Source organism: Amphibalanus amphitrite, unplaced genomic scaffold (assembly GCF_019059575.1).
Source record: "Amphibalanus amphitrite isolate SeventyFive unplaced genomic scaffold, NRLGWU_Aamphi_draft 000867F_arrow, whole genome shotgun sequence".
Lineage (NCBI taxonomy): Eukaryota > Metazoa > Arthropoda > Thecostraca > Balanomorpha > Balanidae > Amphibalanus > Amphibalanus amphitrite.
This window is the reverse complement of record NW_024882361.1, coordinates 45,675-189,853: the sequence shown is the minus strand read 5'-3', so window position 1 is coordinate 189,853 and position 144,179 is coordinate 45,675. Positions and strand designations below refer to the sequence as shown.

The 144,179-nt window shown below is 50.0% G+C and overlaps 2 protein-coding genes across 3 annotated transcripts; one reads left to right on the top strand and one right to left on the bottom strand.

Moving 5' to 3' along the window:
- The first annotated feature begins 4,378 nt into the window (after nt 1-4,378).
- LOC122367408 lies at nt 4,379-8,572 on the top strand. The gene is made up of 5 exons (XM_043340451.1): nt 4,379-4,519; nt 4,963-5,122; nt 6,523-6,691; nt 6,938-7,024; nt 7,458-8,572. The coding sequence occupies exons 2-5, from the start codon at nt 4,992-4,994 to the stop codon at nt 7,569-7,571; spliced, it is 501 nt and encodes a 166-aa protein (XP_043196386.1). The 5' UTR covers nt 4,379-4,519; nt 4,963-4,991; the 3' UTR covers nt 7,572-8,572.
- A 34,045-nt stretch (nt 8,573-42,617) lies between these two features.
- Nucleotides 42,618-139,619, bottom strand: LOC122367401 (discoidin domain-containing receptor 2-like). Of its 2 annotated transcripts, none has more exons than XM_043340445.1 (19): nt 139,388-139,619; nt 119,756-119,859; nt 113,192-113,297; nt 109,536-109,767; nt 108,888-109,035; nt 106,151-106,327; nt 92,616-92,746; nt 92,192-92,396; nt 84,322-84,414; nt 73,848-74,044; nt 69,885-69,984; nt 65,626-65,870; nt 65,067-65,180; nt 63,777-63,898; nt 61,875-62,066; nt 59,605-59,697; nt 51,488-51,629; nt 49,768-49,917; nt 42,618-43,475 (listed from the first exon to the last, which is right to left on the bottom strand). In XM_043340445.1, exons 2-19 carry the CDS (start codon nt 119,829-119,831, stop codon nt 43,320-43,322), a joined length of 2,679 nt encoding a protein of 892 aa, XP_043196380.1. In that variant the 5' UTR covers nt 119,832-119,859; nt 139,388-139,619; the 3' UTR covers nt 42,618-43,319. The 2 variants fall into 2 exon arrangements, with proteins under 2 accessions (XP_043196380.1, XP_043196381.1); XM_043340446.1 differs by having other exon boundaries at nt 73,848-74,041.
- Between the last annotated feature and the right edge of the window lie 4,560 nt (nt 139,620-144,179).

Here is a 144,179-nt window from a genome sequence, read left to right as displayed (position 1 = left end):
TAGCGACAAGCGGCAAACGGTGTTGGATAGCCCTATCAGGGAACTACCTTGTGACCCAATTTTATTGACCTAGGTCAAACCGATGACGTCACAGGTCAGGTCAAAGGTCCAATTTTGACCGTTTACAGGCATTTCAAGAAATGCGTTGTAAAATCGAGTAAAATGCATTTCATTGAAAATCATCGATGGGGAAATGTTCTTCAAACACATATTTTGCTAGTTGAGGTCACTGATACCAGGTCAGGTCACTGAGGTCAGGTCACTGGGGGGTCACAATATGAAAGTGTCGTGTGATACATGTTTTATGGTCCATTTTACATGACAAATGCGATTATGTGGGTCAGGCAGCCTTTGGGGCCAGCTTAGGTCACGTTTTGGTCAAGGTCAGGTCAAGGTCAGGTCAAGGTCAGGTCAAATAAGGTCAAATTTCAAAGTTGATATTTTTGCATAAAATGGGTATCGAATCGATGCAGCTCGTCACGGGGAGTTCAATGGTGGTCTTTGTTTTGCCGTACGAGGTCTAGAATCGCTAAAAATTGAGTTCAAAAATTTGACGTCATCATTTTTGAACAGTGTTTTCGCTATAACTTGGCCAAAAAACAAGATATCGATCTGAAATTTGGTATGTATATAGAAGAGCGCAGGGACTATCACATATATTCCGGTTTTTTTCGAAATTCGGAAAATTTTTGGATTTTTTTTTTTTTTGTTTTTCTAAAAAATTCAATTTTTTGAAATTTTTTGGGTCAAAAACCCAAAATTTTGAAAATCCGAGATAGCAGTTTTGTAGCGCCGCTTTTTGTCTATTAGACCATATAAAGAACTTTGAAATTGCTTGATAACTGTAGATTTGGTGAGCGTTTCAAGATTGCATGTTTTTTGCTCATTTTTGCTCGAACATGACCTCAGTTTGACCTCAATAACTCCTGACCTAAGGTGACCTAAGACTTGAAATTTGGTGTGAAGGTGTCAAATTGATGCCCGGAAAGGTACTGAAAATTTGGCGGCGCTGCGCGCCGCCGTTTTCTTGCTATTCAGGAAAAACCACAGGGGGGGGCCAAAATGGCCCCCCCCCAACGGGGCGAGGGTTAACGTTATTTCAATAAATTGCCTTTATAGATTTGAACTTAACATCAACGATGTAGTCCCCATCGGGTAAAAACACTTAAAACTGACGTCTTCACAGGATTTTTTTTTCTGCAATGACTTTTGACTCAAAACTGGCACTACATTAACCCGGCCGGGCCCGGGGGATAATCCCAACCACCGCAGCCCGGGGGGACGTTTTAGCCCCCTTTCTAACTCCGTAAATAAGGGAGCTACGGAAACAAAAGCGATACCAATCGAAAGGTCCTTACGAGATGTTTCTAAAGCACCTAAAATTTCTCTAGAGAACGGCAGGATGCATAAAATCGGCAAAATTGGGTGTCAAACGAAAGAAGAGAGTATGATGATTCCGTAAATGTGCTGAAAATTGGAGGTCAAATTCAAGGTCATGCTCAAAATCGACATCAAACTTTGCACTTTTTCGTACATCTTGTGTGTTAATTTCCAAGATGTTTTGAAATGTTTTGAGGCTTATCGGGCCCCTATTTGTGGTTCATCTTACGATACAATGCTTCTCAAGGGTCAAGGTCACAGAAGAGTATCCTTGCTAGAGGCTATTTCACTGATTCAAGTTAGTAATGATGAATAAGACAATGTTGCCATCCGGAGGCTCTAAATGAAGGATTAGAGGAAAATAGATGCCACATTCGTGGTCATCGGGTACGAATCCATCATAAACGACCTTTCATGTGTAAAGGTCAGCCAAAGGCCATTCGAGGTCACATGAGGTCAACATAAAACTTGACCTTTTCAAAACAAAATATATATCATTCGACGCTGCTTGACAAGGCCAATGCGATGGTACCACTGCCGTAGCTCTAGGGCCATTTTTGTCGAAGTTATTTGCGAACAGCTAAATCCACATTTCGGAGTCGTTGACCTGACCTCTGAGTCACAAAAAAAATATTTTTTTCTTTTTTCTCTAGTTCAAACGCTACACAAGCGTGCTCGTAATTTGTCTTTATCTCTAAAACTCTATTTTAGCAGTTATTTGATGCTCGCGTCTGTGACGCCGAAGTTTGCCGTGCAGGGGTCTAGAAAAATCGACCCTGCAACGTCATCAAGGGGCGAGGTCCAAATTTTTTACTTCAGAAGATGTCAAATTGATGGGAAAAAGGTACTGAAAGTTTCGCTTCCTATCCCTTAGCGTTTGGGAGCTAGCTATCGTAAATATTCGCCAGGGGGAAAACGCCCCCCCCCCCGGCCCGCGAGGGTTAACCCGCGCCCCGCTGGGGTCTGCCGAGCAACGCGCCCTGCTGGGGGGGGGCAATTTGCCCCCCCCCCCCCCAAGATCTCGAGAACCACGCAACATAGCGACAAGCGGCGAACGGTGTTGGGTAGCCCTATAAGGGAACTACCTTGTGACCCAATTTCATTGACCTAGGTCAAACCGATGACGTCACAGGGCAGGTGAAATGTCGAATTTTCACCTTTTACAGACATTTCAAAAGTTGCGTTGTAAAATCGAGTAAAATGCATTTCATTGAAGATCCTCGGTGGGGAAATGTTCGTCAAACACATATTCTGCTATTTGAGGTCACGGATTCCAGGTCAGGTCACAGAGGTCAGGTCACCATGAGGGTTGCAAAATGAAAATATCATGTGATGCATGTTCTATGGTCCATTTTATACCGCAGTTCCTGTTATTTTTTCAGTCACTGAATCTGTTTGTTTGCAATTTTACTCCGATGCATATTGTTCAGCAAAGTTACCCGCTTGGCAAGGTTTATTCTTTGGCTATTGAAACAATGCCCTATTTCTCAGTCGTGCGCATTGAGCAATCGGTGCTGCCTTCTCCGTATCTGCCGATAAATTCACTGGCTTCTCTTAAATCATACACACAGAAAAATATTGACACCGTTAGCGGTGTAATTGCACAGTACATATCTGAGCACTTGAGGAAAGTTAATTTAGTCCCTTCCCCGCTTAAATTACTCGCGCTTCCAAATGAACACCAGGAAGAAGGTAATAGAACACTGTTAGGAGGGTTGGGTGTTTTGCTACATGTAGTAAAACAAAATATAATAATATATAATAATAATAAAACTTAAATTACTCGCGCTTCCAAATGAACACCAGGAAGAAGGTAATAGAACACTGTTAGGAGGGTTGGGTGTTTTGCTACATGTAGTAAAACACCCAACCCTCCTAACAGTGTTCTATTACCTTCTTCCTGGTGTTCATTTGGAAGCGCGAGTAATTTAAGCGGGGAAGGGACTAAATTAACTTTCCTCAAGTGCTCAGATATGTACTGTGCAATTACACCGCTAACGGTGTCAATATTTTTCTGTGTGTAAGCAAGAGTGGTTCAAAATCAGCCGCAAGTGGCATTCATGTCACGCAGGACTGGGTACGGTGTCTATAGACCTCCTGTGTGCCAGAGTCAGTGACCCTCCGTTGACAACCTGCCATTTTGGCTTTTGGGTGTGTGTGTGTCTGTCTGTCTGTCTGTCTGTCTTTCTGCCCGACTGACTGACTATAGGTATGTCTGCCGATTTGTCTGCCTACGTCTGTCTGTATGTGGAATTCACTCGAGACCATATCCTTCATCAGACCCACCCACAGTTCTCTATGGCTCTGCACTACCACTTCGTGGGTAGTGCAGTATGTGAGTGGAACAATCGAATCATGGTGAATGCCATTCGCGGCCCCAAAGTCGGCCAACTGAATATCACATTTGTGATTCTAAGACCTGACCTAGTCGTAAATACCAAGGGTCCGCGAGACACAGACCGCTCCCCTGATCGACCCGCCGAGCGGCGTCTACAGTGGCAACCCATCGCAAGCTGCAGGCGCGCAGCTTGCAGTTCGGTTCGCCCCGTCCCTGCATGCCATCAGCATATGATGAGCCTGCACACAGAGTGCACTGTCGTGCAGAGCCAACACCGGTGACCGGGCAGATAGGGGCACCTGATGAGGGTTAGTGTGCCACAGGAGATCGATGGCCGTCCTCGGCGCGGTGTTTTTGGGAGAGGACCTCCAATACATATGTAGATGTCGACACCAACCTGCTCACTTGATGAGACAGGTTGGCGTGGGTATTCCGGATGTGTTGCATCATTCTTTAGTGATACATAGGATGATAGGTAAACCTACCCTCACCATTTCTACATCATCTGTTTTTCTCCATCTGTTTTCTTCCTTTGGATGATTATTCTAGTTCAGAGTTCATATCTATTTGTAACTTTACCATTACTGACGATTCAATTTAGACATTTCATTGTCGGTCCGAGCCGAGAATAGTCCTTCGAACTGGCCGCACCACACCGTTTGCGCCCAGCCGGCACCAGCCTGGACTCCACACCAGTTGCGGAGGCGGACCCACCCCCAGCAGCAGACGCTGGCTCCACGAGTAAACCGCGACTGGTCGTACTCTACTCATCGAACCCTCGCAGCGGCTCCAGCTTCTTCGGTGAGTTCCTCTAATACACCACATACCGTAACAATACTCACTACTCAGCTTACCGTCCTACTATTTAGTTGACGATAACCATGTCGCTTATGCATGCTTCTAACAATAGAAGTATAGTCTACAGTATTCCGCTTGCTCGGTACATAGTGCACACTGTGCAGTTGCACATATAAAATGTTTCACCGTCAAAGAGCGGGGTGGTGATGCAGATGGTTTTGACCGTCTTTTGAATATTTCCAGATTAACGTTATGCAAAATATTTGTGACCCGCTGATGTGCTGTTCACCGTGTTGGTGCCGATAGACCGACTGTGATAAATATGCCATTTGAATCTCGCATATGTTGAATCCCGACATCCTCGTTGGCCACACAGTGCATGAATTATGCAAAGCATTGGCACTGTTAGAGCTGCTGTTTCAACACTGAGCACATGTCTCCTACAGGTGAGCTCCTGGCCAGTCCTGCTGGTTCAATGTACCTCTATGAACCACTGCACTACGCTCAACTAGTCGGCCACCCCGTCCATAAGGAGTCGCATCTATCGCCCGACCGACAGACCAGAGACTTTGTTCATCAGGAGCTTCTGAGACTTCTCACGTGCCAGTAAGAGATATGCCTGTTAGTGCACTGTGCTATCTTGTACGTACCTAGTCCATCAAACTAACCCTAGAACGCCTAGGGGGGGGGGGGGGTTGTATCAACCCCCCCCCCTGAGGTTTTTTCGAAGTGCACGCTAAACGGCTTGTCGTAGCGGGCTGAAATTTTCCATACCCTCTGGGGCAACCTTTGCGCATCTTTTGCCGAAAAAAATTTGATCGGGTCATGTCAGGTCACGGAGTTATGACGTCATAAGAGGTACAGCCTCCGGCCGGATTTTCACAAACTGAGTGCCAACGCCCGAGGTTTCCTGCCGGTGGTACGGACATCGGTTGATGGATCGTGATGAAACTTCCCATGCATGTTGGGGCAAGTATTGGCTATCATATGGTATAAGAAATTTGACCGGGTCAGGTCAGGTCACGGAGCTATGACGTCACAAGAGGAACAGCGTCCGGTACTATTTTTGAAAAGCGCCCGAACCACTATTTTGCTAATTCTTGTCACCTCAATGGGAATATGCAGCAATATTAGCTTCTATAGGGAGCAAATGGACCTACCAAATCCAAAAATACAATCAGATTTCAAAAATTTAAATTTTGATTTTTCGAATTTCTGCCGCCGACTGTGACCTTGCCGACTTCCGGCGCTCCCAACGCGCCATTTTTAGAGCTAGGGAAACGAAATACATACCAAACGATAGAAAATTGATCAAGGAACACGATAGTGAAGGTTTCAAGTCGATATTTCCCACCGTTTTGCCGCAATCGCCGCCGAAAGTTGAAAAAAGTCTATTTTTCCGAAAATTTGACCTTTGACCGGTCAAAAGTAGGTCAAATGTTGACCTAGGACCAAAAAATATACCACCAATCGCGAGATCTCGTTGAGAGCAATCCGTTGGTTTTTTCCGCTAAGCTCTACGACCTTCCGTTTCGAAACGCCAGGGGGGGTCGTAACAACCCCCCCCTTGGTCGTTCGTGTTATGAGAAATGGCCTGGTCGTGCGAGGGCTAAGTGATAAAAGGACAATTCCATGTAGCATCAAAGCTTGATAGGAATTTTCCGTGTTTAGTTGTAACCACTTATCACATTGTGCTAGTGTAGGTATGTATAGTGTGTACTGTTTATTAATACGCATACCTACACTTTTTAGTGTGCTGTACGTGGCTTTCTGATGCCGTTTTGCAAAAAAACATACCTACATATTTTACGATCCACGGTATATAAGCAAAAACAGAAAATGGAAAAATTAAAAAGCTGATGCGAACTTCACAGCGACTAAAAACAACAAGTTCGAATGACAGTTGGAGATGCTTCACGGCGCCATATGGCATTGGGGAGCGACCAGTATGGCAATGCAGATTTACTGTGCAGCAGCAGTGACGTTTATTCACATTTTACTTACAGGTTCGAAGAGCAGATGTTCAATGAGTCGCTGAAGCTCATGATTTGGAAGAAGCCCAAAGTTGCTCCGATCGTTACAGAGAGCCAGCGCAGGTCTTGGTGTCTTGAACTTGATCTCAGGGTGGCTAAGGTGATTCGACCTGGATTAGGTGCCTTGCTACCGCTCTTAGAGGTGAGTCGTGCCTGCAGTAGTGCCAGATGAAAGTTTTAGGCCGTTTTCGGTTATTGAAATGAACATTTCTGATCGAATGTACAAAATAAACTTAGCCTTCCTTTAGATTCAATGAATTGTGAAAAGCGTTTTACAACACCAAGCAACTCGATATAGCAAAGAATGTCGTATGTAACAATTAACAAATCAGCCCGTAAGGCAAATCAAAACACCGCCAGCATTGTCTCACCTTCGCGTGTCTTTCAGCTGCCAGACTACGACATTCATATTGTCCACCTTGTCGATGACGATGACGCCAGAGGTCAAAGTGTTCATACGCAAGCACACCAAAAGGTTTGTGGAATATCCAGAAAGATATATGGCTATTGCCATATGAGCGATGTCAGCTAAACATTCGTCGTATATGTTTGCGAACAATATTGGTTTTTACTCTAATGGGTTCCTAACTTCTTGCCTATATTGCTGAATTTCGATAAAACTCAATCCACTTTCGATTTATTATATTTGTGCTTTGTTTTGGCCGACGCCTACTCACCCATGCTAGCATTCTTAGTTTCCAGTTGGCAACCTATTTAAAATGATTTGAACGGGTTAGTGCAAAAATGAAAGCTACTTATATCCAAATAAAGCATTAGCTAGGTAGGCACATGCCCCGCGATTAGGTACCCTCATACCCACTTGATTCGTTATTCATCAGTAGTTCAATCACACCATCTAATTGAAGAATGCTGAATTGCTGATGACAGACTGTTCCTTCCATCCACAGCTCCAAGGACCCGTCACCTTCCAAGCTGCTGAATCCCATTCAACGGCTTTACTCCAGCGTGAAACAGTCGATGACCTCACTACTGAGCCGAGACGCCGCACCTCCAGCCGCTGACAGAGACGTCCAGCGGCTAAAAACCGAACCAAAGCTTCCTATGGTGATCACCAGACGCCATCGACGGTCATCGAGGAAGCCGATCTGGAAGCACGGGGTTGACTTTAACGGCTACTACGGGACGTTTCGGTTTGCTGACTTCGATGGCCTACACTGGCTGAAGGAGCTACCACGGGCAGAGCGCACGAAAGCCGAAAAGGTGTGCGCAGACGCCCTCCGCAGGCTAGACTACCCTTTAGTCTACCCGGAAGAAGGAGGCAGCCAGGGTCAGACCGGTCAGGCAGGACGCTCACAAAGCGACTCAGTGAAGTCGTAGGGCACACTTTTACAGGCAAAGTCCTATGAATATTTGGAATATCTGTGAGATTCATATTCGGCCCTCTCGTGCGTTTTTTTGTGATAGATAGCGACGATAGTTAGATGTATCATCTCCCAGGTCGCTTCAAGAGTAAACGCAGATGCTCCGTGCTTATTGAACGGTTCATACTTCATTGTTCAGATCTCTTCCGTATGGAGGAGTATATATGTGTTAGGAATAGGATGTGAGATGACGTCAGTGCGGACCTTGATTCGTGACTAGCTTTAAGTGCTGGTCGTCCTGCTGCTGCTTGATAGTGCACAGCGGTCCATTACCTACTGCGAATGCACTAAGTAAATCGCATTACAAACGGACATTTTACTACAGATATTGGCTATATCGGCTGCATTCTGTGTGCAATTTGCTTTTACCTAACAGTTCAGGCACATGCCTAAGGTAAATTATTTATCATCATAAGATTCGTGCAATCGATCACACTAATAAAAACAAGGTTGTTGTATGCTCATAATATCCACATGTGGTATGGGCAAGGAAGGCTTTTCAAAATCATTATACCTCGTTATGCGTTTTTTATTTTGTTGCGATATTGTTGAGTTCATCACATGCGGGCATAGCTGTGTAAGGATGTGAGAAGAATTTACTGAAAGATGCAATATACGTTTTATCTGTAAGGAACAGGAAAAAAAAATAGCTCTTAAATCGATAATTGTTTACTAACGATGAACATCGTAGAATAATGCACTGCTGATCCATTGGCATCGGAGCAGAAAATATCAGCGCCAAATTCTAACACAAATCGCGCTCAGCCTCCGACTCAAATATGTATGCAATGAACATTGACTTTTTTCATATATCTGGGTGTAATTGTCGTATGAAACGACATACGAGTGGAGTCGACGTGTCGACGTGGTGGAGTCGACGTGAGTGCAGGCAGGGGACCACACAGGACACAGGAACCCAACCCAGCTGTCATGATGGTCTCGGAAGAGGCGGCATTTCAGCGGGCAGACCCAACTAACAAGCGTCAGTTAGAGCCGAGAGCCGGTCGGCGAATCCCGGCTCACTAACAAGCACCGCTAGCAGCGGGGGAGCCTTCCCACAGAGGGCGTCGGCATTTCATCAGACTGGTTGGAGGCTGGTTAGGTCAGCAGCGGGGTGCTGACAGGTCATCTGGTGAGATCAGCAGTGGACGGCGGCGTGACAGCTGGTTAGATCACCATTGAGGAGCTGGTCAGCATGGTAAGGTCAGCGGCCGGGAGCTGTCTGACCACCTGAATACCTATATCAGCACTCAGCTCAGCGAGTTGCTGCATAGCCAGCTGGTTAGACCAGCAGCGAGGTGCTGGCCGGTCAGCTGATTGGCTCACCAGCAGAGTGCTGGCCGGTCACTGGAGTGTTTATACAACTGTTAATTGCGAGGTGCTGAAAAGATAGTTAGTTAGGTCAGCAGAAGAATGCTGGTCGGCCATCTGGCTTGAGCCACAATAGGTGGCTGGACATCAGCTTCTGCAATATGAATGTTCAGTGGATAGTGATAACAAAATCAAAAAACTGACAAGCATGGGTAATCAGTTTTGCCATTGAATTATTAGGTATAGCAAGATATAGCAAATCTAGTCAATTTTTATTTCCTTTCCGGTTACTTTACAGGATACAACTTCCCAGCGTCTCACTCTATGGTAGCTTAGTATAACGAATAATAACTGTGCTGGAACAGTGCAGTCTACAGTGCAGATGACACCCTATTCGACGCAGCCTGTCCTCTCCCCATCCGTCCCCAATGCCCAGGGGAACGGCCGTGACCGCTCCCCACACGGACCGGCGCTCGGCCCTTCTCGGGGTGGTAGAATCATGTAAATCCAATCTACCGCCCCAAGTAAACACAGCCGCCAGCCAAACTTCGAGCGAGACCGATTGAATTTAATGGCGGCATCTCAGGAGAGAACTGGGTGCGAATGTGACGCGGCCGTGCCGGGGACTGGAGTCTCGGTGGAAGCATAAGGTTGATGAGGTGATAATAAGACGTCATACAAACAATTCCAGTTGTGATAAAGCTGCGGAATCTTTATGAAGTTAAGACTTCTACAAATATTTCGCAGTACGCATTGTTATCAGGTTAAAACAAGGACAGCCGGTGCGAGTGTCATATGGTACCCAAGGCTGGTGCCAAACGGGTTAATTATTTTTATTTGGTGCTTTGGAGCTGTCGCAGACGCAACTAACTGGCACCTACCTAATATATGGTCATCGTGAGGTACCGTCATGCCCGCTAATTAAAACCACTTCCTGCGGCCTTTTTCAGGGGAGGAAAGGTTTTATTTCCGGCATGAAATACAAAGACCGCTGTTAATAGGGAAGCAGACTTTCAAAATTACACATTCACTTGCAGATGAATAGACTAATGAATGAGTGTGGCTGGGCTTGATAACGCCCAATGAAAGGAATTTAATTAAATAATAACGCGCTATATTACTTGGAAAAAAAACAATTATCATGAAAATGCCAGACGAATATCAATCATCAACATCAAACATGAAGCATCCCGATACTATGCAGTATGCATATAGCATGCGCTGAATCGTTTGAACAAAAGAGAATGGCGAATGGTGGCAAATGACGAAAATGGAAACGGAATGTGCCATCAGGCCACTCAAGAGGATGTAACGTTAGAAGCATTGCGAGCCTAGCACAAAACTTATCTGCTTGATAGGCAGTGCAATTTCTAGAAAACTTTGAAGTTTTTCCAGCCCAAGCTGTGAAATATTTACAAAACATTTACAGGTATAGGTTTGGAATACGCAATGACGGATGCTTGGGAAACTAATTAGGGCTTAGGGAATTAATAAGGGTTACCGCCCGCTGCGCCCTAAATCGACGAAATGTCAGCGTTCTCCTCGATTGAAAAGAAGATTAACAACTTCTATTCAAGTGTGTTTTATTACATGGCTCCTGTGTTAATTTGGCATGAGATATTTTTTACTATTGCCCGGCATCAGGTTACTGACCTTTCAGTGTCAGGTTACTGACCTTTCTGAAGGTGAGAAGCGGTTGCCATGTCAACGGTCAATAGTAAGTTGCTCGCGCAGTGGTGTTTGAACAAAAATTCAAATGTCGTAATCTTATCGTCGTTTTCTCAGACTGTTCAGCTTGCTGTTCAGTTTGATTTCGTGATTGGCTAGTCAAGTCATCAAGAACTGGGCCGTCATTTGAACATGTCCGTTCAAATACCCCGATTTAATTTGTTGGAGCCGCGTGAATTGGATGAGCTATTTTCATCGCGCAGGGCTCAGGGCACTAAAAATGTGATTAAATCAGTAGAATATATATAAATGCAATGAAAACCCTAAGCCTCATGCTAATAATTGTATTGAAAATAGGGCCAAGAAAATCTCTTGGCCCTCGGCTTCGCCTCGGGCAGCAAACAGGTGCTATTGCCCTCGGCTTCGCCTCGGGCAATAGCACCTGTTTCGGTCTTCACCCTCGGGCGACAGTGACGTCACATCGGGCAATATTTTTTGCTATTGCCCGCTCCCCCATGCAGTATTCGTATATTTATTTTTACAGCAAGGCGAAAGGATGCGTGATACGACGGTTGTTTTTTAATGGAGGACCCTTTTATAGGAGAAAGTTCCCAAGCGTCAAATCACTTTTCAAATCTGCCAGTGACAACGCGCTTGCATTCCAAGGGTGGATGAAGACTGGCCACTTGTGGACCTCTGGCGGATAGTTTTGGAACTAATGAAAGCCATGCGGCACAGTATGCATCAGGCGTCGACTTACACTGCCATCTAGCGACAGAGATCGAGATATGAGTGCGGGATGCTTCAGGACCGTTATTAAAAATCCTAATGATATTGTTGTATACTATGCCACTGCAGAATATCCGAAAATTGTGAAAAGAGAAACCAAGTGGCAAGAGAGCCAAGGGACAATAATTGGACATTTAGGTATTTGCTCCATTACCGTATCTGGGCGTTTGATGTGTCTGAAAGTTACCCTTGAACGATAGAGTAAGAGTTTGCTGGCTTAACTGCCTCCGCTGCTCTCTCTCTCTCTCTCTCTCTCTCTCTCTCTCTCTCTCTCTCTCTCTCTCTCTCTCTCTCTCTCTCTCTCTCTCTCTCTCTCTCTCTCTCTCTCTCTCTCTCTCTCTCTCTCTCTCTCTCTCTCTCTCTCCTTTCTCTCTTTTCTCTTTGCAAGGCACAACCAGACTAAGATATCGCAAAATGTTTGAGGGGAAAACAAAATCAAATGTGTGTGTGTTTTTTAAGATGGTTTTTGTGTGCGAAAATGATATAACCTTAGAACCGGATTTATTGAAAGGAAACGTCTCATCGCTTTCACTTCACACCTAGCACAGCAGACAGCTTAAACATCACAGTTGCAGCCTCCCTTATTGATGGCATGCTATCTATTATGTTGAACTTCATCGAGTGCCAAAGTTCGCTGGTTATCACCTCATGACGCCAAGGTAATGATTTTTCTTACGATCTATTAGACTGGGTCAGATTTGTTCGCCACCATGCTCTGCGGGTCCGGCTTAGGCTAAATGGAGCTCGAAGTGAGAACTGAAGAAAAATGGGAAGTATCTTCAGACTTTCGCCCTTAACCCTATTCCTGGCGGGGGGCGCCTCAGGAGCCCCCCTGAGGTTTTTTGGTTATTTCTCCCAAACGCGTTGAGCTAGGAAGCTCAAATTTTCTGACTTTTCCTAAAAGGCTTCTACGCAACAGGTCTGAAAATTTTGAGTTGATCTGACCTCAGGTCAGGTCACCAGAGGCGGTTTTGTGACCCTACCTCAGAAAAGTTTGCAATCACGCCAGAGCTAGAGTTTTTGACCGATTAATTTCTTCTCTTCAGGGTTTAGTTAGGGTACCAGTATGTGCAATTTGTATATCTCGGAATTTTGATATCGGTGACCTAAGGTCAGATCAATTTCGCGACCTCCCCATTATAAGTCAATGGGAGAAAAATCAACTCCCTGTTTTTACCACTAAAACGGGTCGGAATGGCCCCATATACCATACATGACTTCATATATGATCAACCTTCACTACCTTGAGGTCTGTTTTACTGTTGGGCAGCTGTGAGGTCATGTGACGTCATCAAAGGTCACCAAAGGTTTTTGGCCAATAACTCCGTACAGGAACAAGATACAGACGCGTGGATGGTCTCATTGTGTTCAGCTCGTCAAGACGCATCGAATGATATACATGATGACCTCGAGGTCACGTGACCTGAGGTCAACCTTTGACCTTGACCTTTCGAGGTCAATATATATATATATATCATTCGATGCGGATTGACGAGAGGATCACGATGATGCCCTTAGTTTGTTCCTATCTTGACTAATTCGAAAGTTATTCGAGAAAAACTCTCCATATCTAGCGCCGCCATTTTGACTTTTTCGACCCCTGTGACGTCATCTTTGACCTGACCTGAAAATGACCTTAGTAAAAATTGTAGATCTTGGCCGTGCGTATCCGATGCCGTTTACCGCTTGTCGCTATCTTGCTTCGTTCTCGAGATCTCAGGGGGGGGCCGAATCGGCCCCCCCGCCAGTTTCTTGTCCCGGCGGAGCCCGCCAGGAATAGGGTTAATTTGTCGACCAACACAGCGAGAATTCTCTGGTGAGTCTTCAAATGGCAGCACGCTGATAGCGCTGCCAGAGTTTGTTGCTGCCATATCTGTCCCGGCCGGTTGAAGGGATGCGAGATTTATCGGAGGCAGAATGTGGGTATATGGTGCGGCGGATGATGGTCTTTTTATGAGTTGTCAGACCTCAGATCATCATCATCAGCCAGATCAGAGCCACCACCAGATCTGATGATACCCCTTCAACAATTCATTTCTACTGAGCCGATTCAAGGCACTTTTGTTTGACCTAGCTTATCTAACAATGCTCTAAATGTTCATGACTGGATGTCATCAGCATAATGTCTGCCAATTACTATCCAGGCTCGAGGCTGTGACACACCTTTTACGATCCGTGTTTTCATGCACTTCAAGTAAATGCAATGCTCTTTAATATATGTTATTTATAACCATTCTTCTTATCGCATAATCATTATTTAATCTCATGAAAACATAAATACCTGCTGCACTTATCAAACATGTTCATCGTCTTGCGAGCACAAACTTAAATTTGTGTCTTTTCGGCGTTGCAGACGCAATTTCAGCACAACAAAACTGAGAGAGTAGAGCCCCTCAGGCTCTTCGCCAGCAAAACAATATTCAGAACGAACAGTTTATGCTAATCTGAACGTTCTGCTGAGGAGGTAAAGGGGAAACTGGAATTTAGCCTCCGTAAGTGAGGCTCCCTACGCATACATAACAACCCGGCCCACGTCTGTTTCAACAGTGCTATTTTCACAGCTATTTCTGTGCTGTGTGCTGTTATGACAGATGCATTTTGTTTCACATAGTTGGTACCTACTTTTCCTGGAGAAAAGTCAATAGTCGCAGTGGATGTTATATTTTCCGGACAGCCCGGAACACGGCAATAATAACTGTGTAAAAGCTTTACAGTACCTATTACTAAAACTCTTCCATGTTCATAAATGTGTTTCAAGTCATCTGCCCACAATGCCTATCGGCTACCACATGTGAAAAGTATTTGGCAATAGTCTTCAAATGCCATACATGGAAAAGAGCAAAATCTTCCATAAAGCTTCATGATTACGGATTCTCTGCTTACAAGTTACCCGAATCCGAATCATTTCTCCACCCTTTATTTCAACAATCACGCACAGTGGCCTGTCGACGGAGGGATCGAGAAATTTACATATATAAAAATCAAAATGTCCGTATGTATGTATGTATGTATGTATGTATGTATGTATGTATGTATGTATGTATGTATGTATGTATGTATGTATGTATGTATGTATGTGACGCGTCAGTCACGCTTGGCGGGCTATTGCTCCGGAACGGTGCGGGCTACGGGGGTGAAATTTTGAACGTAAGTCGGACGCGTGCATCTGTTTGTCGTATCAACTTTTTGAGGGGGTGCGTGCAGCGGTGTGCACGTGGCGGGCGCATCTTTGCGGGATTTTGGGCCGCGGCCGTCGCCGATCAGAGAGCACGCGCATTAGCCTCAGTTTCTTCGCTTGCAAAACTGAGCGAAATCAGAGCCGGGAAGGTCACTGACCTTTGGCAATGAATACCGGAACAGAGCACCGCCGGCCAGGGCCCGATTTCACCAAGTGAATATATTCTTGGTGTACTTTGGAAAAGTACACCGACAAAGTACGACGATAATACTATTCGGTTTCGCCACAGGAATATATTCAATACGCCCGCTTTACGTACTTTGAGAGCCACCGGCGCGCATGCATATATCTTTTCTTGTCGGGGACATGCAGTCACTATATTTTTCCGTATTTAAAGTCGACGAGCTTAAATGCTCAGATATACAATATTATGGAAAAAATTTCTAGCCACCAAGAGGAAGTACCTAAACAAATATTGCTAATAATGCTCTTGATTTTTGCTGGGAGCATGACACAAGATACCTATAAGAAACAGGTAGATCCGATGTTTGAAAGTAAAGCCCCAGTCACAAATTTGACGCACCTGTGACATTTCCTGACACCCACGTGACTATTGTATTAACTTTTGTGTTTTGCGATGTTTTGACCTTATTTAAAGTACTGAAAGCTCAAAATGAATAATTAATGTTGTTTAAACCAGCATATTAATAATTATGTTTGTAAATTATCGATAAGCTGCTTATAGCAGGTCACGTGATTGCTACCAGATTATGTGCTCAGAAAGCATCTTTTCAACTTCGATTTTGAACAATTTTTACCTCCTTTGAGGCCAAATGATGGACGGTTTGAGGCACACGATGAAATGCTGAATCTATTGATGCCAAAATTTGTTCGTTTTTTGCATTTTTAGACTAGTATATCCTGGCTCAAACTTTGACCAGTTTGTGTGTAAACCCTATGGTGAAGGGAAAACTTCACGCCCAGCAGACGTCTTTACAGTGCTGCCAAATCGTGTTTGGTGGGGGTCGGCATGACATTCCAAAGCCAAAAATGTAAACAATCAGCAGCAAGCCGCGCAGCACAGTTGACGTTACTGGCGTGTGTGGGTTTTATTGGATTTTGAATTGATATTAATTTTTTCTTCCAAGTTACTTCTCATTAGATATTGCTTCAATATTTGTTCACATCTTCTACGCAATTCTGAAGTGGTTCAAAGCAAATATAAATAAAGTCGAACAAGAAATGGCATTACTTGAGGCACCTATCTTATATCTAACTACCGATCACTGACGATAGCAAGGAGCACGGCCGACTAGCCGACAAGTTATCTGAAATATTACTTGAATCAAGTTTTTAAATAATCGAAGGGTCTACCGACGACTTCAAATATGGAGAATATTTCGGAATCATTCGGCAGACTGAACCTGAACGGAAGCGGGAAGCCGGTGATAAATTGAATCATTTGGCCACAACACACACAAAAAATATGGACATTGGACAGCATATGGGTACTGCAAAGAAATAGCAAAAGTGGGCGATGAAAACGAATGTAAACGCGTTGTGACTTGTGATGCAACATGCTGGGCATGTCAATCAAGGCGTTGCTGGACTGGACTTCAGTCCTTCCTCTCGCCCTCGCCAGTTATTTACTTCCTCTTCGGTAAAACGCTGTATAAAGAGCACGGTGTAATAATCACGGTGAGAAAGATTTGAAACGCTTTTGGCCTTTTGTGTTATCAAAATACAATGTGAACTGTCGTTTTTTAAGTGGAAAACTCTGTAATCGGGAATGCGAATGAAAAAAGGAATTGCCTGTTGTGTTTCTGCATGATGGGGTGATTTTAATCGCAGTGATGCCACGATGAGATAAGCCTTATAAAAATAGCTGTTCTGGGGTTTAATTTCAATATAAGCCCTGACACACGATACCCTATATATATCCAGCAAGAAATAACCATTATGACATCAAAAACATTTTGCGTAGCCTGTGGCATGTTTTTATCATACGTTGCATCGACGAAGTCATTAAATTTGTAACATTATCATACAAAAAATTGATGTATGCCAAGCTGTTTCTCAAAGTATGCCACAAAAAGTAGCATACTTTCAATGCCAGCAAACTCGGCAAACAGCTGTTGAAAAAGCAGATCGGCGTACCAGAGGTACCTCAAATGTAATAGTATGCCAAAAAACGACGGACTTATGCAGTCATACTTTGTCTTTGTCTTGAATAAGTATCCCTGTACGGAGTTTGGTGAAACTGAATATGTCATAATATGCCAAAAGTGAATATGTACGCCGCCGTAATGGAATATATTCACTTGGTGAAATCGGCCCCAGGAGGAGACGCCAGATTTATTCTGGCCATAACTCGGCCGCTACTGGGCCGATTTTAACGAAAATTGATTTATTACGCTGCACGTAATGCTGTCCCTCTTTACGCTGCGCGTAATGCTGTCCCTCTAGTTTAACCCGCGCCCCGTAGGGGGGGGGGGGGGCCGAAACGGCCCCCCCCTGTCCTTTTCGGTCGATATCTCCTAAACGGCTGGAGATATCGCCACCAAACTTTCAGGACCCCTCCGGGCATCAATTTTACACATTGTGACCAAAAATTTTTTCCAGAGGCTATGATAGGTTGGCCACAAATGACGTCAGAGTGACGTCATGTTCTGTCATTTTCGACCGAAAAAAGACCTTCGCGAGAAGACCTGTCAGGACTACAGCTTTGAAGATACAGAAAAATGATCAAGACATAAAAGGTGTAGAATTGACAGGGCTACAAAACTGCTATCTCGAATTTTTGAAATTTTTGAGTTTTGACCCCAAAAAATCAAAAAAGCATTTTTTTGGATATATTCGCCAAAAAATCCAAAAAGTTTTTTGAGTTTCGATAAAAACGGAATATATGTGATAGTGCCTACCGTCTTCTATCTACATACCAAATTTCAGATCGATACCTCGTTTTTTGGCCAAGTTATAGCGAAAAAACTGTTCAAAAATGATGACGTCAAATTTTCAAACTCAATTTTTGGCAATTCTAAAACTCGTAGAGCAAAACGAAGACCACCATTAGACTCCCCGTGCCGAGCTGCATCGAATCAATACCCATTTTATGCAAAAATATCAACTTTGAAATTTGACCTAATTTGACCTGACCTTGACCTGACCTTCACGAAAACGTGACCTAGGCTGGCCCCAAAGGCTGCCTAACCCACATAATCGCATTTGTCATGTAAAATGGACCATAAAACATGTATCACACGACACATTCATATTGTGACCCCCGGTGACCTGACCTCGCTGTGACCTGACCTGGTATCAGTGACCTCAGATAGCAAAGTATGTGTTTGACGAACAATGTACCATCGATGGTTTTCAATAAATTACCAATTTACTCGCTTTCACAGCACATTTCTTGAATTGCCTGTGAACGGTGAAAACCTGACCTTTGACCTGACCTGTGACGTCATCGGTTTGACCTAGGTCAATGAAATTTGGTCACAAGGTAGTTCCCGGGTGGGGCTATCGAACGCCGTTTGAATTTTGAAAATCGGCCGGTAACTTTCCGAGATCTTAGGGGGGGGGGCCGATACGGCCCCCCCCCTACGGGTGGTAGGGTCCGCCGGTAGCCCTACGGGGCGCGGGTTAAATAAAAAAACGAGTTTGCTGCACCTAGCCAGCAATGAAATCTGCAGATTCTGTTCATCTAAACTCAAAGATCCGATGTCGTTTGGTTCAAGTCAACAAGAAGAGGTCAACCATAGACTTCTGTACACCGTTGTACAGAGGTCTATATGGTCCAACATATGTTTTGCTAGTTTCACCTCAAATAAATGTCATATGTGTTTAGGTCTTGACCATTTGATAAGCATGTCAGAACAAAAGACTTGGCATTCGCCATGCGTTACCGAAAGCTGCTTTCGTTAGCAGCACAAAATCGATGCACGAACATCCGGTGACTAGCTGCTTCCCGATCGTCCTGGCGCCCTGCTTTATGCACATCTTCCTGTGGTGAAGGGTACGCGCAGATAGCGGGAGCTAAACAGGCCATGTTTTCTCAACACCCTAAGCCCCAGATCGGGCTCTGCCAATCCACGGGCCCTGATCTGCTGAATTAAACATATGGCTGATAGGATCGTCTGAGCCGCAGGCAGTTACCTTACAAACACACTCAAATGTTTTCAGACCAAATGAACTTGCAAAATGTGGCCGCGCTAAATGAGCGTTATGGGAAGCGAAATAATTCGACGGTTCATATATGAAGAAATCACATAGGGGAGAGTGGGGTAAGATGTCCAGGGTTTTACAATCTCATATATTATTCGAAAATGACGATCGGAAAGCAAAAACAGAGTTTCAACGGAAGCCGACATCATTTTTTCTCCAAAAATAACACACTTTCGTGCCTGAAATATGATAGCTTTTAAGCTATTAAGCATTTTCCTGAAGAAGTGAAAGGGGGCATCTTACCCCACAGGGTGGGAAAGACGCCCCCTGGCGTTGGGGAAGATGCCCCCTGCACTATAAGTGACATAAATGGCCACGTGAATCGCCTGAACGAATCAGTAGTCCCTTCGAGCCTGCAATAGACACTAAACGTCATCGTAAGGGCCCTCAAAAGTAATCGTAAGGGGCTTCAGAGGTCATCGTCAGGGCCATCATAGTTCAGCGCGGCCAAACAAGCCTCCGTGGTGGCGTTCGGAGACCGCTGTGGGGCTCTTACAGGTCTCCGTGATGCTTGAGGGCCCTGGAGCCCATCATGGGGACCTCAGATGCCAGCGCGGCCCGTGGAGCCAACATGGGAGCCCTCAAAGGATGTCGTGAGGGGCCTTGGAGCCAATAATGGGGCCCACAGAGGCCGTCGTGAGGGCTCTCAGAGTCAGATGCCGCCCAAAAAGTCGCTGTGTGTGCCGAGAGACCGGCATGGGGAGCACCCGACCGTACTGGACTCTCAATAGTCCCAGATCGGCTTTTGTCTCTCATCACAAGTATGTAATAAATGATTTGACGGGTTCCTTGAAGGCCAGCCTATGGATTTAGGGGGGCGTCTTTCCCCATCAGGGCAGGGGGCATCTTACCCCAAGGTACCGAATTAACATTAACCCGCGCCCTGCTGGGGGGGGGGGTGTTTGAACACCCCCCCCCTTGTGGTTTTTCGCGAATATCTCAAAAACGGCGGCGCGGAGCGCCGCCGTTTTTGGTACACCTTATCATACACAATTCTACACATGTTGTGAAAATTTCAGACCAAGGTCATTCAAGGTCAGGTCACCAGGTCACTTGAAGTGGCCTCACCTCATAAAAAGTTTCAATGTCTGTCATAGCTACACCGAGTGACCGATCGCTTTGAAACTTTCAGCGATTGCTAAGAGCAATACCATGTACAAAATGTATATCTCAGAATTTTGATATCGATGACCTAAGGTCAGGTCAATTTTGCGACCTCCCCATTATAAGTCAATGGGAGAAAATTGAAATGCGCCTCTTTTGGACGAAAGGCATTATAAACACTCCCAAACACTGAATTACAAGTGTTTTAGACACACTGAACATGAAAATGGTGTCCGTGACCCCTGTTTATGCCCTGAGGTCATCTTAGGTCACGAATGGTATCTAACAGTTTTTCGCAAATAACTTTTGACAGAGGCATGCTAGAGCGATGAAAACGCCTTAGATGTGTTCAGCTCGACGATACGGATCGACTGATATGCAACATGACCCTTTCCGGTCAGGTCGTGACCTTGACCTGAGGTCAAATTTTCAAGTTGACCTTTCAAGGTCAAGTTATAGTTCATTCCATGCGTCTTGACGAGAGGAACACGATGCCGGTAAAAGTAAGCTCGTACAAGGCTTGGGTCAAAAGTTATTGCAGAAAAACTGATTCCGAAAAAATCGGCTATTTTTGCAGTTTTTGCCCCCTGCAGGCAAAACCGTTGAAGTTAGGTCAAATCTGAGAGAATTACTCAGAAAGGGCGTTAATAGGGCTATCGAATGCGCTTTTCCGCGGCGCTGTAGCTCTATTGGTTCCCGAGTTATGCGTTGGCTTCTTGGAAATTTTCGACATTCGACCTGGAAATCGGCGAAATTTTGCCTTCAATGACCTCTGGTGACCTGACCTTTGACCTGACCAAAAAATTGACTGAAGTGATTTCCTCATTATTTTTGACGCTCTTTCGAACGCCGCCTTCCGCGTATCGCTACGTGGCCCTGGAGCCGAGTTAGAAGGGGGGGGGTGTTCAAACACCCCACGCCCCCAGCAGGGCGTGGAAATCCAGGACCCCCAGCAGGGCGCGGGTTAAATCAGTACAATTTGTTAGCCATAAAACTATACCCTGAAGCAAACTGTTTGGGACACAGTACACGCATGTTAATGTATCACGACCATAGCAAGAGACATACAAATTATTTACCTTCTTTGATGTTTACAATGTTTTGACACCAAATTATTTTTCGAAAGAAGCAAATAAAAAACATGCAATCACCAGTCAGCCGTTGCCCAACTGAGCTTCGCAAATTTTTGTGCAGCTACCAAGGCAGTCTTCCACTTCACGCTAAGAACATTAATTTCCAGGTTCGATTCTTTGTTTTGCCGCTAGAGGGGGTGGGGCGTCTTTCCTACCCTGGGCATCTTACCCCACTCTCCCCTATGGGTAGTTAAGATGACATGGACTTAAGTTTTGTATGGTTTGCGGACGGTTGGTTTGTATGGTTTGCGAATTTTTCACCACAGAAAGGTTGAAACAACATGCTAAACACATGAGCACTGTAACAACGTCGCATGACATGCGAGGCTGGGCCTGGGAGCCACGTGCCATAGTCAGTATACACGTGACCACCGCCTCAGGCTGGACTCAGTGGTCACGACCTCACACTGCAGCGCCGGGAGCAGCACAAGTTGGACGCCTTCCGCTGTTTGACGGCGGCACAATTGGAAGTGTCCGGGTGGAAAAGTTGGCCGTAGGATTTGCAGCTCGTGGTTCCGGTGACTGCGTTGTGGTCAGCCGGTTCGCTCGTGCAGTCTCTTGTAACTTTGGCCTAATGTGACACAGAAACATTGAGGAGGTGACGTGTGTGGAAAACTTTTACACCCTCACAATCTGAAACAGACAGCGGTATGTATCATCAATTACAAAAGCGAATTACACGATTTAGTGCAGAATAGCTATTGTTACATCGCCGAAATCCTCTATATAAAATGTGATGGAGATTACTTAGTCCTTTACTTCGGTACACCATACAAAAATTATGCTAAAATGGTATGTTTCCCTTATTGCATTTTCTGTTCTTCCTCCCCCGTGGGTGGTCCGTCGGTGCCGACACTGCACGGCTCGTCGAAATCGACAGTCTCCTCGGACGGGTACGACACGTACCGACCCGTTCTCGGGCACGGCACCACAGGCAGTCACAAAAACGAAAAGACCGCGCTGCGAGCCGACAATATAGTGCAAGACTGCAGGACGGGATGAGGGCGGTGGAATGGGAATGGTGGAAGGGGTGGGTAGTGAAAAATGAGGTAGAATCGGGTTGGAGTGGGCATATATGGAATGGGGTTAAAATGTGGCGGTAAGTGTCATAACCCATATGTAAATTGCAGCTGTTATCTTTGAATGGATCAGATCTAGGGTCACTTGACAGTGGCGGTAGAGGAGGCGAGGCAGAAAATAGAGGGTATGTGGAATGTAAGGAATGGAGCTGCCTTATCAGGGGCATATAGAAGCATGAGGATCGCTTAGCTCAGCAAAAAAAAAAAAAATCTGGTGAGCAGCGAAGGAAGAAAAACCTCGCGCCCTGTAGCTGTCAAAGCAACTTGGAGTATCGCATACAAATTATTGCTACTGATGAGGAATAAAAACAAAACATGTAAACCTGAGCCTGAACTGATGATGGAAGTGTCAATTTATAAAGTTGTATAGCAAGCATACGGGTTCTAGTGAGCAATGCACCTGTCTTATTCAAAAACAGCCTTTTTTGTTTTCAAAAGTCCTGGAAAAGATGCTCATCTGAAACTTATAGCTCCAATGTTACACCACTTCTCACCAGTTCTCAACCAATATGTGGACCATTATTTATTTATTTCTATCCGAAAGAATTCAGCTCAGCCATATATGTGTTCAGCCCTGCACGTAGGTCTCTTTATGCCTCCAATACAGTGTCGAGCACTCATTGTAGGAGAACCAATAGACCTTTCTAAAAGAGCCGCCCATAACTCCCTGACATATGGGTGCCATAGATCAGGCACGACTAGAATTGCATGCGCCCTCCAGCCCACCTCACGCCCGAGGCTATGTCCAAGAATGAGTGTGGGAGTCAGGTCAGAGACCCTGCTCACTGTCCAGTTGTTGCTCGTCGTCTCAGTAACTCGCAGTCCTGTCCATGCACGCACTGAGCTGTTCAAAATATCCTCAATGAGCAGGGTTTGTTGATATGCCCCCTGGAAGTGTATTGCTGGCACTGGTTGCGACATTCTAAGAAAGCATGACGTTGTTCTTAACGACAGCCATGCTTTGCATCAGACTTTCAATAAGAGAAAAAGAGGGACATAGCAATCAGGCACGGAAGCAGGCTGTCTTTACAACCATCCCCTCAAGAAGCACCTAGGGACAACATCCCGGGAGACGACTCGGATGCCAGTCAGCCTACTAAATCTCAAGTACACCGTTAGCGGTCCTGAGAGCCCCTGGGTGAGCCGCCCCAGGGCAGCAGGCGGGCTTAATGGTACTGAGGGTCGGAGTGCGGAGCGGCGCCGAAGGGCAGACAAGTTTTTGACGGGAAATATTTTGGTACTCGTGATGCACGGTAATGGGGAGCTCGAGGATGCTGCAGAGCGGCACGGCGTTCTGTTGTTGGAGTATCTAAGCGGCTTCCCAGCCGAAACCACACTTTTGCATAGTGCTGTTTTATTTGAAGAGAAACAAAACAATAAGAGACAGAGTCGAGTTCGGTAACGTTCACAGTAACTCAAAGGAAGTTGGACTTTCAAGCAAAGCTGGACAAATACGATGTCCTTGCAATCCATGCACAGTGCACAGCATTCAACCATCTATAACCTCATCTAGGAAGGTGACGGTTAAAAAGGTCTGAGGTCAGCTCCTCTCGCATATTTCCCATCCTCGCAGCTCCATTTTCAGCGGCTCATCCTCCCTGTCCTGTCCGAGTCCCCGCCATCAGCACATTCTCACCCCGCGGCTCCGGCTATCAGGCCATTTGGAGACGCTCTGAACCGGTGGCGTCGGCGGCGCTCCGCCGCTGCCGATCCTATCTCACCCCTCCATTTCCTGCGGTCGCCCCGCGGCCAGCCGCGTCGCGGCCGACGCAGGCCCAGCGCCGGTCAATAGGTCCCCAAAGGACGGCCACCCCGTCTCCGAATAGCTATCGAATGTTTGCCTAAGTCGGTCGTGGTCGGCGCTGGGGCCCTAAGGAAAGGGATGGGGAGCTGAGGGAAGAGAGACGAGGCGAAACTGAGTGTTACGCTCTGACGGCGCTCCGCCGACCAGCATGTATTTTTTTCTGTGGCGCACAAATAGTATCGCTATCGGGGAAGTCCCCTGGTTCAGCTCATTTCCTGTGCCTGTCAAACTCGCTGATCAACTCCACCAATAGTGGACAACATAAATATGGTGGCTTCGATGACAACGGCGGACCCCAGCCGTACGCAGTGATTCTCTGTATCGAATCGAGTCAGTAAATCACGCTCGGACCACGCGGTTTCCCGGGGGAGGGCCCGATCGAGCTGCAGCGAACACAAACCTAACCGAAAACCGGTGGACAGTGCGGTCGTCGGCCCACAAATGATCCTTCTCTTGACAGTATAGCGGAAGACTGTCCAGACATATGTCGCCAGCTGTCTCCAGCTTTAGACATAAGACATCGCCCACGTAACGACGACAAGACGACATAGCGCGCGGTTCTGAGACATTGTGGATGGTCCGGGAGCGTTGTGGAGCGTTCGGAATCGAAAGCGGTCGTGACAGGCCACGCTCGTATCTGTGGGACGCCGAATTAACCCGTCGGCTGACCCATTATTCGGGCCCGATAGAATCTTACGAGCTATTAAATTATCATTTGTGCCGGATCGGATCTGGGCAGCGCTGTTCTGTTGTGCTTAATGGGACGGCAAAAGGCTGACAACGGCTCTGTGGCTCTGTGGTTCCCTGAGTGAAGCAGAAAATGAACATTTCAGATGGACGTAGAACATCGAGTGCTGATGCAATGCCGATTAGTTGAAGTGGAAGAAAGTCTGCTCAGATTTCAAGAGTGAACTATCACAAATAAATGCAGATAAAACTGGAATTTGGATAATGTAAGATGAAACTTGGAACGAAGGGTTGTTTGGTAAACTGTGTAGTAAGTAGGTTGTTTGAGACCAAACGAAATGCTTCTGTTTCGTAAAAAATATGAGAAACTAGAGCTAAATGATTGCAGTTACGAAGCAATGCTCTGCACTGCAGCGACGTCTACATGTTGTCTAGTTTCTACCGAACTGCAGCTTCCGTTAGGTTGATTGTGATTGCCCGTCGGCTTGCATCATCCTCGTCTTATGACAAATGACGTCTCAATGCCAGACAATTATTGATGGACAGTGCCAGAACCAATGTATGACATATGTGCTGACAGGAGGGTGATGTCTAAGGCCTGGAAATGGCAAAGGCGACTAGACACACAGGCGATTGAGCCAGGGTGTTTCTGTCCAGTGCAAGGCCGTATGTCCAGTGTAAAAGTTGAGAGTGTGTCCATCTGAAAGTTGTGGAGCTGTAAGTGTTTCCATGCCGCTTGTATGTAGATGAACATGTATATATTCATGTGGTAATCGTTGTGTTCATCTACATGTATGTAGATCCAAGATTACTTTACTACTCAGGTTGGTTCACTAGGGAAATAAAGGCGCCGTAGCTACGTCACGTATTTGGTAGCAATCTGGTAGCAATTTTTGCAGACATCAATGGCGCACGTGTTGTTTGATCGTCGCCAATACTATTTTACTGCACTATTTTGTTATTTCACTGCAATGTATTGTACATTACATTTGAAAATTAAAATAAAGAAATATTCGTAACTCAGCAAGTCAGTTATTCTTTGAGGCAGCACTCTGTCAGCATTGAACCTTCAGAATGTGTTATTTGATAGACTTTCCCACATTTTCTACTCTTGTGGAAAACTTTCTTAGTCATCAAAAATGTATGCACATATGAATAATTAGAACTTCATTTTCAAAGTTTTATAGAAATAATATTTCACATTACATTATCATAAGGCTACCTGTCCATTTCGTCCAACCAATTAAATATTCATCCAGCAGAAGGCAGGTACCTCTGAGAAGGTAGGTACTGATATCTCATATCTACACCAATATTTCAGGAAAATGACAGAGACTGAGAAGCTATTGAAACTTCAGCGTATGAAAGGGATGTTATGGCTTATGCACATTGAAAAACATCAGATAATGCTTTTGAACCATCTCATTCACCAGCACACATCAATCCGGCTCCTGGCTTCTGTCAAGGAAACATTCCAAAATAATGCATTATTTTATTTCATTGACCTTGCAAAAGACAAACAGCAAACACATCACCACCAAAAACAAAAATAGTCAACAGGTAGGTACAAGCTGATCTAGCCGTGCTGTGTCATGTGCCTTTGAAAAACTTGAGCAGTCAGGGTTGAATAAACAAACACCCCAAACTTAGCCATTCATGCATGAACTAGTGCAAATTCTGGTCGAGCATTTTAATAAAAATGAAACTAACAGCATTGTAGGTTACAATTATAAAAAAGACAATTACAAAAAAAAAAACAGCAGAGCTTACTCTACAAGGCATAACCATTAATTTTATAACTGACATCCAAATTCGCATCTCCGACGTTTAACCCACCTACCAGCCACCTGCACATTTCTGCGCACATGTGTTGCGCAATGTGCACAGTCACTACACATTACACAATTATGAGAATTAAAATAGTTTTAAACAATCAAGCAAGTCAGGACTGGTATGCAGATTCACAAGTTCTCTCAACATCTTCAATTACCAACAATCAAGAGCACCTTGTGATCTCAGTAACTCCGCAGATCCATCTTCTGTTTTCCATTTTCAGTTTTCAATTGAAATATAAGTTCCATCTGGGAGACACATGTTGCATCATTATGTTTAAACAATTATTATGCTTGAACTTTTGATTTTTCATGTGAACTTCACTTCAAAAGTTGATATAATTTGTATAATGCTACGATCACGGCGCACCAAATCACAGATAACTTGAAAATAACCAAGCAAAAGCCACATTCTTCAGCAAACTATGAGAGCTATCTGATCCATGCTGCGTTGAAATAATTGAAAATCGCCAAAATCAGTCAAAATATGACAATTAAATTAATATAAACTTCACAAAATTCTGATTTGTGAGGCAATGCGCAACAGAAATGCGAGGGAATATGGTAGTAATCTGGTAGCAATTATGAAGGATTTCCCCTGTCGCTGATCAAAAACACTTGAAACAAATTTTTCAACGCAGAGGAAATCCTTCATTATGAGTTGCAGGGACCATTTGATTGGCCCATTTTAGATAAATATAGGCCGAATGTTTCGATTTCAACCCCATTTATCGTAATGAGACGAATCCATTGGCTTAGTGGTACGTCTTTTGAAGACATGTAGGCCTTAGATTTCTCCTTAGCCCGCCTGAAACACACCATGCTTTGCATGCATTTCTATGGGTGAAAGAAAATTCATGCGCCGTGATGACGTCACGGTAAAGGAATTCTGAAGCTCGTGAACGGGGGCTGTGTAGATCAACACTGCGATTTTTGTTTTTAGGTAGCTCGCATATTTATAGCTTCTTAAAAAAAGTCTTTCAGTGCCTGCTGAACTGCTTGGAATGTTGAGTGATAAAACGGGACAGCTTATCATAAGGGGAGTCGTGTTCCTTTCAACTTTTCACCATGTACTAACAGTGGACCTCATTAGAAGAGCACCACAAATTTAAAACGCCCACCCAGCTCTGGACACTAATGGCTTCATCATCCGTGGCTAGCGTCCAATCCCTTCTGTCGACGACCATCGGCCAATTTCGTTGAGGGCCCTTAGTCTCAAGACTTCGCTAACAAGCATAACTGGTCGAGGAGCACGTCAGAAAAATATCCGGGGCCACTGCACGATGATTTCTGCCACGGTAGTCTGCCAGACTGTCTTCACTATGCATACCTATACATTTTTCCAAATTATCTCTCTCTCTCTCTCTCTCTCTCTCTCTCTCTCTCTCTCTCTCTCTCTCTCTCTCTCTCTCTCTCTCTCTCTCTCTCTCTCTCTCTCTCTCTCTTTCTCTCTCTCCCTTTTCTCTCCTCAGCATGACGGCGGTAGAGATAGCAGTAAACACTGCGTGCGACCCCACCGAACTATCCAATCAGTGAACGGTAAACAGCTCTCGGGGTCGGTCGGCGGTGGCGCTTGTCCGGTACCCTTTTTGTCCGCCTTGGCTGTGCCCGCTAGATCGGCACCTATTAATTGGACAGCGCGCCCCGATAGCTCGTGCCGAGTGTGATGGAGCGCCCGCGCTGACATCAGCCGGCCGTCAGTGCCGAGCCGGTCAACAAACAGCGGCTGCAGAGAGGGACGTGGCCCGGTTATCGGCGAGGAGAGCCGACTCAAAGTCGACATAATGACGTCCCTAATCGCACGGCGCTGATGATGCACATCGCGCCCGTAACGAGGCGCGCCCAGTCGTGAGCGCGCGCAACGGGCCGTGCACGACTGCCATGAGATGGCTCTTTTCATGGGTCGGTGATGAGAGCTGCATCGTGGCGATAACATGTTGTTGGACTTGTGCGATATGAGAAATATAAATTTGCTGTCAGCCAAAACGCACATAGAAGCCATTAATGTATGTAAAAAAGCGGATGGGTTGTTACCGTCCAAATTGAGAGTCATCCCCCCCCCCCCCATGGACGAACCCCATTGTGTCACAGCCTAACCATATACATATAACCCAAAGGGTCACGGTACCGCCTGCCGCGCACCCCCTGACCACTCCACCTCCGCTGTGTCATCAACTTCCGGTCAGGGTCACGGCGGGGACAGGTCGGCACTCCCCGCAGCTGACCGCGGCGTGGGAACTGTGTGAGACCGCCGCCGGCTGGCCGCACCTCGGTGGCATACAAATGGTCGGCAGGAGAGCAGCAGCCGAGGGCGCCCGCTGCGCTGCTCCGCGGACCGCGACCGACCGCTCCCATTTGGGACAGTGACTCGGGGATCGTGTACTTGCTTGGAGATCATGCAACTTCGCTCTCTGCAAGAAGAAATATTTTTACTGAAATATACGAGCATGTAACTTCTTGTTCAGGCGTTTCCATAATTGACACATTTATCCCAATTGGTTTGTTTTATCGAATAAATTTTATTCATCCTCGCATTAAATGTAAAAACTGCAAAGATCCATCCAGTAATCGAATTGAACAATAAATTCATTAGCAAAGTGTTCCGGCAGTGTTTCCATGATCTAAATTGCCTGTAAACTACTGAATGAGTGAGATAGCAATCACCTAGTCTTCGTGAGTTATCCAGATGTCCGTTCGTTTACGGACGTGAAGACAGGCCATTCTTCAAGATGTTATCGCTCAGTGAGGGCTGTACAACATGCCGTTTATCTTAGCATACACCACTATGTTGTAACACCGGCCGACGGACGCTTCACCGATGTGTCTATGAGAACAAAAGGCAAACGACAATAATTAATTAATTTGGGCTCAAACCACACTCGCTTTCGTCTAAAATCATGCCTGACAAAAATGTCTTACTTGCTGTCGGCAAAAAAGTTGCGAATGATTGGCTATTGCAGGCTGTACTTTACTTACAAAATTTTCTAGCGAGGTGACACACGCGATTCCAGTCCTGACCAGTCTTGACCAAAAGCGTTCATACGCGATGGATATCGCCTAAGGGCCCATGCTGTTTGGATGCGTATTCCGAGCGTTACCCTACCCTGATGATCTCGATCAAAGACATGTAAACATTTCTTGCATCAATCGATTTGAGCCAGAGTAAAGATTGGCACTTATGTAAACAATCTTGACACTGGAGGAAGCTTGAGTAGGTAATCAATGGAGGATGAGAAGGGATTCCACTCTCCGTTCATCCCAAAACAACACACAATGTGACACTTATCCCCAATAAATCTCGTGTAATCTTCCTCACAACACTTGTGGTAACACTCATTCCGTAATTACACCAATCACTTACCTCTCAGTAGCCATCCAGCCGCTGTCAAATAACCGCGGATTAGCTCTCTCCTCAGTCTCGGATTTCTTCCTCTGTCTTTCGCCTCGTCTGGGTGCCGACGGCTGGAGTCCGCCCGTCGGCGCCGACGGGGAGGGCGCCGTCTTTGTGTCCGCCGCGTCGAGTCCGACGGACTGCGACAGGGGCGGTATTGTTGGGATGGTCGCCGCGCCGACGGCCGTGTCCGGTCCCCGGATGGCCGAGGAACCGTTCTCTGCTGCCCGCTGTCCGCTGTTCGTTGTCCGTTGTCCGTTGTTCGCTGTGTGCAGTCCGATGTCCGCAGTTCGCTAACCGTGGCCTTCCGTCCGCTGTTCCTTGCATGCTGTCCGTTGTCTGCTGCCCCGCCCGTTGCCCTTTGCTTGTTGCCCACTGTCCACTGCCCGATGTCCACCATCTTCTGTCCGCTGTCTGTTGTCCCCCTATCCCCCGCCCATTGTCCCCCACCGTCTTCTGTCCACTCTCCGCTGTCTGTTGTCCCTTGCATGCTGTACAATGTCTGCTGTCCCCCGTCCTTTGCATGTGGTCCGTTGTCTGCTGTCTACCGCATAAGTGTCCGCTGGCTCATCCTCACGAGGAATTGTGGGCACGCCGCGAGGGGATCGCGTTGGTTGTCTGATATTTGCATTTGCATTCATTGATATGATAAATGAGAATAAATATGCATGGAAAGTGCTTGCCAAATACAACTCTCTACCATATGATCCTTTGTTGAGTTATGATGTTTCAGTGTCGGTCAAACTCATGAAGACGAACCAACCATCAAACATGTTACAACACTAATTACATAGGAGCAGGCATGTCACATACTTAAAACTGCAGCACGTTCTTTTCAATTTCAATCATCCCTCTCAGACCATTCAACATTCACAGATCTGTGACAGATGTGCACGGGTCCAATTTACGACAAACCAGGGGTGTTTTCGATGCAGCGCAGCTCACCTTGCCAAGAGCAGAGCGCTCGTTTGTACGCGGAAGCCATCGTCACATGTCACGTGCCCGTCGAATGGCCTCGGTGACCGTTCAGACTCTGCGGTGCTCTTTTTACTCGGCCAAACGGCGAACAATGAGTGCCGCAGCAACTACAGGGCACAAAATACGACTCTGAAAATGCCTCGCGCAGAAAACACGCCGCCGAGATGATTCGGTATTCGGGCGGCGCGCCCCCGGCTCGTGTCGGCGCGAGTTAGAGGAGCCGGCCGGAGTTGATTGCGATTTGTTCTCATCGGCGCTCCCTGGCTCCCAGCGCACGCTCCGATGGTTCATTTAAGTGAAAGGCGCTGGATGCAAGGATGGGAGGGAAGAAGGAACTCCTGAAGGTGGTTGGTGAAATGTTGTATGGTGGATCTGGTTGTTACAACCGCTTGCTCTCATGTTGGTAGCGTCTGGTTACAAAATTGATGAGCTTCTTATTTTGATTCTACCATCGACAAATTTTAGGTGTCTAGTCTGATAGCTTATCCAGTTGTACTCTGTAGGCTTAAGTACATCAACATGCTCTAAGTTCCCTCAAACGAATTCATGTCCCTTGGGGAGGTTAGCGGGATTTTTGAAGTGAATCTACTCCTCGTAATTCGTACATTCTGTATAATAACTAAAAACACCCATAAGCGAGTCCTTTCGTCGTTTTGGTAGGCTGACTTTTCAGCAACACCATTCCTTGGCATTCCATCGGATTTCTCTTCCCGCCTGTCCCCTAAATCTGAATTTGACACGTCGTCTCATATTTTTGTCAGCGTCGAGTAGGCGGTATCAATTTATGGCCGGCCGCGTGTGAGTGTAAATCACAGCGAGTGGTGATGGATGTTAGCGGGTGACGCAGCAAGCTGACATCCCTCACAGTCGGCAGAGAACGGGCTGACATCTCTCACACCAGATACAGCAAGCTGACATCTCTCACAGACGGCAGAGTGAGCTGACATCTCTCACAGTCGGCAGAGAACGGGCTGGCATCTCTCACAGACGGTACAACAAGCTGACTTCTCTCACGGAGGGCAGAGAACGAGCTGAAATCTCTCACAGACGGCAGATAGTGAGCTGACATCTCTCACAGTCGGTAGAGAACGGGCTGACATCTCTCACACCAGATACAGCGAGCTGACATCTCTCACGGAGGGCAGAGAGCGGGCTGACATCTTTCACACCCATACTGCGAGAGGAGATATCTCACACCCAACACAGTGAGCCAATATTTCTCACAGACGGTACAGGATGAGCGGATATCTCTCAAAGACGGCACGAGAGCGAGCTGACATCTCTCACGCTCGACACAGCGAGCTGAGTGAGATCTCTCACACCCGACACAACGAGCTGAGATATCTCACAGATGGCAAAGAAGGAGCAGACATATCTCACGCAGGGCACAGCCAGCTAACATCTATCTGATCAGTCATAAGACCCAGCAAGCTGACATCCTTCACAGACGTTGCAGCGATCTGACATCTCTCACACCCGACACACCGAGATAACACTCTCACACCCGACACAACGAGCTGACATCTCTCACATCTTCCGACATAGAGCTCTGACATTACTTACATCAGATACAGCGACCTGACATCTCTCACATCCACCCGACACAGCGAGTTGACATCTGCCTCACTAGTCTCCCTCCAGAGTATCCGTGACCGAGTGTCTGACATTTCACCATGTTTCACATGTCTCGAGCCTGTTTGACCTGAGTTAACTAATGCAAATGTCTAAACGTCACACGTCGCCGAAATGTCATCAGCCTGACGAGCCAGCACAGCTTCCGTGCCGAATCGTTAAGATCTCCGCCTGGAGAAGTCATCCGGAACTTAATTAAAGGGACACTTCCACCTTAACATTAGTTTTGAGTTGAGATAGCCAAATTGGTGGCCATGGCCTGCAAATACCGGTTTGGGCACTCACAACATCGAAAAATGCTTTAATTCGAAGATATGGAATTTCAAACTTGCAGTTTTCAGATTCTAAGGGGCTAATGCATTGGAATGCCCCCTTAGAATTTGTGACGTCAGCGGAGATCTAACGATTTTAAAATCTTAGACTAAAACCATCGTTAACACGGGGTGGTATACGCTGCTTTGCGCGCAACGTCTGCCGCACTTTAAGGCTGCCAAATTATTGCTTCCAAATAAAGTCGCTAGTAACAGGGGAGATCCCAAAAAGTAAACAAAAGTAAAAGCCTAATATCTTGAAAACCAGTGAATATTTTTCGGTGAAATTTGGTAGATATTCGTTTTCGCTCTTTCTGAACCAAGGGACATCACTTTCATGCCAATTCATTAACTTTTTTGAAGGTGGGAGGGTCCCTTTAAAAGAGACTATCCATAGCTGAGCGGTGGGAGACGGTTTTATGGGGAGTCTCTGGGAGAAATTCGCCGGGTGGTTTGATAATTTGGTGTTTGAGTGATGCAAAATCTGGCTCACGATATGACTTGACTAAGGCGAGTTGCGGTCGAAAGTAGCACAATCATACATGTACCAGAAAATCAATGAGGGGTTTGTCTAGGGATGAATCTCACAGCTTTGGCTCCGTTTGTCGTGAAAACCTGTGCATCCCCCTCAATCTCACCAAGGGCGGCGCCACCGTGGGGGCAGTGGGGGCAGACTGCCCCCACTGGCAGGAGGCCGTGGGGGCAAGACTATGTTTTTGCCCCCACAAAATTTGGCTGATGTATGGGAACAGAAGACCCGTGCAACATTCATTATAGGTGGTTATAATAGTACGCCTGTTTTTGACGGTCCTCGTATCAAGTGCGTCAGCAGAACGTTCGTTCTCGGACCGTCTGTCGCATATCTCCTACTCCCACTCATTCTCCTACTCATTTTCATTCACCAAAAGGCTGCCCTCGAGCTTGATCTCGAGGAGGTTGAGAAGCAGTTTATCAAAAGTCGGCCAGAGAAGAGATCACCCTCTTTTGGGAACCCTTAGACTGAGACTGAGCTCAGAGAGGTATGACAAAATGTGATAAATATGCATATCCCGGGTTATCTGGAATTGTACGTGGGTCGCCCTAATGGAGCTTATTCTCGTACCTTTATCAATCGTATGTGAGAGAATCGCACATATATACATACGCACTACGGGGAAAAGGAGAAATAGGTACTGACTATAGTTTTGAGGAACACACCATTTTACATCTCAACGAACAACAAACGTTTTCACAGGTTTATGTCTCGCAATCTAGTTTTATACTTTTATTTCGGCCGGGCCCGGGGGTAATCCTTACCACCGCAGCCCGGGGTAGCCCTACCCCCCCCCCCTGTTTAACTCCGTTAATAAGGCAGCTGCGGAAACAAAAATGGTACCAAACGAAAAGTATATATGTGAAGATTTTAAAGCACCTAAACTTTTTGACCTAAGGTCAGTTTTCAAGGTCAGAATTCAAGGTCAAAGGCAAAAACCGGCATTTATGTAGTGGTCTCAAAGTACGTGTTCCAGAGGACGGCATGGTGCATAAAATCGGCTAAAAGGGGTGTTGAACAAAAGAAAAGAATCCGTGGATTCCGATGATGTGCATAACATTCAAATTCAAGGTCACGATCATGCTCAAAATTGACCACAAACTTTGCACTTTTTCTTATATCTTGTATACTTAATTGCGAGATGTTTTGATATGTTTTCAAGCTTAGCGGACCCCTATTTGTGCTTTAGCTTACGATACAAGGCTGCTACAAGGTCGAAGTCACAAGAGAGTATCCTTGCTAGAGGCTATTTCACTATTCAAGTCAGGCATAATAATTAAGAGATGTTTTGCCATACTGATGCTCTAAATGAATGCTTACAGCAAAATGGATGCCAGAGGTACAGAATCGTGATCAGCGGCTACGAAATCATCACAAATGACCTTCCATGTGTAAAAAATCAACCAAATGTCATTCGAGGTCACATGAGGTCAACATAAAACTTGACCTTTTCCAAACAATATATATGTCATTCGACGCATCTTGAACAAGACTAATGCGAAGGTACCACTGCCATGCCGTAGCTCCAGGACCATTTTTGTTGAAGTTATTTGCGAAAAAAGAAACTAAAGCCCCAGCTCGGGGTCGTTGCCCTGACCTCCGACCTCAGGTCACCAAAGTCACTTAAGTTTTTTTTTTTTCTAAGTCAAATGCTACACAACCGTGCTCGTAATTTGTCTTTATCTCTAAAACTCAATTTTTGGCAGCTGGTTGAAGTTCACGTCTGTGACGCCGAAGTTTGCCGTGCAGGAGTCTAGAAAAATCGGCCCTGAGACATTATCAAGGAGGTTAGGTCCAGTTTTTTGCTTCAAAAGATGTCAAATTTATGGGGGATAAGGTACAGCAAGTTTCGTCTTTCTACATAGACCCGGGAACAGGGGGGGGGCAGCGGGGGCGCTTGCCCCCCCCCCAACTTGAGAGCCGAGGGGGTGGCGCCCCTCAACATTGAGGCAGCAAGAAAGGATCTTTCCTCCCTTTTGCGGACTTCTTTCCGTCTTGTTTCCTTTAAACATCTTAACATGAACACACGGCATTCAGTCCGTGCCATCTGAATGGTTTCTGCTGATACAGTATCGATTTGACAACATATTGTCATCCCTCTATGGTCATCCCGCTTTGGTTTGGGCCTGACCTTGGCCATAAGTTTGGCAGGCCAGATTTTATACTGGACCATTTTGGGTCAACTTTGAGAAATACATAACGTACAACGGTGGTAAAATCATTGCTATATGTATGTACAACACAGTTTACTCGCTCTGGGTGTGAGGAAGGGGTGTGGGGCAATGGGTGCACTGACGTGGCGCCCTCGGAAGGCCGGTATGGGATTAAAGCTCAGCGACACTAAGGGCTTATGTGGTGCCTTCGGTTATAAGTAGCACCCTCAGAATCACCGGCGTATAGGGCCCTCAGAGCCGCCAGTAAGGGGCCTTTAGAGGCACTGGTGTGGGGCCATCATGCAGGTGCCCGTGTGGGCGCTCAGAGCCGAGGTGCTAGTGTGATTCTCTCAGAGGCGCCGGTGAGGGTCCTTACAGGCGTTGCTGTGGGCCCTTATAGACGCTGGTATGGAGCCGTTACAGACTGGTGTGGGCCTTTACATAGAGCTGCTAACGCAAACCCTCTACAGGCCGGCAGGGGGCTCTCAGTGACCGGCAAGGGGCCCTTAGGCCGGCAGAAGAAGTCCTGTGGGGTTCTTAGAGACCAAAATGGTACTGTCAGACGCCAGTGGGGCCCTCAGAGTCACTGGTGTGGGGTCCTCAAAAGTCATCCGTGGGTGACCTTAAGATGCGCAGGTGTTGGCCGTTGGGTCCTCAGAGCCGCCGATATAAGGGCTTTAATAGGCAGTGGTGTAGGCACTCAGAGTTGAGGGTGTGAAACCCTCAGAGACACCTGCGTGGGCCCAATAGGCGCCGATGAGGGTCCCCACAGTTGCCGTTATGGGGCCCTCAGAAAAATAAGTGTGGGACAATCACAGGCGGGACATGCCCCTGGAAACTGCCCCTCATAGGCTGGTAAGAACTCTCAGAGGCCAGTAACGGTCCTTTGGAGACCACCGATGGGCCCTTAAAAGCCGCAAGAGACCCTTAGAAGCCGGCGTGGGGCCCTTATGGAGATCTTAGTGTGGCTATTTAGGGCCCATGAGGTGCTCTAACGAACCCCATGGGGCCCTTCTGAGTCGAAATATGGCCATCGTTAACCCTCAGCGGTCAACTGGCGCCGCAGGGCCCCTCGGGGCTCGGACCCGAGAGTCCCTTTGTACCCGATGGGGGGGGGGGGGTACGGGGGTACGTGTCCCCTTAGACCCCTAGCTACGCCACTGTTTCATTTGCATCATGTCAGGTATTTTAGGCTCGCCCCCCCCAACTTGAAAATCGTTCCCGGGCCCCTGTCTTTCTATCCCTAAGCGTTCGTGAGGTATCGCAAATATTCGCCAGGGGGAAGCGAAAAACGCCCCCCTTCCGAGCCCGCGAGGGTTAATGGTTAAACTCAATATGCCTATGCATGAAACCTGAAACCAAAATAATTTTGAATGACAACATCTAGGGACAAGGTGCTAATGGATTTTGCAGATCGGCGTTATCAGACAACAGTCGGGTCAGTCTCAAGCTTGCCCCCACTGGCGAAAATTTGTGGCGCCGCCACTGAATCTCACTCCTCCACTGAAGAAGTGTGCCTTGTGACAGCCTGGCACTACGTTCAGACCCAGGCAACTCTGTGTCTCTGGGCCGCCTCACTGCTGTGATGGATGGGTGCGACTCCGTCCTTGGACACGGCGTCAGGCATCGCTGCCAGGCCGGACACGCAGCATCTCTCTGGCTGAATGGCTGTCGGCTGAAGCAGCCCGCGTCGGACAGGTCGCGCCTCAGTTACAAACACTAAGAGCGGATGGCAATTTCAGTGCGTCCTTATTTAGTTTAATAATCATCTCGCACATCACCTCTGGCAATACTTGGCTCCTGTCCTGATTAGTGATTAGTATGCACATTGCTATAACTGGTTCCCATGTCTGCATTCGGTGTATATCGCCAAACCTCCACCGTCTATATACCTTTAGATCAGGGTTGTATACCAATCAAGTCGATTGAATTGATTGATTTGTTTCAACGCGTATTTTGAGTTGATTGGATTGAGTCGATTGACTTTTCGAGATGACTGGTTGACTGACTCGTTTGACTTTAGCGACTGGTTGACTGATTTGATTCCCGAAAATTAGAGTGACTCGTATGATTGAGTCGATTGAATGGAAAGTTCAATTAAGTTTTAGTTGACGAAAAATAATGACACCAATTGATGACATCAAAGATCACAAAACTACACTGAAAACAGCTTGTCATCACAACTGCAATATGGGGTAGATGGCCAAATAAAGAACAGAGCCTAAACATGAAGAGCCAACTTTGACTTTCAACTGCAATAACTGCTTCAATCCTGGTGATAGAGCCTGGCGATGCACCTACCTACCTTTCTGCACTCAGCAGGAAACGTTTTTTTTTAATCCAGATGATAAAGTGCAAGGCCCTATATACTAATAAAGTGTATAAATTAATAATTCACATCTCCACAGAAACAACCCACTGAACTTTATAAATATCTGAAACCCCTACAAAAATAACTGAAACAAAAGCGCCGTTTTCGTCTCGCTAATTACGTCGTACCTAATCAATAGCTAATTTACTGCATTGTTTTATTTGCAACAGAACGTTTGTTGATCCTTTTCTCCTGAGAGCCTAAGCATAACATATTTAATGTATTTCATTTTCCTTAAAATATTTTACCGAATATTATTAAGTGGTTTTATTTCAAATGAAATAATAATTAAAACGAAATTGGTGTTGTACAACCGATTTATTTTATGATGATCTACCATACTACATCATAATCAATGACGTCATCTTACCAAAAAATCAAAAGACGTAGAATAAGGATTTATAAAAGCTTAGCAAACTTATTGGCAAAACATCCTGTGGTTCCAGAGTCCCTGTCCTCTCCATTTCCTTTAAATATATTTTTAATCCTCATCCCTATCCCCCAGTCCTAACAGTTTCAAATTGTATTGCAATAAAATGTTTTGAATTCTTCACATAGGTACCTAACATTGACATGCCACGTCCAGAGTCGTGGACCGCTAAATACTTCAAATCTCTTCCTTCCCAATCTGACAAGATCCCACGTCTCAAATGCACATTGTGTGGAAAGATTTTTCAGGCTGCCCGTCAGTCTCTGTCTAACCGAAACCGTCACATGCAGGTAAGGTATTTATTTCTATTTCCCTATGGTTAATATGTTATTGATGCATATTATCCATTAAAATAGACATAGTGTAGCGTAAATGGCCAAATCACGAACACTGTCAAAATCCGAGCAGCCAACTTTCAACTGCAATATCTGATATTTAGTGTAAATGGAGTTGGAATATGCCCAAAATTAAATTGACAACTCTTAGGTGAAAGGTGGTGATTTGGGTTAAGGGGCGAGTCAACTACTGGGTTATTTTGCACCCATTAAATGAAACTTCTACTCCAATTCTACCCATTGAACCTCAATATCATGATCCACCTGTCCATCACTAGGTATCCTTCCTTATTACATAGAAACTTTTAATGGCATGGCAATTTATAATTTTAAATGACAATATGTTTATGTTTCTTTTGTAGGTAGGTAGGTAAGTACACCAGACTGCTATGGACACTTTTCCAAGTTGGTGGGGCAAAAAACCTAATGTATGTCTTGGTTTGAGTTGTTTGATTGAGTTGATTGATTCCTTTCATTGTCGCGTTTGAGTCGATTGAATCAATTCCCGAAAACTACTCTGACTTGATTGATTTGATTGGTTTCCCAAATTTGTCGTGATTGAATTGATTGCTATTGATTGAGTCGTATACAACCCTGCTTTAGATGCATCGTCCAACCTGCCCTGTTTGCAGCCTGGGTGTATCTCTGGGCGGCGGCTATGTATCGGCCGTGCGGTGGCCATGTATCGCCCAACCGTGTCGTGCGGTGGATAGGTATATGTATCGCCCTAACGGCAGTGTCTGTTGGTGACAGCGCACGCGGTGCAGGGCGGTCGATCGCTCATCTGGGCCAGCCACCGAGCCAGGTCCAATATGCGGAAGGCCTGTGCGTGCCGATGGATATGCGTATGTATATCCAGCGGCCGCGGCACAGCCCCAACACGCTCTGTTATTGGAACACTGGGCGAGATTGCTCGCCACAGCACCCACTCAACGTAGAAAATTGCCCCATATACCTGAGCGTTGTGGGCTGCGCCAGATACGCCATAAGACGCCGGGTTGATCACAGCACCAGCCGGGCGGGATATATGACATCGTCACCGGGAATAGGTAGGAGTGCCTGGAGCAGCATCTGATGACCCAGGCGGGAGGGTCACTGGAATATCTCCAGAACTGAGCCATGAGGGACTCCAGGACTAGCCCTGGCCGAGATCCCAGGTCACTAGCTGCCCGTTTGTCCGAAGTTCTAATGATTCCTCAACGGTCTGAACTCTGAAGAAGTCGTGATAAATGTAACTTCCTGACTTTGGGGCGCCCACCACCAGTAGGCGTGTCATCCAATCCCTTCCCGTCCCAACCTCTCCCCTCCCCCGCTCCTGTCGTTACGAGGCGCCCACAAAAAGCTCCCACAAAAACGCAAAGCGCCTTTAAATTTGTAATTGTCGCTGCCGGGGCGTGGAATGCGGAGCATCGCTGGGAGCTGGGCGTGGGGTGTCGCGCGGCGCGGGGTGCACGGAGGGGTGATTTACACCCGGGCAGGGTGACAGCGGCGCGCTCGCGGTCTTTGTCCCCCCGGGACACCCCGCAGGTGGACCGCTGCGCCGAGGACCCCCCGGTGGACAATTACTGGTCCGGAGCGGGCGGTCAGCTTTGGACCGACACCAGACGACAGACGGCTGAATGCTGACCGGTCCGGGGGCAGACGGGCTTTGTGACCGGACTGGAATTGGCGCGAGTGGAGGTTGGACTGAATGATAGTCAACAGGCCGTCGGCAGGGGTAGAGGAACATCGCCCGCAGCTGGGTTAGCTATACGTTTACAGATACAGCAGGGGAGGGGGAGAGCACATCGTCTATAAATCCCGTACTGAATGTCCACTCTCCAATTCTATTGTCCATATTGACCATATTCCATACACTGACAGTTGTTTTTTGTCTAAGCAATACCTCAAAACTCCGTTCAAAAGAAATTGTTCTGATACATCTGAGTAGGATGCAACGTCGAGTCATCCCATCAATTGGGTATGTGGGCTTGGATATATTGTGAGGAACTGGGCTTACATTTAATGGGCTTGAATTGACATGTGGAAATTGATGGTTGCCGGCCGGTGCAGTGCCTTGTAAAGATCATGAGGGCGAGCGAATCCACATAACAATCAGTTCATGTGCGGAAGATATAGCTGAAACAATTAGTCACAAATATTTCATTGATACAACAAATTAATGAATAATGGTCTCATTTCGTCGCCTATGTGATTGTATAATGGGCCATTAAATTATGCGGTGACGCCTGCTTATCAACAGTTCATAAAACTTGCCCAGATGATTCAACCGGACCATTTCATCATTCTAAGCGGTGGTCTCGTCGTGCATGTCCTCAAATAACCGTCGGCGCACTGCCTCTCCGCTGATGCGGCTGATGCCATTAAACTCTGGGCGCGTCTTTTTCGCCTCACATTATACGCGTGAATCCGCCCCTATCTTGTCACTATATGGAGACACAAATCGGCCCCAGCGCCAGATAATGGAGACACTAAGCCGGCGACGACGTAGGCTCAGCCGCGACCAGAGTTATAGCGCAATCCATTCGCCGGAACGGCCGTGATCATATCAAATCAAATCAGTCCTGGGCCGGGTCGGGCGCGACGGGTCCAGGCCGGCCCGAGGCGAGGGAGAGTCCTTCTCTCCGGCTGCGGGCTCGCGCAGACACGCACAAGCCCCGCCGCCGTCCGGCAGTCCCCCAGGGCCCGGTCGATGGCTTCATTGAAAACAAATTGCAGCTTTGTGGCGGAATGGCTGCCAGAAGGGTTGGGGAGGCTAGTGCCACGTTAGTGTTGTGTTTATAGACGAAAGCAGTGGGACTGATTTGATAGGAATGAACAGAAAAAAGGCGCAGGATGGTCCACTGTCCAGGTATGGGTGTACTGTGCAGACATGCCTGGGCTCCTATGACTTATAAAAGAGAAGCAGTTTTTCATCACTTGACTGTCACCGTCTCACGCTAGAATTAACCACACTGTCGTCGCATATTTCCTTCTCTTCTCATTAATTAATACAAAGACGTGGCAACTTCGAAGTTGATTAAAAGCGGCAGCCCGCGGCCGCCGACCGGCCGTCATCAGGTCTGGAAGAATGACGCAGTACGGGCCGGAGAAGCCGGCACCACCGCCGGAGATAGAAATCCACCCCCAGCGCCAGACGTCGCGCGCGCGTCACCCTGAAAAGCTCTCAGCTTAAAAGTGTTCAAGTGTTTGCCACTTTGTGAAATCATTTTGCCCGTCCGAGAGTCAGAGGAAATTGCATTTGCAGTGATTAAATTTCAAAAGCCGGATATATTTTAGCACGATTAACGTGAAAAAATAAACAATATATTGGTTGACAGGATTCTCAAAGGCGTAGCAATCGTAGCAAATAAAATGAAAGGCCTAGCAATCGTAAGAAATGAAATGCTGATACAAAGACCTCTACATACTATGCAATTCGCCAGAGCCAGTCCAGTCCAGGTATGTTGAGGTCTATGGCTGACATACGCTAATTATAAATTCGGGAACCAATCAACTACCTACATAATCAATGTCAATGTCCACAAAGGTATAAATGAGCAACAGCGTGCCTTGTGTACCGTTTACGGCTTAGCAAATATCATATAGACCTCTTTATGTACAGCTCGGTAACATTCCTGGATCTATGGACATCACACACATGTTTGTAATCGCTTTTCAAGGAAATCGGGACCTGCAATGCATGTCTTTACACGATTGGAAATAAACTGTCCCTGGAAATGTATCAAAGCACATACAGTATCGCATGGATATGTTTATTAATAATCACAGTTCAGCATATAAAATGACACAGGCACTAAAAGCAATCTCATTCAGCTCTTGCCAATCGTATGAAGCACGGTGGTACACGTAGAAACACTATCAAACTGTACAAAGAACATGCAGCAGTTCGGTGCACGTCGAGTTCATTTCACGCCGGTTTCTCAATTGCCCATATTTGCTTGGGCTTCGTCAATCACCATTTCGGCGTTCGTTTCCGCACAAGCTCACGATCCTGTCGTCCCAACGCAGGCCCTCATCCCGATCAGGCCCTCAGTTCTGCTCACGGGGTCACTGGTTCTTGACATGACTCCTGACCCTGACGCGACCCAGACATCGCCTGATGCGACCCAAGGCGTCAGATGTCCCGTGCCCGCCCCAACATCGAGGAGCACATCCCGGTCATCACGAGGCTTTGTCCGTTCACCTCCGGTCAGTTGGGCTCCAGCATCGCTCGTTTAGGCGTCTGGCGGGTTGGCAGGGGCTCGTGAAGTCGCCTGGGGCGCGTCCCATGCAATGACTAGCAGCCTCGGGACTCGTCCCAGTCGTATTGCCCACCGATATATCACAGAAGGATGGCGCCACCTCTGGCCGTGCACGGTTCTCGGCGCGCGAGTCAGCACCGGCGAGGGTCCCCTCCCTAACGGGGCGGGCCCTGGCATCTCGTGACTACGCGCGACCGAATCACGAGCCGTTCTCGTTCCGGTAGCCGAGGTTCTTCCGCTGCAGGAACAGGTGGATCTCGCGGAAGTTTGGCCGGTCCATCGGGTCTCGGCGCCAGCACTCGAGCATCAGGTCGTAGATCTCTCTCGGACAATCGTGCGGCTGGGGCAGGAACACCTGTAACACAAGGGGGAACGAGCTGTCACACATCTGGTGGTATATGGACATGGGGCAATCGGCACATGTCCGGGACTACATGGTAAGGGGAGGAGTTGCCGTACAACTGACGGCGCAACACACAGGTCCATTGTTCACGAGTCACCGGTTTGATCTGTACGAAAAGAACGTAACAGAAGTTACTTCGAATGAGGGAGCTACTACTTTAGCGATATTACTCCATCTGCGGGAGACCCGTGCCACCTGAGCACTGTCAGCGTTCGGAAAACGAGGAATTCATCTTCTGGGCGATTTAATACCGTAAGAGCCTCCCACACCATTCCGTGTGCGTTCACTGAAAACACTTTGGAAGAACGTTAAGAACGTACAGGGGTATTTAGACCCCTGTGGGGTAAAATGTTATGCCACCGTTTTTCAGAACCTCCATGGTTCTTCACGTAGACGGCTTTGCATTCTCATCAAAAGAATCCACACGATTCTTCCAAAGACTCTTATGAGGTTTAGGGTTTATAATAAGAGCGTTCTTAGCACCTAGATAAGAACCCCAAAGGGTCTGTGAAGAAGTCCCTGAGGTTTATAGGCAAACCACCCTGTGTTCTGAATATCGGTTGTAGAACCCTTTCAGTTCTATTGCAATACCGCAAAATCCCCGTTCATTCGTCTATTGAACCTCCCATGCATGGCTATCGACCTGCGCCGTCACATCTGCTGCGCAAACACAGTACTTGATACACCTTAAAATGTATTACCTTCCTCTTTACTCTGAGCAATCAGCCTGCAAGTCTCCAGTCAGGAACAACTAGCCCGCAACCAGCCCATGCGATCAGCCCGCAACCAGCCCGCATTCAGTCTGCGATCAGCCCGCTATCAGCCTGCAGGAACGCTTTCCATTCGGCCGCGTCACTTGCCTTACACATCCAAGCCAAAGAACTCCAGGAGCCAAATATGAACACATTTTTAGCTTTAGCAAGTGGATGTTTTCCCAAACACAGTATGTTTGCGCTATCGCCCATGTCAGCAGCCGGGTGGCGATATCGCATTCTCCCAAATCACATACAGTTTCTCCTTCCACCACCAGCCTCAAGCCAGCGTTTTCGAAGATGTCGACGTCTCCGCGCGGCGCGCGCCAGGACGCTCTCCTCAGACTCCAGGGCCTCAATCAGAGCGGAGATGGCCTCGTCCCCTAGAATGAAGAGTCGGGCGGATGCGTTATTCAACTGACAGGGAGTAAAGAAACTTAGATTGACTTCAGATACCATGAGCCTACTCCAAAAATAAAATAATGCACTTGACATATAAAGTGCAGTATAGATAAAATATTGCACTAATCAGCACGAACATATGTTTATTAAAATCAGCCAAATTTATACCTAAATCAATTGACCCCAAAATGGCAAGCTGATTCTATTCCTGGTTTATCTTCATTTGGAAGATTTGTCTAAATACCACATGCATATTTAAGCTATGGGGCATTTATACAACATATAAATACTTACTGCATTGATTGGTCTTGCATATGAATTGTCTTCATCCAATGCATTCATCCATGCATTTGAAGAGCGTTGTGATATTGCTTATTATGGTCAATCACAAGTAATATAAATAATACACAACACTTGACAAACAAAAAATTAACCTTATTTCAGTTCTTCAATATTTGATTACTTGCCATTCACCCAATCTTGCACCAGCCGCTCGTCACTGCACAAAGCGTGATCCAACGCGATCGAAAAATGGCGATCGCTTCCGGTGGACGCTAGAACGTGGTACCGCGGGCGTGGTCTTGATGAAAGCCATTACACTGATTAAACCACAACCCCTTCTTCTTAAACCCGATGCTAGTTCGTGCAAAACCTTCAAAGGGTTTATCTTTCGCGCGCTTGGTGTGACGTAATATCACGTGACTAGGGAGAACGAAGAAGAACCGGTGTTGGTCGAGTTGAAGCCCCCCTGGGGCCACTAAGATTGCACGCGAAGAAGCAGCACGTGTCTTCGGTCTATGTGAAACACTGTGTGTGTTCTTCATGAACCAGACGTTCTGCTTCGCCTCTAAGCCAGTTTACCCTAATACCCAAAAAACCTAAGTGTGGAATATTTTAAGATGCTTTTGCATAACGTTCTTTCAACTCGTTTTCAGTGTTCATTTCGCCACAGGGCGGTCACGCCACGACGCCACCCGGGCGGCGGCGGCGCCTCGTAAAGTCGCGGACGGCGCTCTTTACAGGCGGTCCGCCGGCCGGCCGAGACGTCTTCGTCCAGCCATCCCGCGCACGGCAAACACCGCCGCCGACCTGGGCAAACAGGCGACGACACGCTCCGGCGGAGGCATTACCGGCTCGGCGCCCGGGAACAAACACGACACACTGCCTCTTCCCCCGTCCGATAGCCGCGCGAGACGAGGTGCCATCCAACAACGGTCTTGAGCGAGGGAGACGGTCTCCGAGGAACGGGCCGCAGACACGCGCGAGGGGAGCCGCCGACCGCAGACAGGGGAGAGGCCGACGCAGCTCCCAGGAGAGTCTCTGCCCTCTCAGGTGGCGATATCGCGCCGACGGGTCAGCTCACATTACGAGGGGTCAGAGCGGCTATCGCCGGCGGCAGGGGTCTCCAGCGCCGGGTCGGTGGGTGTCAGAGGTGTCAGAGGTGTCGGGGGTGTCGTGTGTCATATCTGTAGGACGACAATGGACCAGGTGGGGGCGCTAAGTGCACCGCTGCCCGTGGGAGCTACCGTGGGACGTGCTGAATCTTAGATGAGGCGCGCCAGAACCAATGTGACCTGTCCATTAATCGTCCCCGCGCTGATACGGAAAATATTGACGACAGTCGGCTGACGAGTCTTGTGACAAGATTATCCACAGGGACACCCGGCGATAGCCCTGGATATCGTCCACCTTCCACCAACCGCTGCTAGCCGACACCCTGTATCGTCGGCTACCTGAGCCGGCAGCGCGGCGCTGTTTGGATCGCTGGTAATTCGATACATCAATGGGCCATTACCGGTGGCTGGTGCTAATGACGACAGGGCGATAATTCACAGCCCGTGCCGACACTGCCGACAGCACCGGCCTGCGGGCCTAGCAGGCCAGCGGAATGCATTAGCTGCATGGTGTAACTACTGCGCACGCATGCGGCACTGATGCTTGCCATTGCCATACCAGCGAGTGCCGGAAGCGAAGTGAGAGAAGTTGGATGCCTAAAATCGGAAGCAGAAGGTCCCATCACACGCGGCAAGCTAAAAGTTTCCCATCATGTTGAACCCATATGTGTCATCACTTGATATTTGATGACCACTATTTCAATTAACTGCGACGGCCAAAATCACCTATCCAATTTAACGCATCAGATAGGTATCTATAGTAATAATCCATCTCATGATGTCATCCTCTGCCCGTGACAACACAAAGCCACGGGGATATCTGAAACGGGCAGCTGCAGTACGCGTGCCGGCTTAAAAATGGCAGCCCAATAATGAGATATCACACCGCCAGTTATCCTGGCTCAGGGTCCACTGCCAGAAGATCCGGCCGCGATACGCGTGCGAAGGCCGGCGTCGTGCGAGTCTTCCGCGGCGTCCAACTCATCAAAGAACTCCGTGGAGCGTGAAAACGGAGCTGGATAAGTTTCAAAACACCTCATTCAAACACCCCCGTATAGCGCGTCTTAGCTACCCTGTTGCCATCTGCCCCATACCAGAGGAACCATGGCATGAGCGCACTATCAGCCGTCAGGCTTAAAAACTTCCAAACGCTAAAGCCTAAAGGTAACTCAGAAACAAAGAGCTCTTCTTCATAGGTAAATACATGCATCGTACAAATACGCTGGGTCTAAAGACCTGTCAAATGTGTCGTAACGCGTGCCTCCATTATATATCTGCTGCTCATCATTTGTGAAGAAGCTAACGCACTTCCATTCAGTACATCGCTTCGCCTTTATGCCAACATGCAGCGTTTGTCGCTTTGCGCCGTTTTGGCCTTGGGTGTCCGTGCGTCGCTTTCGTCGCGGTCGATAGACCCGACCGGACCAGACCGGACCGAGGACCGGGGACCGGTGCCGGTGCCGACAGCTCAGTTGGTCTGGTCCCCATGGGACACACTGCCGCCCCGGTACCGACACGGCAAAGGCTCCGCTGGCAGCTGGCGCCATACGAGCCACCGCCAGTCGGGAGGGCCATGAAGGGAGCGGTTAGCTGCAGATCTCGGGGAATGCAGTCACATTTATCCACATTACCTTCCAATATTTATTCCCCGGTGGGAGCTCTGTTGTACAAAATGAATAAAAGCTCTCCAAGAAAAGACTCCCTACACCCACGTCTCTGTTTCTTCTTTCGCATTTGCGAACCTGCAGCCATTGCTACAACTGATTAGGGTTGATCCATATCCGAGAAAAGGCTAGCTGGGGGCAGTGGGGGCAGCCAGTACTTGATAGAGCGTTCAATTTTTATGCAATTTTGTATAAACCTCAAACACATCTAAACGTGTCTGGAACCGAAGTCGCCTACCTTTGTTTTGCCCTCTCGCTCTCTCGATTCCCTTCTGATCCCCAGCCCTCCAGGTGGTAACGATTATCGACCAGTTTTGCGGCCGGCCACAAACCCTCTCGAGCTACCCCACGGGAGGCTAACCCGCCCCGGCGTCTTTATCCCGTTAGTTCTCGGGCCGGGCCGGGCCGAGCGCTAATGCATTGTTCCATCAATGCCGCCGGTATACAAATATCATTAGGCGCGCGCCCCTGTCGTTACCGGCTCCCCGGTCCCGGCGGCGGCCATATCAAATCAGCTGAGGCGCCCCGACGGCCCCGACGCTCCCCTGTCGAGCCGCCGACGGCCCGCGGCCCGTGTCGCCGGACAGAATCTCCATAATTTTGTTTTATGTGGTGGTGGCAGCGCTGCGATGGCGAGAGAGACGGTCTCTTGGGGCCGGGGTGCGCGACCGGCCATCTGGACAGGGCTCGCCGGGCCCAGCAGCAGCGGTGGTGGCTCTCGGGAGGTCCCCGGGCTGCGCCGTGCCCGGTGGAAGCGCCATATGTGCAGTGCGCGGCTAGCACTGCCGACTGCTGAATGTGCTGTTCATGTCACTCGTACCGTCCCATGTTGTACAGCCGTTGTCGTGGTGTGTCGTGCCCAGCTGCGCTGTTCGTGAGGCCCCCTTCCGTACCCACTGTTTGGCACCGCAGCACTGAACATTAACTGTCCAACGTGGAAGAATTGTTGCCTCTACCCCAGGCTCCGGGCGGCGACCCAAGCCACTCATTGAAGTTGTTCCGTGACCTGAACACCGTCTCTACTATTCTCAGACATTGCCGCTCTGTCAACGTGAATCAGCTCGTAGAAAATGTCTGACATTAAGCTATTTGATGACTATGCACTGCAGACTGTCATCACAATTTGTTCTACACATTGCGTTCGTCATTTTGGACGGAATCATTTCTTCAACGACCATCGGCTTAATTTGTGTGTAAAATGATGTCACACTGCATATTCAGGCGACTTTGTAGTTAGTACGCATTTCAAATAAATCAGACAACTCTTGACTAGCAAATTTACGGCAGAGGAGTTATGACGCGGCTCTGTCCCGCTTAGATAACTCTCGGCTCTCTGTGCCGCCGTGAATCGCTCTGTCGCGCGGCCTGGCTCGCCTCCAGGCCTCCGTCATGGCGCATCGGCCCACGGAGCGAGGCTCGATTTGATACGAGCTCTCACCGGGACGGGATCAGCCGGTAGTTGGACCGAGCCAAGTGGGGGCGGCACTGGAGAACGATAAAAACGCACAGCGGCACCGCCGAATGGAGAGAAACCTTTTAGCCGTCGCGCTGAATGCCGTCAGAAATGGTAGCCCGGGGCGCTGTCAGGCAACTTTGAGCGCCCGTGGGAGTGCGGAAGAGCAACAAGCAGGCGTCTGGCAGATGACAGGGAAAGTGCCGCCAACGATAGTCGGCATAAAATTCCCGGCTCGTGTGGTAATAAAGTGACACCGGCCGCCGTAATCGGATATCATACGCACACCTCGTTCAATGCAAGAGCACTTCGCGAGAGAAAAGGCTGTCGTACAGAAGAGAGCCGTTCCCCCTTGCCAAACACCGGTAACAAGAAACGCAGGTGCAAGTCATATGCTGCGATAATGTATAAACTTCTCTGAAAGTTTCTGTGAGCTCTACGAGTCCCACAAAAACAGCAACAACACCAAACAAAACAACAACAACCGAGTTATCGTCGTAGGTGCCTCCAGTCCCACCAGTATAGTCTGCGATATAGTTTGCATCGGCGCTGTCTATTCTCCACATATGTTTTTCTCACCTGCTGTGCGTCGTTGTGGTAGAGTCTCGCCAGTGCCTCGATGACCCGTTCATCGGACAGCTCCTCGTACGGCTGCTGTCGGGCGTAGGTGAGCACCTCCCACAGGGTCACCGCGAACGACCACACGTCCGACTTGGTGGTGAATTTACCCTGCCGAGAGACGGGAGAGTGAGAAACACATTGCCAGAAGTAGGTGTTGGGAAGTACTAGTCACCGGCAGAGTCGGAATGAGGAGACTGGGGAGCTGCACACTGCACAGTGACTGGTTATACGGTCAATTACATTATCAGTCTTGATTTCATAATTTCTGAAGGAAAGTTATTTTACATAGAAACACAACTGCTCCCAATGTCAGGCCAGGCTATACTTTGGGACATGCACTTGCATACACCAGCTCGGGCGATCATCTTCACTACGTCATTGTCACGATGGCGAATGAGAAATGCTTCAGCAAATACTACTCGACCATACGAGCGGCGTCTGCATGCCTGGTATAATTCACGAAAATAATGACTGGATGATCGTCAACAAGAGTAATAGCTGTCGTTGGCAGCACAATGGTTGAAGACCATTGTTCTAGTAATTCCGTATTGATTAGTGGTCTAAGAGACAAATATGTAAACACAATTATGTTTCATTCAAGCAGGCTACCAATAACCCGCACGATTCCATGCCTCGGTGTCCGCATACCTCAGTCCAACGTATATTGACATTCTGTGTCTGCTGTCTCTGCGCAGTTGACTAATAGCGTGCTGCCGGGCGCTGATGGCAGTAGCAGCCCGGGAGACCGGCGCCGGACCATTACAATGCCCCAGTGACCGGTCAGCAGTACCGTACCGCCGGCAACTGACATACCGGCGCACTCCGGCCGCTACAGACGGCCTCCATTAGGTGATTTCGCCCTCACTAAGCACCGATTCGGCTCATCGACTGCCAGCAGGCGCCGCCGAAGTGGGCGGCCCGCTTCCCGTTGGCAGTCACGTCTCCATAATGGTAACCTACTGCCGGATAGGTCCCGCTCCAATAGAGTTGTTCGTTCTGGCCACGACTGCGCCGAGTATCGCCTCGCATGCGCCACGCGGCGAACACGGAGCGATATTCTTCCAAACTGCCGACCGGCCTGTCGAAGGCTGCCAAATGTGTGGTCGACTTATCTGCGTCGGCCGCAGTCTGGCGAGCCGACCAGCGTCTGTTCCGACGGCTATAAAATACCGGGAATGAGCCCCTCGGACGGCCCGCGGACCTAGTGGGGCTGGTAGCACCTCCGGCGCGCCACGCAGGCAATTTGCAATCGATAAAGTCGTTGACCCGTGCTCGGCGCGCGGAAAAAACAGCCCCGACGGCCATAGTGCGCCGTTATGGCCGATATCTATGGAGGAGCGGTTAGAGCGGCAGCTGGCTCGGATGACGTATGGGAATAATGACGTCACACGAGTCGTGTAATGGAACGGCCTGCACCAATGGCCTGCCATTTCCGGAAAAAGGGTGAGTGGGGAACCGGAAATGGTGGCGATATTTTGTCACTGGGCGCGGAAATGCAGAAACTTGGAGAGCATGTGTCGTGCAAACGAAGAGCTGGAGCTGGTGTCTTTCGCTTTGTTTGATGATGTCTTATGTAGGAAATACAAACAAACATTACTAGCTGCAAGTGCAACACATTATTGATGAGTTATGTAGGTCCCATCGTCTAACAATGAAACGCAGTGGTGGTGACACTCACCAAGAAGATGGACTCCCAGGCCATCCAGCGTATGGGCAGCATAGCCCGGCCCTCGATCTTGTAGTAGTCGTTGGCGTAGACACTCCTACTCATGCCGAAGTCGGAGATTTTGACCAGATGACCGCGGCCAACAAGGCAGTTCCTGCAGGAGAGACGGTGAGGTTAGGCTTCATTCGGAATATCATAGAATGTGCTATGCTCTGTCTGAATTACGGATAGAAGTTGACTGTAACTATAGGTTTAACAGCCATCTTTGAAAAGGTCATTCTCATTACCCGGGCTAAATATGCTCTACCCGCCATCGTGTATCTGCTGGGTGTCGATTTTTCCGTTCTGGGCACCCTATCAGCCGGTCGTCAGCGGTCCTTTGTACCCGCCCGACCGACCGCGGCTGTACCGGAGCGCTGAAGAGGCCATCGATGCGGCACCGTTCCCCGGCCCATTGTGCAGCTGCCAGCGCCGACACCCTCCCCTAGGCAGCGCCGTGAACACCCGCCTCTACCCCGGAGAAAGACGTGACCCTGGGGGAGGAGTGGGCTCCTCTCCTGGAGAGCTGGGCGCCTCTCTGGGTACCAGAAGAAGCCCGATGAGCGCCCTGTCAGACTGCCGTCTTCGGTCGACCATCGAACGATAGCAGGGACACCAGAGGTGTCGAGGCGGCCTTTGATGAAGCGATGTGCGCTCACCCCATGGCCTGGACGGTATTGAGTCCTGGACAGGGGCAGGGTAGAAAGATAAGAGGGCGGTTGATGGCTGGATAGATGGAGTGACGGGTCGGGCACGTTTTTACAGCTGGAGGATCGCAGAGATTGAGAGGCATAAGCCCGGTGTTACCGGGGAGGGCAGGACTGAACAGCGAGGACTCGGACGGCTGAGGATGGATGAGAGGGACGCATGTATGAGTGCTGGGAGGCAGGAGTTGACACAGCGATGACGGGAGCGTGTGTTGTGTGTGTGCATAGGGTCCGCCCCGGCCCGGTCTGCGCTCGCGCGCTTGTTTTGGTAGCCGGCGGCGGCCGCTTGTTTTGGACGTCACGGATGAAGACCGATGTCTGGCAGTGATATATACGAGCGGCCCGGCAGACTGCAGCCAATGGTGATTTAGATTCCAGTCAAGTGGTATTGATTCAGTGCCCGTTGCGTGCTGTTAGTGCAACGCTGGGCGGGTCCGTCAGAGCTCGAGGTCGAAAAGCGGTGACAAATTGATTCGAACAATACCTCCGGTCAATAGCAATAGCAAAAGGGTAGCGGTTGTGATAAATCTGTTCTGCGTAAGAGTCGGCATTCATCGTGGCAAATGGCACGACCTGCATGCACCAACACTCAACAATCCACAAATCCTCACCAAGCGTGAAATGTTGAGTGTTGACTATACGGCCGCCTCCGGCGCCGCGAGCCGGTGATATCTGGAGCTGCAGCTCCGCGGGGTGGCCCACCCTGCTGCGATAACGCTACATCCAGACCCACGCCGGAGCTTCCATAACACATATGCATTCCATTAGACCTTTTCCTCGTCCCAGAGATGATGATCGCTAGCAATTTCCTGGCGACAGCGCGAGCCACCCGGCGCTGGCTCGTCCGTAGCGAGCTCGCGGATATTTCAGGGGAATGGTAAAAATATCCCGGTGATACCGAAAGCAGGCACTGGATTTGGTGCTCTGAAGATGCCTCACACTCAGCATAGAACAGGTGGTATATACCAGTATAACGCCTTTAGGGCGACTAACGGAGCGAGCGAGAGGGTGGGCCTTGCACGTGCGAAATTGCGAGGGGGTACCTCCAACTGACTTGTGCACGGCACCCTACTAACTGGTCTCTAGCGATGTGCCAAATTTGGGCACAATCGGCCCAGCCGTTCTCGAGATCTGGAAGCGGCACCCTGCACGTGCGCACGTGCAAGATGGGTCCCAACTGACTTGTGCACGGCACCCTACTAACCGGTCCCTAACCGTGTACCAAATTTGAGCGCAATCGGTCCAGCCGTTCCCGAGATCTGGAAACGACCCCTGCACGTGCGCACGTGCAGCAGCACCCCAACTCTGGCACATGTATATGCAGTGCCTAGTGGGTGCCTACCTACATGCCAACTTTCAGCGCAATCGGCCAAGTAGTTACCGAGATATTGCAACAATTACAAAACTGACACCTCTTCGTTTTGCACGTGGCACGTGCATAAGGGGTCACCCACATGCATCGGGAATAGTCCAATACTTGGTAGAAGGAATGAAGCTACCCTACAAAAATTACCGCGTGTAAATCGGTCAAGTGGTTGCTGAGATATAAGCCTCGCAAAAGCGTGACCACGGCCGGCCGGCCGGCCGGCCGGCCGCTCATACTCAGAATTTTCCGTTAATCTAAGGAAAGACTACGCTCGCTTCGCTCGCTCCGTAAAGACTCCGCTCGCTTCGCTCGCTCCGTAATTACTTCCATTGTTATATGATTTTGGGACTTAATAAAAAGTCGAACGTTCCGCGCTTAAGACGTACATATATCGATGACTGGACCTTAAGGTGTAAATAATTTGTACACAGAAATAAGTCGTAAGTTATCAGCTCCATGGTAGCAATATATTTCATTCCACTAAATAGAACATGAAAAGTAACAAAGTAGGTTTCAGGAACTATATTGCAAAGCTGTATAAAGGTCAACTATAATTCCTTCATTTGACAACGTGCTTTTGTCATAAAATGGCTCGCTTAAAATACACTGTAAAAAAAATTCACTAGCTAATTTTGAAATTAGGCATTTTTTACGAGTGCCTCCCTTGCACCTCGTTACAACATATATGGATATTAGTAGTCAGAGCCATGCACGTTAACAATGCCCTTTGTGGAACAAATGCCTACGAGCGAGAGCATGTTCAGGAACCTAATTTTGCGCAGTGTTAATAAACTACGCACAGCCTCACAGTGTTACCCGCTGTTGGCTTGTTCTCGGCCAGTTTTTGGCGTGTCCCTCAATTAGGTCATTTTGCTATTAGCTCAGCTGACGAGGCCCCGGCTGGCACCTACTAAACGGATAACCTTGCGTGCAACCCCGCTTGTTGTCACGAACGCCTGCAGCTGGTAAACGTGCTGGTAAGCTTGCATGGTTAGCGGCTTCGGATGGCTATGAGGATGTGCCTCATAGCTATCCTCGTCGCATGTTACAACCTAGGAGTCTGTAGCTGCTTTCAGAAGGAGTCCCCCCCCCCCCGCATCCGGGAGCCGGCGTCCATTTTGTGTTGCGTCGCCATTACTGTGTGTGTCTGCCCAACTGCTCTTTGGCTTGATTGAAGGTGAGGCATCTTGTATCATTTGCTGTGTGCTCAACAAAAATGTTGTCCATTTGTAAACAAAAGTTATTATGTTGTTGAGCTCCTTAGAAGATGTATAGTATCGCATAATGTTGCCCGTCGTTGGCAGAAGTGCGCCGTTATCGTCTATCCAAGTCAGAATAGAATGTTTGGGACTTAAGCTAGCTTGTGGCAGGAATATCATCATCATCATCATCATCATCAGTTTATTGAGGTCTCCAGTAAATGGCTTTTCAGGCCTCTCGTCATACATAATACAAACGCAGTAAAATACACTATCGGTATGAACAACACAATGAAAATATAAATGTTAAAAACGTGAATACGGTTAAGATTGTTAAAAGTATTGACAGTCATGGTTCAGCTATGTCCGACGATGCACTTGGAGGCCATCTCTCGATTCCATGTGCACACACTTCTATGGGGGAAGCTGCGCCTGGCGCGCTCAGTGGAGATACGAGGGACTTCGAGCTGGCCTCCACATGCGCTCCGAGTGCGCCGGTCTGTTACGTCCGAGCGGCGCTGCACAATGTGAGCTAGAGCCGGCGGCACGTCAGATGAGATCAGCCTATCGATGAGGGCCACATCTCGCTTCGCCAACATGCCCTCGAAGCGCGCCCATCCCAGAGCTCGCAGAGCTGGGGTCACATGCTCCCGTCGGCCCAGTCCAGTGACGACACGTACAGCGAAGTTGATCGCTTTCTGAATGCCGTGCTTTTGGGAGGCAGTACAGCCTCCCCACACAGTACAGCAGTAAATAATGTGCGGGAAAAATATCACTTTCTTCAACTTTAATTTAATCATTTTCCAGATTGGTATGCCTTATGATAATAATAATGTTGATATTCGTTTTTTTTTCTCGCCTATTACAGACTTCTCTGGTAAAGAATGGGGCCATGTACATATGTCCTGGCCTACCTTCACCCCGCGACTGCCGCCGGTGCAGAGCTAATGAAAAATCACAAATGTTTGATGGTGGTTATTTAAGAAACCTGATTGCAAATTATTCAGTTAGTTGTTGTTGTTGTTGTTGTTGTTGTTGTTGTTGTTGTTGTTGTTGTTGTTGTTGTTGTTGTTAAAGTTATAGTTATTGTCCTGGCGTTGTTATTGTTCTCGTTCTCGTTCTCGTGCCCGAATAAATGTGCTGCAGCGCTACTCAGTCTGTTTACTTGCGGGTGGCGGTCGAGAGTCGGGGGCACTGGTTGACGGAATTCCGTCGACCCAGCGCCTCGACCCCGAAGGCCAGTAGTGGTACTAGTTAACTAGTGCCACTACTGGCCTTGAGCTAGTACCACTACTAGCCTTGGGGGCTAGTACAATTACTGGGTATGGATTAGTAGGCAGTGGCTAGTAACCTTACCAGGCAGGGGCTATTATGACACCTAGTAGACGCACTACCCACGCTATTTACGTGCGTGTTGTCAAACTAGGTGGAGCACGGTGGTCGTATGCATACGAGGCACAGCCTTGTCGAACAAGCTTGTTACTCGGCAACTAGCCTAAAATTAGCCAAATTTACACGCTCCTGCAATGTTATTTTTGCGCTGAGAATTCCTCTACGAGGGGCTTGTAAGTTTTTTTACAGTGTAGGCACTATCTTAAAGCACTGTAATATTATCTTTTAGTGACCAGCTGCATACATAGGGGTCTCTGAAAATAATCCTCAATGACGTTATAAATTCCATTACAGAGCACGACATGCAGGCTTATCAAGTGATCATGCATACAATCCAGGGATCACCATTCCATTATTTTTCTTGTTAGCCTCTCCAAAGCATCCGCTCCATTCATTTTAAATGAGCCATGTCGCTAAATCTGCAATGATGTCTACATTTACTCACAGCACATCCCATAATGTCATGCAAAGACATGAAACTAGCTTGTATGAGCCATTCATGAATAATCCCGGGGCGTAACCCGAGCCCCTGGGCGGCTTTGCGCCTGATCCGGATCTCCTGGGTGGTGACAGTACGGAGCTGCCGCCGAATTAGCCCCGGGGCACGTGTCGAGCTGCGTGGACGAGATCAGGACAGGGAGGAGGGACGCTGGGACACGGGCATATGGTGTCACTGGTCACGTCAGGGATCAGGGAACGGTGAGGTCGATCGAAACTTTAGAGCTACAAGGTGTGAAAATATAGCAGTGCCTCTTTAAGAAATTTATCAGGAGTGTTTTCATTACCATGATTTTGAGTTCCAATAGCACTGCAGCATGCCAGACAGTGGACTTGTTTGCCAGTGGTGCAGTATAATGGCGAGCGAGGTTATAAATGAATGTGTGCAATGATATGGATCATATAATTGTGTATAGAGTGTGGACAATGACACGATAGGGTCAGAGGGAAACTAGGTAAGAGGGCAATCGCTCAGCTCAATCCTGCCCCGGAGCAACCATCACTGCTGTTCCCGAGCAACAGGGATCAGCAGGGTCACCCAGTCGACGACAGCCGCAGGGTGGAAGCATCTGTCCAGAGCTGTTAGCAGCACGGCACAGCTCTGAAACGTTCAGTTTCATTGCCGTGATTGTATGGGATCACGCGTGTCAGCTTCGTGCGCTGTTGGGCAGCAATTCGCGTGGCGCATTAACGGTTCATTGGTCTTGTTTCGTGCACGCTATGAGCCGGGCTTCAGTTCAGTTTATTGATAGTTTGACATGTTGCACGCTCATCTATGAAACATTTAGGTGGTGCGTGGCCCGTAGACTTTTACAGCATTTTTACAATACTTATCCAATTAAGCGAGACGTCGAAATTTAAAAATATAAAACGGCGTGCACGACATGCAACGTGCAAGGCAAGTACCTGTCAGCCAACTGCCTTAGGAAATGATAACTAATGGCCGCGTTAAGTCATTAGCCTGTCAGGTGGGTGAGGTCAGAGCGACAGGTCATTACTTCAACTGGCCACCCGTCGTGGCAAGAACATTTTTCCTGACTACAATTGAAGGTAATGTTTTCATGGTCACGCACGCTGTAAATTAAAGGCGCTTGTTTGTTGCAAAAAGTTACGCTTGAATGACTGTGATCGAGTGATATGTAAACACTAAGCATGCTCATAATAGATAAAATAGATATAATAATAGGTTTCTTACTGAACATCGTGCAGGATTTGTTCTTTGCATCTATGCAAAGCTCCGTCTATCTGGAACTCCATGAGCCGCCGCCCGAGTCGGTCCCAGACCGCTGTCGTCATCCCGGGCCGTCTGACGTGCAATTAGACCGCCGACAGCGCGCCGTTTCAGATGAATGGCCCGGCCGCGGCCGACCACTCATTTGCCGCTCGGCCATTGATCGTCAATACCCCATCTGCATGCTCCCCCGCCGCTCCGACCTCCAACTCGAGCCGGCCGCCGACTTCGTCGAACTGGGCCGTCGAGGGCCGACGCGCCGACCGTCCGCGCGGCACCCGGCGACGCGCCGCGACCGACGGAGGGAGGGACGGTCTGAGTAAACTGTGTGGAGGCGCACCAGACCGTGGCAGGGGGATGAAAGGATCGACGGGCCAGGCGCCGGCGGGCACCAGAACTGATGCAGAGATTGGGACCGATTGGAGACGCGCCCGGCAGGCTATCTGCATCCCGCCGCGAGGAAGGGAATCGCAGCGTCACATGTCGAGCGGTGTCTGATCCAGGGCTGCGATTTGGCCCGCAGCGACACAAGCCATCGCGGGCGAATTAACAAACAAGCGACCGTGTGGATGCGAATGATAAAGGTTCCCGGGATTGGTCTTGACATCCAGCTTGCAAAATAACAGTGCCGTTGCAAGGCGTGCTCTAAAATTGGCCCGGGATCAAATGTCGCCGGAAGCTTTGGCATCAATATGACGTCTGTGCCAGCGAAGATCAAGGCACATCACGTTCTGTGTGTCTAAGTAGATCCCGGGTGTGGCTGGGTTTAGTTATCAGCTGCTGGACCTAAGTGGTGGCTTATGAAGATAAAATAAAAATAAACAAATACTCCACCACATCTGTGGTATGCAGAACAAAACAATTTTCCCGGACCGGAAGACACCATATTAACTGGTCTATGTTCGTCGTCGTTGTTTTTTTCCGTTGCAGAACTTCATAAACTTTCAGTATCTGTCCGGTAGGAATTCTCGGTCCATTTTCCGTGCGCTGTTTGCGGCATACCTGGCGCGCGCCGGTGGCCGGTTAGAGGGCGGCGGCACGCCCCAGCGCGGCGCCATTGATCCGCGAGCTGAGCGGCCCGAGCGACCGGACCGCGTGACGTGCGGACGGGGTGCGGGTGGAGTCCTCACGCAGCCTTTACCGACCCCGGAGCACGGGCACAAACGCACGGCCACACGCGGGCAGCGCCGACTGCCGGTACCTACTACATACGAGCTCACTCACGCACCGGGGGGAAATCTCGTGTGGCTACAAACATATACGAAAGGTGTATTGTAAAGAATATTGATAAGCTAATCGATGCCTTCAGAAATAAATGCTATGACTAGCTGCACACGGCGTGATCGACTCTAATGCTTCCCGGAATAAGAATGCTATGTGGTGGTTGTCCTGTCCTAAAGTTTTACTACAAAGAATAGTTTAGGTAGCACACGCAAGAAAATAGAAATGATCAAAAATATAATCACATCAAAACGCGTGAAAACCCAGCTCGTTAGTCAATAGCCTGCACAGAGAATACCAGCTCCAACTCGACCATCCGGCTTCCGGATTTAGACCGCAAAACGCAGCATTTTCTAGCGTGCAGCGCCCCGTCAGTTTGGAAACTATCGACTAGTCCGGCTAAGCCTGCGGCCCTGTTCGGCGTTCGCTGGAGCTGGTCGTCTCAGTTGGGCCGGGTACTCCATCAGAACTCTCACCTGGTGGCCAAGTCGCGGTGCACAAAGTTGAGGGACTCCAGATATTTCATGCCGGAGGAGATTTGAGTGGCCATATAAATCAAGCTTCCATAGCTGAAACAGACGACAAAAATATCATCAAAAACGCCACGGCCAGATTGAGTTTCGGGTCGTAAATCATGATAAACGGCTGTGGCGCAGAGGTGATGTATGCTGCTATTACCGGTGTTGCTCTGCGCCGGGCCGGGGCAGCGCGCGCGCGCGGCACACCAGAGCGATCGGCGCGGCTGAGGGGCGGCAACAGATGATGGGCGAAAATTAGACCCGCGCCGCCGACCAGAAAAAGAGGAAGAAACAGCGCGGGAATAACAGAAAATGGAGGAGGGGTAGAGGATGGATGGGAGGGGGAAGAATGAGAGAATGGAAGGAAGGAGGATGATAGCCACATACAAAAGTTACTGCTAAAAATGTTGAATTGTGGACACAAACGCGTTTTGGTTATGGGGACTGACGAACAGAAGATGAAAGAAACAGACTATGACATATGATGAGTATCAAAGCACGACCTGTCAGTCGCACAAGCACGGACATATACTTGACATAGGCGCCGACCAGTGGCACCACATTCCATTGCATCACTTCCTGCCATTTGGCCGGTGTCGATATGCACTGAGTCATGGTCAATCACGCCGCGCCGGCCACATTGCATCAGAGCTGTCACAAACACGGCCGGCATTAATCAGACCGCCGCTGCTCGCCTTCTCGCGGCACTGGAATGCCGTCTGACTCGTGCTAGCGGCGCCGCCCGCTCCGATCACACATAGCCGGGCGCGGGCAGTGTTTGCTTCTGTAATAGCGGGCCCGGCCGCGGTGCCGCCGACACACCGGCGCGCCCGGCACGGGCAGCCCTTCCGAACGGTCAATAGCACTCCTTTCCTCCACCCCTGGCACACACAGACCGACACACGCATGGGAAGACAATGGACGCCCATCAGCGTCCATCCCGGCCGGTAATATAACGCCCGGGGGCAGTCGGGAGGACCGCGGTCGGGTCGAGTGTCTGTCGGCGGCAGGAGCTCACTCACGGCCCCATTCGTGTCAACGTGACACGTGTCTGCTCCTGCACGACCGAGCTTTATGGCTAGTGGAGAGAAGTGTCTGCCAAATGTGTCCGCGTGTATCAATCGACTGATTTAGAGCTGCCCTGAACTGGAGCGGTAGGCGGCACAGAAATACTGCAGGGACACGAGAGTGCGGAGATATAAATGGGAGAAGTCAATGTGTATGCATTTATGCATACCAAAGGTCAAGGATGGTCGGTCGTGTGTTCTGTGTAGCTGTGAGTGCGATATTTTACTTGTCATGTAAAATGGTAGCAATAGCCACCAACAGCATATGCCTACCTACTAGCTCAACCAACATCTAGATTTAGAACTTTGATCACTGCGTACAGCAGTGTTACCCTCCCAGTGTACCTAGCAAACATTTTTTTCAGCACAACGAAAGCGGCTAAAAGCGTGTCTAAGCATCACCAGCTGCGCCAACCACTGCCGTTTGCTCAAACCCCATTACTCATATTCCTCAGTATGACTGAGAGCCTCCTACAGTTCCTTCTTCTTACCACCAGCCGTCCTCCTAGATGCCTCAAACGCGCGTCGTCTGATGGGTGCGTCCCGCCGACTGATGGGTGCGTCCCACCGACCGATGGCGCGTCCATAGACGGCCGGATCGGCGTCCGACGGCCAAAGTTGCGAAATATGGACCATCGAACGCCACGAGTCACACCCAACTTGGAGTGAGGCGCCCGCCTTGGGTCACCAGCATTAGCCCTTTGACCTCGCCGGGCCGCGCCAGTCGCTCGCCATGTGAATGAGGAGACCTCGTCTCTGGCGCGTAAAACTCTGTCGATGGATGTAGTTCCAGAATTTTTGAGTTGTAGGGCGGCTATAAGGCGAACTTGAGCGGAATTATTTGGTTTGATTCACTTAAAAAGGATTGAAACGATTTGTTCTTATTTCTGATGCAATAACAGAAAATGGAACTGGATAGAAGTTGACCTTAATCTTGTTAAAGCATTGAAGTGAGCTGGTGACCTTCAATTCCAGATGGAGCGCACCTAACAACCTATTAACATTTTCTGCCATTCCGGAGGTGTGCCCTTTCCAAGGTCCATAAACGCATCGTTTCACATTCCGTGCGGCCTTCACATCTCCGACATCCGGGGCCATGTCCTCCCACTCTGTCTGCCTTCTCCCCCTCCCCTCTGCCCACATTCTCCCCCGCGTTCTCACCTGAGAACCTTGCCAGATCCGTGCAGCGCCGTCTCTGCCACGTGCTGCTGCAGATACTGGTTCAGGTCGCCGTGTTCCATGTACTCGACGACCATCGCAAGCGGCTCATCTCGCGTGCACACGCCCAGCACGCGCACTATGTTGGCGTCCTGCAGCCGGGCCAGCGTACGCACCTCGCGCTCAAAGTCGGCCCTGTGGGGTGTCGGGGGGGGGGAGGGGAGGGGAGGGGTGTCATCGATCTGATGCTGCCGCCGCCGGTGTCGCCGCCGGTACCGGTCAGGTCAATACGCCGCCCGGCCCGGTGAGGCCAGGTGTGGCCCACGGACGGCAACGTGCACCTCCGCGGCGTCCGGGGCGCCGTGAAATGTCAAACGGACGGGCCACACACGATACTCGGTGAATTGAGGGAGATTAGGGAGATACGGGCGGAAAGGGCACAATTTGTTATGCACAGATGAGCGTACGCTCAGGTAAAGCACGTTCAGGTAAAGGAAGGAGAACGAATAAAAGGCAATGAATAACGAATGGAGAACAGAGAGTATTTGACCGTGAATGATCCGACAACAAATGACAGCATTCGAAAACACAAGCTCAATCAATGGATGTCACGTCATTTAGTTGTTTTTGGGCCTAAAACGAATTCCGAGCGGGCTATTCAGAATGAGTAATCGTTCGGAAAACAGCCAATATCCTGCCTCTAATTTCCCCCAAAAAACATCGGTTGTGTGAGAATAACAGCCATCTAGACGATCAAAAAACATGCATGAGTTAGCTTTGGATGCAGTCAACGCTATGGCAGGTAACTGATTGTCTCCCTTTTACAAACCGTGTCAATTATTTATGATATTTTCGTTTTCTACGTTCGCTATGTAATACTCTGGGCGGCAGCTGAGGAACACCTTTCGGCGACAGCCTTTGATGTCACGGACGGTGATCTCGAGACGTCCGCCCCTCACCTCCCCTCCCTGCCACACAGGGAGATGACTCGGGCCCCTCCCCCTGGGTGGTCCACCTCCCACCGCACACCGGCACACGTGCAGTTGCAGCGTGACCAAAGAACCGCACAGTGCGAGTCTGTGAGAAACAGCTGTCGCGAGAATCACATGTCAGCCGCGGCGCCCCGGAAAGGACGGCCTTGCAGAGGCGGTGAAAACGGAGGGTGAGTGCGAAGGGAACGTGGGTGGTGCTGGCCAGATATGTTGGGCTCGCGGGGAAAAAGCATGCCAGTAATAGGGACAAACATCGGCTGACGAGACAGTGACAACTGCGATCGTTTACAACGAACAGGTATTAAAAACAGCAATTACTATACCTCATCGTCCCCAAAGGCTTATCAAAATGCACAAACACAAATAACCCAAACCATTTAGACTTTTAGAGTTCTCCTATTGGCCTAAATGGACCCAATCACGCAATTTGCGTCGATATCGCTCAATATCGCGTGACATGTGTGTCAACTTCCATAGAGAGCCAATAACACACCCCGAAAGTCCCTACGGGTTTTGTGTCTTACGATATAGGTCGCCGGCAATTTTCCAAAGAACAGAGCAACACGCGACGGAAAAGTCCAGAACGTGCTGTATAATATAATTAAATATAGAGACAAAGCAACAGAGGGACACACAGACTGACAAACAAGCAGACAGGCAGACAGACAGACAGACAGACAGACAGACAGACAGACAGACAGACAGACAGACAGACAGACAGACAGACAGACAGACAGACAGACAGACAGACAGACAGACAGACAGACAGACAGAATCACACACAGACAGACAAACAGACAGACAGACAGACAGACAGACAGACAGACAGACAGACAGACAGACACACAGACAGACAGACAGACAGAATCACACACAGACAGACAAACAGACGTGGCTGGACGCTCTGACCCACCGTGCTGTGGGCGAGGTGCCCGCTCGCAGTGTCTTCACCGCCACCAGTCGGCCGCAGCCGGGGCCGATGACGTCCGGAACCAGGTCTCCTCCGGCGCCGACCTCAATGCGGCACAGCTGCACCTATGGCCATACAGTCACGTGATCAGTGAGTCCCGCTGCAAGACCGTCACGTGACCAGTGAGTTGCCGCCTTGTGTCGCCGTCATGTGACCTGAGCGCGTTGCTCAGCACCGGCCTTAGCGACTCAGCAGCTCGCAGCAAGCGACAAATCCGCGGATCTGCTCTTGGCTGCCGCTCTGCAGGAGAGCCGATGGAATACGGAGCACGCGGGGCACCGGTAAAAAGAAGAACAGTTTTTGTGCACCGCCGGCTGCGTGTCCTGATTATGGGGCATCGTGACGAATTTATCCAATTAGATCCCAACTGAGAAGAAAATATGCAAAAAGAACGATAATTTCACCATTAACCGATTCGTTTTGCATTGCTAAGGGTGGAAATAAATCACCAAACAAGTGGTGTATCCCCACATTTGTCTTTTCAGGCCTGTAATGGATTACATTGACAAATATGCCGCATAATTCATTCTAAAATACCGTCGGTAATTTGTACTCAATATTTCACTTTCCATTGTGACTCACAGCTAGCAATTCACTGCATTGCAGCTGGTGGCCGTCGCTGACAGACGTTCTATAAAGTTTATGTGACTCTGCAGTGAAGCCCAACACAAAGAAAGACGGCCAGCCGCCGTAACTCGTCCGTATCAAATTGTAAATTTATTCCGCGGTTGGATTTGAACGGATCACCTGCCGCGCTCGGGGAGCGGCGGCAGAGCTTTGCTTTCTGCGAGCGACCGAGCGGGTAGCTGGCGCCGCACAGCTCGAGCTACCGGGGGTAGCATCTCTCCCGGTCGGCTGAGTCAGCTCTGTGATCTCACCGGTCACCACCCGAGACGGATAGATAGTGACCAACCGACGGAGGGAGAGGGCAGGCCAGTAGGACGGTGCAGTTGGCACACATCAGCTGCATCGTCTGGCCAACCATGTCCAAAAGTCCCGTGCAGCATGGGCTTGCGGTGGAACATTTTAGAGGGACCCATAAGACACAGCGAGACTCCTCAGGGTTCATCGAAAACGTGAGGCTTTGCGGTGAATCCTGCGGTGGGCAGGCGTCCGGTTGAACAAATGACGCCCATTTGTCTCGGGATACGCGGTGTGTCAGGAGCTGTGGCCTCCCACGGAGAGAGATAGGGTGGTGGCGACGGACGAGCCACGCCGAACGGACGGACATACCTCGCCAAACTGGCCCTCGCCGAGCTTTTCACACAGCTTCAGCTGGTGGCGTGGAATCTGCGGCACCTCAACTTCGTCCATCGGGAAGTTCTCATCAGGATGGTAGTCCGAAGGCTGAAAAAACACACACGGAGAAAAAGGTGTTAGAAAACTGCTGAAGACAGCGAGAACATCTCCCCAGAAGTTATGTTATTTGGAGCGACGCCCCCGGAGGCGAATGCCGAACAGCCGAATGGAATTGTGATTTGGACACGCTTCACTGAGCTGTTGGTAAACAAGTCAGGCAATGTATACTAACAAAGAGCTGCGAAACATTGCAACAATTCCCTAAAGGAAAAGTTCGCTGCTTTCATCGGTACCTGTCGGAAGAATAAATATAAGACGTAGCAAGCTTTAATAAATGTACAATATTCAATTGTTCAACTTGGTCACGTTTTGCTAAGCAGCGCAGCATAAAACGAGACACCGAGGCAACTCAGCATATCGCACGAGTAAACCCACTTCGCAGTTAGATCCATGTCAACTGTCGTTTTATCCGTCTCCGGTCAGAAATACGCACCTTACAAATATCTGTCGCCGCGTAGTGCTGCTCCAGCACCGGACTTCCCGCCTGTCTCCTGAACGTGCTGACCGTCTTGGGGCTGTGTTTGAGGCGCGGACTGAGACTCAGTTTGGGGCTGGCCGGCGGCTTGTCGGCCAGCGCCAGAGTCGGTCTCTTGGAGGAGGAGAGCGGGCTGTTGGTGACGGGCGGCAGTGGCGGCGGCGGCGTCATCAGCGGCTCGGCGTAGTCCTGCGACTGGTAGTCTGTCGGGAGGAGGTGAGCGGTCAGTACTGATAGCGTCATATAGGACGGGAAGGGAAGGATGCAGAGGTCAGACAGCTGTCACTTGTCAGTACTGTTACAGCACATACCATTGAAGAATACGTAAACGGGAGCTGATTGTCGGACATTATCATCATTCATTTGTTATCACATATCTCACACCCGTGGTTCACACCAAATGTGACCAATATTTGTTCACTTTTCGCAAGCAAAAACATCTGCAGGAGCAAGCACAAACAAAAATGATTGCATAATGACTATATCTAGCGCCTGAGTGTCGCCCATTCATCCAACCATGTCTAAGCCCAGTGCGGTCGTCAGCGGTGCGATACATTTGAGCCGAATACGCGACACTCCATCATTAGCAACACAACATGCAACGTGATATACGGCGACCAGCCGCTTATTCACGCACGAAATGCAAACAGTGTCGCTCGCCCGGGCCATTTGAACGTTATTAATAGCCCGAGTTTCTCGGATGCGATCGGGTCACTGCTCTGGAGCCCGCGGGAACCCACAGCTGACGGAGTATTCCGAGAGCCGAACAGGAAATAGTTCAGAGCACACGCTGGTGTACTCGTGAATCGAATCGTTGGTGTAAAGGTTCTTTTATATCATCAAAGACTAAGGGGACGAGAAAGGCTGTTTTTTCGAGGAATATGCGGCAATCGTAAAATAATGATTTAACAAGAAGTCTTCGAGATTCACGATCAAACACAAGTCAAAAAAGGCCTGCAAACGTAGGACGCGTTCGTTTCACCCAATCAATGCCATTCCACTTTTACTCCAGCTGCTAGCCTGCAACAAAACAAAATTCGCACTCCCTACAGTTTGCCGCGTTTTCCGCCTGTCACCGACCCTCCCAGTCCGCTGCCGCAGTGACTGTCAGCCACAAATCGAACCCGCCGCACACTGCCCCCAGTCCCCGACGGGGGCGATCCATAGCGGCTGACTGCCCGTTTCGCGGTATACATCTCCTTGTCGGATGCTATTGTTTTCCTGAGTTGGCCGGCGGCACGGCGGCCCGCTGCGCCTCAATTTGGCCAATAGGGCCCCCGCCGTGTACGCCACCCGGCGCGCCGGACGTCTTTATCGATTTGGCGGGGTGAAGTTAATAAATTTATCCACGTGCCAGCGGTCTCGAAGAAAGGACGGTGCCACCCTTCGGGACTCTGTTGCCATGGAAACGATGATAATTGTGCAGGGTGGCAGGGGACGCCTTTATACATTTATGCATCGGTTAGAATTGGTGCCAATTCAAACGCAGATGGCTTGAAATGGGCATGAATGCGTGGATACCATCATATGAAATGCATAACTATGTGAAGAATGCGCTAGGGAGGATTGAAACTAAAAATGCTTGCACACTTAGCCCCAGCCCCCAATATCCTAGCAACCCTGCACAACCTGAGAATCATTTGAATTGCAACGTAAACATTAGGTGACACCTTTTTGGAGGGCTGACCGAATTCCTCTGTGACAAAGGTAAGAGCAAGAACATGATCTATATGAACAATTTTTGGAGGAATGTCAGTGATTTAGGTACGGAGCTACACGGCTCTGACCGATGTTACGCCGATGTCATCCCTTCGGAGTTCAGTGTCATCCACGACCAATGACACCACGTGGACCCGGCCTCCGGCGAACTCCCTGCCCTCCTCAGTGATGATCGACGGCTTGCCGTTCAATTTACGAGAAAGTGGAGCAACTTCTGCGATTAACGACCGGCCTTTTCAGAACACACTTTTCCGAGGTTCGACGGCAGCCGGCTTCCGCTTCTTTGACGTCATAAATCAGCTGTCGCGCGAAAAGCCAACACAGGGGCGTCCCGGTGCATTATCGTGAATCCTGAGCGCCGTATAATCTCAGCTGAGCGGTGGCAGAAACGGCAGCGAGTGTGGTGGCTCGTCACTGTCATTAATAACGTCACGACAGACATGAAAGGCGCAGGAAGGGATAAATGTTCGATTTGTGTAGGAAAAAGAAAAAAACGTGAATTAGGTTATTAGAATCAGCTGTAAACGATAGACAACTGCTGCGCGGTGCTGGGTCGCAGCGGGTCCCTAAACACACTGCGAGCTCTGTGTATAAGACGAATGACGGCCGTCACGGTACCGTTCAAAGGCACGCGCTCCTGGTGCAGTACAAGCGCAAATGACCATCCGTTCCTCAGATAGGCTGCAAAGCGGGCGGATAAATTTGCATTATGCGCCGTTATCTGGCGGCAGATAGCGTCATCAAGTGCGGGTGTCTGAGGGCCAGAGTGAACTGTCGTGCAGACGACTCTGAAATGCTGCAAGGCTCTGTTCATGAAGATGACATTTATGACCACGACCCAGAGTTACCTTAGCCAGTCCCAGTCAAGAAAAACGAATGTTTCATAAATAATCGTCGTACAACTTGTCCTGCAGGGTTTAAGCTTTTCCTTTACTGCACAGTGCACATGGGCTACGGCATACTGAGGTTGACAAAACGGCCAATATTGTCGGTCAAATGCGCGAAAAAGACAGTAGCTATATAACTGCATTTCTCAGTGCGCGACAGTAAGTTACACGAGGGCCAAATGTCATGTATAATATTCGCGGAAGGTCAGCAACTATATGTTGACAGCTTTGGCCAACAGTTGCTAGAGCAACTTGAATTTCCGTCACTCGCAAACTCTGTACAACTTGCACCACCGCGCGAGACATTTCAAGTCCCGGCAAACTGCACGGATTTCGACGCCTCCGCAGCACCAAACAGCTCTGGTCTCTTGACAGCTCTCACTGCTCTGACTGCCAATATTGGGTCAGTAGGCGCAAACACCCAAATCTGTCCAAAATCCCTCCTCCCTATCCACCCAGTCTCCACATAGGAGCTCATCAGCATGTACCGCTCATATAAATCAGTCTTATTGACTCCATACACCGCATTAAACAGCACATCCGCTCCGCCCCCAGCCGGCCCGCCCAAATTTAAACTGGCGCTTGGAGACGGATTGGGTGGGTCGCCTGCACCTGCGATGAGTTACACAGTGTAGGTCAGCTGATCGATGCTGCCCCGCCTGGTTGGACAGCTCGTGGGAGCACATGACGTATATATTGCTAACGTATGCCGGCTAAGTGGCTGAATTACAGCCTGTGAGTGCATAAAGAGGCGGCGCAGCGGAGGAAAATGACACTGAATACGCGCCATGGGTATTGCAAGACGTTTCTAAATTACCGTTTACCATAACGGCGCCAATTCAATGCGAGCACGACCAATAGTAGTGCAGCTATTGCCGAGGTGTCCATAGCGACGGCACGCCCCTCCCAAAAACGTCAGAATAATTTTCTGGTGCAGTCCTGCACCATTAACGTGCCGGTGAGCTATGAAATGATGCCACACAGACATACCGGCGGCATTGAGGTCCAGCCGCCTTCGCGTGTCCCCGCGCCATAGTTCCTCCCACAGCGGGCCTTCGTCGGGGTCCGGACCCGAGGAAGGCCCGAGGGGCGCGGGAGGGCACCACACCTCCTGGCCACTCATCACACAGACAAAGCGACCGAGCTGTTAGCGCCGCCGCATTCAAAAGGTGCGCTCATAAAGCGGCCCGTGTGTTATGCACTCCCCCGGCCAGGACGGTAACGCCCCGATAAATCGCTCCCAGATGCGGCCGGGACGCATACAAATTCACCTGACGCCCACGAGTGGCGGCGAGTATGTTTCTGTTCAACACCGCTGCAGAAAAGTGCAGCGATGAGCCCATAGCCTGTCTGCAATAAACCCGAATGCATAAAATGCATAGTTATGCAATTATAAATGCTCCTAGAGATCGTGCAGGAATGAGATCCACGCACCTCGCTGGTAGAATCTACGTGCCTGCCCTAACTAAGATGTGTGTGTAACAATGATGCTATAATTGCTATACCTATCCTGGGTGGGAATGAAATAGTTGCTACACTTAGAGCTACAATCGCATAGTGGATCACCGTACGATAGCGGCAGACTTCTCAAAGTCCCGATATTTAACTCACCTGCGTAATGTCCGGGGCTGAGTGGTTCTCCGTACTTCTCACAGATGGCGCTGTACGGGGTACGGTACCCCGACTCGGCGTACTGTTCACTCAGCGCGGTCTGAGGGAGACGGGGGCTCAGTGTCAGTGGGGGCTCACCGAATATGCGAGGTGACAAGGATACGAGAACCTAAGGAAGACGAGGAAATCATGGGAACTGACACTACAATGGAACGGATGCCCAAGGGGAGACAAGAAACAAAAATACCATCGAAAGAGTCATGATGAGACAGCCCAAGTCAGAAATGAATGGCCAGGAAGTGACAAGTTAGATCGCTTGAGTCAGAACTCGGATCAATAAAGTGATTCACAGTGGAAACAAGCCACAAAAACAGCCCGCTAAGCAGCTTGATAAACAGACGGATAAGCAACATACCGTGGTCGGATAAGCGGCCAAACTGACGGAGCAGCGCTGCACTAACCTTGACGAGGAGGAGGCGCGCGCGCAGCGTACAGTGTATCGGCCCGGACCGGTAACCGCTCTACGTGTCCGAAATGGTGAGTGGCTCGGGCAGATCAGGCCGGCCGGCGGTGTGCTCAGTAAACGCTGCACAATGTGCACTGTGCACCCATTCCGCCGGCGCGCGATACAGCGCTCTGTGCAGAGTGACCGGACAACGGTCGCCGATCGACTTGACACGGGGCTCTGAACTGAACAAAAGGCGGCGAGTTCGTCCTGGAGCGAGCGCCGCTTAGCTGGCGACAGGGTGCAGTTCGTCTTTCATTCACCTCCCCGCGGCCCGCCTGGTCAGCGCTGAGCGAGGTATTCAGCCAGCTCCCCCTCCCCCTCCTCCCTGTCGAGTGGAACCCGAATGGCATCAGTTTCTCTGATCCCTGTGCTGTCCAGGACTGGACCAGCTGAAAGGCTGCGAGGCAATGACCGACGACCATCCGCCACACCACATCGGGAAAGGGCTGAGATACGCATCTGCCGCTCATCGCAGTCTCGTGCCGGTTAGGTCAAAATCTCCGCTCACCGACGCCGTCCCCCTCCACAGCGGACCGGCCTGATTTATGTTCCGGGAGCGTCGGCGACTCTGGGACTGATCGGGAATCACCAAACAGTCGGCAGTGCTCGGCATTCCAAACGGGACACCGGCCGTAGAGCACTTCACGGATAGGCTTTTTAGGATCTGGCCCGGCCCATTTCCGGCAAGTCATATCCAGATCCGCCCATTATCCGCCTTTCTTTGAATATCAGAATCCGGCCCACCCATGGCCCGTATTGCAGCCAAACTTCCAAAAAATATCCGTAATAATCCGTTTCACCAATAACTGGTTTCACCCAAAACTGGACTAACAAATTCAATCTAAGGGACCAGACAGCCATACATCTCACAGACCATCATGGTTCCAAAAACCATGCTTATAAACCTAAAACCACATGAAAATCACCACATTGGTAAACTAGGTATCATCCTGCCGCTTAACACATTAGGTTAATTTTTAACTTCAATGTTGAATGTTAAAATTTGATCCGTTTTGATCCGGGTTCAACCTTCAATTCCCAAATCCGGCCCGCCCATATCCGTTCTTTTTTAACAAATTTAGAATCCAATCCTATCCGGTCCGCGGATTTATCCGTGGATAACGGATTTATCCGGCCCATGAAGTGCTCTAACCGGCCGCCCTGATCCGACCCACTCCCGGTGACCTGAGCCGGACTGGTTTGATGGCCAGCCGGCCGATTTTACAACCAGCTGCTATGGAGGATATCAGCCAGCAGGGTAAGTGAATCCGACTTTTGTTCAATCTAGAACTGTGCCGTGTCTGCATCCATCACATATCGAACTCTGATTATATTGGGCATATACACAGAACGGGTATAAGTAACTTGAGCGATGCTTGATCGTACCTTTCATTTTTATTAGATAGAAGTCGTTTCTAGCATTTCCTTCAGCCACTCCAAAGGTATCACACATTTAAGGTGACCTTTGACTTGGCTTGGCTTCCGTCACTACCTGTTTCAATGTCCTCACTGGTTTAGCTCGAGGGCGGCTTCCACTTGGCCTTGCCCTTCACCAAAACCTACAAGTCACATCCGGCGTCTGAAGTGGAGCAGATGACACTCGGTCCTGTGACCACCCACCTTCGCCCCTCCCCGCCCACTCAGAGGGAGGACCGGTCGTCACCAAAGCTATCTGTCTCGGCGGGCAGATCAGACGGACACCGAACAAGAGCGGCGTCTCACTAATGTCGGCTCTCATCAGCGTCCTCACGCCGACAAACGCGTCCAACAGGAACCTAGGACGACGGGGGTGGGGCGGCATCGCTTATCAGAGGGCACGGTCGCAGTCGGCGGTCTCGAGCGTTTGACGTCACCGGGACGCCGCAGTGACGATACCCATGAGCCGGAAGTGCCAAATATGTACCGGAATCAAACCGGAAGTTTGGTTAGGCAGAGCATTTCAACCTACATGCGACACTGGCGTTGGAGCTCAGCAGCGAGGTGGATCCTATCTTCAACAGGGCCCCACAGCATACTGAACAAAGGCTCGAAATGAGGCGTCACGTCTGATGAATTTCATCAAGCGACGCATAAATAGGCAATCTCCATGAGCTGTGGTCGCCTTACAAGCAGGCGCATTGTTCGCCGCCAAACAATGGATCCTGCAATGTGTCGTCTGGAACGACCCTGCTTCCGGGCATCATTCATACTGCGTCAGCGACGCGTCTCGTCTCGTCTCGTCTCGTCTCAGGGCTGTGATGACGTGTCCTGCGCACGTGGCGCAGTCAGGTCAGATGACAGCGTCGGGGTCGGATGACAGCGGCGATGGCTCAGCAGAAGCCTTGTTGCATGCTCAGCACAGTAGCAGCGGATGATGTTATGACTCGAGCGTGGGATGAGCCGCTCAGTGCACCGGGGGTCTCCGGTTCCCAGCCGGTCCGGCGGCCGCTCAGACTTGTCCGACTGAAGGGTGTCATGATGTCACTGACGGATGTGTAGGTGTTACTCATCCCTGAGATATGCGGAGATGTCGGGCCAGCTGAGGACATGCCCCAGTCGCCGGCGCGGCACCGTTCCCACCGGGGTCAGTGGGCTCCTAGTCAGTCTTGGCTGAGACATGTCGTTCGTTTCACGGTGGTCGGCAGACATGACGCGGTGCTCGGCTCGGTGAGCGCGTCACAATGCGGTCCTTCCGGTTATTCTTTCCACGGAGGCAGAACACAGGACCGTATGTACGAGTATGTACATGTGCAGCAGCCCACGCAGTGAAATGTCATCCCTTGTCGAGGCCGGCAATGTGTCCCTTTCGAGCAGAAATACATATGTTGCAGGACTGGGCTCCACCGGTCGACAGACGACCGCGCTTTGCTCCACGCAGCTCTGCTACTGCGTTTTTCATGAGCGATACCATATTTGCAGAGCGGAACAGGTTTTGCGGCCAGAGCGACCACCTACCAGTCATGTTAACAGTCAGTAAGTTGTGTTCTGGGTCCTCTGGAACCAGCAGAGACAACCCTCGAACCGGTGCTCAGCGCACCTGCGTCTTGTAATGGATTGTAGAAAGTGTCTGGGTTGAACGATGACCGCCTGCTGACTTTTGATGGCCAACAGACATGGTATCCAACATCCAGCACTTCTCTAATCATCATCGCCATGTACGGTACGGTGCGCGGTCGGTTCATAAGGTTTTGCACGGCAACTGCCAGAGTTCGCAAGCGTCTTGGTGCAGCTCTTGCACCGTAACTGTTAGGAATAGAAGCATCACAAATGTTGTCCCACCTTGCTTTCTCTGACTGGAAGCTAGCTTCAAAGATCATTTCATGTTGATAATCCTAACACGCACGAAAAAAAGATTCGTGAATGGTAAACAAGGACTTCGCCTTTTAACAACAAGCTTACCACCTCAGTCCTCTTTCCAACCGCTACACACGAAACCCCAACCTATCTCAACCACGCCAAGCACACCCGTCACCCACCTTTCCGCCGTCTGTGGGCAGCTGCTGGGTGTAGGCCGGCGCCAGCTGGCTGACGATCTGGGTGCCGGGCCTCTGACCGCGCACCCGGTGCACTATGTACAGGATCACCAACACCAGCACCAGGATGACGGTGGCCAGAGCGCCGATCAGACCGATGTGCTCGCCGGAGAGACCGCCGCCAGCGCCGGCCGACGCTGCTGCCGGAGAGGGGTGGGAGGTCACCGGAGAGCAGCGCTGATGGTGGGACGGTTTGCCAGTGGGGGCAAATTTAGGCTGATTAGTTAGGCATAATGTAGAAGACTGAAATGACATAAAATTGAATTTTTACATGACTTGGCGTCGTTGTTTTTTTTTTGTCTCACTAAAACATGATGCCAAAAGCGGAAGTTCTTCCACACCATGGCCTGGACCACTCCAGACGCTGCCTTCTGAACCACATCTTATGGCTTTCACCGAAACCTCGCGGCCCCATCCCGAAGGACGCCAACATGGCGTCGCTCATCAAGACACTAAGGACGCCATTAGTCAAACGGCGACGTTCGGCGGCGCCTATGTTGGGTTAGCTAATGCACGCCGACTGTGAGGAAACGTGGCAGGGCGAGGCGGCGACGGAAACCGTCCATCACTCGGCCGCCGTTCATATTGTGTGACAAAGTGTGATTGTCAGTGTTACAGGTGCGGTAAAGAATGGCTCAGTGCAGTGCATTGAGGAGCGATTAGCGCTGAGGTTCGTATGGTTCACCGCGAGCGGCACGCCATTTACTGCATCAGGTCCATAAATGCTCCGATCAATACGTGTAATGGCACATCAGTGTAGGCCACTAGGATTCAGCAAGCTGTATTCCTCGTGCAAGACGCATCGTCTTTGCAACTGTTATAAACGACTTGTAATTGCTTTGCTAATCGTAAAACGTTTCCAAAAGGGTCCGCTAATTATTCGCGCCTAGCACAACAGCCCTTAGGAGACTACTCCGGTTCCGCCAGCGCTTGGGGCAGCTTCCATAAAACACTCTTCCTCCCCACGGACGATTCTCATCAGCTCCCTAGCCCTCCCTACGGAGAGCACTACCGTTTTAAACCGTTTCAGTCTCTCCCTCCGCAGCTCTCGGCACCCTGCGCGGGCGGTCCGACGGGCCGCTCAGAGGAGTCGGTGAGAGGGACCAGGCATGGGTGGCCGGCATCAGGGCCTCCTCGGCTGCCCACCAGATTAAGGCACCGCCGGACAACAGACAGAGTTATTCGGCTCGTCCATCCTGCAGAAGTGTCGGCCAGCCGTCCGTTTATTCGCCCATAAAGTGAGGTAATTCGTGGGCGGTACGGGCTGCGGCGGGGGCGGCGGCGCGCGAGTGCAGACCCCAGGGATGTCTGGAGGTGTGTCGGCCGGCGGAGGTAGATGGACATGGCATTTGGTTGAGATTCTCGGCAACTAGCACCTGCTGATGAGCCATCGTCATGGCTGAGCTAGCTTTGTCTTTATAGGTGGGGGGTGGGGGGGGGGTGTGTCAGCCAGAGGTTTTGCAGCATTTCTGATGGATTTTGCAGAGACCTGACAACAGAGGTAAGGTAAGGCGTTTTCCAATACTCAGGGCATGGTTTTCGTGTTCCATATTACCATGCATATACTTTTACGTTGGGCCTTCAACGTGTCACCTATTAATATTTCCCATAATATAAGCGCGACACTAAGCCGGTACACAGCATTAAATTGATGGTCAGCCATTCAAAACAGGCTCATGGCAAGGCGTCTTTTGGAGCCCGTCCACCGTCAAGGGGCGGCCCTTTCACAGGACTGTCCTTGGTTCGCTTTGAACGGCATAGCCGGGTACAGCCCTCTGGGAAGCACGTGTTCCGAGCCGAGCACCGGAGCACACTGCCTCGGCAACGCCCGCCTAATCGACGCCACAACCGCATTCCAAATTAGCTGCGCGGGCGGAGTCGCCGAATGAAATCATTTGCACCATCATTCAATTAGCCCGCGGGCGCATAAGGTCCAGCCTTTTTCAGCAGGTGCACTGGAAGTCAAATGTCGTGAAACTGGTGCCCGTGTGTGCTCCAATACGAGACGCTATCTGATCCCAGTCGGCTACACAGCGAACGGGTAAGGCTATCTGCCGACTGCACAATCGTGCCCTGAACCTTGTCAGATCATTTCAAAGTAAAACAAGCGTAAAAGAGGCGGCTTTTCCGCATCGCGTTTGCAGAGCATCAAATGTAGTCTTAAATCGTGCATCAGTTATGCCAAAAATGGGGCGCGTGCGCATGCTAGACGTGCGCTCCGTTATTTTTATGCTACTGAGCGTCAGGTTCTTCCCAGTTAGATCAATTGTGAGACGGTAGGTGCCGTCATTTATAACGCACGGCTCGCTCGAGAAGATGACACTGCAGAACATATAACGAAAATATAAAATCGAGAAGAAGAGTGCAATATTTACATCTGAGCGCGTGAAGTGCATGACAGCAGTCATATTCAAGCTCCATAACACAATTTACTCCCACAGCTGAAACTCGTAGAAGTATGTTCTTGATTGGAGGTAACGCTCAACTCCTCGTTTCATTAGCCACATTTGGCCCACTGGCCTTTAGTGGGTTTGGGTCTCGTGGTAAGCGGGCCAGGAGTGGGCTCTGAGAGGGCGGTCACGTTACACCTGTGTTGTAACCCGGCCGAGAACTGTGGGAGCCGACTCAGCCAGGCGTCTCGCTCCATTCACCGGCCTCCAATTAGCCGCGCGCTGGCCGGTCCTTTGTCGATGCACGCGGCCCTCAATGGGCCCGACACCGCCGCCACTTAGGTACCACCGCCGTGTTGCAACAGCGTCGAGCCTGACCCGAAGAAAGGCTGGACGACAGTTGGCGGAGGCGGGAGCGGCGGCACGGCGAGGGGAGGGCGGGGTGGCGAGAGCCCGGTCAGTGGCTCGAGTGTTTGGTGCTTGGGAGCATTAGCCACCGACCTGATACGAGCTGAATGACTCGAGTGACTCGGCGTCGGACTCGAGTCATCCGGCGGACAAATGTTCGGCCGCTGGACGGCAACCGCTGACTGCACGCCGGTCGGTGACGCCGCTACAATGACCAAGATGAATGGCCCGCGAAATTAGCATCGACCCGCTGCAATGGCTTCCACCTAATGTTCCCGTTGATACGCTCTTTCGAAACGCTCTCCTCTGAAAATGTATGTATAATGATGATGTTTTCACTTTGATTTTTTTTTACCGGAAGATGCCAGTTTTAATTAATTCTTTTCAAACGAGCGAAACTTTGAAGCGAGTTTCCGTTCCCGAGAACACAGGGTTTCCAGAAAAGAGAAGAATGATTTAATGGCATGCCTCAATCGGCGTCGGTTTGAGTAAAAGGCGGATCAAAGGAAGCTGAAAAGCAATTCCATAAGCTGGACCAGACCGAGCCTTGAGAATGATTCAAGCATTAAAAAAAAAACGCCCCACAATGGAAATGTGAAGGAATTCTTGGAAAACTCGTAAAAATGGTGATTTATTGAAAACACCTAACGAAGCATGCAGAAGCGTTTCAGTGGAATGTTTGCCTCATCATGCAAACACAAAAATGTTGCCAAATAAGTGACTTCAAGTAGCGAGATGGACATAGTCAAGTTACATAACCCCGTTCTTCCACATTGCCAATCACAGGCAGAAGCACATCCCACCCAAACAACGCTAAGCAGAACGCTCGGCCTCCTCTTTCGGCACGTGAAGGGCAGTCAAGGTCAAAGGGTCACAGACAGCCTCTTTCTAGCAGCCTGATCACAGCAGGAGTCCGGCGCGGGCTCCTTCACCAGGCCACTCAGTCTTTCACCGGACTGAAAGGTGCACCCCGCCGCTCAGCTATTTCACGCCGCATCATCAATCAATTAATTCGGCGCGCCACAATTGAAATATCATGCCGATGACGCTGTGATGACGACGCTTGGCGGAGGCATCTGAATGACGCAGGGTGGGATTTTGGGACCCGTGGTCTTCGCAGAGCGGTACCTCACATCCTCTTACGCCACCTCCTTGGAGCGGTACTAATTGAAACGTCGCCGAGCTCTTGTGACTAATGAGACCGTGACGCGGGTCACTTGGTGTGACGCAGTTAATCACCGCTAACGAGTCAAATGTGGCGCACGGGGGATGTGCGCCAGCGGCAGCGGCGTGGTGTCGGCGACGTTCGTAGAAACGGCGAAGAAGACCTTCCAGTTGGCGAGGGTGAGGCTGCGGAGGGTGAACTGAATGGATAGGAACACGGACCGAGGGAGAGTACACCAATCATGACTGATAATTTCATATAACACCGAATTTCACTCGATAGCAATAACAATCGACCCTTTTACCAGCCATGAAAGCAATACCTTCATTCTCACAAAACACAAGCCGTCCGGCGTCAACATTTTCAACATATTATCTCATAAAATAAAAGGTCACTTTATGTTATTTCACAGTTTTATTTAATGTGGAGATGCTAAAATGACGTTCCGTTGAGCATCTCTGAGGGAGGCCATACTAAAAAGCAAAACCTTGCTCTCCCCCGGGGGCTCTACCCACTCGTTACAGCTCCACGAGGAGGATTGACGGCCAGCCGTTTTTGGCCGCAGACCTGCCGCGTGCCGGGCAAGGGAAAAGCGGCCCGGTGGCCCGATTAATTACCCATTATCGCTGGTCCACGCGCCGGTCCACTGACCGCAGTGTCCGACTATAATTGGCGGTGTCCCATGTGTTGGACATGCTCGGCGGCGGCGGGCTCTTCTGATAGCGCAGCCGAGGAACGGCCAGGATCGGGAGGGGAGGGAGGACGGGAGGTGGGCATTCGTATGCGAGTCTCGTCTCCGTGCGGCCACGGTGGGACGGAGGAGACGACCGGCCGACACGACCAGCCGACAGCAGCTGACCAGGGCACGTAGCGCCGTCCTTCTTCGGGGGAGGGGACAGCCGACAGTTCGGCATTTGGAGGTGAAAGGGAGCAGTAGGAGACGGCGGTGTGGGAGGAGAGGCATGGAGAGAGAGAGAGAGAGAGAGAGAGAGAGAGAGAGAGAGAGAGAGAGAGAGAGAGAGAGAGAGAGAGAGAGAGAGAGAGAGAGAGAGAGAGAGGAGAGAGAGAGAGAGAGAGAGAGAGAGAGAGAGAGAGAGAGAGAGAGAAAGAGAGAGAGAGAGAGACAGAGAGAGACAGAGAGAGAGAGAGAGAGAGAGAGAGAGAGAGGAGAGAGAGAGAGAGAGAGAGAGAGAGAGAGAGAGAGAGAGAGAGAGAGAGAGAGAGAGAGAGAGAGAGAGAGAGAGAGAGAGAGAGAGAGAGAGAGAGAGAGAGAGAGAGAGAGAGAGAGAGAGAGAGAGAGAGAGAGAGAGAGAGAGAGAGAGAGAGAGAGAGAGAGAGAGAGAGAGAGAGAGAGAGAGAGCGTAGTGAAGGAGAAGGCTCCGATATCTGTTCCAAATCAACACCAACCCTCGCTTTCCATGAACCCCGATTTGCTGTGCATCTCTGCAGATGGAGCCGCCCGCATAATCTCTAACTCACGGCGCCGCTGTAAAGGTCACGGATAGTACGGCGGCGACAGTTTATGATTGATATAAATGCAGAGCACTCAACTGTGAAACGCTTCCACTGTCAGTTCGAGGAGTGATGCGGAGCTCAGGGCAGGCGTCGTCGGCTGGGATGTGGTGGTTCATGTGAATCTACGGCCACCGCGAGTGGTGAGATGGTTATTTTCGGTGATAAGTGTGGCACATTTCATATTTTAGAGAGCCAGAGATAAGTGCTGCATATGTGTATGTATGTATGTATGTATGTATGTATGTATGTATTTATGTATGCATGTATGTAGGTAGGTAGGTATGCATTCCCGAGCTGAGACCACTGAATATTATTAGGGAGACTAGCGACAAGCCTGCCGCTGCCCTGGGTTATCTGAGGCTAGATGACCGCGGCACAGGAATGGACACTAGACGATCCATTGCTGTGCCGCTATATTAGCCGTTTTCACGACGGGCTATCCGGCGAGCGCACCTAATTTGACCAAATCTGCACCTTATCTCTTTTACAGGAAATATCTTTATTTTATGAATTTATTTAAGTGTTTTCATCGATGATACTCTCTGATAATATGACAAAGTGCATGGCTAGGCGTATAAGCAATTAGTCCAACCCTTGCTGATAGCTCCTAAGAGACACACTGAGCCTAATTTGACCAAATCTGCACCTAATTTGCACTAGATGTGCACCGAATGTGTACTAGATGGCCGTCTCGAAAACGGCTATTTCCTACTAAGACTGCCCTTAGGTCAATGGGGCTTCAGCTTCACTATCGCCCGGCAAACCAATGCACAGTTTAACCTCCTACAAACGTGGTTGTAGGAAGTCAGGAGGTCTGTATACAAAGTTATTAAACAGTGGCATTCCCAACATGCCTTGCTAGCCACGGAGCCCTTGATTAATGAGTATTATCTCCACATCGGATAAGCTCACTTACCCCAGCCTGGCTTAGAGCCAAATAAGATAACATTAAAGTAATCATAATAAATAATTCTACTAAAGAAACAAGCCGAAACCATTCAGACGTGTACCATATTCAGAGTCCCGCGGTGTTTTAGTGGGGCGGTGAGTGGCCTGATTAACGCAGCTCATTAGCTCCGTCAAAGGTAATGGAACCGACGCGGATCGGTTTCTCCTAATCTACGTCCACAGCCTTCGCCGTGCCCGGACCGTGCAATTTGTTCCGGCGCCGTGCACTGTGCACCGTGCACACCGCCCCGCCGTGCAGCCCACGGTGTGCACAGGCAGTCACATCAGCGCCCTGGCGCCGTTTGTCACCCCGACCAGTTCCAAGGGGCTGGGAAACCTCCGCGGCTCAGTCCACATCCTTACACCAAATGGCGTTCAAGCTGGGGAATGAACTGACGCCGGCATTGAATGCGCCTTCAGCCAACTCTGATGATAATGCTGATGATGATTTGGGCGGTTACGTCATTGCCAAAAGTGTTGGACTGTCACGTGTCTCTCCCTCTCCATCTCTCTCCCTCTCTCTCTCTCTCTCTCTCCCTCTCTCTCCCTCTCTCTCTCCCTCTCTCTCTCTCACTCTCTCTATCTCTCTCTTTCTCCCTCTATTCCTGCTACAGAGGCAGCCGTGTGGTGCTTCACTGGCGGACCGATTGGGCTCGTTTCCAGCGGAGACTGAGCCCATTTGGAAAACGTCAACTCCGGCCCCGAGAGCGAGAGACCTTGGTCAGACCGGGGAAACGAAACTATTCGTCCTGGGATGACTGGTGGTCCAGATGGGACACATATGGTAGTGCTGAATTAATCCATGAAAAGTTTCATGTAATGGAAGAAATATTCCAAGTTCTAAAATTATCCCAAATGAATGCGTATTAATGACAAAACTAGCCAAAAATATTATACAGGCATTTGGCAATCTTTCAATATTTTATTTTGCAAATTGATTTATTCTCTATGTGGTTTATTCAGAAACAGGACACCATTACCTTGTTGGATTGAGGTCCAACCACGAACCGCTCTGGGCATTCCTACAAAAGTTAAAAGAGTGGCAAGCCATACGGGAGCCATTCGTGAATTTCCCTGGAGAAGTCCAACAATCAACAGAAAAGCTCTTATTGCCAGCTGCACTTCCGGAACGAAGTGGTTGTAGTGGGTACGCTACCTTCTCAATTCCTCGCCAGTGTGGCTTAGTAGTAGATTATAGATAAATAGTTTGGTCTTCAGCGGTATCTCGTCTCTTCCAGCACGATATGATTTTGGTGAGATCATGTTTTTTTATTGTTTATTTACTCAGTATTTCAATTTTTCTTCCGTTTAGATATCAAAATTTCAAATTCAGTAAGTTATTTGAAATGTAGAACTACGTACCACCAGTAATATTAATATGTAGCTCAACTTGTCGGTGTAGTCCATAAGCAGCCTGTGGGCAGGCCAAGGAAAAGATTGACGCTTATTACATATTCAACGATGCCGTTTCCGTGTATTGCGAGTCAAAACTCCTCGACAATGCCAGTTGCGCCACCATCGCTGTTCCGCTTCGTCCCTCCAAACACACAGATTCAGCAGGACCCTATAGCTGGCCACCCAGGTCAGCGGGCGCGGACAGACCACCCTTCCTCTCCGCCCCTGAGCGATGGTGAGCCGCCGACTCGACAAATGTGACGCGCTGGACACAATGCTAGCGCAGTGGCGACGAGACCGCGCCGCCCGGCAAACGAAATCAGGTGCCGCATGTCGAGTGGAGACAGGAGAGAGGAGAGGAAGAGAGAGAGAGAGGGAGAGAGAGAGAGAGAGAGAGAGAGAGGGAGGGAGGGAGGTAGGGAGAGGGGGCACGACGAGGTCGTGACTCCGAGGAGGACGGGCCGTGACCACGAAGGGCCGTACGCAGGTGCCTCCGATCGGCTTCGACTGTCAGACGAGCTCTTTCCCATGTGTTGGGCCTGAGCCTGAGGTTACACGTGCAGGTATTCCACCGAAGTTCGGTGTGGGCATTTGCTACGAGCTAAATGGAATGTGTTGGGAGATAGGACAAAGTAGCTTCGGAGGAGCTTCGGAGGAGCTTCGGAAGATTTCTGTTGCGCATCAGCTACGCCTGTTCTCGTAAACCACTTCTTCGTAACCAACTTTGGTCTGCATCTACTTCTGGCTCTCATCTCTCTATCCGACACTGATCCGCAGTGACCTGCCCCCCCCCCCCCTCCTGTCCTCCTGACCGGCCCTCACGATACGATAGGCCTATGAGAGGGTGGGCGGGCCTCTCTCGGGTCGGTGGGCGGTCAGGACATGTCCATCCCTTTGACGGCCGTCTGACCGGGCCGTATATCTGACCCACCACTCAGTGTTGCCGACCCGGCCACTGACAGGGTGACGGGCCGACATCGGACAGGCAGGGCCACCCGACACACACACGGGCTGACGGATTGACAGGCGGTCCAGGGACATGGGTGCAGCCTCACCGGACAGCGTCCGTCGCGCTGATACGAGGGCGTTGATGTTCGGTCAGTCAGAATAGCAGAGTGGTATCGACTTGAAGGAGACAGCTACGGCTAAGTAGTCACAGTCGGTTATGCCTGATCACTATTGTTATGGCTGGGTCAATAAATCATTGTGGCCGGTCAAATCAGATTTCCAGATTTCCAGATGATAAAAGTTCCAATGAATCAACGTCAGGTCAAAACCAATATCACGTTATTATCGCTCATATGCCTAACCGTTGATATATGTTCCGGGAAACTTCAACATAACCACATTAGCAATCGCGATCGGTGTGAAATTACGTCGTCAATTACAATAAGACAATTTGGGGCTGTGGATTTCACAATATTCCTAGCAAGGGCTTGTAAGTTCCCTCACGGAACTCAGTGCAATCTACTATTAGTTGACAACAGGTATCCAATGCGTGCTTACATTAAAATCGTGTATACGCTAATGAATGGTCATGAGATTTCTATGCCACCTGACGCAACAAAGTCCGTTCTCGAGGACGTTTCGGTCTTCACGGCTTGTCTACTGAGAACTCAAAGCTTGCAATGCCGTTATATGATTCACCCTAAGGTCAAGTCATGGGTTTGGTCTGGTCTGTTCTGGTTCGGTCTAGTCTGCTGTGGTTATATGCTGTTGTCTGGTCTGGTCGGGTTAGGTCAGGTCAGGTCAGGTCAGGTCAGGTCAGGTCAGGTCAGATCAGGTCAGGTCAGGTCAGGTCAGGTCAGGTCAGGTCGGGTCGGGTCGGAAAAGGCCTCGGACTAGGCTGCAGAGTCTCACCTGGGGTCGGTCCAGTCAGGCAGCTCGGGCTGTCTTGGCTGGGGCCTGGCCGGGCCGAATGAGGATTGGACTGTTCCTGAACGCCAAGATCTCGTCTCCGACCGTCCCGACATATATTGGCGGCATAAAGGCCATTCCATGAGAATGACGGGTATGTCACCCACGTAGAAATTCGTATGGAATTTCACGGCTATTGTTGCTACGCTATGACAACCAGTAAAACGTCCCGAAAATGAAATAGCTTGAAAGAAAAAGCAGTAAACCGACGATTCCTTTTCAATTTAGACGAAATCCACCTCAGGAAAGATTCATCTAATGGCTAATCCTGAAGGAATGATATCCAGTGATTCTGACTTCAGAAGCGCCGTGGAATATCCCGGCACTTCGCCTTATCCCAGTTCGCGACGGTAGAACACTGGCAGTAACGCTACGAGGTGCTGTGATAGCATATCCGATCGCGTCAGACACCGTGACGTTCGTTCAAACGTCCGTGGTCGGACGTATGGCTGCACCGTGACTTTTCGTGATCGATCGTGACTCGTGACCAAAAGCGACTCGTGACGGTGACAGTGACACTGGTCTGAAACAAAGTTCTACCAAGAAACTGCGACTGTGACTGAGTGTGAGTAAGAGTCGAGCAGCGAGCTGTGACAGACTGTGACTGTCATGATGTGTGTGTATGATCGGCTGTGACTCGTGACCGTTGTGAAGGCCGTGATTGTGAGTTGTGACTGACCTATGCCGCTGCCCGCTCCTGCGCTGTGACCTGCAGCTCCATTGTTCAACAGCACTGGTCCAGTCTCGTCGGAAAAGTTGCCGATGGCAGGTTCTGCAAATAAACAACAATAATCAGGTTAGGTGGTAATACAAGGTATCATGTTGCGTCACATACGATGAAATTAATATCGCATGAGGTCAAGACAATTGTCGAGTATGTGGCGGCTCAGATTTACCCAAATTCATTTACCTGTCACGCTACACTTCGCGAATTATGACTTTTTCATCAAGCAAAACCAATGCGTAACACACAAAAACATAATATTTCTTTGGCACCGAGAACCCAAAATCATGTTTTTTTTTTTGTAGTCAGCAAAACGTGACTTCCTGGTGAGTTAGAACGTGATATCATTAGCGTTACTGAAGCCGACAGCTACATGACCTTCCCAAATCTCGCTGTCCATTGGTAATCTACACCACCCCGGCACCCCGCCTGCGTTCGGCCGTCCGGCCCCGTCCGCGGAGCCCTCATACGACGACAGCAGTCAGATAACATCTGATAGCTGGACGGCGCTAAGTTCCCTGTTCGAACCACTTCCAACAGCCGAATCTGGCGACGGCCGATCGATCTCGCCTCTATCCTGGATTCCGGGCCGCGGACGGACCGGTCGCCTGGGTCCAGCTGAGCGGTTGGTTGGTCCGGACCGGGACCGGTCTCCTGGCGACAGTGAAGGATGGTCCGCGGACCGCAGCTGCGTCTCTGAGCAGCTGAGCACCGCCGGTACAGGACGCATCCAACCAACGGTGCATAACCATCTCTTACCGCCGCTACAGGCTAATGCTGACCAGATGGCAGGATTTGAGGCCGTACTCTGACATGTCACCTCAGTCAGTCCCATTGTGTTGCGCCTTAGACTAGTATCGATAGCACGTGCCAGGGGAGCGAAGCAGGCGACCGGGTGTTCCGTCCCGCCGATGTGAAGCCCCACGCCTGCCCGCCCCGCGCGGCTCCGTTACCGCCAGGTAGTGCGGTGCATTGAGCAAGGAGCACTGTTGCGAAACGCCACGGTGGAGATTTCAGGGGCGGGCAGGGTTTCGGTCGGATAAAACCAAGGAAGCCGGACATTGGCGCCGAAGCCGCCCATTTACAACACCGCTACAGTGAGACGGCTAGGAGACAACACCTTAGGCATCGGAGGTCCCTCATACGAGCTAGAGGGATTTGTAATAACGTGTTTACTGTTTATGTAAGGGAGGTCAGGATCGCCCCTTGTCTTATGTATACAAATGTCTTGTTGAGATACGACGCCATGGTCATTCCAATTGAAGAACAGTAATCCCCACCCCCCAAATCAATTGTATTTCATGACTACTTCCCATTGAGACACATTTCCCACTTGACACTTCCCATTCCCAAGGATCATCCCAGAACCCACAGCCCCTCGCTGCCCCACAAGGACGCCTCGCGCACCGTCTTCAGTGGGCGACAGCTGATGGCACGACGTCAATCAATCGGGCACCCTGGCCAGACGGAGACGCGTATCGACCTGCCACCACCGTCAACAAGACGTCGCCGTCGCCGTCGCCGGTCGGAGCTGTTGCCTCCGACTCGGCGGCTCCGCTCCTCGCTTGTTAGTCCAGGAAATGAGCGGGTGGCCACGGAGAATAGAAATGAGCCGCCCGAGCGGCGCGCGCCGGGATCGCGGAGTCAGCACGGAGGTGCTCCGTCCAGCAGGATTCTGGGAGGCCCGGAAAAGTTTAATAGCGATATAAAGTGTTTTCAGGGTAGCTGTGATGAATGGGAGAGTTGGAGGCTTGTGGACGCGACTGGACTGGGAAGGGAGGAACTTCATGGTTGGGGAAGGAACTTCAAGAATGAGAAACAAAGATTGTGTATTATTTTGCTGATCTCTGATTACATCACATCCTTATTTCCAGCCGTTTTCTTGTAAGATAATCGTCTCGGAGTGGCGCACAGCCCGGTAAGTCGTTCGGCGGATTTAGCGAGGAAATATGGCAGAGGGCATGGCTGTGGCAGGTTGCCCATTTGCCACGGCGACACGCCATAATTTTCCAGTCAGAATTCTTAAGAAGACAGCGAATTCGGCCGAAGGCGCTGTCAGAAAAAGTAGCACTCTTCCACCGAGCTGTGACATTTGATTAAACAAAAGGGGCGTACAACAAGTCGGAATTGGCAGAAACTCCTGTTGGGCGATCAACAACAAGCACGATTCCAAGATTTGACTTTCTGGCGTGCGCACGTCAAACCACAACTGACGAATCACGCCCGAATCGATACGCTGCTGACAATAACAGAAGCTCGACAAGCATGCGATCGTTTCGCATGCGGTGCGCCTTCAGCCGCTCGTACGAAAACAAAGTGGACAGAATTGAATCGCTAAGCAATGGAGACTTTATACATCTAGCTTTATCTGTCATTTCATCAGCTGCTGCAGAAAAAAAATGTATGCAGCATGCATTATTTGATCAACCCTACTCGAAATCACATTTGTCTATCATTCATAGCTACAACTTTAATCATTCAATTAATTCCGGTTAATAAGTTGAGTCAGTTTGACTTCAAATTTATTGGCTCAAACCAAACTCCCTGGCCTCCTGTGGAGATAACCGAATGAGCCCGAGCGGCAGCACCCGGCTCAGGCCCAGTGGCAGCTTCCGACGGCGTGTTTTCGACCGGCTGTGTGCGACCGATATCGGTTACAGCAAATCACCGTCCAGCTGGGGCGTCTCAGTGGGCGGACGACACCCTGAGTCCTGACGTGTTTATAGAGGACGCACGACCGAGACGACACCTTCGAGAGACCGCTCCGGCGGGGACTGAGACCGTCGCGCCCCGGGTGGGCTAACATTAGCGAACATAACTCAAAAATATGCAGAAAATGTTGAAATAAACACCGTGTGATGTAGATGGTACTAACTACTAAGCGCAGGTATGGTTAGTGGCGTTACTGTGAATCATACGATTGTCATATCGTTTCTGGGTCGACCTAACAGGATCCGTACCATCTCAAAAGACATCATATCTGCTGAATGCTGGTGCAAGCTACTATCGATACTTTCAAATGGACCAAAAGGTGGACACTCAATCCGCATACCTACCTGCCCTGCCCACCTTCGTGCTTCCTCAGGCAGGATACCTGGCGACTGGGATCATTCACCCGCCCAGCGATCGCAAGGCGTTCCCTGTCCGGTTCTCCGCCACCCACTCGATGGATCGGTCCAATTACGCGTGGGCGGGGTCGTGTGGTGACAGGGGAACTTTCGAGCGCCGAGAGAGCGGCGTGAGTACGTATCCTGGCTCGTCAACATCATCTCTTGTCGAGTACTCACGGAGCACCGCACATAACAACTCGTCCACTTGAACTCAGCGGCGAGAGCTCTCCAAACGGCACCTGGCGAGTGGCCGGTCGCCGTCAGATCCACCAAATATCTGATTAGCTGACCCTCACCGGACGCGCACAACATCCTGCAGCAAGGGGGAGCTGTGTCTGTCCTCCTGCTGTGTGCGTGTCCAAGAGGGCGGGTCCGTCGCCGCCGTCACCGAACCATCAGCGCAGCTCCATCAGCTCGCCGTACATCATTAATGGGTCCCCGCCGGCTCACGTTGATAGCGTTCGCAAGTGCTCCGGCGAATCGATGACTCCCTGATGCGGAGGCGGCGTCCCGCGAGTGAAGGAGAGAGGCCTGGGTGGGCGCGGAGGAGGCGTGATCTGGTGCAGGGTGGGTGTGGAGAGAGGCACAGTCCAGGTGAGAACGTCCCAGCTGCGGCGCGACGGTGACGGATCACACTGGCGGACCATGATAGACCGAGGATCTCAGGGGATATCTGGACGATCTACACGCAACGTACGGGGGGAGTGCTATTGATTGTGAGTTGTGACGATGACGCGAGTTGTGGACAATTCATGAAGGAAGTCGGCGGAATCGCGTGTTTTTATGCATGATATTCAGTTTACGGTCTTTGGATTTATTTGACGTCCTGAAGGAAATACATTGAAAAGGAAACCGTGCTATTTTTGGAAGGCAGCAAGTGACTCAGGCTAGAGCTTTGCGCTGGCAAGCGGCCATTTGTGACAGCCTTAGATACATGAAGATACGACTCCAGTGGGGATTTTTACCTATCGCGTGAGCTTCTACACAACAACAACGAAAACACCGCCGAGGCTCCTCCGCAAAGGTGCCGCCTCGGCAAGCAGTTGACTCGACACCACAGGCCTTTCTGATGGTGCTCCGATGACACCATCGCTACATCAGGATGCACTGAAGCTGCAAAAGACATCAGGAGGAGCGGCTGCAATCAAGGGACGGGTCGAAGCGCCCCGACGTTATCGGCGAAGGGTGCGAAGAGCCCCGGGCGTGGGCCGTGAGGCGACAGAATGACGTGGCGAAGCGAGGGCATCGAGCCGGCTTTGTTGGCCATTGATATAGCTCCAGATACCAGCACTGCCGGGGGCGGCTCATCGTTACGCTGCAGGTCGGGAAGTGCGGAGCATGATGCGTAAAATGAGAAGACACCGGGAGCAGGTCGGCCGGAAACCGCGTGGAGTGTGCGACAGAAATCAGAGGCGCCCTCAAGAACCGGTTCCCACGGGATTTAGATACGGTACCACTTATCAGCACCGATATCGGTCATTCTTTCGTTTTGAATTTGCGAGTCGCTTATAAGACTTGCGTTCCCAGGCAGGATTTGTAAATATCTTGTTGGCTCATGATATCCGGAAGCCACATTCCAAACCACAGGTGCTTAAATTAACCGCATCGAGCGACCACAAGCCGTTTCACCAGATCGTTAGTTGAGGTGGTACACGTCAGCAGCGCAAACCAGCCAGGTGCCTAGGCCGTTTTTCCTTCCGCTCTTGGATACAAATAGAGGCTTGCTAAAGCGCATGTCGGCGAAGGCAGTCAACTACAACAGGGAAAAAGTAAACAGATAACATCTGAAAGTCACGGTAAAAACGCGTCTAACACCGCCATCCGCATGGCGGAATGTCTTTATCCATCATGAGATGACATCAAAGTCGTGCCGACTACATAATGTCACTCGGACACGTAATGCCCACGTGACACATAACGTTCGTGTGACACCATCACGAGTGCCAGATCATGTCTATCAGGACGACGAAAGCCTGCAACAGGCTGAATGACAAAGCACATGAGCTGCACATGGGTACAGAAAGCCTTCAATGAGTGTAGCGGAATATATGTAATGCAAGTAGTGCACGCTCGGCTTCACTTTGAGGTTTGACCGCAACGAGAAGTCGTACAGTTTTCTCCAGTCTAGGGCTCAAGCAGGCCCGTCAGCGTCGCCGTCCCCAGCAGGAGTCCGACAGGCGGCCTGTTTTTCTGCCCCTTCAGTGCAGGACAAAACGTGGCCATCGCTTGCAATCAATTCGTCGCCTCCAGTCGTCTGGAAATTGACTGCGGGACTCGCGCTGGACGACCCGGGTCGAATACCAAATCGAAGCCACCGAACAGTTTTTGCCGCCTGCTCATTGTGTCTGGCCGAGCGGGAATGCGCTGAGCGAAGGACGGAGAAGGAACGGAGCAAAAAGCCAGCTGTCGCCTCCGCTTCGTCAATGTGCACTGTGCACAGGTCGGTGTGCAAACACGGTACGCACAGACACGCAACTGTGCGGCAGCCCCAGCGAGCTTCGGATAAGCCAGGTGACGTCCAACGGCGACCGGTCGCACCAGGATCTCGTGAATAACGCAGGTCAGAACCAGTCACCGCTAAACCGTCCGGTCGCCGGCACTGAGCCCAGCAGTTTGATGATGTTCGATGATGTTCGTACTACCCGTCTTCCTCTCCGTTACAGCAGTCTTCCCCTTGAACCTGACCTGTTCCCTACATGTGAGCATTAACTGCACCGGTATAGATAGTTGGCAGTGCGCGGGTGCCACGGTCCGCTGCACCCACCAGCCGCACCTGGACGTCACGCCCACTGCACGCGTGAGGTGGGATCAGAACTGAGCGGACACGTGACGGACAGCGATCGCCTCCACCTCCGCCTCCGCTGGCTGCCGCAGCGCGGTGGCTCCAGCAGCCGTCCCAGCCGGGCGTGGCCGAGCACGGCCCTCTCGGCGCCGCAGAGTGTACGGCAGGCCGGCCGTGACGCTCCAGCGGCCGTGCCGACGCTGTCATCGCTTCATCGGTCGGCTGCAAGCTGAGCCCGGCGGCGGGGCGACACGGCGCCTGCAGCTCGTCAGGAGAGCGGCCGACCGGCCGACCGACACGGCCGGGCCGCTGCAGCCGGCGGGGACACGACGTCCACGGCGGGGGTCGGACGGCAACAGCACAGAAGCCAAACAGCCCGCGGCGCGGTGGCCGGCTTCCAGGCAGCCGCACCGGCGGCAGGCATGAGGGAGTTGAAAAGTGGCATGCAAAACTGAGCTCATCGTCGCACGCTCGTGACCGCGGGGCTTCAAAGAGGTGGTGTTTATTTTCGTGTACGGCTTCATCGGTAGCATCGGAATACTTTCACTCCTTATGGGTGCGTTGGTGAAGCGGTAGATGTGTGAACTCGGCTAAGCTCTAAGTTACACAAACTACCGTTGGCCATCACATTCCTCACCGTCCGAACCATTCCGTTGCTACACACTGTGCAAAGAATAACAAACCTTTCCCAACGCCGCAGGGGCGTGCAATTAGCCTAACTAAGCGCGTTGTCTGAGGATCGTCAGACTCGGTGACAGGCCACCCGCTGGCCGAGAGTCCGCTCAGCGTCATCAGCGCCTCGTGAGCGCGCATTAGTGCGGAAGACACCCCGCAAGTGCCGCGCCGGTCAGCGCCGAATGATGACGGCGTCGGCATATAAATATACTCGCCAACCGGGCCCTGCTCCGCGGGCGGCGCAGGGTCCGAGCTTTTTGCGACGCCATATTTAACCATCTGAGGGGGCGCTGTGGGGGATTTATCTGAACCGGGACACAATACCCTGCATGATACGAGTGCTGTTTACAGGGGTGGAGCTGGCTGCTCTTCAAATCGGCGCGACATCACGACGGCGGTGGTCTGAGGTGGACGACGCTGTACGACACGGCCACTCTCTAAATGCCATAGCATAGCGAAACTCGGATGGGGTTACGAGGTAAGTGCCGGTAAATTCGTTCCAAACAGTAAGGGCTCGCAACAGCCCATAGCAGGGGCAACGAGCGCCAAAATTCCTTCTCGACTCAAGAGCTAAAAAATATTTTTCAATGCCTCGATGCATGTAGTGCCACTGTGCAACTCATACCAAAGTTACAAACCTGAATCCCAGAATAGTCAAAACTCACCCTCAGCTTCTCTTTCCCGAAGTTTTCAGACCCGCTGCGCGACTAGTTTGATCAATACCAGAAAACACCACCAAACCACGAACATCCCATTTTCCCGGTTCGTCGGACTCGTTCAGTCCCTGCGCCCCCAGCGCACCGTACATTCTGCCCGCCCTCCCGGTCTGTCTGGGCTCGGCAGCGGCCTGCCACCCGCTGAGCGGACGCTGCGGGTCCACCGGCGGCGCCGCGCGTGCAGACTGTTTGCACACATCGGTCACGGTTGCCGGCGTGCGCGACAGCCCGGGGTGCGTGCGTGCCTCGACTGCGCCGGGTGGTGAGGAGAAACGGCCAGCCTGGCACCAAGATGGAATCCAACCGCTGCTCTGATGTGGAAGGTTACGAACGAGAGAAGGCTGCTTCATAATGTGTTTATGTTTATGGCAAAATAAGTGTTGACATATCGAGAAAGTGGAATTAACTAGTTCAGAGGGATGCCCTGCTTTCCTTACAGGATTGAACACCACACTTCCTTTACCTTTAGTCCAAATTCCTGTCCTTTCTGAATCGCAGACTCATTGCTTTTAGACTTCCGGTTTCGTGACCCCTGAACTGACCTGAGATGAAGGAGACCTCGCTGACTAGGATCCACTGCGCAGCGAACAGCAGCTCCACCTTCAGGAAGCGGACCGCCATCGGAGGCAGCTTGACCGACACGTTGCGCGCGCCGTCCAAGCCTCCACCCAGTGTGTAGTGGAGCACGGGCTCGGTGTTGTAGTAGCGACCTCCGATGGAGCCGGTCACGATGGCCTGGGAGAACACCTGAAGCACGGACCAGGAAACACGTGAGTTAAATGCATGCTCTGGAAAGGAGTGCGAGAGTTTATAAAATATGCAAGGAAATGACAATATTCGTTTCGTGCGTCATGCACCGATAGGTAGAGTTCCCAATTCAAATTCATTATATCCCGTGTCAGTTGACATTTTCCCGATATTTCCACTGCAACCCCAACTGTTAATGAAGCAAGGCATATCACATACCTCAATTTCTTCTCGTCTGTTGTTATTTGTATGTATGATCACTTCGGAGAAATTTCTGACTTCGCTGAACTCGAACGTCATCTCCAGTGAGCCGTCCGTTGAAGTGTTCCGCCATCCGACCCACTCGAATCCTGAAAAGGCAAAAAGGCACCGTCAATCAGCGAAACCCAGCGTCAGCTCTGAGTGCCACTCGGACGGCCCCACTGAGCACAACTCAAATCGGCGCATCAAAGTGAGCATAAATGCAGGCAATATTGGCCACACAATGCTACGAGTCTGGATATTCCCCTACCCGACGACTCCAGTTTCACCGTAAGGGATGCAACCGTCTGGCGCCGAGGAAGCGTCATATCAGATTTTACTTCACATCAGCCAGATGTTACTGGTCCCGTACCCGACACCCTGGATGGGATGCTTCCCTTGTCAAAAGCTCTAACTTGGAGCCAGACACACGGCAGTGTTTTCGCACATCGCGGGACACCTCGGAGCTGTTGGTGTCACAGAGAGCTGTCGCCTATCACTTGCTTCCTCACCGCACCGTGCGTCTCTCACCCCCGTCCAGCCACCCTGCAGTGGGCCCGACATTCGCCGGGGTCAGTCGACGACTTCCCGCGGCGCTCGGCGCCGATCGTGCCAGGTCACCCGTCAGTGCCCCGCGGCGATCGGAGCCAGGCCAGCTCGGTGGTCCTGGAGACCAGCAGACCAGCAGACCACGCGGACCACTGATCTGCACCGCGCTGCGGCGGGGAGCGCCGGCGGCTGACATTGGCAGGCTATTTTCCTGGTGGTATGGGAGCCAGGCGGCGCGGCACGGCGCGTCCCCGAGGGAGTAGGCGCGCGAGGAGACCCAGCTGGGCCAGGGACGCGGCGATCGACCAGCCGCAAACATTGGCTATATGTGGCACGGGGCCACACAGGCGGTATGTACTGGTGACCAGCTTCGGCAATGTCCACAGCAGACGAGAAAGGGTTTCCGCATGAGAGCAAATAGTATACTGGTAAGGATATCGGGATGCGCTGAGAGGAGCGCGGAAATAGACAGAGAAAGAAAGGCCGACGCTGAGCAGAGCTGGAACAGCCTTAGCCCGTGGTGTAAGGGGCTGCCAGCTCGGCGTCCTCGGCCGCTCCGATATCGACGCTCGTCAGTCGATGTGCCATTCTGCGCGGCTCTAAACTGTCGCCGGCCGCGGCCTTTTGAAGGCTGACTCAGCGCGCGTCGTCGTCTTGGACCCAGCTGTCCCCGGCAGCTGTCCACGTCACCGGCGGATCCTATTATCCGCCAGCCGAACGCAGCCGTGCTCGCATAGCCGATCAAAGTAATTAATTCAAAATAGCGAGCCCAATCTGGCCATCACCGCTGGAGCGCTGGTAAACGGTATGACAGCTCGGCAGGCGCTCTGGACGGCGCAAAAACGGCGCGCCGCTCGTCAAAGGCGGCTTATCTGGCGCGGCGTCGACAGTCTGCCTTTGTGCCGTTTGCAGCGGGGGTGAGCGGCGCCCTGGAGTTGGGATGGAGGGCCAGGGGAGCAGCTGCCCCCCCCCCCCCCCGGACACTGAGTCTGCCTCACAGGAGAGAGATGGGAGAGACGAGACTGGCTCGGGAAAGCAGCCGAGTGAATATTGATCTTAGATAAGATAAGAACAGCGGAGGGTGCACGACGCTCAAACATGAAAAAAGTTTGTTGACGGACATGAGATTATTTAAATTGTAAGGAAAGATATTTTGAGGTATGCTAAACGAGTGAGGTCGCTAACTACGAGTATGCAACATGCAAAGAAGACGTGTAACAGCAGTTGATGAGATTGGGTTGTCATTGTGTTGTACTTACCAGCACTTTGTGGAAGTAATGGTTGGAATGAATCTTACATTAAGTAAAACATAATTTAGTAGTACATCATATGAAATGGAATGATACTGAAGTAAAATACCTTCTTGTTAGCGAACGGGAAACAGGAACGGAACGGAAAAGCCAAAATTGTCTAAAAGGGGTGGTTCACTATGAGACGACATTCAGAAGACGGGAATAATGCCGGAAGATGTCCTCTGGGCCAGTGGACATTTCCCAGAAAACGCTGACTGGACCGGCACCGGACACCGAGGCGCGGCCTGGCAGTTTTCTGCACTGTTTGTCCGAACCATTTCTCTGAAATGCAAAATGCTCCAGAGCTCTGGCACTGCCGAGCGATGTGATATGCTGAATGGCCATTTCCTCTACACGGAAAAAAATATTTACTCCGCGAGAGATTTACATACACCTTTTTTTGAAAACTCCTTTTGATGGTGTTCATATACCATTCATTTTGGAGTATTTCATGGCGAGGAAGAGTAATAAAAGTACCTCACTTTATCTGTCGGAGTAAAGGAAAGAGATTGGGATTTCACTTACTCCCCATGCATAACCGCTCGGAGTATACAAATCCGGTCGGAGTTTTGTTACTCTGCTGTGACAGTTCGAATAAGCTTGGAAGTACGCAATGCAGAGTAATTCACCGCAAAGGGAGTTAACGAAGAACAGAGAGGACAGTCAAAAGAAAGGAAGAGTAACTGAACTCCAAAAAAAGACCTGATACTCCTATTGAAAGAGTTTTGCCGCCATCGCGGCACTGATGCACGTGCGTTTTCGACGCCATTTTCAAGGCAGCAGTCGGTGGCAGTTGCGCCTACAGTGAACATGCCGGTGGTGGTGTCAGTGGACTGTCAGTGGATTGTGAGAGTTTTCGGCGGAGAGTGGTGCAGGAAAAGGTGGGAGTTGGTGACGATACGCTCGGAGACGACGCTCTCGCAGCAGCAACTATCATCTCACTGCATATAACTGACAGGATCTTCGAGCTCACAATTCAGGCAAGTCCCTTCTCGCTGCGACTTTGGAGATGCGTTCAACAGTTATATTTTCTTCGTGACATATTAAAACCAGAAGCTACTGCAGTGGAGGCTGTTTTTTTTTCTTTGCCCAAAATATTGACGTCCAGTACCTATGCCGGCTCTTCCCGGAATCATTCTTTTTTGGTAGCTATACACTTTTGGCAAAACTAGAGAATGCAATGAACGACATCACCGCCTGTTCCCCTTTGTCGTAGACTTGTGATGGCAGAATATACAAGGGTTAAAAACGAAAATTAATAAAAGATTTAGTTTTTGGAAACTCGTGGTAATGGCTTACATGTTCCGGTTAATTTTTGCTCTATTTTGCTCCTTTCTTTGAAAAATAATCTGAGTACCTGAATGTCATTAGTTATCTGCGCTGCATAGATCCATGCCCCATTTCAAGTAGCCTTTTCATAAGGTAATTTATACTTTAACCCTCGCCGGCACAGGCCATTTTGCGTCCTTCGACGGCACAAGGGGGGGGGGGGGTACGACCTCCCTGGCGTTTGGCCCCTGATCGAGCTAGAGCTTCGCGGAAAAAAACGAGCGTATTGCCCTTGACGAGAGAAAGCCGATGATACCAAATTTTGAGGTCCTATGTCATCGGTTGACCTTCTAGGTCAGGTCAATGACCCAAAGGTCGGGAAAATCGGGACCTGCAAGAACATCGTAAAGGGTGGCTGCTGTTTTTTTTTTTCGGGGCGCTGATCATGAATATCATGTTGGTTTAGATCACAGATGATGTCCTTATGCATGTAGGCCAGGTCAGGTCAGGTCAGGTCAGGTCAACCAGTAAGGGTGCTGCCGGGTATTTGTAGTAGGTGTCAACCGCCTCTGACAGCCTCGTAACATGTTACGAAGGCACGAAAACGACTTTGTAAATGTTCAAATGGTTTTTAACCGAGGTCACCAAAAGTCAATGACCTGACCTGACCTTCAGGTGACCTTGACACCCATCCTAATCCATGAGACCAACATCATATCACATGTTTGAACGCTTGAAACCACGGAAAGACTGCAAACGCGCTGCTAATGCGAGCCGACGTAGGTACGCCGAATCGCGATTCTGGCCAAACATGGTCTTGGAAAATAGGCCACAGGTCAAAGGTCATTTGGGTCAGGGTCATGAAATTATCAGGGTAGGTGTAAAATTGATTCACACGAGGGTACTGAAAGTGTCGTCGCGATCGGCCGCTTTTTGCGCGAGTTATTTGCGAAAAACCTGCCCCACCCCCTTGTGCCGGCGAGGGTTTAACAATGAAACTAGTTTTAATGAAAGAAAGAAAGAAAGAGGCTCTGCTGATCATTCCTTCTCCATGAGCCCCGCCAACCAAACCTCACCACCACGTGCAGCTCCACATCATACACCGAAACAACAGACTTATCATGACACTCGTAACACTCAGGCCCACTTCTCTCACACCCTCCCTCAGCCACGATCACCAGCTCAATCCAACCCAACAGCACCACCATCCCCAGCGCTTGAAACCCACGACTACGACACACCATCAGCATCCCATTCTTTTGCCGGACACCAAGACATACCATCATCACCCTCAAAATCCATCAGCTCAATCTCTACTCGCCTTATAATGTATAGAAAGATATATGAGGAAATGAGGGCAAGTTTTGTGCTACAAGGTGTCGATCTGAGCCGCGACCCTCTGGCGGACCCAGACCTTGCTCCATACCTCATGCGCGGTGTTACTCAGTGTCCTGATTTATCGTGTCTAGCTCAGCCTTAGCTGTAGTTATCTGTGCATATCTGTATACCTATTTGAGGTGCATGCCTGTACTGGTTACTTTGTTTGTAATATATCCTATCAACAAGTTTTAATGAAAGGCATATGAAAAAATACGTGTATTTACATATATTGCTTTATTATAGGCCTCTCTCAATAATTTTCCGAAAATTACCCGCCACATCAAAAGACAAATGCACTCAAGCGTGAATTCCGGAATTGAAATGTTTATGAAAATGTTAGTTATATAAAATGTTATACGGAAATGTTAAAAAGCTCAAGTTATCAATTGCAAAGGTTGAGCACAGAGCAGAGCAAACATCACTCCTCGCCCAATACAGTGACCTTATAATTGCATCAAATTTCATCAGATGTTGGGAATGTCCCTAGCTCCTAGATAAAGTTTCTCAGAAACCCATTGACCCAACCTATGCAGACTTAAAATATTGTCTTTTTTAGTCACAACGGAACATTTTCCATTGCAGATAATGCTGGCAAGCATGGTTGGCAAACACGCTCGGAAGCCCGTTGCACGACGAGGAATACGTTGGATAAACGAATAGTGTCCAACGCGTGGTTGTCTATTCATCCAGCACAACCCTCACGGAGACAGTGTGTGCAATGCACACTGTGCATGGATGCTGAGCCACAGTGTGTATATTGTATAACCTTAACCCTCCCCGGACCTACCGGTTTTCTGCATGTACCCAGGTCGAGGGGCGAATCCCCTTCCCATTTCTTTCCAACTTGAGCTAGAGGCTCGCGGAAAAAAAAAAACGAGCATGTGTGCCGTCGCGAGATGCAGCGACTAATACCGATTTTAACCCGCCCTGACCGGGGAGAGCGTTCGGACCCCCCCCCCCCCGTGGTTTTCGCAGATAGCTCACAAATGGCTGCGTGGAGCCACCGTCTTCTTTGGCACACCTGCTCATGCATCTTTTCCCACAAATGTTAAAATTTCAGACCCAGGTCGCCAAAGGTCAGGTCACCAGGCCACTTCAAGTGACCTCACCGTAGAAAGAATGCTCGTGGTAGCTACACCGACTGAATGATTGTGTTGCAATTTTCGGCGATTGATAAAAGCAAAAGAATCTATAAAATATACCTATATCTCAGGACTTCGATATCGATGACCTAATGCCAGGGCAATTTTGCGCAATCTCCATTATAAGTGAATGGGAGAAAATTGCAATGCGCATCTTTTGGACGAACGTCGTTCTAAACACTCTCAAACATCGATTGAGAGACATGCTAGAGCGGTAAAAAACCTCAGATGTGTTCAGCTCGACGAAAAGAATCGACCGATATGCAGCATGACCTTTCCCGGTCAAGTCATGACCTTGACCTTAAGTTAAATTTTCAAAATTACCCCTCAAGGTCAAATTATAGTTCATTCAATGCGTTTCGACAAGAGGAATATGATGCTGCCAACAGCAATGTCGTGACTCTATTGAGTCAAAAGTGATTACAGAAATACACTATTATTTTCGTAAAACGGTTATTTGTTGAGTTCTTTTTTTTCTCTCTAGAGGCTAAACTGTTGACCTGAGGCCACATCTCAGGACACATTACGAAAGAGCGTTAAAAATGGCTATCGAACGCGCCTTTCCGCGGTGCTGCGGCTCTTTTTGGTTCCCAAGTTATGCGCCGGTTTTCAAAAACTATTGAAAGAGGCAAAATTTGACCTTTGATGACCTCTGGTGACCTGATGTTTGACATGATCTAAAAATGACAGGATTATTTTCTTCATTATTTTTGACTATCGAAGTGCCGTTTACCGCGTGTCGCTAGATGACCCAAGAGCCGAGTTAGACTGGGGCGCGAAAACGCCGTCCCCCCCCCTCCCCAGCACTCCACGGAAAACTCGCACCACCAGCACGGCGCTGGATATGTGTGTTTAGAATCACACCCCTATGACCGTGTTACAGTGTTATGGAGAGTCTCAATTCTCAATTGTTTCTGCATAAAAATGTGTTAATTTTTAACCCTCGCCCTGGCAGGGCATTTTTCATAACACGGCCTGGCAGGGGGGGGGGGTCGATGCGAACCCCCCCCCCCCCTCTTGCGATTGCCTCCTATGGCACCTAGAAACACCAAATTTGGTAGGTAGGTGGGCCCCCTGGAGTTCTCGCCCTTGTGCAAAGTTGGTTGCTCTAGGTCAATATTAAGGGGAGTTTTGGCCTTTGGGGGTATACGTGTAAAATTTTCGCTAAAACAGGTCAAAAGTTTTTCGCTTCTAACTTTTTATCTAATTAAGATAGAACAAAAACAAAAGCACCAGTGAACTCAGCACATCAAGGCGCGTCGAATGATGTACTTTTTTGCTTGCTTAGGTGTACTTAAAATATTAAGCACATCCTAAGTACAACTTAAGTCTTAAGAATGGTCGAAATGCTTAATGTTGCATATCATTCGACTCGGCTGTTCAAGAGGAACAGAATGGTATCATTTTGAAAGCTTTATCCTTATTATGTGACAAGTTATCGGCACAAACGTCATTTGACCTCAGTTGACCTCATTTGACCTGACCCTTGGATAAGTACACCAAACAAAGAAGCACCAAGTGACATACAGGGTGGGGCAGCATAATCGGGAATGCTTTTTGGGCTCTGATCATGAGTAGGCATGGCATTATTTTTATAAATTATATTATGGCAATGAAACGCCCAAAAGTTGTGCATCATCTGACATGACTACATCCATGAGCATGCAACTTCCTGGAAAAGAGCAGCAAAATAGTTCGACGGTGCTCCAAGTGCTTTGCGCGCGCCCATAGACACTAATGTTAAACAAGTAAAACAAGAACATTTTGTTTAAAACCCTGCAATTCCACGTAAAGGTTGCTGGGCAGGTCAACGTGTTATCACGGACGATAAGGATTGTGTGGGGATACTTAGGACAACAGGTTAACGTAATCGTCGTAAAATAACTCTTAGCAGAGGACATACAAGATGACTCACTTGAATATAAGGAAGAAGCACTTGAGCATATTAAAAAGAAACAATGTTCAAAACTTCAGCGACAAAAAATCTTATCACCGACTGGAATACGATAAAAAAGAATGGCATGCCATATAGGGGATTGTATCGAGAATATTCCAGCGGTCATGCAAAGTAAACATCCTGTTGGGGTGATGGACCTATGGGTGGTCTTCAAGGGAGGTGCACGTGGTGCACCCTACTTCATCGAGCCCGGATAAAATGAGCACCTCTGGTAAATACAACCGCACTCTGGCAGACTCACGTGGAGCCGTCGGAAGAGAGGATCACTGACGGTCCAAATCACGTCTTACGAGGACTCTGTCCGTGCTGGTACTGCAGTGAGGACGACATGTTATTGTGTAGGGCACCTCCACCTGAGATGAACCAAAAACTTCTGGTCCTTCAACTCCGCCGATTTAAATCCGACCAAATTCTTTACATGGAGCGTTTTTTGGTAGAAGTTTAATGAACAACTTATCATTAGTAAAAACAGTCTTCAGTGCAAGGTACGAAGCTGATGGGCGATCATGGACAAGCAGGAGGTTGCACGTGCATGCGCGTGCTTTTGGACCCGCCTTGAGAAGGTCATCGACGCCGAGGGCGGTCAAATAGGATGAGGGATAGGTAAAAGGTGACCGATTGATAGGATGTTGCTAAAATAGTGCTTGGAGCTATATTTTTAGATTCATGACCAAATAATCCCGTTTGATATTTATTCCCGATTATGCTGCCCCACCCTGTAATGTTTTGTACTGTGGTTTCAAAGCACAAAAGTGATAGAACGAAGCGGATATCTTCAGTATTTTCCGAATTGAATATTTTCCCATAGGCTTAACATTACGACGTAATGACCTCTAACTCACCTCAGGTCAGTGACATAAAAAAACGAACAATATGTTATACAACTCGGTGAACTTAGTACATCCTGAAAGTTTGAAGGACATCAGTCCAAAACTGTGAGTTGGACAGGTGCATAAACAAATTGAAATTTGACCATGACCTTGTACCGGTTGTTCTGACCTGGTGACCTGACCCAAGGTCACCCGGACCTGAAATTTTCAGGTCATATGTTAAAAGGTTGCCCCATAGGCAGTGCCAAATTTGGCGGCGCTGCGCACCGCCGTTTTTACGCTATCTTTGAAAAAACCTTAGGGGGGTGGGGTCGCATCGACCCCCCCCCCCCTGCCAGGGCGAGGGTTAACATCTATGATAGCCATACTTCGTTCACCATTGCTGTACTTTCTGGACGCTGCTATACTGGATGATACTGGATGCTGCTGCAGATTTTCTGTAAACCCAGTGGCAAATCCTTGTGGCTCCTGGCCCTCTTGTGCTACATAAATCTGCTGTTACATGCATGATTTGGTTGACGAGAATACAGAAGAAATGTTGTTTATAATCCAGTGTTTTTGTTGGATATGCTCGAGATTTTTATTCGTCTGCTGGTTATTTATTACACTATAGCTAAACTCTGTTTCCGAAATGCGCGAAAAAAATAGGAAGAGACTGGTTCTTATTTCAGCCTCACAACACACGTCACGTCATAGCATCATAGTAACTTTTTTTTGCAATGATATAACGTTATAAATGATCCATACTTGTTAAAATTCCAGCTGGAAATGCTCTGATTATGTCAGTTGGGGCTTGTGCAATGTGCGTCCTGCCCAAAATTAGGAGTGACTCAACCCGTATATTTGGGGTGACATCACACCTTTTTTGGAAAACTCCAGAATGTTAACTTTATCTACTCTAATATAAGTACTGTATTTGGGATGAGTACCTTTTTGGGAGTTTTGGAACCACTTAGCTTGTCTCGTTTTCGGTGTGACATTACTCCACAGACAAATCTAAAGGAGTTTCACTTGCAGAACAGGAGTAGTGAAACTCCCTTTTACGATCATAACTCCGGAATAAGGAGTAGTTGATAAGGAGTTTTATTACTCCTCTTAGGTTCCACTACTCCATATTATTTTTCACTCCCTAAAAGGGAGTTTCAATTGCGTTTTACAAGGGAGTTTCAAAACACCAAGAGAGTAATGAATCGCCTTTTGACAGTTTTAGGGAGTTATGGATAGAACTCCAAAATAGGGCGGATATCTACTCTAATATGGGTACTGTATTTGGGACGTCAGAAACCCACGTAGGGGAGTAAATATTTTTTTCCGTGTAGGAGCCTTTCCGACGCAAATTGAAATTAAATCCTTCTGCTTGTGACGTTCGCCGGAACCGTTACAAACAGCTCTGTGTAAATTAGCTGGCGAGGCGATAAACATGCAGCTGGCTGGCGCTCCGGCGCAGGTAAGCGTTGGTGATGGTGACGGCCGGTGCTATATCGCAGCCGGTCTCGATGCGGATGGCGATAGACCGATTTAGCACGTCGATTCAAGAACGATAGTGTGCTAGCTCCGCTGGTACGCGTTAGGTATACCAATTAAGCGGTACTCTACTGTGCACGGGCCTGTATCCAGAATGAACGGTCTGCTGAGAGTCATTTCTTCGCAAGGTGGAACGTCTTACTGAAATTCCTCCTGCGACTGTCGGCCAGCGGTATAATGGGATAGAAAGTATATTAGAACGGAAAGGGACTGATAAGTGCTGGCTTTTCAGAAGTGGCTTTTCACGCATTGCAGGCTCCAATAAAGATTCAGTACTGAAAAAAACTATTAAAGAAACATCAGGTCACAGTTGTTTTACCAAGCCCATTTATCACCTTTCCTCACAAAATATTCGCAGCTTGTGTCTCCAACTTTGGTCATCACCGCCCTACGCCCCGCGCTCTCGTCCATAAACCATCACCCCTGGAGGCTGAGCCAAGGCTCGCTGCAGCCGCTTGTTTCCTGTCTGGCTCCGACACTCAAAGTCGAGCTTGTGTCACGTGCCCTGGGCGGGGGCGTGTCCAGGCGGAACGGGAACACGGCAGGGGCGGGGGGGGGGGGTCACCAGCGTTTGAGCGCTAGCGTCGCAGGTCCTGTTGGGCACGACCGTCTCGCGGTGCTCATCGGTATAAGCCCCCGCATTCTGCGGTAACGGCGAGAAGGTTAAAAAGGGGAATCAGCCAAGAGTTACGAGAGAGATTTGCTTTCGGTTGCAAATACGCCTGCGCTTTCGGTGAATATCTAAGCGGATATCTGGAGAAGTTGTACAGAGAGGTTAAGTAGACAAGGCAATAGGATTATTTCCGTAAGGAGTTGAAAGAGCTCCCGAACTTGCTACTTACCCAAAATAACAAGGAAATCACAGAATATCATACAGTTATAAACCAAGCGACATAAGATATTGCTGAATAATTCCTGTTTCAAAGTTGGACCACACAACATCACACTTAACGACGCCAGTCACATGCAGACTGTCCACAGTCTCCTCTATTTGCGGCCAGTGTACGACGGCTGTCCCCATTCCTTCAGGTCGGACAAACGCCTCTGTCATCCATCCGTAATTGGCCATCAGTCATAATTGTCCGCGGTCTGGGGCGTTTGCCGCGGGGGTGCACGGGTGTGTGTGTGGGGGGGGGAGGGGGGGTCACCGCCTCCCCGGTCAGCTGATTGTGTCGTCGGTGCCAATATCGTCCGAGGCGTATCGGGGCCGGCATCCAATCAGAGCGACGCACTCGATTACGCAGACACCGCGAGGCGCGAGTGCCGCGGCGCCTCCTCGGGCATACAGAGGCCGCTCCTCGACACCCTCCACCCTCCTCGACACCCCCTCCCCCCGCAATAACGACCGGCCGCCACCCACCGCTGCGCATCGCCCCCCGGGTCGCAGAAATCCCGACTGGACAGACCGACACTACCGTACACGTTTACCGTCGCGCCGAACAGCCCTCGGCCAAAACGACACGGTGTGTGTTGGGCTGCTTTACTGCAGCGTCCTGCGTCTGTGTCAGAGGCAGCGAGGAAAAGCAACCAGGTGGGAGGATTTACCGCAGTGCCCACTGTCAGGCCCGCCAGCAAACGTACGATGGAGCTGTCACGGTCGATAGCCCACCGCTGGGCACTTGTGCGCCAATGACATGGCATGACACATATGGGGCATGGGAGTATATGAAATTATTAGGCCGGCCTCAAAAGTGGAGGGGCGGCGTGCATACCGTAGGGAAAGGCCCTAACACTGTAATAGTCCCGCATAACAATGGCCGCAAGGGGCCATTTGTATATGTTGCAGGCACTTTAGAAAATCAGTCATTTTGTAAAATGCCTAGGCATTTTTCAAAATGCCTGATTTTCCAGGCTATTTGCAAAAAGCCTAGGCATTTTACAAAATGACTGACTCTCCAGTCATTTTGCAAAATGCCTAGGCATTTTACAAAATACCTAGCCATTTTACAAAATGACTGAGCAGCGTGTTGTAGATACGAGAACCTAATTATATATGTTTTGGTAGCGTGTAGGTGGACCGAGGAGTCCAGCATTATGACCAGAGGAGTCCAGCAGTGGGAAGTCCATACCTACCTATATTTTGAGAAGTGCAGGCCCGCGACATTTTCAACCCCCACGTCAGCGACGCTGCTGGATTTTAAATGATCGATCTGGAGCGTCAACAAACGACTGGCCCTATGCCGCGGCCTGTATCTGTAAAACTATTAGAGGTCGCGAGGATTCACAATCAAACAAAGACTACACTCATTCGTTCACATGTAATTGTACATCAACCGGGCCTGCCTATTGACTAATATGGACGTCAAACCCCTTGAGACCCCACTTTATTGCGATAATTTTTAGATGCGCCGGTCCCGGCTCCGGTAGGGCCGGTCTCCGGCTGGTTTTGTTAGGTCTAGTTTCAGGCAGAACATGAACGGCTTTGATGTAGGTACTTGGGAGTTTTTACAGCGTTAACTAAACAATGCTTTATGCTACAGCCGAGTCTGCAACTCAACCTGGTCGTTACTTAGCATTGTCGTCATCACAGAGCTTCAAATCGATCAGCTACAGTCTGAACACGTACCTATAGGGTATAGGAAGACGTCCAAAAACTGTTGGCCATAGTATCTGTAGTGGGATCTACGTTCCATGCTGGTCAGGCATTTTGCAAAATGCCTAGTCATTTTGTAAAATGGCTAGCCATTTTGAAAAAAGCCTGGTTGCGTTCAGTCATTTTTCAAACAGCCGTCTTTTTGTAAAATGCCTAGGCATTTTACAAAATGACTGATTTTCTAAAGTGCCTGCAACATATATATTATGCATGTGGAAAGTAGCTGATGGGATAGTGCGAGTGACTTGACCGATATCCGTCATCGCATGGAATAACAATGCATGGAATAGTGCCGTACCGAAAATGGAACTATGTTCTTTATGACTCGTTTATGGTGTCCGGTACGCACACACAGTAAGAATAGTCCAGCAAGCCGTACAGTTAGCCATAGTTGTGCTGATTTTGCGAAAGCGTATACACACCGTCGATAAATAATTTGGTAAAAACGGGTCGTGATAAATGTTTACAAACACGACGTCGCTGTAGTGTCATGTTTGTTTTCGTCGTCGACAGCGTTCACTCGCACACCATTGGCCTTGGTTGGATCGGTGAGGCGTAAACAATTACGGCTGGCGAGCTGCAAGCCCGGGGACGCAGAGAATCCGGGGGAACACTGACGTGTTTGCGCACGAGCCGGGAAATGCTGACAGGATTTCTGCGAGGGATAAAAGGAGATTTTACCAGCTTAACGGACAGCCTAGGCAGATTATGCAAGCTTCCGCGTTGAATGGCGCCGTGGGTGGTAAATCGTGGGACATCTCTGAGCAGACAGGTTGCAGAGATGTTTGCCATCTGAAAACCACGTTCTCCGAGCAAGGTCTCACGTGACCTAGTCTGGCGGCAACCCACTTTTTCACCCTCTCTGGGCAGTCTCGGAGCCGCTCGACCACCTCGAGTGCTCTTGCTGGACTCAATTATGTGCATGCAGCCAAACGCACCGCGTCCCTCTGCCTCCTATGATCTGACAGTGTTACTCACCCCTGCCGTGTCCCAGGTTCTGTCGGAAGTTGTCGGTGCCGTAGGTCCCGTCGTTGAGCTGTCCGGTACCGCCGTACAGCTGACCCTGGCTGTGCAGTCCGTCGTACGTCTGGTCCTTCAGCTCGACGCCGGGCCAACGGCTCTGACCCTGCGGTGCCGAGTACGACACCAGGCCGTCTGGGGAGAGAGAGGACACACCGTCAGCCACACGGTGACGGCTCAGGGACGCGGAGGTGCTGGTACGGACGTCGGCAAATGTATAACAGCACCGCAACACGGTCACCATTTTTTATAACTACTTGGTCACGAGTTCATCCGCAATTGAGAAATATCAAGATAAACAAACTGGAATACCAAAACATTTCCGTCTATGGTTACATTAGATGCATGTAACATCAACATCGGGAGTTATGCTTATTTAAATCCCAACACCGTTATACGATGCTATTTTTCGGCAAGTTGGGTGGAAATTGTGTTTACCATCACCGAAAGACGTCCAACGTTCTTCATATCATATTCCTCTGCTTGAAACAACGATTTGGTTGGCTGTCAGCCAGTATCCCTATTCGGTATTTTCCGTATTCAATGACAATGCTAATGCACGAGTTGCCTACCGATGTTGTTAGAACTTAATCAATACCGCAGATCAAGTTCATCTCACCTGATAATTATGTTTACAATACACAGTTGCAATTACAGTGCCGTCATGTGATGGCATGGTATCACCAAACAGCCCTCTGAGCCGGGTGATATTAGCAAAACTGCCACTAAATGGCCATGTGATGGGACTAGAGCACATTTTATGCCCGATCAGCCGAACAAATGGCATGGCTCGGACCATTCAGCCCATCCAAATAACACTTATTACATAATCCAGCGTCTACGTAAGGCTCATGGAAATGGACATGGACATGACATTAGCCTCAAGATAACTGGGGAGTGTCGACATTCACCCAGTCTGGTCTTGGACAAGGACACGCCAGTGTTGCACGAAAAGGACATTAACGATAGTTTGATTTGAATAACGATCCAGAAATTGCATGACGCCACTCACGAAAATGAAGGTCTTTGTCAGATCACTTATACTTTGTCCGGCAAATATACGGCACAAAGTTCAATTATGTATGCTCGAGTGGGTAACAAAACACGACTTGCATTGTCAAAGTGCAGGAACAACCGGTGCAAGAGGCCGGTCGCCTTTCGTTAATTGGGTCTATGCGAGCATTGTCGCATTGTTTGCGGGGTGCATGCTGGCACACAGGATTTGGCATTGTTGTTGTCTCATATCACGACCTGAAACGTGTAGCCTAAGCCAGCGGAGGGCTGCCTGAATTAAAAGCAAACAATTACATTGTTCACAAACGTATACCAGTGATTTTCGTGCACGGCTTATGTTTCAATGTGTCCGGGTGAGCAGCATATAGGGGTGCTCGTTCACTTGAAAGCCAATACCCGATAATGATGTTGCATGAGGCATCCGCTAAAACACAATAGCACCATAGGGTCGAGCTTTTTGCTGGTACGGTTTACTTTTGGAATAATAATTTGATACCTCTAACCAAGCAGGCATGACCACGACATCACTCTATGCCTCGTCAGGCCAATGGACATCTTTTGGACTCGACATCTTTTCAATTGACTGTTTTATATCTTGACTTACGGCGCGGAAAAGCCACTATTTGTGGAGTGTGTGCCACTGTTTGTGGAGCCACTGTTTGTGGAGTGCCGGTGATGTTCAATACGAATTTTTGCATTAGCGCATATAGAACAACAAGTGGCAATGCTGCAGCTGGTTCAAACGATGGACCTGCACCAATCCTTATACAAAGAGAAGATTCCGATAGTTCTGGGGACCACAAGCCTCACCGCTCTAGCCAGGAACCCCAGTGAGAGGCGGAAACACGGGTCATGCCACTCCTCGATCGGTCATTGTCACCTGACATGGCGTCGTGTCGCGGGCTGTGTCCAGTGTCAGTGTGTCACGCCGTGTGTCACGCGCCGGTGAGAGGCGGTACCCCGCAGCGAGCAGAGCACAAAAACAATACGCCTCTCGTGTCAGACAGCAGCAGCGATGCTACAATGGATTGGAATGTTTTTGCCTTTGGGTATAACTACATGAATTTCTCAACAGTTTAGTGTATCCAAGCGTAACCATAGATGTATTGTTAATGATGAGCCAATTGTCGAGCAGCAGCCTTGAGCCTTAGAAAAAAAAAACTACCCATACACCTCGTGACGAACTATTACAAACATTGCAGTCTCCTTGAACAAAGTAATGACCTTTTGTAAAGCACACGGTATAACCGCATTACAATGCGCGATGCATTCATCAGCAAGGTCTTTTTTGTCTGCCGTCATGCCGACACCGGTTCATCGTACACAGACGAGCCGGTTCACCAGCAATCATCTGGTTAAGCCATCTGAGCTAATTTACCACCACAATAAATCTCCGAGGCCGGACAGGGCGAGTCAAATGGTCCAGCCGCCGACCTCTGCTGCCGTCACTGCAGCTGATGGCTCCTTTTCAGACGGCTGGGACAACAGCTGATATACGACCAACTCCTCCCCCTTCCCCCACTGGCACCAGAATAGATCGCCAACGCACGGGCCATTTTTTTCTCATCAAAATCATTGTTCTCAAATAATGCTATAGGCATATACACGAACTATGAAGAAAGCTGAGCAGACGGATTTCAAAATCGAAGGTAAAAAGGCGTAACCTAGCACGGCCCCTCACCTGTTTTGTTGCAGCCGTGGATCTCGGCCCGAATGCAGACGGTGCGAGCGTAGATGCTGTAGGGCAGCACACGCACTTTGGTGGCGAAAATCGGCGGCACCAGGTGCCTCTTCACGGCCAGGTAGTTGTTTTCATTGCCAGCCAGCACCTGTCCACATTATGACGTCATCAGGGGGAGACAGTAAACACACAGGGCGTGGCTAATGATCCGTTTAATGAGCGGCAGATAACAGGTTCACCGTGAAACGAAGGAACATTGATCACTGCTAAAGATATGTCATGTCACATTATCGCATGTATGCCTCGACATCGGAAAATGAGAGCAGCAATTAGGCAGTGAAGGTCGCAGAGCTTGTGTGATTAAAAGACTGTGTCAATCCGCTACTTTGGACTACCAGCGGGCAGTCATTTCATTCGTAGTTCGAATCATGTCAATAGCGTATAGCTTGCGTGCCAGGTGATCTTTGACGTCATCACTTTCCATTCTAGTTATCCTGCACTCAATTGCTTTTTTCATCATCAAGAACGAACACATACTTCATATTGACAAAGGTTTCCCAATCTCTAAGGAATCCTAAAAGACGAGATTTATTTGCCAGTCGAGTCCACATCCCATGCATGTCCCACCCACAGCCCTAACTGACTGACCTGTGAACCATTCCAGGCCTTGTACGGCTTCCAAGCGGTCAGGCCGGGCCGCCAGTACTCGAGCGTGAACTGGTCGGCAAACTCCCTGCCCTGGCCGTTGCCGAAGCGACCCTGCAGGCTGACAGCGCTGATGACCCGCGGCCAGGCGAGGTTCACCTCCAGGTACTCGCGGGTGCCCTTGGTGATGTGCCGCTCCGGACACCACGCGCCGCCGTCCAGCTCCACATTCAGTCTGAGAACGGGGTCAGGTCGGGTCAGAGTTAGGCTCAGTTTAGGGTTAAGTCAATTATGCAAAACCCGAGGCCAGAACAGCGGGACACTTTGAAAAGCCCCGGTCCAGGTATAAAGCTTGCTCAGGACATGATCAGGCATTGGTTATGGTCATTGGTCGGTATACGATATTTTGGCTCGATGAGCTCAGCATGGAGAATACCCGCATACGAGTAAGAGCCAGTTGCAGCACTAGGCAATGTGTGTTTTCCTTGGCATCACATCCAGGCATAATGATGCGTTGACCGCTGGGCATACGACACATTTAGGTTCCTAATGGCATCATAAAACGGAACTTGAGTGGCATTTCATTTGCAGAGCAGTCATTATTCAGCAGATGACTGTTTGAAAGCGACGAAGGCTTCCTGGCAGCTTGTCACCTTCTACTAAAATACAGTTTAATTAATCATAGCAGACTTTTCCGCCCTGCAAGGCGCATGAGCTATCCAATGAAATATCGCTTCACTCTTGTTGCAAGTATCGACTTTCATAACAGACTGTCGAAGATCGGGTGGCTTTCGTGGCGCTCGCTATTATCCATTTATGGCAATTTCCTCGCTGTTTTCCTTTGTCCGATCCAATAACCGAGTGGAAGAGGGAGGGTGCGTCACAAAAGAGCGCGAAACTTCATTTCCTCTCAGCCAGTCGCTCAACAAAGCTGGGGTTCGCTTCGAGCCTCCATGGCGTCTGGATCGCCAGCTGAAATCGCAGCTTTTATATCACCAGCCAGAACCGGTCTATCGTGTATGAAATCCCAAAAGGTCGACTGACCTCAGGAGGCCGCTCAGCTGAAGGCCATGCCCGAAAAGAAACTGCATCAACGCGCAGGCTATCCACCCATCCAGGTGCCCAAATGATCGTTTTTGGTGGTTAAATCGAGGGTGTTGCAGGGCACAAAAACACTGCCTCGATCGCTCGCGGAGACCTCGCCAAGGATGGTGCAGCTGGGCTCTAAACCAAAAGAAAACTCTGATTGTATCAGCAGCACTCACGTCATGCTGCGTTCAAATCGCCCGCTTTCACTGTCAGGGAATCCGCGCGAGCGGTGGCGAAGAAAAACTATCAAAAGCCGCGATTTTTTGTGACGAATCGCCGTCCATTTTTACGCGTCTGCTGAGTGAGCACGCTAGGCGCCAGGCAGTCCGGTTTCGGCCGTGGGTGGATCGACAGACGACGCCAGGGTCGATAACGCTCCTCAGTCGCCCTTACCGGAACGGCCGGAAAGAAGACTCGCCTCAGACCGGCCCTAGCGGGGACTTATGGCGAGATGAAATTCGAGCGGCCTGCTTAGGACACCGAGCACCTAGTGCAAATAATGCTGGAACACAATACGGAAATGTCGATGACGGCAGGCCTACCAATCATTGTACGTGATCATATTAATCATGACACCGCGAAATGAAAATATAATAATCAGTTATTGTTATAGCAATGTTTAGAAGTGTCAATTGTACAAATTTGAAATTAAACATATATTCGACGGTTCATTTGTGTACCATGTGACACAATATTTCGTGATGTCATTCCATCATCGTCAGCTCCATATAGGGTTTGGATCTGTGACAGGTCGCGGAACCAATCGCACTGAGGTGGTGTGAGTGACAGCCAGTCCATGGCCGTGTTCCAGCGATAAACACTGACTCATCGGTCTGCCAGCCCGCCGGCCGTGGGCTGTATCCATAGAAGACGAATGCGCTGAGCTCAGCTCCCTGTCAGCGCAGTGGTGGTCACGGAAGACAGCCAATTGGTGCAAACCGTATACCCGTCTGGCTCGTGTCCGTGCTGCTGGGTGGCGCTGTTGCTATGGCCTTGTGTAAAGGATGTTGGACGCGAACCTTTACTGTCATTTATAATATGTGAATGACTTCATTCCCCTAAAAATATAAATCAAGTAAACCTAAACGCTATTCTAGCACCGTAAATTTAACCAATAACGCAACTTGGATCACATGAGCAAGAGCCTTCTTCAAATTTCGCATTATTACCGTGGTTTCACAAACAAAACTTATCCCATTAGTGAACCGGCCACAGGTGGTGACTGCACCGATGCAGCCGACGGTACAAAACTCAGGCTACTTTGCTGAAACATCTGCAAATCTGTTCTCCAATTGGCGAAACGCCGCAGACGGCGTTTGCAGAGCCGGATCGATGACGGAATGGGTCAGGCACGTCAGCGGTTCCTCTAGTGTCATCCCACAGCTGACGGTCCCACGGGAAGAAACTCCGCGCTCCCCACGGAAATGATGACTCGCATGAACTCGTCCGCCGCTTCGTTGCCCTCTCTGCTCGCCACAATCATAACACAGTTCCGCATTTTTGTGAGTCGGTCGTGTGATTTTGACTGCGGGAGTACAACAATTTTTTGTCACCTATTTCCTCAGAGTTTATACGCAGGGATGCTTTGATATGGATGTTCATTGCAACGATTAACTGATATTGCTTTGGCAAGTGGGCATCAGTTAGGTAAGTCACGTGGTGTGAGGTACAGCGTTCTCATCTCTTTTATTCTGTATGTCCCGTGTAAAGAGGGCAAAGAGCCATAACAAAGCTGGCGCTACCTCGGCCGAATGGCACAGTGATGCACTGCGCGAGGTAGCTTCTGCTGTGTCAGAACCTGAGTCGTCCTGTTGCGCAAAGCATTTTTCGGCAAAGTTGAGCCCATGCTGCCACACCCTGTGCAGCGGCTCACTAAAATGACGTGCTGAGTCATGACACCGTATCCATGCACCCGGCCACCAGCCAGAGATCGACTCTGAACTCTGAAGGGTCACTTAGAAAAAAAGAACTCTCATTTAGGATTCGGAGTGAGAATCAAGCAAAACGAAAACACTGAAAGAAAATGCGGCATATGGGAATGAAAAGCAAAGGCTTCTAAGTAGAAATGAATGGAAGCCGCGTCTCACAATCTTATTCCGTTTCCGTTTCAGGAAATATGCAATAAACAAGCTTAGCATATTCATATTGTTGGCAGCTATCAAGATCATCGCTAGGAACAGCGCGCCAAAACGGGGAGGCTGTCATGTCTGCTGAAGCAATGTCAGGCCCAGTCATCACAGCATGTAATATTCATTGGAATATGCAGTATTTAATCTAATTTATGCAATTATATATTCAATTATAGTTCCACTGAAACAGCGCAGTACCTAGCATGGACATCCAAAGTGACGGGACGTTAGCGACGTTTCCGTCTAGTTAACATGCATTTTATTTTGAGTATCTGAATTTATATAGCAAGACGTGTGGTTATGACTGACTAATATGCAGAATAGAAAATGTAGAATTGCTGAATATCTTCGACGGGTCGTGGTGTGCATCAGGGGGTCACGATTCATGGTATGTCGGTCAGTTATGACGTCATTATGACGTCAAACAGCTGGACTACTTACCGGGCTTGCTTGGCGCCGACGCGGGCCGGGTCGTGTGATGACGTCACGGTGATGGCCGAGTCCGGAATTTCGCCGGATTGCATTCCCAGCGCCGCATCACACTCCCCTGAGGGCAAAACAGAGAGTGTCATTTTGATGCAGCTCAAGCACACACGACACAGAATATACAGGGAAATAATGGCAATATTAGGCAGTTGTTCCCATAGGTAGCTAGACTTATATCGTTATACTAGTAGAACGGAACCCTGTACTCCTATTCGCAGCAAAACAAAAAAAGCTACAATATTCATGTCCACTCAATCTAGCACGAACATTAGCGGCACTAGTCGGCATACCATAATTCCTCGCCTGATTGACTCTCTGACCGCGTGATTGAGTGGTTTCCCGCTATAAAGGCACGCGATCTCACAGCCCTCAACTCGAGATAATCGCTGGATTCATATAGTCATCCTTTTTATCGTGCTGGCTTGCACAGCGTGACGCCCTCAGAGACAATGCAAACAGGGTCGTTATACAATTATCCACTTTACGCCAGATTGGCGCCGTTTTATGCCCGCGGCCTGAGAAGTGAGTGAATAGTGTGATTCACTCGCGCGGCGTGGCACTCGCCACCTCGCGACCATAAATTCAGCAAACAGCCAACAGCGAACGCCGGCCTCCAAACGCCGTGTCAGCGCCACAGACCTAACCGGGGCCTAAGTGAGGCCGTCGGCCGTCCGATCCTCGGGTAATTACCCCCTGGGCTCCCAGATTACACCACTCGCAATGACGGATGAGGTGTAATACAGGAGCAGCGCCGCTCACACCTGTTCATACCGTACAATCCGGCTCAATAGCGTCCGTTCGGCCGCGCGGCGAGCTATCGCTGGGGACAGTCGAGTGTCCCCGACCCGCCCCTGGCCAGCGGCACGGACCAGCTCGTCAGTAATGATCCATTTCCTACCGAAGCGGCGAGCGTATCATGAGAGCCGATCAGTGCTCGTTACGGGACCACAGCTGCTGCCATCTGTTGGCCGTGTAAAACATTGATGTGGAGCGGCCGCGTCGTCACCGACAGCGCGTCGACAGCGACGCGGTGACGTCATTGACAGTTGTGACATCACCATGGGGCAACGGTAGTGTCTAGATACAACCTGCGGTAAACTTGTGGTTCCACTTGGATACGGCATGGGAAGAAAGGGGACATTCGTTAACCCGCGCCCCGTTGGGCTCTGCCGAGCAACGCGCCCCGTTGGGGGGGGGGGGCATTTTGGCCCCCCCCCCCAAGATCTCGAGAACCACGCAACGTAGCGACAAGCGGCAAACGGTGTTGGATAGCCCTATCAGAGAACTACCTTGTGACCCAATTTTATTGACCTAGGTCAAACCGATGACGTCACAGGTCAGGTCAAAGGTCCAATTTTCACCGTTTACAGGCCAGTGGCGGCGCCACGAATTTTCGCCAGTGGGGGCAAGCTTGAGGTGACTCTACTGTTGTATGACACCCCGATCTGCAGAATTCAGGAGCACCTTGCCCCTAGCCGTTGACATCCAAAATTGTCCAGATGAAGGAAAAGTTATGGAAATAAAGGAATTTCTTTGCCATCATCACATCACCACCGCTTTGCATTGGAGTTTTGTAGCCTTGTTTATATTATCATATCCTATCCTATCGGGAATATTGCACAGGTCTTGTTCCCTTTCCAACTTCAGCCAAGTTTTGTGGGGGCAAAACCATAGTCTTGCCCCCACGGCCTCCTGTCAGTGGGGGCAGTCTGCCCCCACTGCCCCCACGGTGGCGCCGCCCTTGTTACAGGCATTTCAAGAAATGCGTTGTAAAATCGAGTAAAATGCATTTCATTGAAAATCATCGATGGGGAAATGTTCTTCAAACACATATTTTGCTAGTTGAGGTCACTGATACCAGGTCAGGTCACTGAGGTCAGGTCACTGGGGGGTCACAATATGAAAGTGTCGTGTGATACATGTTTTATGGTCCATTTTACATGACAAATGCGATTATGTGGGTCAGGCAGCCTTTGGGGCCAGCTTAGGTCACGTTTTGGTCAAGGTCAGGTCAAGGTCAGGTCAAGGTCAGGTCAAGGTCAGGTCAAATAAGGTCAAATTTTAAAGTTGATATTTTTGCATAAAATGGGTATCGAATCGATGCAGCTCGTCACGGGGAGTTCAATGGTGGTCTTTGTTTTGCCTTACGAGGTCTAGAATCGCTAAAAATTGAGTTCAAAATTTTGACGTCATCATTTTTGAACAGTTTTTTCGCTATAACTTGGCCAAAAAACGAGATATCGATCTGAAATTTGGTATGTATATAGAAGAGCGCAGGGACTATCACATATATTCCGTTTTTTTCGAAATTCGGAAAAATTTTGGATTTTTTTTTTAGTTTTTCTAAAAAAAATCAATTTTTTGAAATTTTTTGGGTCAAAAACCCAAAATTTTGAAAATCCGAGATAGCAGTTTTGTAGCGCCGCTTTTTGTCTATTAGACCATATAAATAACTTTGAAATTGCTTGATAACTGTAGTTTTGGTGAGCGTTTCAAGATTGCATGTTTTTTGCTCATTTTTGCTCGAACATGACCTCAGTTTGACCTCAATAACTCCTGACCTAAGGTGACCTAAGACTTGAAATTTGGTGTGAAGGTGTCAAATTGATGCCCGGAAAGGTACTGAAAATTTGGCGGCGCTGCGCGCCGCCGTTTTCTTGCTATTCAGGAAAAACCACAGGGGGGCCAAAATGCCCCCCCCCCAACGGGGCGAGGGTTAAAGCAATGCAAACATCACATTGGACATCAGGAGGAGTGAAGAAAAATAACGGCTTTACCATGGCTGCCCTTGACCTTGCCTTGTCTTGGCTGCCATAATTAGGCCTTCCCTTACATGTGACCTATACCAAGACTGGCGATGAAGAAAGTCCATTTCAGGCAAGAGTAACTGATCTTGTGATTGTGAATAAACTATAATGTCGCATATACACAGGGCATAGCCATGGTCTAGGCTGACACAATGGTCATGCTCGCGCACCGGACCGATATTTACGGTATTGATAATACACAAAACAAGTAAACCGGAAGCGTCCGAGCAGAGGCATCCCATCGCCGTTCCGAGTCCGTCGGTGGCGGCTGGCACACGTCCAGGGACTCTGCACCTATCCGTGCGGCAGACGCGACAGCGTGTCACGCGGGCGGCGCCAATATCCTCTACATCATCGGCCTGTCGGTGCGACACCACCTCCAGATCGATGGACCGCCCCACCCCCGCCCCCACCCCCGCCGCGGTCCGGCCGCGATACTGGGACAGGCCCCAGGGGGCGGAGGACGGACGCTGTTGTGGACACGCCATAGTGGTAACGAGAGACAATTGAGACGGTATTTACGGATATTGTCCCGCGCTGTGACAGTATTCAGATATTTCTCGCGAAACCAATCACAATATTATAAGACTGACACAGTGCTGCCTAAATCTTATGTTGTCAAGGAAGTATGCGAGGTATGCAGTATGCAGCAACGGTCACATACAGGAACTACTTTTTTCAGCAGTCTTAGGCTACGCACATACAAAGCGGTAGGCATTTAGTTCGTCGTCGATACTATCAGGGCACAGAATGCAAGAAGCAGACAATGCACTGGCATTAACAATCCGGTCCCAAACCGGTCCACGACTCGCCAACCGTTTAAGATAATGCATCAAACACACATCGCCGTTTTCATAACATTGTCTCTAATTGACGCTGGCTATTTTGTAAGTTTAATTTGATTGACATATAAAACAATGATTCAATTGTCAGCAACATGTTTCGCTTTATATCACAAATGGCGAAGCACAATTATTTTCAAATTAGGAACAAGCAGTGCTTTTTTCAGCACCTGATTTAATTTACAGAAGCCAAAGGGTTTGCTTACAACTGAACACCAAATAAGGTCAAATGGTAACCTTTCAGTGAAACCAGGTGAAATTCCGCAAACATACGTCACAAAATTTTGCTGACTGTCAAACCCCTATCATTTTCTCATCAAGTACACTGCTAATTATCTTCCGTTCCCCATTTTTAGAGTAACTAACACGCCATAGTTGTGTGAGAAATTCACCCAAACTGCCAAATTACCCACTGCGGAAGCGAAATGCGACCAAAGCCGGGCACGGAAGCGGTCTTACCATACGACGACACGCTTTATTTGCCTGGCATTACGCACCGCACCCCATGATCAGCAGTCCGAGTTTCCCACGACGCCTCCCCGACAGACGGTCGCGCCGGAGACACAAAAACGACCTCCGAGCATACCCAGCAGCGACGCAGGGCTCGGACCATCGGAGCCTGTCCGTCAGCCTGCCATCGTCTATCGCCATCGCCCATCGCCATCGCCCATATCGCCATCGACGATCGCCCGTCCGCTGGGCCCGTCGCCGCCGAATGTGCCCGTCCGTCGGGAGCAGTCACGTCTGTCGACAGCAACTGCGTGACTCATTTTTAAATGGCACGCTTCCTGCAGTCTAAACCACATGGAGGAAGCCAGCCCGCCGAACGGGCGTCTGCTTGGGTTAGCGTGGGATGGCAAACTGTCCCACAAAATAACGCACGCAGCCGCGTGTGCTTAAGATAGGATAAAAAGGAATTTGTTCGGATCGAGCCTAAAGACAAATCATTTCAGCGCCAAAGTGTACTGGGCAATTTGCAAAAGCAGCTGATTCTGTGATACCCCGTAGCAACTATAGGTGATGCTCACCAAGGCACAGTTCAGCTCGATACAGCTGTCGGTGACTGTTCAGTGACGTCATTGACACTACTGATCTATCAAGACACGTCCCGAGATTAGTAGCCGGACGGGCTGGCCCATCTAGCGAAATTAGCATTGGTTGGGGAGGACAGCTATCAGTGGGCGGACAGTGGAGAAGACAGCTGACATTACGAGCTGTCTGTATGTCTGGTTGAGACTGTCTGCTGCAATTGACAGGACCCTATCCTCCCCTCCCTTGGAGGGATAGTCGCCCGACATTGAGACCGCTCCGCAAGGAGCACTGGCACCCGGAGAGGGGGGGGGGCGAGCACCGGAGAGGGGAGGGCGAGTCGCCGGGGCAGGGAGAGCGGAAGGCACGCGCGCGGAATTGGGAACGAGACATCGACAGGGCGGCGCGGCAGCGGTGGGCGCCGGACGGGACAGGCAGACCGTGGCCTGCCGGACTCCGCGAGCAGATCACAGAGGACGGAGATGGATGGCTGGACACTGGGGAAGATGACAGAGGGAATTCATCATACGGTCCAGTCGGATTATGGGCGGTGTAAAAACAGGGAACTCGCCTAGCTGACACCGAATGAATGCTAAAATGATGGATGCAAAATGAATCAAAAGGTGTGTTCAAGTCAGATACGAGATGCAGCATTGTGGAACACAGTCGTGCATACCAAAGCGGAAAGCTTCAAGCATTTTCACTCAAGGTGCCCGCCCCCATATAGATGACGCTGAAGTGCGATAGTTTCATCGGAGGACGAAATACAACATTTTGACATCAAGTAATCCGTTTTATGAAAGCCAAACACGTCGCTTTCTGTTCTGACCAAAGAGCGAATCATATCGGCACAGCTGTCGTACCAGATAGTGCTGAGCGACCCCGGACATACCGGCTGTCCGTTCACCGTTGTATATCACGCAGAATGGAGACCGCTAGTCCCCGACGTCAAAACGACTGGACATGTGTCGCAGTGCCTCATAACACGACCATAAATCTGCCGCCTTCTGTTGACTCTACCTGTCAGAATTACGGACCTGGTGTCATTGCGTTCGCTATCAACTGTGCGTCAATGCTGTTTTTAGGTCGAATCACGAGTATAGTCCACCTGTCGCAATGTTGGCACTACATAGTACTGAGTACGGTTGGTGTCAAAGTCGGTCCTGACTTAGCAGCCGGCGTTTTGGCGAATTCACCTCAGGTAAACAGCCGCGGGCGCGCAGCGGGCTCAACAAACAGACCCGGTCGCGGCCCGGCTGCAGCACAAATACACACGGGCGCGGCTCGCCGGCGGCGACGATAAAGACGGGAGCGCGTTTATTTACCGCGCGACGCGCTATCGACGCCGGCACTGATTGGTCATCCGGCCGGCCACGTCACAGCGCAACGCCCGCCATGTTGATTCGCGGCCCAGACGGCTGTTTTGGCAGCGGACCGCCACGCACGCCGTCCTAATTAGACACGGTGATTTCAGACGGGGCGCCGATAAATCAGCTGCGACTGGCCAGTGGTTAGCGCCACGGCCGTGCACCTGATGGCCTGTCGTTCCGGTGATGGGTTAGTCATGCACCGGCCATGGAGGGCCGCCACGTTCTGGGGCCCACTGCAAAGGCGAGCACCGACAAATAGGGCACGTCGTTATGCTTTGCTGCAATGGCGTGCAATTTCTCCTAATTGGTCACAGGGTGAAAACACGAGCTGGTTTAATTTTGTTGCCGAGCCTGGCACTGCAAACATTGACGAGTGATTGGAGAAAGTGAACTATAAACGATATAATCGGCGAACGTGGACCGCCATCGACGTTCGCGGCTATATTTGCAGCGGGGCGCGGCTGTACTCACTGATGTCGAACTGACGTGACGTCACTGCACAGAAGACGACGACCAGCAGTGGACTGTGCAGCAGGCGGGCCATCATCCGCTTCACATGTCCACCCAGCGACCAGCTGTGGGGAAGAGGAGAGAGAGAGAGGGTTACTACAAGCATTGACCAATTAGAAAGCGAAGCGCCAGCTACACAAGTTGCGGCTAATATGAGTAATTAACAATGTTCATTGACTATAAGTCAGGCGACAAAAAAATAAGGGTCTCCGCACAGAGACAGGGATATTTTGATGTGATAGATCAGTCACATCATTTTGATGTGATACAGCCAGTCACGAACAGAGTCTGGACTAGAAAAAAAAAGACAGTTAGAGCTAAAGGAACGAAATGAACAAAGCGAAATGCAATTATCGTCAATAGTGCTGAAGACAGAAGGCGTACAAATTCTAATAAGGTGTAGAAGATGGTGGAGAAAAGAAAATGAGAGCCAGAGTCTTCACAAAATGAGAGCCAACCACCCGGAAGAAAAAAAGGCAAAGGCATAACAAGAGATATAGGATGGGCTATGGACAACCAATGTAAGGACGACACTCGGCTGCAAGCACTGACAAGACGAGAGACATAACACAGACGTTTGTCTTCATCAGCCGCCGCACCAGCCGCAATGTCCGGCCTTCCATCAAACCCTTATCACAACGGCACAGGCTAAGCTTAATGATCACCACCTCACAAATCACAATCAGACAGGCGGATTGAAACTAAGCACCTCAGCCGATGCATGTAACTCGCGCCTTCCGCGGTCACTGGCGCCCACGAGAGCTTTCATGCACTTCTATCATGCAACATCTCGCCGGGTCTCGCAATCCAGCCGCCCGCTGTTCGTCCATTCATCGAAGCTCAAATCGTGACTCAGTCGATGGCCTCGGACGAATTGTGTTCGTGGTACGTGCAGGAATGTGGAAAAGTGTCAGCCGACCGGCCTGCAGCCTCGTGCTGTGTCCCCAGGCCGCTATTTACAGCCAAGGCCAAATACATTTTGCAACACAAGGATTCAGCATCGTGACGCCTTGTAACCATGCGGCAAGATAACTAATGCCACCCCCATTCAGTTTGAAGTCACCAGCTCGGCGGGAGCCCATCAGCGATCGGCGCCCCAGAAATAGCCGAGCCAGTTCACCGGTTTACTCGCGCTCGGTCGGTAAACACAGCACGGGTGGCACAAATGCGGCGCCGTGGTGCTCCGGAAGTGGACATCCGGGGCGCCGCGTGTCCCCAGCACGTCTCAGCGGTACCCGCGCCTCCCCACACATGCGCCTCCCAGCACGGCCGCCGTGCGCTCTACAACCGGCACGCCCCCGCGCCAGGCGCACAACACTCTGCGCGCCAACGGCGAAGGAATGAGGCGCGATGATGTGCTTAATGAAGTGATCGTTTCCGCCAGCTTCCTCGGCGCAGCAGGAATCTGCTCTGGTCGCGCACTGGCGCCCCAAGACAGGGTGAAGTGACGATGAGGTGATGTTTACCCATTATTACCAAAAGTCCTTCGATTGCTGAGAGGCTATGCGAGGTCATTAGACACCACGAAGGTTTCCGGCTTAGAGGCCTAAAACTCATTTTACGTCTTGCTTAAAGACATCCCACTGATATGATTTCGAAATACGGCATTAAGCCTGGCAAATCCGAAAAGCAAAAAAAAAAAACAAATAAAATGTGTGAGATACGTCTCCTACGCACACTGCACGTTGTGATTCCGCTGTGTGCCCATCACATCGGCAGTGCTATTCGCGTCTCTTCAAAATCCCATTTATGCCAAGGCATCATAGGATTGCATCGCATCTGGTCTGGCAACTTCTTGTATGCGACACAGCAATAACACAATACCGGTACCGTTAGGAACAGGGCCGCGGATACAACTGCGAGGGAGAGTCACGGCTCCAATCGACCAAACGGCCGATGATTTCAGGAAGATATCGTGTCTGGTGGCCGTCCTGTGACGTTGTTTGGGCGTCTACTGACGACTCCGGGCCAATGACTGGGTGTTTGCGCCCGTGACAAAGCGATTCATCCCGGATTCGGGCCGCTCGGGGGATCGCTTTCACCCCACCGTTGACAGACACGTTTCTGACAGCGGCGGAAGGCATGAATGCATCGGCGACGAAGTCTGACAATAGATCGGCCTGTTTTTCAGTGCCCGTCCAGCGACTCGGATAAACATTGCTGACAGTCTGATGTGCGGCAGCCGGCGGGGCTGGGGAGGACATGTAATTCAGATCCTCGTCAAGGGACGCCCCGAACAGCCTCACTGCCTGACACCAGACGGCTGGTCGCCACGCCGAGGCTCAGTCTTCGACCTCTTCACCCCGTATTTGTGTGTCCACCCTTCCTGCGTCGTGTTATCTCTGGCTGAAATGGAGAACGGAGGGAGACCACTCGCAGGACGAGCAGGTCACCAAGAAAGGCGGCAGTCCCCATCTCACCTCTGACCCGCTAGTTTGTTCTTTGTTGACCCGAGCCTGAGTCCTGACTTCCATGGGCACCAGCCAGGAGGGTGGAAGGCTGGGACGCCGGACTCCCATCGGCTCACTATGGCGCGGGGCCGTGACCTTTTGACCTGGTCCCTGTCCTTCACACGCGCGACACGGTCTCTGACTGGGACCGGCGAGGGGCCGAGCGCGCAGGAAGGGTGAAAGGGGAGCGCCGGCCGCCCGCGGCGCCGGCAGCGGGTGCAGATGGCTGTCGGACCACGCGTGGCATCCGGTGGGGGCCGCCGCGACGCACACGTGCGCTACTAATGAGACGGCAGCGCGCTCGACGCCAAATATAACACCACGGGCCATGCGCAATTATCGCGCAGTCACTTATGGCCGCAAACGTAACCCCACCACCGGCAGTCCGGATGTGTTCTCACGGGTTACAAACAGCGCTGCTTCGGTCGCTTAGGAGGCCCGCAAGCTGAAGGATGACATTTCATGTTATTTTGAGTTCTGACAACAATGTCTTCTGCCCAAGTCACTTGGACTGGCGTCTCGACGCACAACATGCAGTCGCTTACTCCGAAATGTAGGTTTCAAAGCATCAAGTCACAACACCAGTCACCACCGCAACCTGACCTATCACTGCCTATCATACAGGGTCCATCTCTAGTGGCAAGCCGTTCCGCCACCCAGTCCCTCCGAACAAGGCGCTGTGGCGCTCGCTGCAGAATCGGTGATCTGTGGTAATCAGCCCCAGCGGCCCGTCCATTGCCAGCCTGTCCTATCTGAAGACAGAGAGTGAGTGCCGGACATCCACGCCCGGACCGCAGCCGAGCCGGGTAATTAGCTTAATTCCAGCGGCTCGGTGGCAATTAGAATCGGCCGAGGCGCAGAGGGTGTATCCGCAGTCAGCTAACCCGACCCAGCAATGACCATACATCACTGGGCGCGTACGGGTTGTCGAGGCTCACAAAAGAAATTACCTCTGGGAGGATCCAATTATCTGGAGACTCAGGCTGGGTCAATAGACGAGTCGGTTGTGAGGGATGGTCTTCGTCCTTATACTGAGAACAATGACTGCTGAGTTTCCGTAAAAATAGCACCGAGTGTCCGTACCTCAAGGGCTTTTCTGTTTTCTCGGATTGTACCTACGTTGTTTTATTAATGGCGCCGATAAAACCAACGTAGTTACTTATTTTGTTAATGTTAATCATGGAAATCAGATGGAATAGTAACCTTTTGCTCATAACTAATGTAAGCCAAAAACAAATCCAAAATATATTTTCGGTGCTGGACCTTCTTCAGTGGAACCATTCCACTGAAGAAGGTCCAGCACCGAAAATATATTTTGGATTTGTTTTTGGCTTACATTAGTTATGAGCAAAAGGTTACTATTCCATCTGATTTCCATTATAATCATAATCATGCTCAAAAAACGTTTCACACCATTCAATCATTAAAGTTAATCACCTAAATTTGTCACAGCAACGATTCCATGCAGCACAGAAAACCTGAACATTATTGGTCATGTTCTTTCTATCAATGCGATAAAAAGCACTTCCAACTGAACACATTCGCGACGTCCCCAAAGCATTCCAGGCGGCTTCAACTGGAGTAATTAGAAGCCACAGCGAACAGTGACCAGTGTCCTAGCCGATTATATTCGCAGCAGAGCGGGTGAAAGCCTGTCCTCGGTGCGCCTGCTTGCGCTCAGCACGCGCTCCGCGGTTTCCCGTCTGCGCCGAGATCGGCGCGAGTGAGTCGTTTTTGCCGTCGGTTGCAGCGGCGGCCGGCGCAGCGCTGGCTCGGCTGCGGCTGTTGTTTGTCTTCAAAAATCGTTATTTCTCCCGACAGGCGGCAGCGACGCTGATTTTAATTGGACTGCCGTAGACCAGAAAGGATTGGCTCTGCGCGTCGTCTTGCCGCTGTCGCCGCGCCCGAGGCGCTCTCGGGACGAGGTCAATAGAGGCGCCGCGGGCTGGCCGGATTGGCCTCTCGGCGGCGGACCGTGCCGGACGGTCAGCAAACGTGGCTCAGCGTGCAGCAACGAGGGCGGCAGTGTGCCCGGCGGGGCGGACCGGCCGACTGTATACACCGCCGGCGATCGGAGCAAACAGCGACCGATGGAGGCGGCGACGGTCCCGGCGCCGGCGACGCGGGGAGGGCGGCGGAGGTGCCTGCTCGGTGCCAGGGCCGGGTGGGATGTTTACGCTACCCGAAATCAGGAACGGCACCGGTCGAGGCGACAGCGCCACCCGCGGGTCCGGTGTCCACACCATCCCGCCCCACTGCTGGCATGGCGAACGAGGTTCGTGATCGTCCAAAAACCCGAGCGAGAGCAGAGGATGGGGCGCTCGTGAGTCATTCAACAGACGGCTGTGCATGTCACCAGCTCTGCAGCGCTCTGCAGGCGCCCGCTGAGAGACGGGAAGTGGCGTCATGGTGCCCGCTGGTCAGCGGGCAGCGCCGCGGAAGGGCGGGTCGTCATGGAGGACATTAGCACGCTAACGCGATAGGGGTTCGTGGTGGCCGATGGAAGGGTGGCTTTGTCGGGATTCTTGGAGGCACGCTGTTGAAGAGGCGATTAAGTGTGAGTTATCCGTTCGCATGGTAGCGACTAAATGAAGAGGGTCGTTATCGGATAAAATATTGTCATGTTCGCAGTCATCACGATTTATAGGGAGCATCCTTATGAGTCAAGGGTTCGGTCGAAGCGTGACGCAAGGTAAAGTACAGACTATGAAAATGTAATGCACCATTCACGATATCTCCATAATAGACAGCATTGTAGAAAGATAAAATATAAAAGTCTTTTACATAATGATTTTATGCGCCACCGTACATAACGAAATGACAAACGTCTTCCACATGTCAAGCATTAGACACCTCATTCAAATAGAGCTTAGCTTTGTGAAATAACAGCAGCTGTTGCACTCCCGTAGAACCATTTTCTGATGAACTTCAATTGCCGCCTTATTCGTAACTTTCTACCAGACTTCATCCATAACCCATCTGTATAAAGTTTCTCCTTAACTCCAAATTTAAAATATGATGTGAATCAATCTACGCACTCATCGGTCTCACTCTTGATGCCTCCCCTCTCGCACTATTCATCCACTTCACCCTCCCGTGAATCAGTGATCGCCCTCCAGCCCCTCTCATCCCGGTCCTCTGTCGCTGCGCCTCCTCACTATCCCTTCATTCGCCGCTCTGCCCCAGACCAAAGCCGATTTCCACTCAGCGCGGCCGCCGCCGTTTTGTTCGCTAATGGTATTATCTCACCGGCCGAATAAGTGGCTGACCGGCACGCTGCGGCGAGCGCGGCGCGCGAGCGGGTTTCCGCGGCGGAAAAGGCGCGCTCGTGTCCCGCCGCGCGCCGCGATCGTATCGCTGGCCGGTTGGAGAGCGGCGGACGGGGTCTGGGCTGCAGAGACAGCAGAGGGGACGGCTGAGCGGCGACAGAAGACGGCTGGGGCGGCGGCGGACACAGCTGATGTGGCTGGTGACAGCAGCGAGAGGACTTGGGTGAGAAAGGTGTAGAGACCACAACGGAAACGACTGCGCAACGGAACGGAAGCGAGAGAGGCGGTGACGTGCTGGACGGAAGTCGGCGAAACTGCTCTAGCCCCTGGGCGGAACAAGAGACATGTTCCGGCTGCCATATAGCACTATGAATCCTGCCGATCACTCAGTCTCCCCAGATACACAAACCAACTGTCACGCCGGCTTCTGTTTGGTATCTCTTCACAGTTCACACCACGCAAAGGCCCACGCTCAGCCGAACATTCCTCCCCCATACCCATTCAGCTGAGGTCGGCGTCCGGAGTATACCCACCACCCGGGCCTCTTCTTATCTACCACCCGCCAGCTGAGGTGCGGGGTCTGGGCCCGTTCGAATCGCCATAGTTTATTTCCCAGATCGATAACCAGACCGGAGATGCTGGTCAGCCATCCCGGCGAGATAACGTAATGAATGCCGCATCAATGCGGTCGTGGTTCGCTCATGGTGGCTGACCAAGAACGCCTCTGGAACGTGTCCGTGGTGATTATCCTAGGCATCCCCTTGGCATGATTACTGACAGTTGATAGCTCTTCGTTACGTCATCAAATGTAAATGTTTTCCTATTGAGTTTGGTGACTGGTAACGCAAGGTTTCGTGTCACATGCTACCGCGTTTCGATGTTACCGGAAGTCTTAGCGGAAAATACAACAAAAAGGGCAGAAAAAGTTTCCATAATGCTTCAGCAGGAAGTCACTAATCCTTCGATGACGATTCAGCTACGACCAGATTGGACGACAGACGTTTTAAGACGATTAAATCACCCAAAATCCATCTTGAACAAAGACCAGAATCTGTACAGAAGCTCAGTATTTGCGTGTTGACAGAAGCGTCGTGTATTCGAGTTCTACGGATCCAATAAACGTGTTAAATCCTTGCTTGCAAGGTGTTCTACGAGTTGTTATAATACCAATGATCCCGACAATATCTTGCTAACAGAGAGAAGCAGCTTGTCTCTGACATTTCACCCTGTCGGTATATTGAATATATTGAATATATTTGATTGCAGAAAAAAAAACAAATATATTCAATTAAACTTTTCAGCCAGATGACCCGTAACTCACCCACCCATCCACAAACTAAAGGCCACCCAGGACTCAGCTCATTAACCAAACACGACGTCATCAACTTCCAAGAACAACGTCATCAGGTTTTGAGGACGACGTCATCATCGGTAGCCCATCGGGATCTCATAAACTCTTCACAGCGAGGACATGAGTCATCGATTCGAGAAAGGTCACCTGATTAACACTCGAGCCCACGGTGGCACGATTCTTCTGCCTGACAGCCAGCAGCGCGGCAGTCGCAGCTCGTCAAAAATAGCGCTTTGTTTTCGGATGACATCATCCTGAGGGGTGACATCACGACTTCGCACGGAAGGTGGCCGGGCAAATCGTGCAGTCACGTTCGGTGACATCCGGTGTTCAGCAGCCATCGATTCGGGCCGGCCCGCCGCGCTGGCCGGAGAGGTCACGCGCTGGCCCATCACGCCACACTCCCCGGAGGCGTGTCTTCAGGTTACGGAGGTCAAGGGGTCACAACGGTCGCCGTCGGCAAGACATCTAGTGACTGGCGATCACCAGACAGTTAACAGCCACGAAGAGCTGCTATTACATGTTTATTGAACCGAGTTGGTGATCTGACCTCTCCCGGTGCAGGTTACTCCGTGCCCTGGTGACCTCTCCGCGTGACCGGTGACCTCGAGCAGCAGGGGTCAGCAGCTCGTCGGTAGGTTTCGTGTCAGGGAGCGGCCAGGTAATGGGCCTGTTCCGGCCGGCCCGTCGAGCTCCGGGAGCCGGACAGTGGCGTGCACCTCGGTACCGGCAGTGGCAGCATGACCAGCCTAGTTCACGTCCAATTTCACAGGCTTGGTGACACAAAAAGTATCACGAACACAGCTCGGGCGTCAAGGCCTACCTATAGCTGGGTCTTAGTGGCATCATTAATGTCATGCATGTTTGTGCACAAGCAAATAACTACATGTGACTGCGTTTGAGTTATGAAGATTCCTAATGCTTCGACAAGAACATTGGAGCATTCATCCGTACTGGGCCCCGGTCTTCACTGCTCCAACACCCACACATTCACGCCGGCAGCAGGTAAAAACGGCCCGCCGCGAGGCGCTCGCGGCGCGCGAGCGGCGATTGAGGCAGCGCCACGACTGCCACCAGACGCCGCGACGTTAACGGCGCTTTTTGCGCGTCAAGCTCGCCGCAAAACCCTTTTCGGGCCGCGGCGCTGGCGACGACAGACGGCGCGGGGGTGGGCCGGGTGTACAGGAGCGTCTGCTTAGCTCCGCACAGGCCGTGCGCCAGAGCTGAAGCACCCGAGACGTGACAGCCGCCGGCGCCGCAGAAAGCTGGTGATCAGTTCACACTTGAGAGTGAACCAGTACTAGTGGGATGTGTTGGGGAAGGGCTAAATTACGTCACTTCTCACCTTTCAACGGCAGCTTGGCGCAGCGGCACAGCATTCGTCCTTCGGTGCTTCTCCATAACAGTGCAGATTGTCACTTTGCACACCATATGGGGTGACAAGCTCTCGGCATACAAACCACCACAGGCCATTCGAACCTTGTCGAGGAGTCCCACTCCGGCATAGTGGGGGAGCGCGGCTCGACCTCCACACGGAAGCACCATACCCTCGGCCACCTTTCACACGCCTCGTCGCCTGACAACGGGGCGATATGTCTCCCATCCGATCGCCGGCTCCGCCCACCGGTGTCGATGAACCGCGTTCTGCACGCGATGGCAGGGACACTGATGGCCCTGCCGGTCCCTCCCGGTCCAGGAGCGGGACACAGACGGCGTTCCCACGGCGGCGGAGGAACCCTTCCGGGGAGGGTGGGGGACAAAACCGGTCATTACTAAAACTGGACAATGGCGGAGGGTTAGGGAGGGTGGCCACGGCGACGGTGATGGTGGCTGTGACGATGACGGCGACGGTGACCATGATGCTATGAAAAATATCAATATTTTATGGGACCAATTGAAATCCCGAAGCACTTGATCTATATCTAATACCGTAATTGATTGAAATCAAGTCTCCCAAATGCTCCTCTGTACAGCTACGACCTCAGCTACGACACCATCAAATGTTCGTTCTCGCAGTCCTGAACAAAGACTGAAGTAATTTCACTCTCCCAGAGGCGCAGCTCTCAGCGCCGCAATCACTTTCTGCAGGTCCTTGATGACGTCACCATGAGTCTGCAGGCCGATCAATGATCAGTTAAGGATCAGGCGAGGAGAGAGAAATGCTGATGAGATCAGACACTTCAGAGCCGCTAGGTTCTTAATTAAGAAGACTGGCGGCGGGCTTCCTGGGTGCCCAGCAGCTGAAACGCTCGACTCCTTATAAACAATCGAGCGCTGGAGAAAGTTGGGACAACTCTGTTAGCAGGAGAGGAGGGTGAGGGACGGTCACATGGGACGGGGTAGGGTGGCGGGTCAGGTAAATTGGCGAGTGTAAACAAACAGATAACCGTGTGGACAGACACAACGGTAAACACGCACGGCTCCTGACAACGATACACAAACGCAGACGGAAAGAAATGTGAAAGTTGCCGGGAGTAGCCGAGTGCGGACTGGTGTCAGCCAGCTGTCATCAGCGCGGCATGAGCAAATTTCAGTTGAGCCAATCGATCAAATATTTTCGTACCGGGACAGTACCATATAAACCGATACAACTATCATGGATAAAATAACCCAGGGGGAAAAGTATGTTATTTTCCAACTGCCCAAAAGCAAGAACGTACGGTTTCAATAAAGTTATAAACTACAATTTCAATCCGGAAATCACACCAACGTGGCCAGACTTTCAGTAATGACAGTTCGTCATTCTGGTGCGGTCAACCGATGCGAAATTCGTCGCTGATTAATTACCCAGGTCGGCGCCGTGATAGGCTTCCAGTGAACCTCATTATGGCTCCAGATTGTTCGACTAATGTGCCGCGAAACCAATGCAGCCCAATCAATGATCGGCCGTCGTCCGGCCGCTGCCAGTAGGAGGCCGGCCACGCGAACTCGGTCGGAACGGCTGAGTTCATGCGGGGCGGTATCCGTGTCCTGCGGACTACCAGGAGGAGCCCTATAAAGCATGAAGGCTTTTCCGCTTAGCGTCGCTCTTTGCATGACATATGTGACAGGGCCGGACATGCAATCAGTATTAGACGGTGAATAATTATCCGGACTGGGACCAACTTTCCGCCCCGACCAAATGAAGAGCCGAGAAGGACAGCGACCTGGCTGGTCCTCCCACATAAATTCGTCGGAGGCCCTCGACACATCATATCTCAGGAAAGTAGGTATAAGGCATATTTCGCACACATACATCATTGATAGTATCTATGTCACAGTTCGAAGAAATTCACGCATTGAAAACCACCAATTACCATTTATTTATTTTCTCTCTCTCCCTCTCTCTCTCTCTCTCTCGCTCTCTGCCTCTCTCTCTCTCTCTCTCTCTCTCTCTCTCTCTCTCTCTCTCTCTCTCCCTCCCTCCCTCCCTCTTTCTGAAACCGTCCAGCAGACAGGTCCCTCCTCAGTCTTCCTATGAAGCCGCGTGGCGTGTGTTCGCCAAGACTGCACACCCGCGCGTCTCGCGAGTCGGTCCTCCTTTCACCAGCACCTCCCGCGCCGGAGCCTTATTAATGGCGGCAATGAATATCTCTTGGCGCGTTTATTTAGCGCCTTTCGAGCCGGCTGTTTACCGGCCACACGGAGCTGCTGACTGAAGGAACCTCACTGCCGGCGACGGCACAGAAGAATGGGTGCCCGCGGCTCCCGAGGAAAGGCAAAACTGCGAGCAATAGCCACAAGAGGGTCTGAAATAATGAAGAAGAGCATAGGCCTCTGTAAACGGTATGCAGAGGTATATGAGAAGAGACATGCGGATCTGCATATAAGTGGTTAGTAATTTTCGGAGTCATTAATATTTGTCCTTGAAACAAAGCCAAAAGAGAGTAATTCGTAACGTAACTTTGTTTAAAGGCTGCCCCACACTGGAACTCGCATGCGGGTTGCGAGTTTGCGGGTTTTGAGTTTGCGGGCATAATACTAATTCATAGAGTGATTACACCGTTTCCTTATGGCCACTCCATGAATGCAGTGAAGCCGGTACAACTTCAGAAACTTACATATAGTCGCAATACCAGCGCAACGAACCAAAATTCGACTCCAAAGAAAAACCCGCAAACCTCGCAGAACTCGCAGACCTCGCAGCGAGGAAAATCAAAAGTTGACTTAAAATCAACTTTTGGAATGCGATGCAAGTTCGTTCGCTTGCTAAAAACATGCAGACTCACTTGATACGTGGTGGTGTGGGTCACTCAACATAGTGTATTCTTCACTTTAAAAGAAACCCGAAAACCCAAAAACTCGCAACCCGCATGCGAGGTCCAGTGTGGGGCGGCCTTTAGACAAGCCCATTGCTGTGTTGAGCTCCAAACCGGACATGATGGTGAGCTCCGCTGCGGCGAAGAGCTGGCTATTGGTTAATAAAGCTAAAAACGTCCTTTGTTGGCTTCCACCAGGTAGTTTTGCAACTGTTTAAAGCTGTCGATGAGCTCTGCTACACCCATTGGCTTCTCCTAACCCCCACCAAGTCTCTATGACCTGGCGCCGTGTCAGGCCGGCGGGGAAGGACTCCCGCCCAGGGGGAGCCGTCCCCCGTGTTGGCACGGTGGCCGGTCGGTGGAACGTCTCGCTAATTTACCGCAGCACACGGCTGCCATCAATGGCTCAAGATAAGCAAATAACGGCGGTTGGACGGCGCTTGGTGGCGGCGGACCACCGTGCTCCTGCCATTGGTGGTCGGCCGCGGGCGCCGCCGAGACGGGACGGCCCGGACGCTTCGGGTCGGACCATCGCGTCGTCAACCAGCCTCACGGGGCCATTTTACGGTGGGAACATCGGTGACATAGGGACGCGAGATAATAAAAGAAAAGGACACGATTGTAGATCCTCGCACCTTGAAAGTTGTTAGTATAGTGATTGGTTTTCGCATTATACGCTGTCAGAGCTGGAATGTCGTACTGGGTCATTTTCAAGTCAAAATTATAAAGCACCTTTATCGTTGACCGTTGCGCATCGAGCAGCGTTCACCGATTACTTCATGGGGTAGGATGAGGTCAGGACAGAATCTCAGCCAAGCTCAATAGACTGGTCGTATTCGTTTAGACCCAAAGCAAATCTTTAGACCAGGACAGCCGACACCAAATGAACCTCCAAACCAAGACAAATAAATGGCCATCGCAGGCGGGCGGTCAAAGTGCTGTCAATTATCTCAGCTGGTAGGAACTTAATACAAATACTTCGTGCCTTACATCGGGCAGATCAGAGGTCGTGATGGATGATATCGGCACAACCAGATCATTGATTAAACAAATTGTATGGTAATGCGAATCCGGTTTACTTAATCATCACGTCAGCTTGCACATTTTTGCATTGGTCCGTGTTGAATGAGCAACACCAGGCTATATGTGACGTGTCCAGCGGGATCTGGCCACACACGAGACGTCGCGCGGGTGTGAATAATGCATACCTGTGCACGATTGTGTGAGCGAGAAGCGAGAGGGTGACTGCACCAGTGAGCGCGCAAGTCTCCACCACTAAACGAGTCCATGCACTCGGGGCATGAGGTGGTCACATTTGAAATGTTGTGCGAGGTTGGGGAGGAGCTAAAGAACAGCATACCACGCCAGTAAAAATACGAAAAAAGTTCCAATCAAAGAACGACATCAATGAAAATATAGGTCACAATTAGCAGATCCATATTCTGCTTCTCTTCTTGGAGGAGTCTTGGCTCCGTGTCCACCACCTGTAGTCTCAAGAAGCCCAGCACTGCCCCTGACGACAGGTACGCTTGGTAGGTGCGCTCGGCCATGTCAGAAACAATGACAATCTGAGTGTCGTGATCGGCGGAACGGCCACAAAGGCCGCCGCCGTCACGGCTACGACAGACAGCAATTGCCTCGGATCCCTCGGAACCGGCCAATTTTACAGCGGAATGGACGCGACGCCCCCTAATGAGCTGAAGATGAGGGGGAATGGTGTGCGACGGAGGCTGCTGGCCTTACCGGGGCCAATCCGGGGCCAGGTCGGCGGCCTGAGCCAGAGCTGGGAGAGGAAGTGACAGGCTCTTCATCACTAGTTGAAGGAAAGGACCAACCAGGACAGGGCTACTGCGTCCTGGACCATAGTCTCCCTTCACACCCCTTGGTCATAGTACGGTCTGAGACTCCGCCTTGCCGATTTTGGTCTGCCTGCTGCCCAGGAGGGGCAATGGGCATCCCTCACCTGGTGCGTCCCCAGCCGTCGGTGCCGGCCCGGACGGCCTTCGTTCATGTTCCGTTTGTCACGATAGAGCCCGATCAATACGGCTACCGTAGCTCCACGGACAATAACGACCAGTCCTAAATCATGCTGGCCAGTGCAGCTGGCGCCCCACTCAGACCCAGCTCTGACGTATAGACGTGCGACGATGGATCCGAGCCTGCGCACGGCACATGTGGCTCCTGCACGACAGGGGCGGATCCAGAAAATCTCCAAGGGAGGGGCCATTAGAAACCAGGAGGCCCCCCCCCATAATCCCACTTATTGGAGGCCCCATCTTCCCACTTGTTGGGCCCCCCCAAAAAAAACTGCGTCTATTGAGCTTATCTAGCTGTTCAGGCAACATCTCAACATCTGTGCAGGCTTGGAGGCCCTCTGTGCAGGTTAGGAGGCCCTGTAAAAGTGGTCATCTCTGTGAGTATAAGAGACCTCCAAGTTATGAAAAGCTTTACCAATCTTCTAACAAAGAAGTCTTCTCAGCTAGTCTTCTAAGAAATAACTAAGTGGGTAGGTTAAAAAAAAAAACTCATCGGATTTCGGCCACTTTATTTTTAGGAGGCCCCCTTTTCAGCTTTTTAACTTTTTAACTTTTTATTTTATTTTTGAAAAAAATCGGCCAAGGGCCCCATGGCCCCCCCCCCTTGTATCCGCGCCTGCTGCACGATGGTGTGAAAGAAACGCACGCAGCATCCTTCTGAGGTGAAAAATAAATATGAAATGAAATAAATGTGAGGCCAGGTGGTATTTGTTCTTCTGATTGATCTTTCGAAGACACTTGGTGTTGTTATGTTTTGTGTCAGCTCTACAAAATTACAGATTGATCCAGATGACTATACATTGCCTCCTCCCATCACAACACAACGTCTCCCAATAAAAGTGCGGCGCTCAGTCCCGGCTCTGAACTCCGACCTCAGAGCTCTCCTCTGGTGCCCGCCACTGGGCCGTTTCGCGCAGCCGGCGCTGTCGCAGCTCCTTCCTCTCCTCTCCTCCGCGTCTCGGCGGGACGTGGGAGCGGCGCCGGTGCGTGTCAGACGCCGACGTAATTACTGAAGCCGCAGAGCGGACGTGCAATCAATCTCTGCTGCACTCCCCGGGGCAGCGCCGGCTCACAGTTTCTATAGGGAAGCGAACAATATGGATTAATGCCCACGCCCCCCTCGGGCTCGAGGCGTTCCCCAGCCAGCTTAATCTCGAAGTGACAGAGGGTAGCACGCGCACTGTGGGCTGCGATTGAAGCCCGCACAGGCTGCCGCCGTTCGTTCTATTGTCGAGTGAAGGTAATCGGCCCATGCTGCAATAATTAAAACAGTTAAATGCATTTCAGCATATCTCCAAGCTTGAGTCTATAGAGAAGAGGCAGGTGTGTCCGTAACGGCGATTGACCAAAATGCTTAGTAGCTTGAAGTGAATATTACATTGGCGTGCTATTTACACTGATAATTATTCATTTCTATGCACTTTGTACACATGTTTTGCTTGCCCTGGACGCCATCCAATGAGTAGCATACATAAGCATCGTTCGATTGGGTTCAGTCGTTAGGAGCCCTTCCCCAAGCCGTCCCAATCTATATAAGCGTTGCACTTTCGTTTCGGCTGTCGAGCAGTTGAGCCTTCGTTTGCGCTGGTCGTTAGGAAGGCATCGACCGCCGCAGCAAATAGCCCCGCACCCGGACACGGCCGTGAATTTGTGAACCGGTGACAGAGTGCCGACAGGCATGGGCCGTACACTGGTGCAATTTTATGTTGCAGTTTATTGCGGAACACGATTGTGGAGCTGCGCAAAAGTAACGACCGATTTCGTGTCCGAAAAATCAATGGTTCACCATCGAGAGAAAAGTTTTGCGGTGCCGCATCCGGACAGGTAATCCCATGACAACATGAGCTACCTGTGCGAACGTTACGATTTTTCGGAGCGAGATGTCCAGAGCGGATTCATGGACCCGTTCAAACAATGTGTTTATGACGTCACGGCCTCTGCGCCGAGGAGCCATAAACCACAGAGACGTGACACGGCTCGAAATCCGGACACACCGGCCTTACGGATGGCTCCAGAGAGAGCAGCGGCCACGCCTTAACATCACAGTGTTCGACAAGGCTCAGACAATCTCCTGAGAGTTCTCCGTGAACAGCAACAGACAACGGGAAGGTCGGCTTCACAGGAATTAATTCATCACGACCAGAATATTCACCCAACGTCTCTGGCGCGCGGTCTCGCAATGAGCCCAAATACCGCAAATGAAACTCACCAGAGCTCATTCGCTTCCTTCCTCAGCCAACGGGCGTGTAATTTGCATTCAGTTTCACGTCACAGTGGGCGCCGGGCGCCGGGCGTCGGATAGGGGAGGGTGTGGGAGAGCAGGGGAAGGCGCTCCTCTCGGCCCGGCCCTCGCGCCTCGCGACAAAAACGTCGCGTCGCTGCGCGTCGGGACCGCCGCGGGCGACCGTCAGCGGTCTGAAGTGGTGATAAATGACACGCTGATGACGCCATGCAGGAGCACCGCACATTTTCCACCGGGGAAACGGGGGAGAGCTCGGTGTCGCGTCAGCTTCTGTGTGGCCCGCACTTATGGAGGGCGCCTGTTGAATATCCAAACGGGAAACACGGATCATTAATAAAATGTTATGCCGCAATGTAATGTGAGAGCAATTACGGATTATTTATTATAAAATTAGCAATGTTTTCTTTTTAAGAAAAAAAGAAAGCGTTGTACAACACAAATACCTACTCATTATGTGTTATCGGACCAAAACAGAAGCCAATATTTGTCCCACATTTAGAGTACCTCTGACCTTAATCCAATAGACGAAACTCTTCCGAATTTCGTGGCAGTCTTGGACTCGAGCAGCTTTGAGGATAAAATAAATCGTCACGAAAAGAAGGGCGGCGCAGAATCTGTCGTCCAACAAACCCGTTAATGGCCACTCCAAATCAGATTAAGTGCTCTGACGAGGCAAGAACTGAGGGCAGCCGGTGACGGTGCGAAATGGGGACAGCCCAAGTGCTGCGGGGCCGCGGTCGGCTCTTGAAAAGCACTTTTCATCAGTCTTATTCCAGCTTGACACCTTGCTCCCAGTCTCCTTACAAGGTGAGACTGCCGCTCTCACGCTGTTCAGAGGCTAAGTCCCTGGTCGTACAGTTTGTTTTGTCGCCAAATCGGTTCGCAGCAGGAGCGGATTAGTGAGCCAGCAGGCTGCATTATTCACAGCCGAGCGACATGCAATATTGGCTCGAGGATTAGGTGACCGCGCCGTCGACAGACGCCAGGCCCCGGTCACGGACCGGGTCACGACGGCGGTAGATCAAACAGCCCCGCGGTGAGCCCCTTCCCCTCAGGGACGGCCTGCTGGCCACCGCGTGACAACGGATGTCCTCGAATGGGCTACCGTTGGAGCCTCCAGCCCTGGGGACACACTGGCTCCATCGAACGACCGTAGAAACACAACAGCTTTTCCCGAGTGAGTGCATGGTTCAATACGAACAATGTCATATGAGTAACGAGTGGAGCATTTTTTTTTCAAGCAAAGCAGGGTTCAAACTAAACGAATAGATAGGCATTGGTATAGGAACGGCCCATATAGGGCTTATAGGCATATTCATAGCTCAATAATGCCGAATGCAGCACAGAAGATACAAATTTATATGTAACGATTAGTGCCTTTTTTTCTCCAATTTGTATTCCTCTTCAATAAGGACCAGGAATGAGCGGCTACCCAACCTATCACTGCCGTAATGACGTCATATATGTGCGTGGTGACGTCACGTGTACCCGCACACGGCGATCCGGAGCAGGGCGCCAATATATCGTCCCGCTGTCAGATAGTGCCAGCTCCACAAGCCGTGGACAAACACGCACGACACGGAGTATGAGCGATATTACCGGCCCAGCCGAGCCGCTCGCCGATACCTGCGAACGCTGTATACCGGTACTCACGATCAGTTGGGCAAACTAGACCTTTGGAATCAAAATATGGAGGCATCAAAAGATTGATTCCTTATGACCATATTTGGGCATAAATGCAGACTATTTCTAACTTACCAATCACATAAAAATAAGAGAGTGTTTCAAGAAGGAGCATGCCTGATCTTGAACAGAAATGCTGGAACTATCTCCTAAGCAAAATAATATTGCTCCTATCATAACAATTTGAATTCTATAGGTAGTGAAAGGCAATCAAGGAATTGATTCACTTTAAACAGATAATCATAATATTGATTCCCCATCAGCTGGCTAATCATTATTTTGATTCACAGGTAATGTTAAGAGATAGGCAACAATGACTTGCAGGAATACATCATTTATCTTGCTTCTGTTCTCATTTAGTGGTATCCTCAGCACCACAACAGATACCTATAGCATTGTTGTAGTTAGCCTTCACTACATTTGATAACAATTCACAATTTTTAAATGTCAAGAATACAAAAACTGAAGCAACAGGTAAAAACCATATAATAAATATAAAAGCACTACAACAATGATAATAAGGGGTTTGAAAATTTCATTTTGCTATTTTACACAAATACTAATTGTTTAGTATGCGATTCATGATACAAAAATAACATACAGTGTGATTTCCTCAAAACAGCTTTTACGTGATGGACAGTGGCTCTGTCTTCTTCCCATTCACAAGGCCAAAGGGACAATTTCTAAGTTTTGAGGTAACACTTTTTGGAAAGCTACCACATTTTTCTACCTTTTTAAAGAAAAATCTCACCGTCATGGGCCTTTTATCAACCGTAACGATACATTTGAAGTCAAAAGTGTACCCAAATGAATCAAAAAATTGATTCCATGCCCATATTTGGTCATAGCTCCTCCCACCAGAATCAAATTATTGATGCCTCCATATTTTGATTCCAAAAGTCTAGTTTGCCCAACTGCGATACCAGTACAACGCAGGTGGTACGCGGCGGTACCTACATGGGTACACGTGGTGTGGAACGGTATGGGGGTCAGCAGCGGACCATTGACCGGGCAGGTCAGCTCAGAGGGGGCGTTGAGAGCTCAGCAGCTAATGTCAGGAAGGCCTGCAGCTCAGGAGTTATGCTTCGCTTGATGCACATTGAAGCAGCTGACCGAGCATTGGTGAACTTTATGCGACCCCACTGACCAGGGGCGGATCCAGAAAATCTCCAAGGGAGGGGCCATTAGAAACCAGGAGGCCCCCCCCCCCATAATCCCACCTGTTGGAGGCCCCATCTTTCCACTTGTTGGCCCCCCCCCCCCCCAAAAAAAAAACTGCGTCTATTGAGCTTATCTAGCTGTTCAGGCAACATCTCAACATCTGTGCAGGCTTGGAGGCCCTCTGTGCAGGTTAGGAGGCCCTGTAAAAGTGGTCATCTCTGTGAGTATAAGAGACCTCCAAGTTATGAAAAGCTTTACCAATCTTCTAACAAAGAAGTCTTCTCAGCTAGTCTTCTAAGAAATAACTAAGTGGGTAGGTTAAAAAAAAACTCATCGGATTTCGGCCACTTTATTTTCAGGAGGCCCCCTTTTCAGCTTTTTAACTTTTTAACTTTTTATTTTATTTTTGAAAAAAAAATCGGCCAAGGGGGGGCCATGGCCCCCATGGCCCCCCCTTGTATCCGCGCCTGCCACTGACAGAGCTATAAATGAAGCGAACGGTTTAGGCTTTGAAGCATATTGGATCACCTAACCTATGCTATCGGCTCCATGTGCACATCTTTTTTATAATGGACACGAGGCTGGCAATGTAAGTAAGGTAGCTTACATTTGATACTCATGTGACACCAGTCTCATTTTCATGTCAAGACAGGTCACTGACACGTTATAAGTGAGCCTCTGAACAAAATACGCACTACGGTCATTGACGAAGGTTGGCTGTTCTGATGAGGCGATATCCACGAAGTATAAACATTAAACATAGAAAAACGGTGATTCCAAGATCCGCTTATTCGGAAAAAGTGCGTTTTAGCGATGAATTATATCAAGTCATTGTTACACTCGCCGATTTCCCTCATGTTCCCGTTCAATGATGTTTACCCACGTGAAGCACATCTTCCTCAAGGAAAAATTGTGCCCCTACAACAATAGGAATCGTAAATACGAACACGCTGACGCGCCACTTCCCTTTGCTGGTAGGTATTATAGGGAGGTCGACGGGACCAATTTAAAAGTTTCTAAGATTTTGTTTAGTAAATCCCATCCCGATAATCAATTCAACTGCAGATCATCCGCGTAACACCATGCTACTAAACAACGCCATCCTATAGAAATAACGCCAATCTGTACACGTGTATAGCCATGCACGATAATGAGTTACTTACAGTGAAGAAAGCTGTCGGAGATTCCTGAGCAGCTCCTGTCAACACTTCGCGACCACTCAAACCGCGGCTGCCCGGCAGTGTCCTGCACCAGTCACTAGCTCCCTCTCAGGAGGTCACAACGGTCACCGAGCTCGGCCCGAGGGAGGTCACTGCGATGAACCGGCACGCACGACGCGACCCCGTCCGCTGTCGCCACACACCCCCGCACTCTCGCCCCGCAACACCGACTGGCGAGCGGGGCCGCCCGCCGAGCCGCCAACGACTGCCCTGCCACCTAGCGGCGACGAGATAAAACAAACAGCAACCGAGCAGCACACAGCTTGCGAGCAGCGCAGTGAAAAATAATTCTTATAACAATAGGCGAACGTCTGTTTATATGCATTTGAAATTGATCAGGTTCTCATTTAAAACAGATATATGGAATTAAATTTTCCCAAAAGTTATTTGCCTTTCCATCAATTTTTATCCAGAGGTGAAAAAGCTACAAATTTCGATGATTCCTTAGCTTCGGGTGATTCATTTGCCAATAATCATTACTCATTAGAATTTAACACTACCTGATAACGACCTAGTGTAGGTGGAGAGACGAGGCTCTCTATATATAGCATATGCATTGAAACACGCGCTCCCGGAAAGGCTTGGAAAATCCGAGATAAAATAGTTGTGTCCCCAAATCGCGCCAGTGCAGTGCTCCGGATGAGCCAGGAGCGCGTTTTTCTCGGTACGAGTCGCGGTTCCCGGCTGATGACAGCGATTGCGGCGGCAGTTGACACAGACCGGGCCACTCCTCCCTGGAGCGTCTGGGGTGCTGGTATGCTCCCGACGTGTCTAAAAGCAGATAATTCCGTCTGAAACGGAGTGCTATGCGACTGGCAGAGATAGCGCGATGGCGGTGGTCTGCAGACGTCGCGTCGGTTGCTGGAAGATTGTCCGATGAGTTTGCCGACGCGGGAGACACAAACGACCCAGGCGACACCGCACACCGGGCAACAGGGCTCAAAGATATGGCATACCTACACAATGACATTGCGATGTAGTCTCAGAGTTGCTTATATGAGCCAAAATGTATAGGTCCTACTGGTACACATAATCTGTCCTGAAATTCCTACTTTATTTTGGTACTTTAATTCGGAACTTTAATTTGGAAAAGATTTGACATGAGCTGATGTTGTTTACCCGTGTGCGAACACAATCACTCATTTACCCTCACCTCTAAGACCTGCATTGAGCGCGTAAATAATACGGGTGGCGCATCGACGGCGTTGGCGGCGCACGATTGGATGGCGCAGCTGCGGCGCCGACGCACCGCGGCAATTAATAACGCGCCACGATGGAACCATTTGGGCGCACTGGCGCGCGGATTGAGTCGGATCAATGGATCCGCGAGACGGCACAGCGGTCACACGTGCCCGATCAGGGGCCGCCGTGGGGAAAGGATGGAAGAGGTCCTGAGATAGTGGAGAGGCCACGCCGTCGGCGCTGAGGTGTTCTGGTTTGCTGGTCTTAGTTATGAAAATAAGAAAATATCCGTCCGTGCAATGACTCCATCCAACTTAGCAATCCTTCTGAATTGCACCTAACAATAATCACCAGTTGCGGCGGAACACCCAATGGGGCATGCTGCCGACTTTTAGTCCCATTCTGTCCATGCAACGCCCATATGGCTAATGTTACAATGCCAAAATCAAAGGGAGGCGCGGTGTCCCGGTGCCCTCCCCGTTCCGCCGCCTATGATGATCTCTCGCCAGGCGTCAGCCAATCTCACATCTTGTATGACGCATTATGCAGCATAGGACAAGCATACACTTGTAATTCCAGCATAATCTCATCTTCTTCTAATCCCATTGTGTGTAAACCTTGCTAGTTTCAGCAATACAAGTACGCCAATCCCCATTTTTCTCCCTAACCTATGACCAAACTAGCCAGGAATGTGCTCAGGTTTGTTCTCTGTGTTTCTATATGAGCTAGCGCTCGTGTTATTCATTCAATGGCATTCATGTTTACCATAGTGCCGCTTTCCATGTTGAAGTCGCCTTGCTCGGCTGACATCGGAATTCACAAGCTCTGTCAGCTTCAGCCGACCGGGAAACAGAAACGGTCACATGTTGACCAAACGAAACCACTCAGGTTCACGATCAGGATCTCAACAAAACAGCTTCCCATTTTGTTAAGATTCAGGGAATGCCATGAGGCTTAGATATGTAGGTAGGTACATACGTATCCATGTATGTAGGTACATACTTACATACCTACCACTATACACTCTCTCCATTGAATCTTTGATTAGCATACGCCTGATGGCCGGATCACATCGACTCAGGCATTCGCCGTTCTCAACACTGTTTGATTGGGGACATGATGACCGGCCTAATGTCCTGATCGTGTGGGGCACTATCGGTATTTGAACGCTAATTTGTGTCGTTCGTGTAGGAAGCTAACCGATCCCAAATCCATGAAATTCAGGTGCACCAACACTTATAAGGAGAGGGAAACGACCCGCCGACCATTTATATGTAAATCCTTGTTTTGTGGACGAATTAGTCGCAGACTTCTCTATATATAGAGAAGTATGTGAATAAGTATAAAATGAAGATGCTGAGGACAGCGTTAAGAAAATGGCGCCTCATGGAGAACATTAGTGAATAAGTCATGGCTAGTGCATCCAGTGGCGCGGGAACCGGGGGGGGGGGGCTAGCGGGGGCTGAGCCCCCCCCCCCCAGCTTTTCAGCTGGGGGGCTCGTAATGTATTTGAGCCCCCCCCCCCCAGCTGGAGGAATCGAAATTGGAAATCTACCAACATAATTTCATAGATTCATACATAGGCGTGGGAACCGGGGGAGGGGGCAGTGGGGGAAGCTTGCCCCCACAACTCTGCGGCCGTGGGGGCGGTGCCCCACAACGTTTCATGAGGCCAGGAACCGTTGGGCAGCTTGTCCTCCCCAAATTAGGGGTTGTGGGTCACAAAGGAAGAAAGCATGTAAGTGAAAAATCCACCTATTTCACTGGCTCGGCAACTCATTTGGCAGATTAAAACCTTTACTCCAGGTTGCCAAAACGGTAGTTTCTTCACTCAGCTGAGACGGAATACCTCACTTTTTTGAAAAATATTTTCGTGTGTTTTTTTTTGAAAAGGCCAAGGTCTGAAAAATAAGTGGCCTAAAACCGGTGAGGAAACTAGATTTGGGGGTACCCTAGGTTGATTTCTATTATGGTTCAGCCCCCCCCCCAGTCTGGAAGAAGTTCCCGCGCCACTGATTGCATCAACAACAAGGACGAGAAGAACAGAGCCACGAAACGGTCCTGCACCTCGACTCGCATAGGTATAGTTATTTGAATCAGCAACCGATCAGGGATAACCCATGACTGAAGGAACTTGGAAGCCAGGGCCCCTTTACGACCAGACTCATACACAACGATACAGTTCACTGGAGAGCCTTCGTACCGCTTCCTTGCTGGCTTCCTGAAGAGATAAACCACTCTGCCAAAACTCACCATGTGGGCCCGGTGTGCAATACGCCGCTTCACGCCGTCGAGCAGCTCACTGCAGCTCACTGCATTCAGGCTCAGCCGGGAAGACTCAGCGGGTCTGCCGGTAAAATGACGGCATCTTGTCTTACTCACTCGTCAACTGCCCCAATAGTCATAAAGCATTCCCTGACAGACATTGGGAGCATGGGACCACCGATATCGCAGCGTTCTTTAAATATGACAGCGGATTTAGATAGGCTGACATATTTGTGGCCGTTTGAGATGGTGGTCGACTCTGCTCCGGTGGATTTAGCGGACAGACCATGTCGATGTAAAACATGTGTGTGGTTTGGCTGGCATGGCCCTTGTCACTTCTGGTTACACAGCTGAATAAACAGGAGAAGAGAGAGAGGGAGAGAGAGAGAGAGAGAGAGAGAGAGAGAGGGGGGGAAGAAAGAGGAGGATAGTCTTGGAAGTCTCATGATTTGCAACGGAAGAAAACCAGAGATGCGGGCACATTTGCCCTACGAGTCTCGTAACCCTTGATTAAAAAAAATAAAAAATAAAAAATTATAGTTTCTGATATGGTGTGTCGTGTGAGATTCGTTTGGTTTTATTTAGCGACGGATAATATTGCATTTATTCATGCTGAAATGGTGCAACACATGGCACTGGCCTCAGCTCATGTACGGCGCCGTAATAAAATTAGTCTGCGTTTTGTTCGCACTGTCCGCAGGAACTGGCCGTCGTCAATGGAGCTCTGGTACACGGTGATTTCGTGATCTCGTGTGGCGGTGACCCGCTGAAGGGACAGTTTTTGCGGGTCCACCTATCGTGCTTCAGCGGGGCTTTGTCTGGGTACCCCACCAAACGCACTAGGGGTTAATGGGCTTTGAGTGTCATGAGCAGGACTGGTTATGGGAGCCCATCCCAGCGTGGAGGTCGAGCTTCGGACAGGACGCCATATGGGCTCTGGGTAGAAATGTGTGGTTGGGGGGTGGGGTGGGGGGGGGGGGGGGGGTGGTCGAATGTTGTGCTGTTCGAGTTGTGCTTTTGTACAGCTACAGCCGATGTTCAGCCAATTGGAAGAGACATTGGACGGAGCATTGGACTGGTTTTCGACCAGGGGACGGTCACGCAGGCATCATTGGTCAGCGTTTCCATAGGTAAGTGAAATGAAAATAAGATACATTCTATAACTACCTAGGCCTACACCACACTTCGTATGCTCATTTTTGTCATATGTTTGCTGCTGTCATTTTACATACTCGTAGTTCTTAGATAACCTGGCTTATAGCTGACTTGCTGCGGCCATGACGAAACT

Bases quoted from the DNA above. Each gene is read 5' to 3' on its own strand.
- LOC122367401 (XM_043340445.1), bottom strand. From the start codon at position 119,831: ATGATGGCCCGCCTGCTGCACAGTCCACTGCTGGTCGTCGTCTTCTGT. The intron at 92,397-92,615 runs GTATGTGATATG...TCCGTGCTTCAG, and splicing joins ACAGACGAGAAGAAATTGAG to GTGTTCTCCCAGGCCATCGT. The intron at 62,067-63,776 runs GTGGGTCAGAGC...GACACCCCACAG, and splicing joins GGCACCTCGCCCACAGCACG to GGCCGACTTTGAGCGCGAGG.
- LOC122367408 (XM_043340451.1), top strand. From the start codon at position 4,992: ATGTACCTCTATGAACCACTGCACTACGCTCAACTAGTCGGCCACCCC. The intron at 5,123-6,522 runs GTAAGAGATATG...TTTTACTTACAG, and splicing joins CTGAGACTTCTCACGTGCCA to GTTCGAAGAGCAGATGTTCA. The intron at 7,025-7,457 runs GTTTGTGGAATA...TTCCATCCACAG, and splicing joins ATACGCAAGCACACCAAAAG to CTCCAAGGACCCGTCACCTT.